At 36.6% G+C, this 121,896-nt stretch overlaps 1 protein-coding gene across 4 annotated transcripts; it reads right to left on the minus strand.

Moving 5' to 3' along the window:
- Positions 1–41,361: 41,361 nt before the first annotated feature.
- HMGN5 (high mobility group nucleosome binding domain 5) lies at positions 41,362–121,140 on the minus strand. Of its 4 annotated transcripts, XM_005594026.5 has the most exons (6): positions 49,192–49,295; positions 47,381–47,410; positions 46,323–46,352; positions 46,029–46,082; positions 43,696–43,833; positions 41,362–42,712 (listed from the first exon to the last, which is right to left on the minus strand). In XM_005594026.5, exons 1-6 carry the CDS (start codon positions 49,204–49,206, stop codon positions 42,110–42,112), a joined length of 870 nt encoding a protein of 289 aa, XP_005594083.2. In that variant the 5' UTR covers positions 49,207–49,295; the 3' UTR covers positions 41,362–42,109. The 4 variants fall into 4 exon arrangements, with proteins under 4 accessions (XP_005594083.2, XP_065394157.1, XP_045239866.1 ...); XM_065538085.2 differs by lacking the exons at positions 47,381–47,410; positions 49,192–49,295 and adding an exon at positions 121,066–121,140; XM_045383931.3 differs by lacking the exon at positions 47,381–47,410.
- Between the last annotated feature and the right edge of the window lie 756 nt (positions 121,141–121,896).

Genomic DNA, 121,896 nt, shown 5'->3' on the forward strand with positions numbered 1-121,896 from the left:
GTCTTGAAAGTGCCACCTCCTGGCAGGAGGCCAACCAGCCGAAAATTAGTACATTAAACAACCAAAACTAAAGAACTTCACAGAGTCTATTTCAGCCCCCTTCCACCTCCACCAGAGCAGGTTCTGGTACAAATGGTTGAGACACCTGCAGAGGGTTCACATCACAGGAATATGTGCAGACAACCCCCAGTACCAGCCTGGAGCCTGGTAGACCTGCTGGGTGGCTAAATCCAGAAGATAGATAACAACCACTACAGCTCAGCTCTGAAAAAGCCACATGCCCAAAAAAGGGGAGAGTACTACATCAGTGGAACACCCCATGAGATCAAAGAATCTGAAGAGCTACCTTGAGTCCTAGATCTTTGCTCTGACATAGTCTTCCCAAATGAGAAAAAAATCAGAAAAACAATTCTGGTAATATGACAAAACAAGATTATTTAAAACCCCCAAAAAATCACCCTAGCTCACCAGCAATGGATCCAAACCAAGAAGAAATTTCTGATTTACCTGAAAAAGAATTCAGAAGGTAAGTTATTAAGCTAATCATGAAGGCACCAGAGAAAGATGAAGACAAATTTTAAAAATATTTTTTAAAATGATACAAGGAACATGGGGGAAAAATCTTCAGTGAAATGGATAGCAGAAAGAAAAAACAATAAAAACTTCAGGAAATAGTAGATGCAATTAGAGAAGTGAAAAATGCTCTGGAAAGTCTCAACAATAGAATTGAACAAGCAGAAGAAAGAATTTGAGAGCTCGAAGACAAGGTTTTCAAATTAACCCAATCCTACAAATACGAAGAAAAAAGAACAAGAGGGAGGGGCCAACATGGCCTAATAGGAACAGCTCCAGTCTGCAGCTCCCAGTGAGTTCAATGCAGAAGGCAGATGATTTATTCATTTCTAACTGAAGTACCCACTTCATCTAATTGGGACCAGCTAGGCAATGAGTCCAACCCACGGAGGGCAAGCAGAAGCAGGGTGGGGTGTCGCTTCACCAAGGAAGTGCAAGGGGCCAGGGACCAGCCTTCCCCCAGCCAAGGGAAGTCATGAGGCAATGTGCTACCCAGCTGGATTACTATGGTTTTCCCAAGGTATTTGCAATCCACAGATCAAGAGATTCCCTCATGTGCCTACACCAACAGGGCCCTAGGTTGAAAGCATAAAACTGGGCTGCTGTTTGGGCAGACATCGAGCTAGCCATAGGAGTTTTTTTTTCATACCCCAGTGGCACCTGGAACCTCAGCGAGATAGAGCCACTCACTCCCCTGAAAAGGGGGCTGAAGCCAGGGAGCCAAGTGGTCTCGCTTAGTGGGTCCCACTCCCCCAAGCCCAGCAAGCTAAGATCCACTGGCTTGAAATTCTTGCTGCCAGCACAGCAGTCTGAAGTCAATGTGGGATGGTCGAGCTTGGAGGGGAGATGGGTGTCTGATATTACTGAGGCTTTAGTAGGTGGTTTTTCCCTGACAATGCTAGGAGACTGGGAGATCTGGATTGGGCACAGCAAAGCAGCTATGGCCAGACTGCTTCTCTAGTTTCCGCCACACTGGGTAGGGCATCTTTGAAAGAAAAGTAACAGCACCAGTCAGGGGCTTACAGACAAAACCCCCATTTCCCTGGGACAGAGTACCTGGGGAAAGAGGTGGCTATGGGTGCAGCTTCAGCTGATTTAATTATTTCTGCCTGCCAGCTCTAAAGAGAGCAGCTGATCCTGACAGGAAGGATTCTCCCAGCACGGCACAGCAGCTCTATTAAGTGACAGACCGCTTCCTAAAGTAGGTTCCTGACCACCAAGCCTCCTGACTGGGAGAGACCTCCCAGCAGAGGTCGACAGACACCTCATACAGGAGAGCTCCAGCTGGCATCAGGCTGGTGCCCCTCTGGGATGAAGCTTCCAGAGGAAGGAGCAGGAAGAAATCTTTGCTGTTTTGCAGCTTCCACTGGTGATAGCCAGGTGAACAGGGTCTGGAGCACACTTCCAGAAAACTGCAGCATACCTGCAGAAGAGGGAACTGGCTGTCAGAAGAAACACTAACAAACAGAAAGCAACAACATCAATATCAACATAAAGGACCCCCACACGAAAACCTCATCCAAAGGTCATCAGCCTCAAAGATCAAAGCTAGATGAATCCACCAAAATGAGGAAAAAAACAGCACAAAATTGATAAAAATTCCAAAAACCAGAATACCTCTTCTCCTCCAAATGATCATAACTGTTCTCCAGCAAGGCCACAAAACTGGGTGGAGAATGAGACTGACGAATTGACAGAAGTAGGCTCCAGAAGATGGGTAATAACAAAGTCCTCTGAGCTAAAGCAGCATGTTCTAACCTAATGCAAGGAAGCGAAGAACCTTGCTAAAAGGTTACAGGAACTGCTAACTAGAATAACCAATTTCGAGAAGAACATAATGACCTGATGGAGCTGAAAAACACAGCACGAGAACTTCATGAAGCATACACAGGTATCAACAGCCAAATCGATCAAGTGGAAGAAAGTATATCAGAGATTGAAGATCAACTTGATGAATAAAATAAGGCATGAAGACAAGATTGTAGAAAAAAGGAACAAACAAAGCCTCCAGGAAATATGGGACTATGGGAGAAGACCAAACCTATGATTGATTGGTGTACCTGAAAGTGGTGGGGAGAATGGACCTAAGTTGGAAAACACAGTTAGAATATTACCCAAGAGAACTTCCCTAATTTAGCAAGACAGGCCAAAGTTCAAATTTAGAAAATAAAGAGGACACCACTAAAATATCTCTCAAGAAGAGCAACCCCAAGACACATAATTTTCAGATTATCCAAGGGAGAAATGAAGGAAAAATTGTTAAGAGAAGCCAGACAGAAAAGTCAGGTTACCTACAAAGGGAAGCTCATCAGACTAAAAGCAGATCTCTCTGCAGAAACTTTACAAGCCAGAAGAGAGTGGGGGCCAATATTCAACATTCTTAAAGAAAAGAATTTTCAAGCCAGAATTTCATATCCAGCCAGTCCATGCTTCATAAGGAAAGGAGAAATAAAATCCTTTACAGACAAGCAAATGCTGAAGGACTTTAACACCGGTAGGTCTGCCTTACAAGAGCTCCTGAAGGAAGCACTAAATATGGAAAGGAAAAACTGGGACCAGTCACTGGAAAAACACACCATAATATAAAGACCAATGACACTATGAAGAAACTGCATCAACTAATGTGTAAAACCAGCTAGCATCATGATGACAGTATCCAATTCACACATAACAATATTAACCTTAAATGTAGATGGGCTAAATGCCCCAATTAAAAGAAACAGACTGGCAAATTAGCTAAAGAGTGAAGACTCATTGGTGTGCTGCTTTCAGGAGATCCATTTCATGTACAAAGACACACACGGACTCACAATAAAGGGTTGGAGGAATATCTACTAAGCAAATGGAAAGCAAAAAAAGCAGGGGTTGCAATCCTAGAGTCTGATAAAACAGACTTTGAACCAACAAAGATCAAAAAAAGAGAAGAGCATTATATAATGGTAGAAGGATCAATGCAACAAGAAGAGATAACTATTCTAAACATATATGCACCCAATACAGGAGCACCCAAATTCTTAAAACAAGTTCTTAGAGACCTACAAAGAGACTTAGACAGCCACACAGTAATAGTGGGAGACGTTAACACCACACTGTCAATATTAGACAGATCAATGAGACAGAAAATAAACAAAGATATTCAGGACGTGAACTCAGCTCTAGACCAAGTGGACCTCATAGACATCTGCAGTATTCTCCATCCCAAATCAACAGAATATACATTCTTCTCAGTGCCACATAGCATGTATTTTAAATTGAAAACATAATTGTAAGTAAAACACTGCTCAGCAAACGCACAAGAATGAAAATCATAACAGTCTCTGAGACCACAGTGCAAAAAAATTAGAACTCAGGATTAAGAAACTCACTCAAAGCCGCACAACTACATGGAAACTGAACAATGTGCTCCTGAATGACTAGTGGGTAAATAAAGTAATTAAGGCAGAAATCAAGAAGTTCCTTGAAACCTATGTGAACAAGGATACAACATACTAGAATCTCTGGGACACAGCTAAAGCAGTGCTTAGAGTGAAATTTGTAGCACTAACTGCCCACATTAGAAAGGTGGAAAGATCTAAAATCGACACTCAAATAACACAATTAAAAGAACCATAGAAGCAAGAGCAAAAAATTTCAAAAGCTAGCAGAAGACAAGTAATAAGATTAGAGCAGAACTGAAGGTGATAGAGACACGAAAAGTCCTTCAAAAAAATCGAGTCTAGCAGCTGGTTGTTTGAAAAGATTAACAAAACAGATGGACCATTAGCTAGACTAATAAAGAAGAAAAGACAGAAGAATCAGATAGACACAATAAAAAATGATAAAGGGAATATCTATCACCACTGATTCCACAGAAATACAAACGATCATCAGAGAATACTACAAACACCGCTATGCAAATAAATGAGAAAATCTAGAAGAGATGGATAAATTCCTGGACACACACATGCCCTCCCAAGACTAAACCAGGAAGAAGTCAAATCCCTGAGTAGACCAACGACAAGTTCTAAAATTGAGGCAGTAATTAATAGCCTACCAACCAAAAAAGGCCCAGAACCAGATGGATTCACAGCAAAATTCCACCAGAGGTACAAAGAGGGGCTGGTACCATTCCATCTGAAACTATTTCAACAATAGAAAAAGAGGGACTTCTCCTCAACTAATTTTATGAGGACAGCACCATCCTGATGCCGAAATCTTGCAGAGACACACACAAAAAAATAAAATTTCATTCCAATATCCCTGATGAACATTGATGCAAAAATCCTCAATAAAATACTGACAAACTGAATCCAGCAGCACATCAGAAAGCTTATGCACCACGATCAAGGTGGCTTCATTCCTGGGATGCATGACTGGCTCAACAAATGCAAATCAATAAACTTAATCCATCACATAAACAGAACCAATGACAAAAACCACATGATTATCTCAATACATGCAGAAAAGGCATTTGATAAAATTCAACATCCCATCATGCTAAAAACTCTCAATAAACTAAGTATTGATGGAATGTGTCTCAAAATATAAAAGCTATTTTTGACACACCCATAACCAATATCATACTGAATTGTCAAAATCTTGAAGCACAAGACAAGGATGCCCTCTCACTACTGCTATTCAACATAGTATTGGAAGTTCAGGCCAAGACAATCAGGCAAAAGAAAGAAGCAATGGGTATTCAAATAGGAAGACAGGAAGTCAAATTGTTTCTGTTTGCAGATGACATGATTGTATATTAGAAAACCCCATTGTCTCAGCCCAAAATCTCCTTAAGCTGATAAGCAACTTCAGCCAAGTCTCAGGATCCAAAATAAATGTGCAAAAATCACAAACATTCCTATACACCAAAAAATAGACAAACTGTGAGCCAAATCCTGAGTGAACTTCCATTCACAATTGCTACAAAGAAAATAAAATACCCAGGAATTTAACTTACAAGGGAGTGAAGGACCTCTTCAAGGAGAAGTATAAACTACTGCTCAAGGAAATAAGAGAGGACACAAGCAAATGGAAAAACATTTCATGCTCATAGATAGGAGGAGTAAATATCATGAAAACGGCAATACTGCCCAAAGGAATTTATAGATTCAGTGCTATCCCCATCAAGCTACCACTGACTTTCTTCACAGAATTAGAAAAAAACTCTTTAAATTTCATATGGAACCAAACAAGAGCCCACATATCCAAGATCAGCTTAAGAAAAAAAGAACAAAGCTGGAGGCGTCACGCTACCAGACTTTATACTAAAATGCTACAGTAACCAAAACAGCATGGTACTGGAACTAAAATAGTTATATAGACCAATGGAACAGAACAGAGGCCTTAGAAATAACACTACACATCTACAACCATCTGATCTTTGACAAACCTGAAAAAAACAAGCAATGGGAAAAGGATTCCCTATTTAATAAATGGTTATGGAAAACTGGCTGGCCATATCCAGAAAATGGAAACTGGATCCCTTCTTTACACCTTATACAAAAGTTAACTCAGGATGGATTAAACACATAAACGTAAAACCCAAAACCATAAAAACCCTAGAAGAAGACCTAGGCAATAACATTCAGGACAAAGACATGGGCAAGGACTTCATGACTAAAACACCAAAAGTCATTGGAACAAAAGTCAAAATTGACAAATGGGATCTAATAAAACTAAAGAGCTTCTGCACAGCATAAGAAACTATCACATCAGCGTGAACAGGCAACCTACAGGATGGGAGAAAAGTTTTGCAATCTACCCATCTGACAAAGGTCTAATATCCAGAATCTATAAGGAACTTAAACAAATTTACAAGAAAAAAAACACACAACCCCATCCAAATTGGGCAAAGGATATGTACAGACACTTCTCAAACGAAGACATTTATGCAGCCAACAGACACATGAAAAAATGCTCATCATCACTGGTCATTAGAGAAATGTAAATCAAAACCACAATATAATACCATCTCACACCAGTTAGAATGGCGATCATTAAAAAAATCAGGAAACAACAGATGCTGGTGAGGTTATGGAGAAATAGGAACACTTTTACACAGTTGATTGGAATGTAAATTAGTTCAAGCATTGTGGAAGACAGTTTGGCGATTCCTCGAGGATCTAGAACCAGAAATACTATTTGACCCAGCAATCCCATTACTGAGTATATACCCAAAGGATTATAAATCATTCTGCTATAAAGACACATGCACACATGTTTATTGCAGCACGATTTACAATATCAAAGACTTGAAATCAACCCACATGTCCATCAATGATAGACTGGGTAAAGAAAATGTGGCACATATACACCATGGAATACTATGCAGCCATAAAAAGGAATGAGTTCATGTCTCTTGCAAGGACATGGTTGAAGCTGGAAGCCATCATTCTCAGCAAGCGAACACAGGAACAGAAGACCAAACACCGCATATTCTCACTCATAAGTAGGAATTTTACAAGGAAAACACATGGACACAGGGAGGGGAACATTACGCAACGGGGTCTATTGGGGGATGTGGGGCAAGGGGATGGAGAACATTAGGACAAATACCAAATGCATGCTATTGTGAAAACCTAGTTAACAAGCTAATAGTTGCAGTAAACTCCCATGGCACATGTAGACCTATGTAAAAAAACCTTCACGTTCTGCACTTGTATCCCAGAACTTGAAGTTAAAAAAAGAAAGAAAGAAAGAAAGAAAGAAAGAAAGAAAGAAAGAAAGAAAGAAAGAAAGAAAGAAAGTAGAACGAATAAGAAAAAAATGCACAAAGCCTGCAAAAAGTCTGGGATTATGTTAAATGACCAAACCTAAGAATAATTGGCTTTCCTGAGGAAGAAGAGCAATCTAAAAGTTTGGAAAACATATTTGGAAAAATATATAGGAAAACTTACCCAGCCTTGCCAGATACCTAGATAAGCAAATATAAGAAGCTCAAAAACACCTGGGAAATTTATCACACAAAGATTATCACCTAAGCACATTGTCATCAGGTTATCTAATGTTAAGATAATGAAAAGAATCTTAAGAGCTTTGAGTCAAAGCACCAGGTAACCTGTAAAAGAAAACCTATCAGATTATTTATTTATCAGCAGAAATTTTACAAACTAGAAGGGAATTGAGCCCTATCTTAAGCCTCCTTGAACAAAACAATTATTAGCCAAGAAGTTTTGTATCCAGCAAAGCTAAGCTTCATAAATGAAGAAAAGATACAGTCATTTATGAATAAATGCAGATAATACACCTCTACCAAGGCAGCACTACAAGAACTGCTAAAATGAGCTCTAAATCTTGAAACAAATCCTGGAAACACATCAAAACAGAACCTCTTTAAAGCATATATCTGACAGAACCTGTAAAACAAAAATACAATTAAAAACAGCACCAAGATATACAGGCAACAAATAGCATGATGAATAAAATAGTACCTCACATCTTAATACTAACATTAAATGTAAATGACCTAAATGCTCCACTTAAAATATGCAGACTTATACAGACTTGCAGAATAAATAAGAATTCACAAACCATCTATCTGCTGCCTTCAAGAGACCCAACTAATACATATGGACTCATATAAACTAAAGGTAAAGGGGTGGAAAAAGACATTCCATGCAAATGGACATCAAAAACAAGCAGGAGTAGCTATTATATCAGACAAAACAAACTTTAAAGCAACAGCAGTTAAAAAAGAGAGAAATATTATATAATAATAAAACCCCTTATCCAACAGAAAATGTCACAATCCTAAATATATATGCACCTAACATTGGAGCTCCTAAATTTATAAAACAATTACTACTGGACCTAAGAAATGAGATAGATGACAACACAATAATTGTCAGGGACTTCAGTACTTCATTGACAGCACTAGACACATCATTGAGACAGAATATCGACCAAAAAAAAGTGGATTTAAACTGTACCCTGAAACAAATGGACTTAACAGATATTTACAGAACATTCTACCAAGCAACCACAGAATACACTTTCTATTCGTCAGCCCATGGGACTTTCTCCGAGATAGACCACAAAACAAGTCTCAATATATTTTAAAAATCGAAATTATATCAAGTACTTTCTCAAACCACAGTGGAATAAAATTGGAAATCAACTCCAAAAGGAACCTTCAAAGCCATGCAAATACATGGAAATTAAATAACCTGCTCACGATTGATCATTGGGTCAACAACAAAATTAAGATAGAAATTAAAAAAATCTTCCAAATGAATAACAATAGTGACACAACCTATCAAAACTTCTGGGATACAGCAAATGTGGTGCTAAGAGGAACATATATAGCCCTAAATGCCTACATCAAAAAGTGTGAAAGAGCACAAATAGACAGTCTATGGTCACACCTCGAGGTACTAGAGAAACAAGAACAAACCAAACCCAAAACCAGCAGAAGAAAGGAAATAACCAAGATCAGAGCAGTAATAAATGTTGAAACAAACAAAATAAAGTACTAAAGGTAAAGGAAGCAAAAAGCTGGGTCTTTGAGAAGACAAAGTTGATAGACCATTAGCAAGAGAACCAGGAAAAGAACAGGGAAAACCCAATTAAACTCAATTAGAAATGAAACAGAAGGCATTACACCTGACATCACAGAAATACAAAAGGCTATTTAAGGCTACTACGAACACCTTTACACACGTAAACTAGAAAACCTAGAAAAGATGAATAAATTTCTGAAAAAATACAATTCTCCTACCTTAAATCAGGAAAAAATAGATATCCTGAACAGTCCAACAAGCAGTGAGATTGAAATGGTAATTTAAAAATTACCAACAGAATAAAGTCCAGAACCAGATGAAATTCTACCCGTCATTCAAAGAATTCATAGCTGAATTCAAAGAAAATTGGTATCAATTCTATTGACACTATTCCACAAAATAGACAAAGAGGGAATCCTCCCTAAACCATTCTGTAAATCCAGTGTCACCCTAATACCAAAACCAGGAAAGGACTTAACCAAAAAAGAACACTGCAGACCAATATCCCTGATGAACATAGATGCCAAAATTGCAACAAAATACTAGCTAACCAAATCCAACATTAAAAAGATAATCCATCATGATCAAGTAGGTTTCATACCAGAGATGCAGGGATGGTTTCACATATGCAAGTCAATACATGTGACACACCTTACAAACAAAATTAAAAACAAAAATTACATGATCATCTCAATAGACACAGAAAAAGCATTTGACAAAATCCAACATCCCTTTATGACTGAAACTCTCAGCAAAATCGACATACAAGAGACATACCTCAATGTAGTAAAAGCCATCTATGACAAACCCACAGCCAATATAATACAGAACATGGAAAAGTTGAAAGTATTCCCTCTGAGACACAGAACACAACAAGGATACCCACTCTCACTACTTCTATTCAACGTAGTACTGGAAGTTTTAGCCAGAGCAATCAGAAAAGAGAAAGAAATAAAGGACATTCGTATTAATAAAGAGAAAGTCAAACTCTCGGTGTTTACTGATGATATTATTGTATACCTAGAAAACTCTATAAACTCCTCCAGAAAGCTCCTAGAAGTGATCAAAGAATTCAGCAAAATTTCAAAATACAAAACTAGTGTACACAAACCAGTAGTTCTCCTATACACTAACAGCAACCAAGTTGAGAATCAAATCAAGAACTCAACCCCTTTTAAAATAGCTGGAAAAAAAAAAAAAAAAAACTTAGGAATATAGCTAACCAAGGAGATGAAAGACCTTTACAAAGAAAACTATAAAACACTGCTGAGAGAAATGATAGATGACATAAATGAATAGGAATATATCCCATGGTCATGAATGGGTAGAATCAATATTGTGAAAATGACCATCCTACCAAAAGCAATCTACAAATTCAACGCAATTCCCATCAAAATACCACCATCATTCTTCGCAGAACAGAAAAAAAATCCTAAAATTCATATAAAGCCAAAAAAGAGCCCACATAGCCAAAGCAAGACTAAACAAAAAGAATAAATCTGGATGCATCACATTATCTGATTTCAAGCTATACTATAAGGCCATAGTCACCAAACAGCATGGTACTGGCATAAAAATAGGAACACAGACCAATGGAACAGAATAGAGAACCCAGAAATAAACCCAAATACTTACAGTCAACTGATCTTTGTCAAAGCAAACAAAAACATAAAGTGGGGAAAGAACACCCTATTCAACAAATGGTGCTGAGATAACTGGCAAGCCTCATGCAGGAGAATGAAACTGGATCCTCACCTCTCTCCTTATACAAAAATAAACTTAAGATAGATCAAGGACTTAAATCTATGTCCTGAAACTATAAGAATTCTAGAAGATAACTTTGGGAAAACGCTTCTAGATATTCGCTTAGGCGAGAATTTCATGACCAATGACCCAAAAGCAAATGCAATAAAAACAAAGATAAATAGCTGGGACTTAATTAAACTAAAGAGCTTTTGCACATCAAAAGGAACAGTCAGCAGAGTAAACAGAAAATCCATAGAGTGGGAGAAAATCTTCACAATCTATGCATCTGACAAATGACTAATATCCAGAATCTACAATGAACTCAAACAAATTAGCAAGGAAAAAACAAACAATCCCATCAAAAAGTGGATTAAGGACATGAATAGACAATCTTAAAAGAAGATATACAAATGGCCAACAAATATATTAAAAAATGCTCCACATTACTAACAATCAGAGAAATTTAAATCATAACCACAATGCGATACCACCTTACTCCTGCAAGAATGGCCATAATGAAAAAATTGAAAAAAAAAAAAAAAAGATATTGGCATGGATGTGGTGAAGAGGGAACACTTCTACACTGCTGGTGGGAATGTAAACTAGTGCAGTCACTATGGAAAACAGTGTGGAGATTCCGTAAAGAAATAAAAGTAGATCTACATTTAATTGAGAAATCCCACTATCCAGAGGAAAAGAAGTAACCAGACGAAAAAGATACTTGCTCACACATGTTTATGGCAGCACGATTTTCAATTGCAAAAATGTGGGATCATCCCAAATGCCCATTAATCAGAGTGGATAAAGAAACCGTGGTATATATATACAATGGAATACTACTCAGTCATAAAAATAAATGAACTAATAGCATTCACAGCAACCTGGATGGGATTGGAGACTATTATTCTAAGTGAAGAAACTCAGGAATGAAAAAACAAACATTGTATGTTCTCGCTCATAAGTGGGAGTTAAGCTGTGAGGATGCAAAGGCATAAGAATCACACGATGGGCCTTGGGGACTCAATGGGAAAGGGAGGGAAAAGTGTAAGGGATAAAAGACTACAAACAGGGTTCAGTATATACTGCTCAAGCCATGGGTGCACCAAAATCTCACAAATCACCACTAAAGAACTTACTTACGTAACCAAATGCCACCTGTTCCCCAAAAACCTACAAAAGTATAAAATCTTAACAAAACACAAAAAAGAAGATATATAAATGGCCAACATACATGAAGAAAATTCTCAACATTATTAGTAATCAGGGAAATACAAATTAAAATCCTATTGTGATATCACCTTACCCCAAAGTGGCCATTTTTATAAAGTGAAGAACAATAGATATTGACATAGATATGATGAAAAAGAAATGCATATACACTACCAGTGGGAATGTAAGTTAGCAAAATCTTTATGAAAAACAGTATGGAGATTTCTCAAAGAACTAAAAGTAGCTCTACAATTTGATCCAGCAATCCCACTACTGGGTAACTACCCAAAGGAAACGAAGAAGAAGTCAGTATGTCAGAAAGATACCTGCATGTGTATGTTTATTGCAGCACAATTTTCAATTGCAAAGATATGGAATCAAGCTACTTGCCTATAAGCTGATGAGTGGATAAAAATAATGGAATATAAATATTAGTATAAATATGAATATATATGTGTATATATATAACAAAATACTAATCAGTCATAAAAAGAACAAAATAATGACTTTTGCAGCAACTTGGAGGGAAATGGAGCCCATTGTTCTAAGTGAACTAAATTGGGAATTGAAAAGCAGATGCCACATCTTCTCACATATAAGTGGGAATCTTAGCTATGGATACACAAAGACATACAGAATGGCATACTAGACATTGGAGAAGCAGAAGGGGTAAGGGTGGGCAGGAGGTGATGAATGAAAAACTAACTATTGGGTAATATGTACACTACTCAGGTGATGGGTGCACTAAAATCCTAACTTCACCATTATACAATTCATCCATGTAACAAAAAATTCCGCTTGTAGCTCTAAAGCTATTAAAATTAAAAAATTAATAAAAACAAATCCATCTTTCACGTTTTTGCTAAAATTATCTTTCTTATATCTTATTATTCCTGGTCATAAAGTAATTTTTTCTTATTGACCTGGAAAAGTTAAGTAGTAGAGTGCTTCTAATAATAAAGTACAATTTACAAGTTACAGAATATCAATACCAAATAAAAAATAAACTCTAGGCCCCAAATTGGCATAGTATCCCTTTTGCCACATTCTATTGGTCAAAGCAGCCATGGGCTGGAAGTTTAGTCTGTAAAGAGTTTTAAACAAAAGGACTCAGGAGCCAGGCATGTTGCTGTATGCCTGTAGTTCCAACTACTCAGGAGACTGAGGTGAGAGGATTGCTTAAGACCACAAGTTCAAGTCCAGCCTGGACAACATAGTGATACTCCATTTCTTAAAAAAGGGAGGGACTCTGGTCTTAGTGATACCAGTTACAACTAATAATGAAGATAAGGTACTTTTTTGAAAACCTCACAGTAAATTAGTTGAAAGTCTACATACTAATCAGTGAGACTGTGATGGCTAATTTTATATGTCAACTTTAAGGGTGTTTTTGGATGAAATTAAGATTTCTATCTGTGAACTTTGAGTAAGCAAATTGCTCTTCATAATGTAGGTGGGCTTAGTGTAATCACTTGAAAGCCTAAATACAACAAAAAGATTGAACTCCTGAGCAAGATGAAATTCTCCAGAAGACTTTACCTTTATCTTCAGATTTTACCTGCACATCAACCCTTCAGGGTCTCTGCTTGCGAGCCTGTGGACTGGAACTGCACCAATGGCTCTTCTGGATCTAGTGTCTGTGGACCTACATGGAAGATTTGGACTTGCCAGTCTTTATAGTCACATAAGCCAATTCCTAATAATAAATTTCTTACTATACACAAACACACACACATCTCTTTATATAAATACATGTCTTTCTGTGTATACACATATTTCATTGGTTTGATTTCTCTGAAGAAAACTAAGAAATACAGAAGCCAACAGCCTCCCTTTTTACTTGGGTTTTTAGAATATTGGTACTTAAACTTATACATCTAGACAAGAATTTGGATGATTCCTTCCTAGGGAAACTCAGTAGCTAATGAGAAAAGGCCCATAAAATGACCAAATTCCTACAAAATGTCTCATGGTGCCATTAGTTGATAAGCTTTACTCAATCAACTTTTTTAGTGCCTCATTCTTAAATCTGAGGATTAAGTGTCTTAAATCACAAGGTATTTGAGAAAAGCCTTTAACATTCAATGCAGAGACAAAAGCAGGCCAAAACTGGGATAGGGTGAGAACATTGGAGGAAATATAGTAGTCCAGGGATAGTAAACTTAAACAAAACTCGCAACAGCGCAAGCTGTTGTAAAATTAACATGAGAAGAGAGAGAAAAAAAATGTTGTATCAAGAAGCAGGAACAGCATACTGTGAAAAAGGAAAAGTATGGGATAAGAACAAGCTCATGAAAATAAAAAATAAAACAGAAATATATAACTCAATAAATAGGTTGGATAAAAAGTTAAGAAAATATTCCAGAAAGAAGAAAAAGACTGAGAGAAGCAAAATAGAAGAGAAAAGATTTTTTAAAATAGGAAGTGAATCCACAAGTCCCAACATCCATCCAGTAGAAGCTGTGGAAACAGAGAATAGAGAAAATGGAAAATTGTGGTAGCTAATACCCAAACATGGCTCCCCAATGAACCATGCCTCCCATATTCATGTCCCTGCCTATTTTCTTCTCCTTGAATTTGGGCTGACCTTTGATTTGCTTTAGGATCAATAAAATGTGACAGAAGTAATATGTGTTTTTACAGCCTAGGTCATTAGAAGCCTTGCAATTTGTGCCTGAGTCTTTGCAATGCACACTCTTGGGGAAGTCAACCACCAGGAGTAAGTTGCACTATCTAGAGACTACCATGTTGTAAAAAAGACTAAGTTAACTATATGAAACATCATTCCAGTTGAAGTGCTAGATATATGATTGAGGAAGCCATCTTATTAAATGTCTTCCCAGTCATGCCTTTAGTTGACTCTAGCACCAGTCATTATATGCCTACAACAATATATGATAAACCTCAAGTGAGAACTTCCCAATTGAGCCCAGTTAACTTACATGTCTGGGTGAGTTAGATACTACATTTTTTGAAAGTAGGCAATGCTAACAACCCACAAGTACTACCTTTTTCCAGGTCTCTGTCATACTGTCTTCTAGATACATTACTATTCTTGTACAGAATCAAAAAAATTGTAATTATGTAATTATTTATGTGGTTAAAATATACTGATTTTCTCTCCTGAATGAGGGCAAAGAATATCCCCATTTTCTTCACTGATGTAACATGAATACCTAATTAACATCTAGTAGGTACTCAATAAATATTTACTGACTGAATACATTAAATAATCTAAGTTTTAACATCAGAGGGTAACTTGTCTTTTCTCATTAGATTTCTCAGATTATTTTTTCAAAGCAAAGTCCAAAATCCTATTGGGAATGATCCTATTTAGAAGAATTGGGAAGAATGGAAGAAAGGCAACATAACATTGTTTGAATACTGGAAATCATGCATTTGCCAATAAAAAACTGATAGGCCTTTGTGTTTTAGTTACCTCACCTATCAAATGAGAATAGTAACAGTACCTGCCTTATAGGGTTGCTATATGTACATATATTTTTACGTGTGTGTGTAATATATGTAAACTGCTTAGAATGGTATCTGGAGCATAGTAAACACTTTATAGATGTTAAATATGTGAAGAAATTATTTAATGCTTGATTTGAAAGCCTCATCAATATGACAAAAGTAACCATTTAAGCCAATAATACTAAAACATTTCAAAATCATTCATCTCACTTTACAATTAATTCTTTCTCTCTCCTGTAGAAAACAAAAACACAACCAGCAGTTCCAAGATGGCTGAATGGGAACAGCTCCAGGCTACAGCTCCCAGCTTGAGTGACACAGAAGACCGGTGATTTCTGCATTTCCAAATGAGGATCTTAGAAAATGGCACACCAGGAGATTATATCCTGTGCCGGGCTCAGAGGGTCCCACACCCACGGAGCCTCCCTCATTGCTAGCACAGCTGTCTGAGATGTAACTGCAAGGCAGCAACTGGGGGAGGGGCGCCCACCATTGCTGAGGCTTGAGTAGGTAAACAAAGCGGCCGGGAAGCTCGAACTGGGTGGAGTCCACCACAGCTCAAGGAGACCTGCCTGCCTCTGTAGACTAAACCTCTGGGACAGGGAATAGCCAAAAAAAAAAAAAGGCAGTAGAAACCTCTGCAGATTTAAATGTCCCTGTCTGACAGATTTGAAGAGAGTAGTGGTTCTCCCAGCACGGAGTTTGAGACCTGAGAATGGACAGACTGCCTCCTCAAGTGGGTCCCTCACCCCTGAGTAGCCTAACTGGGAGGCACCCCCCAGTAGGGGCAGACTGACACCTCATACTGTCAGGTACCCCTCTGAGATGAAGCTTCCAAAGGAACAATCAGGCAGCAACATTTGCTATTCAGCAATATTCACTCTTCTGCAGCCTCTGCTGCTGACACCCAGGCAAACAGTATCTGGAGTGGACCTCCAGCAAACTCCAACAGACCTGCAGCTGAGGGTCCTGACTGTTAGAAGGAAAACTAACAAACAGAAAGGACATCCACACCAAAACCCCATCTGTACGTTACCATCATCAAAGACCAAAGGTAGATAAAACCACAAAGATGGGCAAAAAACAAAACAGAAAAGCTGAAAATGCTAAAAATCATAGCGCCTCTCTCCCTCCCAAAGAACACAGCTCCTTGCCAGCAATGGAACAAAGCTGGATGGAGAATGACTTTGACGAGTTGAGAGAAGAAGGCTTCAGATGATCAAACTTCTCCGAACTAAGGGAGGAAGTTTGAACCCATCGCAAAGAAGCTAAAAACCTTGAAAAAAGATTAGACAAATGGCTAACTAGAATAACCAATGTAGAAAAGTCCTTAAGTGACCTGACAGAGCTGAAAACCATGGCACGAGAACTACATGACAAATGCACAAGCTTCAGTAACCAATTTGATCAACTGGAAGAAAGGGTATCAGTGATTGAAGATGAAATGAGTGAAATGAAGCAAGAGGAGAAGTTTAGAGAAAAATGAGTAAAAAGAAATGAACAAAGCCTCCAAGAAATATGGGACCATGTGAAAATACCAAATCTATGACTGACTGGTGTACCTGAAAGTGATGCGGAGAATGGAACCAAGTTGGAAAACCCTCTGCAGGATATTATCCAGGAGAAACTCCCCAACCTAGCAAGGCAGGCCAACATCCAAATTCGGGAAATACAGAGAGCGCCACAAAGATACTCCTCAAGAAGAGCAACTCCAAGACACATAATTGTCAGATCACCAAAGTCAAAATGAAGGAAAAAATGTTAAGGGCAACCAGAGAGAAAGGTCGGAGAAAGACTGAACCAGGAAGAAATTGAATCTCTGAATAGACCAATAACAGGCTCTGAAACTGAGGCAAAAATTAAGAGCCTACCAACCACAAAAAGTCCAGGACCAGATGGATTCACAGCCAAATTCTACCAGAGGTACACGGAGGAGCTGGTACCATTCCTTCTGAAACTATTCCAATCAATAGAAAAAGAGGGAATCCTCCCTAACTCATTTTATGAGGCCAGCATCATCCGGATACCAAAGCCTGGCAGAGACACAACAAAAAGTATAATTTTAGATCTGTATCCCTGATGAACATTGATGCAAAAATCCTCAATAAAATACTGGCAAACCAGATCCAGCAGCACATCAAAAAGCTTATCCACCATGATCAAGTGGGCTTCATCCGTAATCCAGCATATAAACAGAATGAAAGACAAAAACCACATGATTATCTCAGTAGATGCAGAAAAGACCTTTGACAAAATTCAGCAGCCCTTCATGCTAAAAACTCTCAATAAGTTCAGTATTGATGGAATGTATCTCAAAATAATAATAGCTACTTATGACAAACCCACAGCCAATATCATACTGAATGGGCAATAACTGGAAGCATTCCCTTTGAAAACTGGCACAACACAGGGATGCACTCTCTCACCACCCTATTCAACATAGTGTTGGAAGTTCTGGCCAAGGCAATCAGGCAGGAGAAAGAATTAAAGAGTATTCAATTAGGAACAGAGGAAGTCAAACTGTCCCTGTTTGCAGATGACATGATTGTATATTTAGAAAACCCCATCATCTCAGCCCAAAATCTCCTTAAGCTGATAAGCAGCTTCAACAAAGTTTCAAGATAAAAAATCAATGGTACAAAAATCACAAGCATTCTTACACACCAATAACAGACAAACAGAGAGCTAAATCATGAGTGAACTCCCATTCACAATTGCTTCAAAGAGAAAAAATGCCTAGGAATCCAACTTACAAGGGATGTGAAGGACCTCTTCAAGGAGAACTGGAAACCACTGCTCAATGAAATAAAAGAGGACACAGACAAATGGAAGAACATTCCATGCTCATGTATAGGAAGAATCAATATCGTGAAAATGGCCATACTGCCCAAGATAATTTATAGATTCAATGCCATCCCCTTCAAGCTACCAATGACTTTCTTCACAGAATTGGAAAAAAAAAAAAAAAAAAAAAAAACTACCTTAAAGTTCATATGGAACCAAAATAGAGCCCACATTGCCAAGACAATCCTAAGTCAAAATGGCAAAGCTGGAGGCATCACGCTACCTAACTTCAAACTATACTACAAGGCTACAGTGACCAAAGCAGCATGGTACTGGTACCAAAGCAGAGATATAGACCAATGGAACAGAACAGAGCCCTCAGAAATAATGCCACAAATCCACAACCATCTGATCTTTGACAAACCTGACAAAAACAAGAAATGGGGAAAGGATTCCCTATTTAATAAATGGTGCTGGGAAAACGGGCTAGCTATATGTAGAAAGCTGAAACTGGATCCCTTCCTTACACCTTATACGAAAATTAATTCAAGATGGATTAGAGACTTAAATGTTCACAGCACTATTCACAATAGCAAAGACTTGGAATCAACCCAAATGTCCATCAGTGACAGACTGGATTAAGAAAATGTGGCATATATACACCATGGAATACTATGCAGCCATAAAAAAGACAAGTTCATGTCCTTTGTAGGGACATGGATGCAGCTGGAAACCATCATTCTCAGCAAACTATCGCAAGAACAGAAAACCAAACACCACATGTTCTCACTCATAGGTGGGAATTGAACAATGAGAACACTTGGACACAGGAAGGGGAACATCACACACTGGGGCCTGTTGTGGGGTGGGGGGATGGGGAAGGCATAACATTAGGAGATATATCTAATGTAAATGACGAGTAGGTGGGTGCAGCACACCAACATGGCACATGTGTACATATGTAACAAACCTGCACAGTGTGCACATGTACCCTAGAACTTAAAGTATAATAAAAAATAAATTAAAAAAGAAAACAAAAACACACATAGACTCCCTTTCCCATTATATAACCTGAAACTAAATCTCTAAAATTTTTGTGTTAATTCATTTTATTTAGTAAATTTCACCAAACCTGGAGTGTATAATCCTAGGTGATTAAAAGCTTTTTTTAAATTATTTTATTTGTAATAATTATGATTTAAAAGGCATACACTGTAATGTGAGCTGTAATAAATCATTGTTTGGGTTCTTAAGGGCTAATTTTTAATGTTTAACTCTTTTGAAGAAATAAAATCCATTTTGGCTTACACTATTATGTGGCACTTGATATACATATGTACAGAAAATATTCATGAGAAAAAACACTTTCAAAAAAGATATTTTTTAAACTATTTTTAAAATTTATTTATTATTATTATACTTTAAGTTCTAGGGTACATGTGCATAACGTGCAGGTTTGTTACATATGTATTCTTGTGCCATGTTGGTGTGCTGCACCCATCAACTCGTCAGCACCCATCAACTCGTCATTTACATCAGGTATAACTCCCAATGCAATCCCTCCCCCCTCCTCCCTCCCCATGATAGGCCCTGGTGTGTGATGTTCCCCTTCCTGAGTCCAAGTGATCTCATTGTTCAGTTCCCACCTATGAGTGAGAACATGCGGTGTTTGGTTTTCTGTTCTTGTGATAATTTGCTAAGAATGATGGTTTCCAGCTGCATCCATGTCCCTACAAAGGACACAAACTCATCCTTTTTGATGGCTGCATAGTATTCCATGGTGTATATGTGCCACATTTTCTTAATCCAATCTGTCACTGATGGACATTTGGGTTGATTCCAAGTCTTTGATATTGTGAATAGTGCCGCAATAAACATACGTGTGCATGTGTCTTTATAGCAGCATGATTTATAATCCTTTGGGTATATACCCAGTAATGGGATGGCTGGGTCATATGGTACATCTAGTTCTAGATCCTTGAGGAATCGCCATACTGTTTTCCATAATGGTTGAACTAGTTTACAATCCCACCAACAGTGTAAAAGTGTTCCTATTTCTCCACATCCTCTCCAGCACCTGTTGTTTCCTGACTGTTTAATGATCGTCATTCTAACTGGTGTGAGATGGTATCTCATTGTGGTTTTGATTTGCATTTCTCTGATGGCCAGTGATGATGAGCATTTTTTCATGTGTCTGTTGGCTGTCTGAATGTCTTCTTTTGAGAAATGTCTGTTCATATCCTTTGCCCAATTTTTGATGGGGTTGTTTGTTTTTTCCTTGTAAATTTTTTGAGTTCTTTGTAGGTTCTGGATATTAGCCCTTTGTCAGATGAGTAGATTGCAAAAATGTTCTCCCATTCTGTAGGTTGCCTGTTCACTCTGATGGTAGTTTCTTTTGCTGTGCAGAAGCTCTTTAGTTTAATGAGATCCCATTTGTCAATTTTGGCTTTTGCTGCTGTTGCTTTTGGTGTTTTAGACATGAAGTCTTTGCCCATGCCTATGTCCTGAATGGTACTACCTAGGTTTTCCTCTAGGATTTTTATGGTATTAGGTCTAACATTTAAGTCTCTAATCCATCTTGAATTAATTTTCGTATAAGGAGTAAGGAAAGGATCCAGTTCCAGCTTTCTACTTATGGCTAGCCAATTTTCCCAGCACCATTTATTAAATAGGGAATCCTTTCCCCATTTCTTGTTTCTCTCAGGTTTGTCAAAGATCAGATGGCTGTAGATGTGTGGTATTATTTCTGAGGATTCTGTTCTGTTCCATTGGTCTATATCTCTGTTTTGGTACCAGTACCATGCTGTTTTGGTTACTGTAGCCTTGTAGTATAGTTTGAAGTCAGGTAGCGTGATGCCTCCAGCTTTGTTCTTTTGACTTAGGATTGTCTTGGAGATGCGGGCTCTTTTTTGGTTCCATATGAACTTTAAAGCAGTATTTTCCAATTCTGTGCAGAAACTCGTTGGTAGCTTGATGGGGATGGCATTGAATCTATAAATTACCTTGGGCAGTATGGCCATTTTCACGATATTGATTCTTCCTATCCATGAGCATGGTATGTTCTTCCATTTGTTTGTGTCCTCTTTGATTTCACTGAGCAGTGATTTGTAGTTCTCCTTGAAGAGGTCCTTTACATCCCTTGTAAGTTGGATTCCTAGGTATTTGATTCTCTTTGAAGCAATTGTGAATGGAAGTTCATTCCTGATTTGGCTCTCTGTTTGTCTGTTACTGGTGTATAAGAATGCTTGTGATTTTTGCACATTAATTTTGTATCCTGAGACTTTGCTGAAGTTGCTTATCAGCTTAAGGAGATTTTGGGCTGAGACAATGGGGTTTTCTAAATATACAATCATGTCATCTGCAAACAGGGACAATTTGACTTCTTCTTTTCCTAACTGAATACCCTTGATTTCTTTCTCTTGCCTAATTGCCCTAGCCAAAACTTCCAACACTATATTGAATAGGAGTGGTGAGAGAGGGCATCCCTGTCTTGTGCCAGTTTTCAAAGGGAATTTTTCCAGTTCTTGCCCATTCAGTATGATATTGGCTGTGGGTTTGTCATAAATAGCTCTTATTATTTTGAGGTACGTTCCATCAATACCGAATTTATTGAGCATTTTTAGCATGAAGGGCTGTTGAATTTTGTCAAAAGCCTTTTCTGCATCTATTGAGATAATCATGTGGTTCTTGTCTTTGGTTCTGTTTATATGCTGGATTATGTTTATTGATTTGCGAATGTTGAACCAGCCTTGCATCCCAGGGATGAAGCCCACTTGATCATGGTGGATGAGCTTTTTGATGTGTTGCTGAATCCGGTTTGCCAGTATTTTATTGAGGATTTTTGCATTGATGTTCATCAGGGATATTGGTCTAAAATTCTCTTTTTTTGTTGTGTCTCTGCCAGGCTTTGGTATCAGGATGATGTTGGCCTCATAAACTGAGTTAGGGAGGATTCCCTCTTTTTCTATTGATTGGAATAGTTTCAGAAGGAATGGTACCAACTCCTCCTTGTACCTCTGGTAGAATTCAGCTGTGAATCCATCTGGTCCTGGACTTTTTTTGGTTGGTAGGCTATTAATTATTGCCTCAATTTCAGAGCCTGCTATTGGTCTATTCAGGGATTCAACTTCTTCCTGGTTTAGACTTGGAAGAGTGTAAGTGTCCAGGAAATTATCCATTTCTTCTAGATTTTCCAGTTTATTTGCGTAGAGGTGTTTATAGTATTCTCTGATGGTAGTTTGTATTTCTGTGGGGTCGGTGGTGATATCCCCTTTATCATTTTTAATTGCATCGATTTGATTCTTCTTTCTTTTCTTCTTTATTAGTCTTGCTAGTGGTCTGTCAATTTTGTTGATCTTTTCAAAAAACCAACTCCTGGATTCGTTGATTTTTTGGAGGGTTTTTTGTGTCTCTATCTCCTTCAGTTCTGCTCTGATCTTAGTTATTTCTTGCCTTCTGCTAGCTTTTGAATGTGTTTGCTCTTGCTTCTCTAGTTCTTTTAATTGCGATGTTAGAGTGTCAATTTTAGATCTTTCCTGCTTTCTCTTGTGGGCATTTAGTGCTATAAATTTCCCTCTACACACTGCTTTAAATGTGTCCCACAGATTCTGGTATGTTGTATCTTTGTTCTCATTGGTTTCAAAGAACATCTTTATTTCTGCCTTCATTTCATTATGTACCCAGTAGTCTTTCAGGAGCAGGTTGTTCAGTTTCCATGTAGTTGAGTGGTTTGGATTGAGTTTCTTAGTCCTGAGTTCTAGTTTGATTGCACTGTGGTCTGAGAGACAGTTTGTTATAATTTCTGTTCTTGTACATTTGCTGAGGAGTGCTTTACTTCCAATTACGTGGTCAATTTTGGAGTAAGTACGATGTGGTGCTGAGAAGAATGTATATTCTGTTGATTTGGAGTGGAGAGTTCTATAGATGTCTATTAGGTCTGCTTGCTGCAGAGATGAGTTCAATTCCTGGATATCCTTGTTAACTTTCTGTCTCGTTGATCTGTCTAATGTTGACAGTGGAGTGTTGAAGTCTCCCATTATTATTGTATGGGAGTCTAAGTCTCTTTGTAAGTCTCTAAGGACTTGCTTGATGAATCTGGGTGCTCCTGTATTGGGTGCATATATATTTAGGATAGTTAGCTCTTCCTGTTGAATTGATCCCTTTACCATTATGTAATGGCCTTCTTTGTCTCTTTTGATCTTTGATGGTTTAAAGTCTGTTTTATCAGAGACTGGTATTGCAACCCCCGCTTTTTTTTGTTCTCCATTTGCTTGGTAAATCTTCCTCCATCCCTTTATTTTGAGCCTATGTATGTCTCTGCGTGTGAGATGGGTCTCCTGAATACAGCAGACTGATGGGTCTTGACTCTTGATCCAGTTTGCCAGTCTGTGTCTTTTAATTGGAGCATTTAGTCCATTTACATTTAAGGTTAAGATTGTTATGTGTGAACTTGATCCTGCCATTATGATATTAACTGGTTATTTTGCTCTTTGGTTGATGCAGTTTCTTCCTAGCCTCGATGGTCTTTACATCTTGGCATGTTTTTGCAATGGCTGGTACCGGTTGTTCCTTTCCATGTTTAGTGCTTCCTTCAGGGTCTCTTGTAAGGCAGGCCTAGTGGTGACAAAATCTCTAAGCATTTGCTTCTCTGTAAAGGATTTTATTTCTCCTTCACTTATGAAACTTAGTTTGGCTGGATATGAAATTCTGGGTTTAACATTCTTTTCTTTAAGAATGTTGAATATTGGCCCCCACTCTCTTCTGGCTTGGAGAGTTTCTGCCGAGAGATCTGCTGTTAGTCTGATGGGCTTCCCTTTGTGGGTAACCCGACCTTTCTCTCTGGCTGCCCTTAAGATTTTTTCCTTCATTTCAACTTTGGTGAATCTGGCAATCATGTGTCTTGGAGTTGCTCTTCTCGAGGAGTATCTTTGTGGCGTTCTCTGTATTTCCTGGATTTGAATGTTGGCCTGCCCTACTAGGTTGGGGAATTTCTCCTGGATGATATCCTGAAGAGTGTTTTCCAACTTGGTTCCATTTTCCCCCTCACTTTCAGGCACCCCAATCAGGCGTAGATTTGGTCTTTTTACATAATCCCATACTTCTTGCCGGCTTTGTTCATTTCTTTTTCTTCTTTTTTCTTTTGGTTTCTCTTCTCGCTTCATTTCATTCATTTGATCCTCAATTGCTGATACTCTTTCTTCCAGTTGATCGAGTCGGTTACTGAAGCTTGTGCATTTGTCACGTATTTCTCGTGTCATGGTTTTCATCTCTTTCATTTCGTTTAGGACCTTCTCTGCATTAATTACTCTAGCCATCAATTCTTCCACTTTTTTTTCAAGATTTTTAGTTTCTTTGCGCTGGGTACGTAATTCCTCCTTTAGCTCTGAGAAATTTGATGGACTGAAGCCTTCTTCTCTCATCTCGTCAAAGTCATTCTCCGTCCAGCTTTGATCCGTTGCTGGCGATGAGCTGCGCTCCTTTGCCGGGGGAGATGCGCTCTTATTTTTTGAATTTCCAGCTTTTCTGCCCTGCTTTTTCCCCATCTTTGTGGTTTTATCTGCCTCTGGTCTTTGATGATGGTGATGTACTGATGGGGTTTTGGTGTAGGTGTCCTTCCTGTTTGATAGTTTTCCTTCTAACAGTCAGGACCCTCAGCTGTAGGTCTGTTGGAGATTGCTTGAGGTCCACTCCAGACCCTGTTTGCCTGGGTATCAGCAGCAGAGGCTGCAGAAGATAGAATATTGCTGAACAGCGAGTGTACCTGTCTGATTCTTGCTTTGGAAGCTTCCTCTCAGGGGTGTACTCCACCCTGTGAGGTGTGGGGTGTCAGACTGCCCCTAGTAGGGGATGTCTCCCAGTTAGGCTACTCAGGGGTCAGGGACCCACTTGAGCAGGGAGTCTGTCCCTTCTCAGATCTCAACCTCCGTGTTGGGAGATCCACTGCTCTCTTCAAAGCTGTCAGACAGAGTCGTTTGCATCTGCAGAGGTGTCTGCTGTTTTTGTTATTGTTTACTGTGCCCTGTCCCCAGAGGTGGAGTCTACAGAGACAGGCAGGTTTCCTTGAGCTGCTGTGAGCTCCACCCAGTTCGAGCTTCCCAACAGCTTTGTTTACCTACTTAAGCCTCAGCAATGGCGGGCGCCCCTCCCCCAGCCTCGTTGCTGCCTTGTCGCAATATCGCAGACTGCTGTGCTAGCAATGAGGGAGCCTCCGTGGGTGTGGGACCCTCCCGGCGGGGTGTGGGATATGATCTCCTGGTGTGCCTGTTTGCTTAAAGCGCAGTATTGGGGTGGGAGTTACCCGATTTTCCGGGTGTTGTGTGTCTCAGTTCCCCTGGCTAGGAAAAGGGATTCCCTTCCCCCTTGCGCTTCCCAGGTGACGTGATGCCTCGCCCTGCTTCAGCTCTCGCTGGTCGGGCTGCAGCAGCTGACCAACACCGATCGTCTGGCACTCCCCAGTGAGATGACCCCAGTACCTCAGTTGAAAATGGAGAAATCACCGGTCTTCTGTGTCGCTCGTGCTGGGAGTTGGAGACTGGAGCTGTTCCTATTCGGCCATCTTGCTCCGCCCTTAAACTATTAATAAACAATCAGAATGAACAACTCAGAGAGATAATATGTGAGATAAAATGATTATTATTTCATATAAAATTGAGCTTTTGCCCCTTACTATTTCATATTAAGTTAGTTAACATAATCTGAAAGACTATATTGTATTTATGAGAGGCAAATAGTGTATTATAAATAAGAGGTAATAGTCTTAAATACATGTATTTTAAGATAAAAAGTTAATAATATATTCTGTGTAAATATCACAGTAGAAACCCATTCTACATTCTTCTTTTTTTTGTATTGATCACAATGTTTTATTTGGAATTGTTTTAAGTGTACCTCTGAAATTGGTAAATTAATATTTTCTATTAAATTTTAAATATATTTACTAATGAAATGGTCCTCTTCTCTTTTTCTTTTCTGAAATTTTATGATATTGGAGTCAAGATTACTTTTCCATCATATAAAAGGCCAGGAAGCTTCTATTTTCTATTTTCTGAAAAAAAATGTGTATGTTACAAATCAAGTGTTTCTTAAAATTATGTTATAATTCACCCATAAAACTATGTGTGTGGGAACCTTTTAAAATGTATTAATTTTTATTTTTTTAAGTTTTATTTTATGTTCAGGGGTACATGTGTAGGTTTGTTGTATAGGTAAATTGCATGTCACCAGAATTTGGTTCATAGATTATTTCATCACCCAGGTAATAAACATAGTACCTAATAGGTAGTTTTTCAATCTTCTTCCTCCTTTAAACCTCCATGCTCAAGTAGGTCCCAGTGTCTGTTATTCCCATCTTTGTGTCCATGTGTACTCAATATTTAGCTCCCACTTATAAGTGACAATGTGCAGTATTTGCTTTTCTTTTTCTGCACTAGTTCACTTAGGATTATGGCCTCCAACTCCATCCATGTTGATGCAAGGCCATGATCTCACTCTTTTATATGACTATGTAGTACTCTATGGTGTATATGTGCCACATTTTCTTTATCCAGTCCACTGTTGGTGGGCATTAGTGTTAATTCCATGACTTTGCTATTGTGAATAGTGCACAATGAATATATGTGTGCGTTTGTCTTTGTGGTAGAATGATTTATGTTCCTTTGTGTATATATCCAATAATGGAATTGCTGGGTTAAATGTTACTTCTGTTTTAAATTCTTTGAGGAATCACCAAACTGCTTTCCACAGTGAGGGAACTAATTTACGTTCTCACCAGCAGCGTATAAGAATTCCCTTTTCTCTACAACCTCACCAGCATCTGTTATTTTTTGACTTTTTAATAATAGCCATTCTGACCAATGTGAGATAGTATTGCATTGTGATTTTGATTCGCATTTTGATTTGAATGCGAATCAAAATTTCTCTAACGATTAGTGATGTTCAGCGTTTTTTCATATACCTGGTGGCCACGTGTATGTCTTCGTTTAAAAATTGTTCATATTCTTTGTCCACTTTTTAATGGGCCTGTATGTTTGTTGCTTGTAAATTTGTTTAAATTTCTTATAAATTCTGACTATAAGACCTTTGTCAGATGTGTAATTTACAAATGTTTTCTCCAGTTATGTAGGTAATGTTTTCTCCTCCCCTTATGTAGGTTACTATCTGTTGATAGTTTCTTTTGCTGTGCAGAAACAATTTAGTTTAATTAGATCCCATTTGTCAATTTTTGTTTTTGTTGCAATTGCTTTGACATCTTTATCATGGTATCTTTTCAGGGCTTATGTCCAGAATAGTATTTCCTAGGTTATCTTCCAGGGTTCTTACAATTTTAGGTTTTACATTGAAGTCTTTAATTCATCTTTAGTTGATTTTTGTATGTGGTGCAAAGATGTGGTCTAACTTCAATCTTTGCATATGGCAACCCAGTTATCTCAGCATAATTTACTGGCTAGGGTGTCCTTTCCTCATTGCTCATTTTTCATGACTATCAAAGATCAGATGGTTGTAGGTGTGTGGCTTTATTTCTGAGTCCTCTATTCTGTTCCATTTCTCTTTGTGTCTGTTTTGGTACCAGCACCATGATTGTTTGGTTACTGTAGCCTTGTAGTATAGCTTGAAGTTAGGTAATGTGATGCCTATGGCTTTGTTTTTTTTTGCTTAGAATTGACTATTTGAGCTCTTTTTCAGTTTCATATAAATTTTAAAATAGTTTTCTCTGATTCTATGAAGAATGCCATCACTAATTTGATAGGAATAACATTAGATATGTAAATTGCTTTGGGCAATACGACCATTTAAACATAGTGACATAGTGATTCTTTCTATCTATAAGCATGGTATATTTTTCCATTTGTTTGTGTCATCTCTTACTTATTTCAGCAGTGTTTTGTAATTCTTGTTGTATAGATCTTTTATCATCCTGATTAGTTGTATTCATAGATACTTTTCTGTGGCTATTAGGAATGGAATTGTATTTGTATTTGGTTTTCAGCTTGGACGTTGTTGGTGTATAGAAATGCTGTCAGTTTTTATGCATTGATTTTGTATTTTGAAACTTTGCTGAAGGTGTTATTCAGATCTGGGAGCTTTTGGGCAGAGGCTATGGAGTTTTCTAGATATAAAATAATACCATCTACAAACAGAGATAGTTTGACTTCCTTGCTTCCTATTGGTGTGCATTTCATTTTTTTTTTCTCTTGCCTCACTGCTCTGGCTAGGATTTCCAATACTATGTTGGATAGAAGTGGTGAAAGTGGGCATCTTAGTGTTGTTCTGGTTTTCAAGGGGAGTAATTCCAGCTTTTGCCCATTCAGTATGATTTTGGCTTTGTATTTGTCATAGATGGCTCACATAAGTTTGAAGGATATTCCTTCAATGCCTAGTGTGTTAAGGTTTGTTAACACAAAGAAATGTTGAATATTATCAAACAGCTTTTTTGCATCTACTGAGATGATCATGTTGTTTTTGTTTTTAGTTCTGTTTATGTAGTAAATCACATTTATTGATTTGCATATATTGAGCCAACCTTGCACCCCAGGGATAAAGCCTGCTTGATTGTGGTGGATTAGCTTTTTGTGTCCTGCTGGATATGGCTTTCTAGTATTTTGTTAAAAAATTTTGCGTCTATGTTCATCAAGGATATTGCCCCGAAAGTTTTGTTTGTTTGTTTCTCTGACAGATTTTGTTACGAAGATGATGATGGCCTCATAGAATGAGTTAGGGAGTAGTCCCTGTTCCTTAACTTTTTGGAATAGTTTCTGTAGAAATGTTAGCAGCTCCTTTTACATCTGGTAGAATTCAGCTGTGAAGCTGTCTGGTCCTTGGCTTCTTCTCATTGGTAACCTTTTCATTACTAATTCAATTTCAGACCAAGTTATTGGTCTGTTCAGAAATTTAATTTCTTCCTGGTTCAATCTTGGGAGGTTGTATGTTTCCAAAAAAGTATCCATTTCTTCTAGGTTTTCTATTTCTTGTGCATAGAAATGTTCATAATACTCTCTGGGGGATTTTTATATTTCTTTGGAGGTGGTGGTTGTTTTAACATTTTCATTTCTGATCGTGCTTATTTAGATTTTTTCTCCTTTTTTTCTTTATTAGGGCAGCTTGTGGTTTATCAATCTTATTTTTTCAGAGAGCCAACACCTACATTTGTTGGTCTTTTGTAACATTTTCCACATCTTAATTTACTTCAGTTCAGCTCTGATTTTGGTTATTTCTTGTCTTCTGCTAGCTTTGGGGTTAGTTTGCTCCTGTTTCCCTGGTTCCTCTAGGTGTAATTTTAAATTGTTAATTTGAGATCTTTCTAACTTTTCACTGTGGGTGTTTAGCACTCTAAACTTCCCTATTAACACTGCTTTAGCTGTATCCCAGAAATTCTGGTATGTTTTATCTTTGTTTTCATGAATTTCAAAGAATTGCTTGATTTCTGCCTTTATTTCTTTGTTTATGTACAAGTCATTCAGGAGGTGTTTGCTTGATTTTTATGCAATTGTATTGTTTTGAGTGATTTTCTTAGGATTTATTTTTCTTTATATTGTGCTGTGGTCAAATAGTGTGTTTTTTTAATCATTTTAATTTTTTTGAATTTGCTGAGGATTGTTTTATGGCTGATTCTGTAGTTGATTTTAGAGTACATGCTATGTGCAGATAAGAAGAATGTATATCCTGTTGTTTTTGCATGGTGAGTTCTGCAGATGTCTGTTTTGCTAATTTGGTTAAACATTGAGTTCAGGCCCTGAATACTTTGTCAGTTTTCTGCCTCAGTGATCTCTCTAATACTGTCAATGAGGTGTTGAAATCTCCCACTATCATTTAGTGGTTATCTAAGTCTCTTCATAGGTCTCTAAGAACCTGCATTATGAATGTGGGTGCTCCTGTGTTGGATGGATATATATTTGGGATAGTTAGGTCTTCCTGTTGAATCAAACCCTTTACTATTATGCAATGCCCTTTTTTCTTTCTTTCTTTTTTTTTTTTTTTGATCATTGTCAGTTTAATGTCTGTTTTGCCTGAAATTAGCATAGCAATCTCTGATTTTTTATGTTGTCCATTTACTTGTTAGATTTTTCTCTGTCTCTTTACTTTGAGCCTGTGAGTGTCATTGCATGTGTATGGGGCTCTTGTAGACAGCAAACAGTTGTGTCTTACTAACCTATTTACCACTCTGTGCCTTTTAATTGGGGAATTTAGCATGTTTACACTCATGATTAATATTAATATATTTAGATTTAGGCAGGGGGTGGTGGCTCACCCCTGCAATCCCAGCACTTTGGGAGGCCAAGGCAGGTGGATTGCTTGAGGTCAGGAGTTTGAGACCCGTCTGGTCAACATGGTGAACCCGTCTCTGTTAAAAATACAAAAATTAGCTGGGCGTAGTGGTGTGTGCCTGTAATCTCAGCTACTTGGCAGGCTGAGGCACGAGAATCACTTGAACTTAGTAGGCAAAGGTTGCAGTGAGCTGAGAATGCATCACTGCACCCCAGCCTGGATGACAGAGTAAGACTCTGTCTGAAATATATATATATATATTTCATATATACATACACATATATACATACATATATACATATATATATATATGTAGGTTTGATCCTGTCATTGTGTTCTTAGCTGGTTACTAAGGATACCTGATTGTGTGACTGCTATATAGTGCCAGTGGTCTATGTACTGAAGTATATATGTATTTCTGGTGGTTGGTAACAATCTTTTTTTTTTTTTTTTCATATTTAGCATTTCCTTAAAGACCTCTTATAAGGCAGATCTGGTGGTAAAAAATGCCCTCAGAATTTTGTTGTCTGAAAAGAATCTTATTTCTCCTTCACTTATAAAGATTAGTTTGACTGAGTATGATATTCTTGGTTGGATTTGATTTCTTTATGAATGCTTCTGTTTTGTAGAGTTCCCACTGAAAGGTCCTCTATTAGCCTGATGTGGTTTCATTTGCACATGAAAATGCCTCTTTTCTCTAGATGTCTTTAACATTTTTTCTTTCATTTTGACCTCATAGAATCTTATGACTAGGTGTCTTGTGGATGGCATATGTATAATATTTTACAGGAGTTCTCTACATTTCCTCAATTTGACTGTCTGTCTCTGTAGTGAGGTTGGGAAAATTTTTATGGGTGATATTCTCAAATATGTTTTAGAAGTCGCTTCCTTTTTCTCCCTCTCTTTCAGGGATGCCAATGTGTCATATATTTGGTCTCTTTACAGATTTCCATATTTCTTGGAAGTTTTATTTATTCTTCTTTATTGATTTTTCTTTTTTTTTTAAGATTGTGTGATTTTAAATAATCAGTCTGCAAGCTCTGAGATTCTTTTCTTCGCTATGTTGATTCTGGTGTTAATACTTATAATTTTATTATGAAATTCTTGAAGTGTGTTTTTCAACTCTATCAGTTCAGTGTGGTTCTTTCTTAAAATGACCATTTCATCTTTGATTTCCTGTATTATTTTATTGTATCCCTTAAATTCCTTGAATTGAGTTTTGACTTTCTCTTGAATGTTGATGATCTTCATTCCTATCCATATTCTAAATTATATTTATGATATTTCAGCCATTTAACCCTGGTTAAAAGCCATTACTGGGGAACAAGTGTGGCTGTTTGAAGGTAAGAAGAGTCGGAATTTTTGAGTTGCTGGAGTTCTCGTGATGTTTTTTCTAATCTACGTGGGTTGATGTCCCTTTCATCTTTGAAGCGGCTGTCCTTAGGTTTTTAGTTGTTCATTTATTTTATTTTTTTATGCCCTTCAGTTTTTGATTGTGGTATAAGGTGGGTTCAGTCAACTGGCTTTTATTCTAGTCCTATCCTGGGGCTCGGAGGAGCCCCCTCCAATTTCTGCCTCCATGGCCTCATTTTGTTTTGGTGTGTTCTGGTCCATAAGACTTTCTTAAGTAGGTACTGCAGTTGGCAGAGAGGTCATATCCTTGCTTGGTTGGCCTTAATCTGCTGTCTGAGTGTTTCTCTGGGGAATGCAGGATTGCACCTGCCTGCTGAGTTCAGGCAGATTCAGGCCCACTGGGCTGGAAGCTCTAGTGGGTGTAGCCTGTCTGCCTATGGGAGCTGGGCATAGCGGGGGTTGTCCACCCTGTTGATCCAGTATTTCTATGACTGAACCTCTTGGCATATTTAGGCAGAATTAGTACAACTGGGCTGGAAGCTCTAGCAGGCATGGATTGCCTGGTTATGAGAGTTGGGAAAAACACCTGCTGTCCAGGTGTTTTCTGGGACAATAAGAGGTTTCATCAATGGGCTAACTTCTGATAGAAGAAATATCACTGGGCTGGAAAGTCTAGCTGGCATTGCCTGCCTGGCTACCAGCATCAGGGGCAGTCAGGGTCACCTGCTGATATGGTTTAGATATGTGTCCCCATCCAAACCTCATGTCAAATTGTAATCCCCAATGTTGGAGGTGGGGCCTGCTGGGAGGTGATTGGATCGTGAGGGGAGAGTTCTCATGAATGGTTTCATACACTCCTTCCTTGGTACTGTATAGTTAGTGAGTTCCCACGTGATCTTGTTTTTTATAAGTGTGTAACACCTCCTCCCACGTTTCCTCCTGCTCTGGCCGTGTAAGATGTTCCTGCTTCCCCTTGGCCTTTTGTCATGATTGAAAGTTTCCTGAGGCCTCCCCAGAAAGAGAAGTTGCTATGCTTCCTGTTTAGCCCACAAAGCCATGAGCCAATTAAGCCTCTTTTCTTTATAAATTACCCAGTGTCAGGTATTTCTTTATAGCAATGCAAGAATGGACTAATGCAGAAAATTGGTACTGAAGACAGAGCATTGCTATAAAGATACTTGCAAATGTGGAGGTGAGTTCAGAACTGCATAATGGGCAGAAGTTGGAAGAGTGTGGAGGGCTCAGAAGAAGACAAGAAGATGAGGGAAAATTTGGAACTTCCAAGAGACTTGTTAAATAGTTGTTACCAAGAAGTTGATAGTGATATGGACAGTGAGTCCAGCCTGAGGAGGTCTCAGATGGAGATGAGGAACTTCTTGGAAACTGGAGCAAAGGTCACTTTTGTTGTCCTTTATCAAAGAGCTTTGTTGCATTGTGCCCCTGCCCTAGGGATCTGTGGAACTGTAAACTTGAGAGAGAGATGATTTAGGGTATCTTGTTGAAAAAATTTCTAAGCAGAAAAATGTTCGAGATATGACCTGGCAGCTTCTAACCACCTACACTCACGTATATGAGCAAATAAATGACCTGAAACAGGAACTTATATTTAAGAGAAAAACAGAGCACAAAAATTTGGAAAATTTTCAGCCTGGCTTTGCAGTAGAAAAGAAAAATCTGTTTCCTGGGGAGGAAGTCAAGCAGGGTGCAAAAATCTGCCCCAAAAAATAAGAGCCAATTACTGATAGCCAAGACAATGGACAAAAGACCTTGAAGGCATTTCTGAGAGCTTCACGGCAGCCCCTCCCATCACAGGCCTGGAGGCCTAGGAGACAAGAATGATTCCCTGGGCCAGGCCCAAGGCCTCACTTCCCTGCACAGCCTCAGGACACTGCTGTCTGCATCCCAGCTGCTTCAGGTCAGCCATGGCTAATAGGGGTACAGGTACAGTTTGGGCCACTGTTTCAAAGGGTGCAAGCCATAAATATCAGCAGCTTCTATGTGTTGCTAAGACTGTGGGCTCACAAAGTGCAAGAATTGAGGCCGGGAGTTTCCACCTAGATTTTAAAGGATGTATGAACATCCCAGAATGTCCAGGTAGAAGCCTGCTGCAGATGTGGAGTCCTTATGGAGAACTTCTAGTAGGGCCATGTGGAGGGAAAATGTGGGTTAGAGCTCCCACACAGTGTCCCCACTGGGACACTGCCTAGTGGAGCTTTGCAAAGGGGGTCGCCATCCTCCAGACCTCAGAATGGTAGACTCACCAACAGCTTGTAGCCTGCACCTGGAAAAGCCCCAGGCACTCAATGGCAGCCCATGAGAGCAGCTTCTGAGGCTGAACCCTGCAATGCCACAGGGTCAGAGATACCTCAGGCCTAGGGAGCCCACCCCTTACACCAATGGATCTTGGATGTTGGACATGGAGTTAAAATAAATTATTTTGGGACTTTAAGTTTTAATGACTTCCCTGCTGGGTTTCAGATATATGTGGGGCCTGTAGCACCTTTCTTTTTGTTGATTTCTCCCTTTTGCAGAGGAATGTTTATCCAATGCTTATACCCCCATTGTATCTTGAAAGTAACTAACTTGTTTTTCTATTTTACAAGCTCATAAGTGGAAGGGGCTCTTCCGGTCTCAGATGAGACTTTGGACTTTTGAGTTAATGTTGGAATGAATTAAGAGCTTGGGGCATTGTTAAGAAGGCATGATTGCATTTTTCAATGTGAGAAGCATGTGATATTTGGGAGAGGCCAGAGGCAGAATGATTTGGTTTGTATCTGTGTCCCCACACAAATCTCATGTTAAATTGTAATCCCTAATGTTGGATGTGGGGCCTGGTGGGAGGTGATTGGGCCATGGGGGCAGATTTCCCTCTTTGTACTGTCCTTACGATAGTGAGTGGATTCTCCTGAGATCTGGTTGTTTAAAAGTGTGTGGCACCTCTACCCTCCCTCCTTTTCCTCCTGTCTTGGCCATGTAAGACATGCCTGTTTCCCCTTTGCTTTCTGTCATGATTGTAAGTTTCCTGAGGCTTCCCCAGACGTAGATCCCACCATGCTTCCTGTACAGCATGCAAAATCAAAAGCCAACTACTCATCTTATCTTTATAAATTACTCAGTGTCAGATATTTATTTATAGCAGTGCAAGAAAAAACTAATAAACCCATCCTGACATCAGGATGTTACTTGGGATAACGGGAGGCTATACCCACTGGCTGAGTTCAGACAGAAGCAAACCACTGGGCTGGAAGCTCTAGCAGGCATTGTCCATCAGACTACTAGTGGAGAGGTTAGGGTTACCCAACCTGCCATTTGGGTGTTTCTGGGGACAACAGGAGGTTGCATCGTCTGGCTGAGTTAACACAGAAGATGGAGCACTGGGCTGGAATCTCTAGCAGGCATTGCCTGCGGTGTTACCATTGGCAGTGGTGGGTGGGGTATCTTGCCCAGCCATTCAAATGCTTCCTGGGACAGCAGGTTGCTGTGCCTGTGCTGAGCTTCAGCAGAAGCAGGACTGCTGGGCTGAAAGCTGGTACTGAACCTCATCTGGCAAGTGGGAGTTAAGCAACCTTTCTGCACACAGGTCCCATGACTATGTCCTCTGTTGGGGCAATAGTGCCAGTGCTTATCTATTCTTGGGCCCAAGGCTTGCAGAGGTTCCCTTGAACCTGAAAGTTGCCCCCACAAAACATCTGGGTGACTCTTTGCCTTAGTCTACAAGGTTGGTGGCAGGGAGGAGGGAAGGCCAGGGGATTTTCACTTTTCTTGTCTTGCACAGGTCCTCATGGAGAGTGTGAATCCCCCAGGGAGTTCTCACTCACCCACCCTTTCTTATGATGGAGAGGCTCTCCTGGCTCCATGTTGAGCCCAGACAGGGTGGTCCGCAGCTTTGCTCCTCTCTGCTTTCTGTGTCTGCTGTCATGATGCATCCCAACATGGTTTCTCAGATAACCAGCATTCTCCCGTAAGCAGGCTATAACATTTATAGCAGATTCATAGAAAGCAAAGGTGTAAACTTATCGTTACCCAGAGAATCATAACCAGAACGACTGATTTATAGAAAGATTGACTTTTTTGTGTGAAGTCCACATAGCACATGATCTAGATAAGCCCTCTCCTAAGTGTTCACAAAGAACCATGTGAGGAGATTCTCTCTTGTAAATAGCCCTGTAGAGGATAGCAATTACACTGACTATTCACTTCTGAACAGGAACATGTAATGCCAGATTCTGTGGAAATATATCTCCAATGTGCTATCCTATAGGCTGTTGAAGGGAGGCCAGGGTGGGTTGGGCAGGGTAGGTGAAAGGTGGTCAAGGCAGTTGAGGCAGTGGTGGTGGAGCCTGAGGTGACCAAGGCAGAAGCAATCATGTATCTGTATTCTTAAAAAGTATTCTCTCACACGAGTAATTTGGCTACTGCCGGGCTTAGATGTAATTTAATTTTAGCACAGGAGGCTCTAAACCAGAGCTGACTTGGTGTACTTTTTCTCTGTTTCTTATATGTTGAACAACTTGTTCTAACAGTTCTGCTTTTTAATTTTAGAAAATTGCTGCAATAATATATTCAAAAATATTTTTTTAGGACCAATACATTACTGTTTGGTTTACTATTTTAAAATCATTATCAAAAACTGATTTAAAAAAATGATGTCAAGATTTACCTATGTGATCTCAATAGGTCATTAATAATGCCTTTTATATTATGGTTCATAAGATTAGACTTCAGCTCTGACATGCACTTGCTCTATATCTCCTTTTTTCATGCCATATTAAACGTGGGTTTTTAAAACAAAGATTAGTGATAACCAGCATAGAACATTTTAAACATTATTGGAGGAAACATTAACAGCAGGCCTTTTTTATGTAGTAGAAATGCCCCAGAAGAATTACGTTTAATGGTTCTTTTTTTAAGGAACAAAGATAAACAATAAACAGAATCATACTTTCACATCTAATTACAATATGACTTCTAAGGTTATTCCCATTAAAAAACTGTTGATTCTGAGGAATGCCTCCCTACAAGACAAAATAAAGCTTAGGGGTAAACACTTTATAGTGTCACCAGAAAATTTTAGATTAAAATTTCAGCAGTATATACTCAGAAAATCAACTATTGTCTAAATCCGCATTATATGTTACTGAAAACTTATGTTGTAAATGAGATAATTAACAAAATATGTCTCACATTACTAAAGAGGCACCAAGAGTCCTTTTTGAACAACTTTTCCCTGTAGTATTCCTTATAGATTTTTTTGTACTATTGGCTATTTCTCTCCAACTTCGGTAAAGATTGTTCTACTACAGTAGATTTGTAAGGTACATTCATTTTCATTTACAGTGATGGTGTACTGCCTTTGTAAATTACCACCACTCCTACCCCACTCTTCCCTCCACATATTGCAGTTGTTGAGGCTTTTAGGAGAGAAACTGTGTGAGGCAATGTTTGGATGGTAAACGGAAAGTAAAATCCAATTAAACATCAAGAAACAAAATAGGACCTGAGGAAGAAAGGTTACTTTTGTATTATAGTGTGAAGAAATGACCCTGTTTTAGTACATTACAGTGTTCTTGCTATATAAGGGCTTTATCATGTAGTTAAAATAACATTGCACGGGGAAGCTGACTACCTTACTTCTGTAGAAGGCGAGCTTTTACGTGAAAACTCAAGATAATCCATTACCACAGTTCTGCTAGAAACCTAGAATATGTTTCTAAATAGGAAGCCAAGATTGTTATTTTCATTTTGCATTGATAATGAATGAGGTCAAGGTGTTTAAGAGACTAGTTTCTCTGTTGAAAGTTATATGCATCCATTCCCTGTGTTTGCACAATGTGGCTAGGAAGCAGGGGATCCAAGCAAGGTGCGTAGAAGTTCAACCTGATCTTTGGGGTTGGTTTTGATAACTGTAGCATTGTACAAAGTTTGAGAGAGGGTGTAAAATGGTAAAGGACTTGCCAGCCCTGGAAAAAGTAGAGTCAGAGGTCTGTGTTTAGAAAGTTAGACCTCTTGCATTTTGCATATTTCCTTCTTTATTCTTAATATTGTGAAGTCTTTTTAAAGCCAGGACAATTAGGCAAGAAAAATAAAGTCATCAAAATTGGACAGGAAGAAGTAAAACTATCTCCACAGATGTCATAATCATAAAATAGAAAACCTTGAAAATTCCACAAAATGCCTATTACAGCTAATAAATAAGTTCAGCCAAATTGCAGAATACAAGATTATATACAAAAACCAGTTGTATTTCTATACCCTCCCAATGAATGATCCAAAATGGAAATTAAGAATTTCACTTACACCAGCAAAGATTAACAGGAATAAATGTAGCCAAGGAAGTGGTGGGAATCTTGTACACCAAAAAAAAAAAAAAAAAAAAAAAAAAAACAAAAAACAAAAAACAAATTATTGCTGAAAGAAATTAAAGAGAACCTAAATAAATGGAAAGACATACTGTGTTCATGGATTGGAAGATTTAGTATTGTTAAAATGGAGATATTCTCCAAATTTATCTGCATATTAATTGCAATCCCAATAAAAACACCAACTGCTTCCTGCCTTGTTTTTGCAGAAATGGACAAGCGAATCCTAAAATTTATGTGGAATTGCAGGGGACCCAAAATAATGAGCAAAGTTGGAGAACTGACACTTCTCATGTCAAACTTACTCTAATACTACAGTAATCAAAATGTTGGTACTGACATAAAGATTGACATAGGTCAATGTTGCAAAATTCAGGGTCCAGAAATAAACCCATACGTCTATGGTTTATTGATTTTGACACAGGTGCCAAAGCTATTGAATGGGGAAAGAATTTTTCAATAAATAATACTTGGGCAAATGGATAGCAAAATGTAAATGAGTGAAAATTGATCTCCACTTCATATACAAAAATTAACATAAAATGTACCAAAGACCTAAATGTATGAGAAAAAAGTATACAACTCTTAGAAGAAAACATATGTGTACATCTTAGTAACCCAGGGTTTGACAAGATTCTTAGATATACCACCAAAAACATAAGCTATAAAAGAAAAAAATAAATGAATTGATCATAAAAATTAAAAATTTGTGTATCAAAGGACACTATCAAGAAAATGAAAACCATAGAATGGGAGAAAAATATTGCAAATCATATATCTGACAAGGGACTTGTATGTAAAAGATATACATATCTTAGAACTCAAGGCTAAAGAGACAACCCAATTAAATAATGGAAAATGATTTGCATAGACATTTCTCCAAAGAAGATATACAAATGGCCAATAAGCACATGAGAAGATGCTCAACATCATTAAAGAAATGCAAATCATTGGGAGTTATACCTGATGTAAATGACGAGTTGATGGGTGCTGACGAGTTGATGGGTGCAGCACACCAACATGGCACAAGTATACATATGTAACAAACCTGCACGTTATGCACATGTACCCTAGAACTCAAAGTATAATAATAAAAAAAAATACTAAATAATAAAAATAAAAATAAATTATCTAAAATTAGGGTTAATAATCAATTATAAATGGAGGATATTAGCCACTCAAAGATTTATCCCACCATAAGAAATAGTTTGGAACTCCTCCCAAGTCCTATTGAAATGGTCTGGGTTATCCTCATGAGATTGCAAACATAAATTAATAGATGCTATACTCTGCTGTGTTGTCTTCACTAAATGGTTTGGTCTTTGTGGAGTTGAATCAGAGGCAATGTGCCTGGTTTTCAGTGCCTGGTCCAGTGGAGGTTCTCCATGCCTGCAGGGTGAGTGATCCCTAAGGCCTTAGTTGCAACCCTGGCTGAAAATTAGGATAATCTGAAGGGTTTCTTAAAAGGAGCAAATCTACCTCAATCTTAAAATACACCCCAACCAAATTAAATCAGAATCCTGGGTAGGGTGGGGGAAGAGGGAAGGGAGGAGCTGACCCAGGAGTAATGATTATACTTCACAGCCAAGGGTGAGAACCACTGAACTGGGAAGTACCTTCAGATGGGTGAGTAGAACTCATAAAACTTGATGTCTTCCTAATATGATTACTCAACTTTTTTTGCTCTGGTGCCATGATGAACAAGCAACATTTATTTTATTTTCTAGGTTGAAACTTTTTATAGGGGCTAAAAGAAGGTGATTAGCTAACCGAAGGCATCTGTCTGCTTGCCAGTTATGCTTCTCATTTTAAATCAATAAAAGGGACTTCTCATTTGTCAAAAAAAAAAAAGAAATGCAAATCAAGATCACATGATTTGCATCACTTCCAAATCACTCTACTAGAATGGCTATAATAAAAAACATGCAATAAGTGTTAGCAAGGACGTGGAGAAATTAGAACACTCATAAAATTCTAGTAGAAATATAAAATGCTGAAGCCACTTTGGAAAAGTCCAAAAGTTCCTCAAAAATTTATGCATAGAACTATTATAAAATCCAACAGTTTCACTCCTAGATATATACTTAGAAGAAATGAGAACATACATCCACAAAAAAAACTTGCACATAAATGTTCACAGCATTATTATTTATAATTGAAAAAGCATGGAGACAACCCAAATGCCCATCAACAAACATAATGTGGTATATTAACAGAATATTATTCAGCCATTAGAACAAATAAAGTACAGTAAGTCCTCACTTAACATCGTTGACAGGTTTTTAGAAACTGTAATTTTAAGTTAAGCGACACATAAGGAAACCAATTTTACCAATAGGCTAATTGAAATAGATAAGAGTTAAGTTCCTAACAAATATTTCTGGTCACAGCATCACCAAACTTCTAAATAAAGGCTAAAATACTTCCAATGTTAAACACTGAAATAAATATAAGCTATTCATACAATTAAGAACAATTAAGAACAAGATAATTATTTACATGCTTATTCCAGTTTACAGTAGTGGATCGCTGCAGCCTATTTCAGCAGCTCAGAAGGCAAAGCGGGAACCCATCCTAGACAGGACTCCAGTCCATCCCAGGGAACACACACACACACACACACACACACACACACACACACACTCATACTGGGATCGTTAGGCATGCTAATTAACCTAAGCACTTCTTTGGGGCGGACGAGGAAACTGAAATACCTGCAGAAAACTCATGAAGACATGGCAAGAACTTGCCAACGCCACAAACAGTGGCCCCGGCTGGGAATCTATTTTCTCATCAACATTACAACTAAACAGCATTGAACAAAATTGAGACCTGCTGTAATGATACAAATTAGAACGTGGATTGACCTGAAAACGTTTTGCTAAGTTAAAGAAGCGAGACACCAAAGGCCACACACATATTGTGTGATTACATTGATATTAAATGTTCAGAATAGACAAATCCATAGAGACAGAAGGCAGATTAGTGGTTGCCAAGGGATGGAAGGTGGGGGATAAGTTGGGGGAAAATGGGGAGAGACTGCTAATTGGTGCTTTGTTTCTGATTTGGGTGATAAAAATGCTCTGGAATTAAACAGTGGACACAACATTGTGAATATACTGACAAACATTGAATTACATACTTTATTATTTTTATTACAATTAAAATGGTGAATTTTATGTTATATTAATTTTATGTCAGTGAATATTTAAATATTTTCATGAAAACCACAATAGAAAAAAATTAAGCATAATATTTCACTAGCTACATTTTTGAAGATATAACAAAACACAATCATCGTCAGAGTCTTTTTATTAAGATAAATCCAGTAAAATTTGTGCATTCACATATAATCAAAACTGCCCTTCTGAAATAAACATATGTATTTATTTTAAAAATGCAAATACAATTTCATTTTTCCCAAGCTAATAATAAAGTTATATTTGGGAAAGATAAGTTTAACTCTTAGCATTACATGAAAATAGTTCACCTTCTTTATAAAAGCATCCTAGAGAACAAGAACGTTGGATGCAACTCTTTTTTTGAGATCCCTCACTTTATGAAATTATCACATATATAAAAGAGTAAAATTAAAATTCAAAGATTTGACACATAACTTACACAACACGAAATTCACTCGCAAAGTTGAAAGCATATTTTTTTATATATTCCACTACTATAATCACAAAATTTATAGACAAATGTTCCATGTTAGAAACTTTATGGCTAAAAATCAATATGAAGATGTTCTGAAATTAAATCAATGCTAAAGAAAGACTGTGTTTATAAAATTTTTGATAAAAATATTTATCTCTATTAACTTTACAACATGAAGGTACATGTTACCAAATTATGAAACTATATAGGGCAGTTTTAAACAATACTCTGTGGCTCCTCTATTTTTCCATCTTCTTCTTTGATCTCGTCTTTTTCTTTTCCTTCTTCTTCTTCTTCTTTTTCATCTTCTTTCTCTTTTCCAGCTTCTTCCTCATTTCCACCTTCATCTTCTTTTCCATCTTCTCTCTCTTTTTCATCTTCTTTGACTTTTACATCTTTCTCCTCCTTTTTATCTCCCTTCTCTTTTCCATCTTCATTCGTTTTTCCATCTCCTGTTTCTTTTCTATCTTCTTCCTCTTTTTCACCTTCTCCTTTCTCTTTTCCATCTTCTCCATTTCCTTTTCCGTCTTCACCTTTTTTTCCATCTTCTTTCTCTTTTGCATCTTCCTCTTTTCCATCTTTTCCTTTCTCATTTCCATTGTTATCCTCTTTTCCATCTTCTTTCCCTTTTTCATCCTTGTCTTCTTTTCCAGCTTCCCCTTTCTCTTCTTTGTTTTTATCTTCTTCATCTTCTTTCTGATCTTCTTTTTCATTTTTTACTTCTGCTGCCACTGCTTCTTTCTTTTCTCCTCCCTTTTCTGTGGCATCTTCAATATTTTCTTCTTTTACTTCCACAATTTCTTTTTCAGAAGCTGGTGCCTGTATGCATGGTGGAAAGAAAAAAAAAAAAAAAAAAAGATTCTGTTAGTAAATTTAGAACCATTTCCCCTAAATATTTACACTGGATTACATCTATTTCACAAAAAGACTAATACTTCTTTTAAAGAAAGTAATTTTCCTATGAAAGAAGCCTGCTAAATATCACATTATGAGAACACATTCTAAGAAATGCGATTAACTAAAATATGTCCACAGAAATATCTACAAATAGATATTTGAAACAATAAATACAGAAACACTTATAAATAATTTTCATTTCAAATATGAAGCACAAAGTAAATACTTAAAGGATGACTTGTATTTATTCTATATCAGCAATTCTTAATGAGGACTATGCATGTAAACAAAATATAGTCCTTGGAAAAATAACATATTTTGTTTCTATAATAATGATATTTTTTTATGTAAAAATTTCTTGGAAAGTACTATACCAGATATTATAAGATAACTTACAAAAGATTTTCCATATTTGCATATGTTTAGTTTATAGATTTGGTGACTACATCCCATTTTCAGTGTTTTATTACAATACCTAAAAATGCTGTATGCATTAAATATGCAAAATAAGATTAAAAACATTTATATAATGATTTGCTTTGCCATCTACAAAGGAAATAAAAGAATCATAAATTCTGGAAAAGGGATTTACAAATAGCCTGTGTGCTGATAAAATGAATAAAGATTGGCCTGTATTTAATGAGAAGGTGGTTATGTTAGTACTAAGTCATAATCATTGGCATTGTTCTAGTAGCAGCAATGCTAAGCCACTGCTCGCACTACTGGTCCCTCTAAATTCTCATATTTTAAGTTAATTTTATTTTCCCCTTAGATACCATTATACTATTGAACCACGGCTCACTTAATTTTTTCTAACTTGTAAACTAAAAGGCAAACAGGATTTCTTTCAGTTGTACCCATTGTTAAACTTTCAAATAGATAAAACTGTTAACATTAGAAGATACCTCTGTAATTTTGGCTTCTCCATTTTTAGCATTTTCATTGTAGTCTTCTTCAAGAACTGCTTCTTGCTTGGTTTCAGCAACTGCTTGGGCACTTTTATCTATGTTTTCTTCCATCATATCACTTTTTGTCTTCATTTTCTGCCAAGCAATATAAAACAATAAAAGTAAATGTACAGTTTAACTGCTATGTTGATTAAATGGTCACAATTATTTTACCAGCTATTGTAATAATTTATGCAAATGTTTTAAAGTATCACATATAAACCTGATATCAATAAAATTATCATATAATACCTTCATTGTAAGTTTCATTGTAAGCCTAAAACAGCATTAAAAATGCACAACGTTCCCTTGATACAAATAAAATAAATTTTCTTTTAAGTTGAGTGATATAGATGAGAGGCAACCAGTTAGAATGCTGACTAGTTGCTGCCAAGGACAAACTGCTGGCATCAAGTTAGACTGATCAATTAATTCCTTCTGACCAGAGAGGGTCAGTTTATTTTTGTCAAGTCTAATTAATAAGGAACAGGGTTTTGTTGATTGTTAAGCCTCCATTGGTAATAATTAAGAGAAATGCTGTTAGTGAGAACATCAATTTAGATAGAGTTTTAAAAGACCTTACGGTGATGTAAGTGTTTCAATCTTTGTATCTACAAGTTTGGAATGCCCTGATTCACGACGACTTTATCAAGAAAATTTTTTGCCTACCCGTGTATGTAATAGAAATATCACTGGATTGAGGGGCCAGAAAACCTGTGTTTGAATTCTAGATCTGCCACTTACGTGATGTGATCTTGAGCAAAGGCATAAGTATCTTTGAGGCTGTTATTTTCAAATATAAAAAGAGACTAATACCACCCACCTCACAGGGATGTTATAAGGAGAAAATGACAAAACACATGGAAAAAAAGCTTTAGAAACTGTAACTTATAATATAGATATAAGTTATTACTCTTTTAACACATGAGAAACAGCCAAGGAGGGTAAAGTGTATGGTTACATAGTATATGTTTTAGTCTAGCCCTTTTCTTTTCTTTTTTTCTTTTCTTTTCTTTTTTTCCTCCCCTCTCCTCCTCTCCCCTCCCTTCCCCTCCTGTTCCTTTCCTTTCCTTTCCTTTTCTTTTCTTTTCTTTCCTTTCTTCTTTTCTCTTTTTTTTGAGACAGGGACTCCCTCTGTCGCCCAGGCTGGAGTGAGGCAATCTCTGCTCAATGCATTCTCCTCCTCCCAGGCTCAAGCAATCCTCCCACAACAGCCTCCCAAGCTGCTGGGACTACAGGCATGCCCGGCTAACTTTTGTATTTTCTGTGGTGATGGTGATTCACTATGTCGCCCAGGCTGGTCTCAAACTCCTGTGTTCAAGCAATCTGCCTACCTCGACCTTCCAAAGTACTCAGATTACAGGCGTAAGCCACCACGTCTGGACTTACTTTTCTTTTTAAAAGAAAACGCTGTATTTACTGTTTTAAAAACTTAAAAGTTGAATATTTAACCTGACATAATAGTGGACTTGAAAAGTAAAATGCAGAAAAAACACTTTCTTTTGTCACCATTAAATATATCAATTATTACTAAAACTTCAATTGCCCTAAGTTTAGCAATATTTTTTAACAAAGGATTTCATTTATGAGCATGATGACAGTTTATACTTTCTTCAACTACAAAGTGATAGGATTAGATGCTCTCTAATGTTTCTCATAGCTTTAACCTTTTATGATTTCAGGAATTCAACCAATATTCTTATGTATTAAGCAATTAACAGTAAACTAAATATTGAGATTGTATCTATTTCTACATGCCTTTAGCCACAATATCAGAGTATATAAGTCTATACAAAATCAATTGTGTCCATTTGAAATTAACATATGCAAATGCATCTCACATATATATTATGTAAATAATTATATATAATTTTATATATACTTTGCCAACTGTAAAATATTATCAAATGTTAGTTACTACTTTTATTACAAAGCACAACTTTGGGGTTACTACTGTTTTCACCTTTTGTTTTCCCAGGGAAACAGTATTGTCACTATATGATAGCAAAGGCATGTACATTTAATGGGCCTATCCAACTGAAATTGTTTTGTCTCTACCCAATGAAAATGTCAAAACACTGTGGACAATCACAAAACAGGAGCAAATATTCCCCACCCAAGGGGTGTACATGTATCATATGAAAGAATAGAATATATTACTAACATATATTATATTTTGTTACTAACAGAACAAAATATAAGCAAAGTAAAATGATCAGCTGTATGCCATTTCAAAAATCATTTTTTTTAAAAAAGCAAATTTATTTCAATATTCTAAGTTGAATATTTACCCTTGAACTTGATGTTCTTTTGGGCGTTACCTCTGGTGTAAAGGGCACAAGCATCTGCATCAAGTTGTGGGAAAAGAAAAGGAAAAAAATCACATTTGAAGAAAGAATGTTAAAAATGAAATCCAACCTCTGAATTAAAATAAATGAGCATTAGAAAAAAAAAACACATTTCCTTGGTGTGAAAATTTTTCTTAAAACTTCAAAAATAAATCGTGTATTGAATTTTTTAGGATTCCCTAAATTTTAAAATGACATTTCATAATACATGGGCTGCTTTTTGAAAAGATTACTTACAGCAGACAATCTGGCAGATCTTCTCTTTGGCTATAAGTTAAAAACAAAAGTCTGTTAAGTGAATTATGGATACAAAAAGCTAGAATTACTTTTATTGAGGTCAAAATATTTGGTGTAACAATACATAAATATTGTCATTAAAGAAGCAATTGTGAATTTGGTTAGAAAATACAAGAGAAATACAAGTTTTGATTTTTCCTTCCTCTGAACACTTTATATACTAAAGAAAAAGTCCTAAATTAAGCTTAAGTGGCTAGGCTAAATTAACACAGTAGCTAGTAACAAGGAGCACATTTAGAAATGAAAATATAGCCTTTTCTTGCCAAATGACAAAGCAATTATTTTGCTTAAAAGGAAGAAGTTCTCTCTACATCTGAACAAGCACAATAAGGTCTTAAATTCCAAGAAGCTTGCAGTTTTTAATACTTACTATATATATATTTTTTCACACTCAGTATATTTTTATTGTGCATTAATTAGATTAAAATTAATAATATGCATTGACCAAAACATTAATAAGGCCATAAAGGTAAACTGAGAGGTTTCTTTAATATAATTGTTGCACAACAATGATTCTCGCTTTGTAGGACATATAGAAGATGGCATACTCTAAGAGTTAGAACAATATACATTGAATACAATAACAAAGACTATATAGTACGTTAAGAAATGTTTCACATATGTGAACATTTAGAGCCTCAACTTTCTAAAATAAGCAACATGTAAGCCTGTAAAGTACACACACCAAAATGATAGTCTAACTCACAAAACACCCAAATAAAATATTAGCACATCTCTATGGTCAAGAATATTTCTTTAACATCATTTCTATTAAAAAAAAGTGCAAAAGCCTTTTCTTTTATTTTGAATGGCAATGTAAAAAAGTCCTCTCTTCCGAAATTCAGATATATATTTTTGAGAGAGCTCACTGGCATACCATATTGGTACTCATATTGTACAAATATACCAACCAGCATCTATTTTTTAGCTGCTTATGTGTGTCAAGTTTATAAAACGAGTGGTTTTTCCTAATAGATGCTCAGACTAAAGAAACTCACCTCCTGCCTCATATCACCTTGACCTGCAGCCTACACAGAGGAGAAAACCACACAGAAATAAGGTCATTGATATAAACACACAAATCAGAAAACACTGCCTGCGGATTACAAATTTCAATATAATTGCTTATTACTTTCTCCTGGGTTCCTGCTCAAGTAGACACGTGTTGTTTCTTAGGAACCACGCTACATACTGCTGTTTTACTAATGTGCGCCAAGATGCAACTGCATGCACAAGACATACTTTAACACAATTGATAGTTAATTTCATCCTTTTGTGTAAATTGCATCTCCTGAAAGTAAACCTTTGTAATTTTGAAATCCACCTGCTTTAGATAATGTAAAAGCCAAAAATGTGGGGGTGGGTCAAATGAAGGCGGAGCTTCATGCAATTTCCCTTTCTTGCCTTATGTTTGCCATGCGATTGTACCTATCTTAACCTCTCCACTGACTCTGGACTATTTTTTCCAAGTTTTGCATGCAAGAATTATAGCCCCCACAGTGTTTTGTGGGGTAGACCTCTTTGCTACAAAGTCAATGCTTTATTCTAAGACACTGGCCGCCGATTTTAAAACTTCCCGCCACTACCTGCTTTAAGGTTGCTGTCAGCTCTGCAAAACAGAAAGACCTACTGCACAAGTATAGAAAAGCACAGTGGCGGGAATCTCAGGACGGGGGGATGGTGATTAGAAACAGTTGCTTTCCATATCTGAGCAGCCCTTTAGCCTGAGAATTATCAAGCTATTGCACGATTCATACAATCACAGAGCACGGGGGAATTTCAGTATTATTTCTATGTTTTAGGAATAAGGAAGGTGGACTTGTTTATAGGAATAATCCAGAAACAATCATAATGTCTTAAGTTAGCACAGTGTTTTACTGTTTTACCAAGCAATGAAACAGCGTTCGATTTCACTTCTAGGGGACTAAGAACAAAACAAAACAAAACAAAACAACAACCAAAAAAAACGCCGAGCGTGAACTTGTTTCCTGTCTGAAAGGAGCCAGGAATTGTGAAGTGAGGGTTTGCAGAAGACCTGTGGAGCTCGAAAGGCTCAGATCAATTCTGCATTATTAAAGTCAACAAATTCATGCTACCCCAACATCGGCAAGTTTATCCGACGCTGTTTCCTTATAATCTTCCCATCTTTAGCTAAAGAGTTAGGGAAGGTCCAGCTTTCTCACCCCTAAAGTTTTTAATTACAGCGGTGAATCTCTGTTCTCTAGGACAGTTTGAAGTCTGCGCCGCCTAATGGCACAGGATTACCATTGCATAGCCATCTGGCCTGACAAGAAGTGGAGGAGGAGGGAAGAAAAAAAAAAAAAAAAGAAAAAAGAAAACGGGAAGAACAAAGGCAAATACAGGAGAAAGCCATGGCTTTCGTTCCCCAGACGGGACGGTTCCCCAAGAAAAGCCGGTGGCAGAGGAGGATACTGAAGTGTGGTTGGGAGAAGTATTCTCCAATAGGGTAAGCGGAGGAAGGGGGTTGGGGTAGGAAGCGACAGCACAGCGCTATGGCTGTTTGTAATTCAGCATGGAGACACCTTTCAAGAGATTCTCCCCTTAAACAAAACACTCCAAAAGTGAACTACCAGTTGCATGCAACACCATCCTAAACCTTACACCGACTGCTCTTTGCCCTTCTCCCCCTTTCCGTTTCATTACATCACAAAATGGAAGAAGCCAAAAAGCTTTTAAAAAAAAAACAAAAACAAAAAACCCAAACAAACAAATAAATAAATTCTTCCTATTAGGAAATAGGTAACTCAGCAGCTAATTCCCCGTCTGTCTTTCCATCCATCTCACTTACCTTTCTTTTGGGCATTGTTGTAGCTCTCTATAGGAGATCTTAGTCAGCAGAAAAAAAGCCGAAGGCAGTCACTGCCTGACTGCTCCAAGAGCAAATGAGTTTTCAATGAACTAATTGCAGCACGACCTGTACTCTCCTCTAAAAAAAAAAAAAAAATCCCTCGTTATTGGCAACATTAAACACGCCAAGACGCAACCAAACTACGTGAATGGTTAACCGGACTGGGAGCCACATTGGAGTGACAGGTTCTCAGGCCAATAAAGAGAGGCAGCCGGCTTTGAGGGGTGTGGCCCGCGAACTTGCCCGAAGCCCTCGTTCCCTGTCGGCTCCAACCGCTGGTGTAGTGGAGGAGCACGCGAACTTAGCAAGGGCTAAGCGATCAGGAATAAGAACGGCAGGAAAGCCAGAGCTGTCTTGATCAGTTTTTTTTTTTTTTTTTCTTTTATGTTATAATGACAGACGAAAGCCACAACAGTTGCTTTCTTCACAATCTCCAAACCCGCCACCCTTCCCTATTCCTAGCGGGGAAAGTGCTTTTAAGACCAGTTGAGTCTGGGCTCCGATCTTTCCCTGCCACCTTGGGCGGGATGGTGTTGAACCGACAGGAACATTCATTCAGAAAGTGCAAAAGAGTGGAGATGTTTCTCTGGTGTGGGAACATCACCCCAAAGCAGAACTGTGGTGCTGGCAAGGAGAGGGTGCCAAAATGGCGTGTTTTCCGCAGGTGGAGAGTAGCGACAAAACTGGGAGCTATACCGTTATCCCACTTGGAGCGGGTATACGAAGAATTCAGTGGGACTCCGAGGGAAATGTGTAATAGCAGAGGTCTATCCAAAGGAAAAGCCCTGAGAATAGATTTTTAATCTGAAGGTTGCATTTAGTGAAAGGACTCAAGAAGGTGCTATCCACTAAAGTATTTAGGACTCAGAACTAGACTAGCATAAGGTGATTGAGGTACTCACCTCAGGCACAAAATTTAAGCTTGTGACAAAAACCCAGGAGACTAGGATGAGGCGAGTGAGGTGAGTCACGCAAGTGTAGGGTAGGATCCTGTCTTTATTTAAATTTTTGAAAAAACTTAAAATCATGGACTTTTTTGCAAGAATTTTGATATTTAAAAAGATTGTCTAAAAATACTAAGTATCTTCATTACTGAGTTTCTAGGCGGTCCTTTAAAATTTTTGCCAAAGGAGAATGTCTCCACAGCGTCACTCTAATCCCAGCCATATTTAGGTGACTTTCGACTTCAGTGTCAGTTTCTGAGACCTAAAGGTTTCAGGGTTGAGGTGGAGATTGATGAATAAATTACTTTGGAATAAATATGATTAAAATAGAGGATCTAATTCCCCACCGCCCTTTCTCAGAGGCGCCTTGATGTGGTTGTGTATAAAAGTGCTCCCAAACAACAACCCAAATCCTTATCCTGGAGGGTTAATCAAAAAAGAAAGTTAACCTTTTGAACAGTTACTTTAGGAAGAATTCATTTGTGTTCATGTAGGTTAAAACATTTGGAATAATTAGTTTAAGAGATAAACACTATATCTGCTACAGAGTGCCAAACCATCCCTTCAAGCAAAAATGCAGCCTAACAGAATAACCCATTATAATTATATTTACTATTGTTTTATTATATTATTTTTATTTTGTTATATTTTTATATTATTATTATTATTATTATTATTATTATTATTATTGCCCATTCTTCCCCAGCACTGATAGTGTGGAATTAAATAGATCAGGTAGAATAAGCCTGCGTGACTGCTGCTCAGTTTCCTTCCCCCAACTTCATACTGCATTCTAATTCAAGCAAGTAAATCAGAAAGACATTTAAATTGCTTCCTTGGTCCATAGTTATTGGGATAATCCCTAGATGTTCCTGATGTCACATTTTGCCCTTATGGTAAAAGTATTCCTGGGTGAACCTAGATATGTTTCAATCATTTTATTCTCCAACAGTTAGAAGATAAGCATAAAAATTGATTTTAATATAAGGATTGCCTCATAAGGATAAGGAGAAAAATGAAGGGAATGAAAATTTGTCAGCCGTGGAATGCATCCATTCAACAAATTCTTATTTAGCATTATTTTGTGAGTCGGATTTTGTTTTTGTAGACTAGCTTATGAAAATGCGAAACCCTGTAGCACGCAAAGTTGCATTACACAGCTTCTGTCTTTAAGGAATTTTATAATTTTGTAGGATTGAGCAAACAGATGCATACCTATTTACAAATCAAAGCTGATTGTATTATCTGAATGGTGCAATCTAAATTCAATAATAAAACAGGAGGGAAGGATCTTTTAGGACTAAGGTAATTTGGCAAAGGGTTTGATTGAGGAAGTGGAATTTGGCTTGCCTGTGAACAGTTCGGTAGACTGTTACATTATAGCAAATGCAGAGGCAGGAAAAGTTTGTACTTGTTCAGGGAACATAGTGCCTAGTCCAAGTGGGTTGAAACAAATTATCTTGAGGAGCCTTGGAAGGTAAAGCTTAGAAATTTGAAGAAAAGCAAAATGTGCAGATCAGTGAGCTCTAAAACTCCTCTTAAATTTGTCAGCAATTTTCTTTTTTGGCCGGGTTTTCCTTCTTGAAGGCTAACGTGTTGCAACTGTGATTTATATCTTATTAAACTGAAAAAATAGTCATGCATGCAAAAGAACATCTTCTAAGTGTGAAACATCCTTCTGTTTCTTGACCCCAATCCCCCATCTCCTCATGTTCTTCCTTCTAACCATTAACCAGAGCGGTCCTTTACATTAGCAAACCTGTTCAGGCGCTTTGCCTTTGCAGTATTATTACCTCTGACTTCAGCCCCATATATCTTCACCTATCAAATGTTTACCAAACTGTTTAGACCCAATCCAAATATCACCTCTTTGACAAAAGCCTTCTTCACATTTTAGCCCTAAGAAATTCTTCCCTCCTTTTATAGTATACAGTTTAGATTGTACCACTCATATGACACAAGCAAGCTTGATTTTTCCTTTTTTCCCCAACCACTCCATCAAACTTCTTCAAATTGGGTCAAACTTGTATATACTTATTTCCTTTTGCCCAAATATTTACTCAGCATATCACACTCTACATACGTTCTGTAGAATTTACTACTTTTACAATATATTTTTCTAAAATTGATAAATTATTGCAGAGTAAAAAGGTTATTTTTGTGTAATTGTCAAAGTGAGATTTTTTACAGGACTATTCTTTTCTAAAATTACGTTGGCTTGTTTCTCTTTTTATTAATGACTAGGAAAATTGATTGCCAGAATTCCCTTATTTTACCTGGCTATTAAGCATGCCTACTACCGCTCCCAAAATTTACAGGAACTGTAACATGTCCATTTAGTAACCAGTTGAAAATGACACAGGAAGATATGAAAATCTACAGATTAAAGACATTAACATTAAAATATTTTGAGGCAGAGAATCCAAAAGAAAATATTATGTATTTATGAGAAAAGAAATGCTAGACAGCCAAGATAAAACAGGTCTTCAAATGTTCTGTATATTCATAGTTTAAAATTATATATATGTATGATTAATTAAAAGCATTCTAGATACACTACTTTGCATGCAAAGGGGTATCAAAAATACTGATTGACTAGTAAGAAAAATTTTATTTTCTCTGTTAAAATATCCCTAATTTTGATCTCATGCAACACCATTATTATTCCGTTGTATTTTAATAAAATAAAAAATTGGAAAACTATTTACTATTGTCAGCAAATAATGCAAGACTTCTAGCATATTATTAAAACACAGTGTTTTAGATATTTTTTGTTGGTATTTTCAGAGGGTAAAATAAATACAAGTCTACAGTGAGCCAAATACATCAATGCACTTATTTCTGAGCCTTGTTTAAGACTGATATGAGAAATTTATTTGGATTGATGATGCCACTTAGCTGAGATTGACTCTGGAAAAACTATAATTCTGGTGACCCAAATCTTCCTATGCCCTAGGTTTATTTGCAGCAGACCCAGGACTAATAAAATACTGAATTAAAGAGTGGCCATTGATATGATAGCTAGATTATTTTTCCAGTGGTAAAAATAAATTGAGCGGCTTTCTAGGGGTAGAAGGCATATAATGCATTTTATGTTTCTATTTGTAAAATTTCTACCAACTTTTAAAGTAACAATTTAAAAGAATGCTATTTTTAGGCTTTCAGACATTCAAGTTTAGAGGATACTGATAGAGATTTTCTAGTTTCAATACCCTTGGAATAAGCACAAGTCCAGAGAGCTTAAATGACTTGCCAAAGATCATCTATTAAAATTTAAGCAGTTGGCCTGGTGCAGTGGCTCACCCTGTAATCCCAGCTCTTTGGGACGCCGAGGCGGGAGGATCACCTGAGGTCAGGAGTTCGAGGTCAACATGGCCAACAGGGTGAAACCCCATCTCTACCAAAAATACAAAAATTAGCCGGGCGTGGTGGTGGATGCCTGTAATCCCAGCTACTTGGGAGACTGAGGCAGAAGAATCACTTGAACCTGGGAGACAGAGGTTGCAATGAGCTGAGACCGCGCCATTGCACTCCAGCCTGGGTGACAGAGCGAGACTGAGTCTCAAAATAATAATAATAAATAAATAAATAAATAAATAAATAAATAAAAATAAATAATCAGGCAGTTTTTTTCACTTCTTTACTATAAATTTTATCTATGGTTGTGATATCATCAATTATACAATTTATACAGAAATGTTAATGATTAAATGATACATTTGGTAAACACGAGTTCTGTTCCATCTCAATGACCTTAAAACTCAAGAAGAAACTCTGACTGTCAACCTACTTCGGACGTATCTTTTTACTGATTCATTGGATCCTCACTCATCTGTGATCTTAAACTTGTATTCTCTAGTCAGTTTTCTATACCTCAACAAGTAGAAAATTCAGAAGAGAGAAACTACTTTTTACCTTATTCCTTTATTTGTTTTTTGGTCTAAGGTAAGTCTAGTGAATGTGAGTTTTTAATCTTGAACATCCAAATGCTTGCCCATGTTTTCTTCTTTCCCTTGCCAGAAGAGAGGTTTTCAGATAAAATTGCAGATAAGATTCATTATCGGTTAAAAGTTATTTGAAGATTTCTAACATCCAGTAGGTGTCATCATTTACTTGAAAAGAATTTCAAATTTTCTTACTTTATAAGATTTCTTCTTCCTTTAAATTTATTTATAATACATATTTATTGTTTAAAATTAAAAGATTAATTGTATATATTAAGATGTACAACATGATGTTTTGATATACATATAATGAAATGATTACTACAGTCAAGCAAGTCAACACATTCAACAACCAAAAAATTATTGTTTTGTGGTAAGAGCACCTAATATCTACTCTCTTAGAAAATTTCTAGGGTATTTACTAAATCCTATCTATTGAATTTAATTTATACTTTTGGTACTATGTTTTTGCGTGAAATATGAGACATTTAAAATCTTAATATGTTTGGAATATTTAACCTTCATCCTCATCTTATAGAAGCACAGATATTAATTCATAGCTTATAAAATATGAAAACATAGATTGTGACACTTCTGAAGTTGTGCGGCTATTGTGGCACATTGAAAAAATGACATCTTTAGTTTAAAGCAATTATATTTTCACTTTATTTATTTTAATTGGCCTTAATGCTCAGGCTTTTTCTCCTTAGAAAGTTCATGAATGCTGTTTATTCTTATAAAAAGAAATGAAATAAGAATTCAAGAATTGATAAATGCCCCATGCTGCCTATATGAGAAAAGAGCCTATTTTCAAGAATAGATCAGTTTTCGGTGTAGTCCAACTGTTCACTAGTGAGGGTTGATTAGAAATAACCACCCTTCATGAGAGAATAGTGGCGACCTGTCAAATAGGTTGTGTGTTAGAAACCAACGTCTTTATTAAGAAAAATATTCAATTTAGTAAACTGATGTCATTTTAACCAAAAGCTAAAGTTAAATGTGATTTTTTAGATGCCTGTAGCAATTGATTTTCTTCAGTTTGTGTTATGCTAGGATTTGTTTTTCCTTTTCCTGTTTTGGGCTTTATCCATTCACTTAGAGCCTTACTTATCAGATCATTTTATAACAAGCTTCATATAACCTACGAATTGTTTTATTTTGTTGTAAATTATTTGAAACACATGGGCCATCAATTGGAGCTTGCTTTAATTTAGACACATTTAAGGTGAGATAAAACGATGTTAAAACTAGTTGTCTTTAATCCTCAAAGTGTAGATATGAACACTCTGATGAAGTAGTAGAGCTCAAGTAGATTTTATTGTAAGGGGAATTGACAATCTATGCTATTACTAACATTAACTGTATAGTCCTTTAAGAGGATAAACGGACAAATGGCTGTTCAACAAAGGTATTAAATTTTAAAATGCTCTAGAATGCACAGCAAAGGTAGCGTACAGAAAGGAAGAAAGAAGGGGAAATTCACTAAGGAGGAATCATTAAAAATTATGTCTTAAGAGTCATATTCAGAGACATTTATATATATATGTGTGTGTGTGTGTGTATATATATATATATATACACACACACACATATATGTGTGTGTTTGTGCGCTCTTACCTTCTAAGGACATGGTGACATTCTATTATTTACTTGTTTTTCAAAGACTCATTCTTTTTTGTTTGTTTATTTCTATCCTTTTTAAATTCAGTCTATGCTCACTTCCTTTGTTAAACAATAGCTGACATGCTTCAATCATTTACCACCTACTCAAAACCTTAAAAAATTATATTTTATATTGAAATGAGTAATCATTCAAGCAAATGGACATGCTCAATTCTCACAAATTTTAATGACAACAGTATAATCCACATTTACATATTTTCATTATTTCCAATAAACTAAGCATATCTTTGGAACTCCTTCCCTTGGTTTCAGGGTTAAATTGCCTAAGTGGAAATAAGATAATATTTTTAAAAATATGCTCTCTAAATAGTTTATTTGTTGGAATATATATTGTTTAGTCTACTTCATATACAGACACATGATCAATTCAGGTTTAAGGGAAAATATAATTACTCCTTCAGTTTCCTATTTGTTTTTATGTTGTAGTTTACTTCTAAATTTATTGTAAGATGGGATACTATTTAGCACTTAATTTCTTCTGAATAAGGCCCACACTGGAGATAAAAAAGGTAATAAAATATATGGTTCATGCTTTTTTGGTTTGTGAGATAGGTTTTGCTCTGAAAAATATTATTATTTGTATAGCTCTTGAAAACAGAAACATTGTTTTGTGAGTTTATGCTAATTTTTGTCTATAAAAGGTAGCATTCTATTATATTTGGTTATCTTAATTTCATCTTTAAAATAACTGTGGTAGGATTAATTTCTTGAATATTAATTTTTGCTTTGTTTACATTTTAAGAGCTTACTCAAGTCTTCGTTTCTTCCAGTCAGCCAATTGCTAATGACTATTTGAGAATTACATTGGCTAGGTTCTTGGAATTTGTGGAACTTGTTTATCAGAGAAGAGACTCCAAAGAGTAGGAGAGAGAAAAAGAGCCATACTGAAGGAACTTTGAACTTTCCAGAAAGCAGAGGAGGTGACATGATGTGTGACGGAAAAGAGTACTTATTTGCACATAGTGTCCCAGACTATAAAGTGGCTGTGGGACACCAAATCAGAAAATAGGAATAGTGGAAGAGGGTCATCTCTGAGAATGATTGGGAAAGAAGTACTTCAGAGACAGGTGGCAAGAACTGGCACTGGAGAGCAGCACCAATTTACACTCTGACCAACACAGAAGCATGCTTTTTTTTTTAATTATTTTATTTATTTATTATTAGTATACTTTAAGTTCTAGGGTACATGTGCATAACATGCAGGTTTGTTACATATGTATACTTGTGCCATGTTGCTGTGCTGCACCCATCAACTCGTCAGCACCCATCAACACATCATTTACATCAGGTATAACTCCCAATGCAATCCCTCCCCCCTCCCCACTCCCCGTGATAGGCCCCGGTGTGTGATGTTCCCCTTCCCGAGTCCAAGTGATCTCTTCGATTACCTTGAGCAGCATTTAGTATCTGAAAAAGTATTCGTTTTTAAAAATTGAATAGGTTGAAATAGGTTTTTTGATTTGCATATCTTTAATTACGGGTGAAGCTGATCGTCTTTTCATATGTTTGATGACCATTTGTATTTCCTGTCTGTGAATTTTTCGACCATATCCTTTCTTTTTCTACTGGATTTTCTCTTTCATTTTTTCAGCTCTTAATAGTGGTATTTTTTTCTAGAGAGAAGACTTAAGCTTTTATGTAGTCTTATCATTTTCCATTGTTACTTCTGGTTGTGTTTTCCTTTAGAAGAATTTCCCTATTCCAAAGGTATAAACAAATCCATTTACACTTCTCTTTATAAATTATATCATTTCACTTTTTATAGTAAAATATTTGTTCAGTCCTCTGGAATTTATTTTGGTTTCAGGAGTGGTGGATACAGCTTTATTTTTTTTGAAAATATAAGCCAGTATCTCGGCGGCATAGAACTTACCATCTTCAGGTAAGGAAGTTGAGCATAGAGCAGTTAAACAACTCACCTAAAGTTTCTAAGTAAGTTATTAGCAAAGTTGAGACTAGAAATCTGGTCTCCTACTTAAACTTTTGGTCTGTAATTTTTCCAACAAAGTACACTGACTCATTGTCACCTTCTCTACTTAATTAAGTACTTTCCTGGCTTGACAGCATTCTGATTTACTCTAACCCATTAGAAATTAGATGAAAAAAGCTTTTAAATTTAAACAATTATCTCCTTGCCACCAGGAAAGTGTGAATTAGAAAATGATTTATTTCCTTGTATAGGGAAGATTTATACCAGGAACTTTGGAGAGAGAGAGAGAGAGACCAGGTGTGCTTTAGACTGGTAGTTGGCATAAGTCTGGAAGGTAATGATCATAATGCTATCATGAGAGAGGGTTGGGGTAGGAATGGTAACAAAGTAAGAAGGGAGAACTGGACTTCTTTATATTTTTCCCTTAGGCCAGATCTCACAGAATTACTACTTGTAGATAATTACTAACATATGCTTTAAATTAGTAATAACAGCTTCCACTATGTATAAGGTACTTTGTTAGGCTTTATATGAATTATCTCTGGTCCTAAGTTTACAGATGATAAAGCTAGTAATTGTTGAGTAAGAATTCAAACTCAGAGCAGTTTGATTCCAGAGCCTCTGCTCTCTTAATTAAATTTCAGTTCTTTCAACCTTTATTTTTTTCAGTGATTCTGCTTTTGAATCTTAGTTCAGAAATCCATTATTTATAAGAAAACTCATCATATAAAATTTTGCTAATGCAACTAATCTGATAGAGAATTAATTATGCTTGGTTTCCTGTCTCGTAGTTTTAAATTTTCAGTTCTCCCTGAGATACCCTGCCATCGTGCCTCCAACTGAGAAATAGCTACTACATCAATGCTTGTAGAACGTAATTATTCTGACCACAGTTGTAATTCATATGCATTAATTCCACAAATATTAATTGAGCACTACAAGGGTCCAACCTCTGTATCAGGCACTAAGGATACAAAGATTTGACTCTACTTCTTGAGAGGCTCACACTCTAATAAAAATAAGCATGCTTATAAAAATTACACTGTAATCTGAAATGTGATATAAACGAGGTATGTGAAACATAGTATGGGGACCAGAGGAAGAACCAACTAACACAGTCTGAAAGTTGGGTCAGGAAAGGACTTACTGAGGAGGCAAAGACAAACAAGAGAGATGGATGAGCATTTTAAGTAAAGGAATTAATAATAATATCATAATTTTTACCCATCCTCAAAAAGTAATATTTTTGAGAACACAGATTTTGTGTGCTAAGTATATTTTTCTTAATACACAGGAAAACAAATACGTAACTATTAAAACATTTGCCAGTGTGTCCCCACAAATTTTCTTGTGGACCACCAGTGGTAGTGTATCCACACATTGAGAAGCATTGCTCTATTAGCAATACTGGCATCGTTCCCAGGGCTCAGTGCAGCTGTGTGGGTTTTTTATATAACTGGACATTTGCTGTCCATGTAGGCTACGTCTTTCTTAAGCAGTGGTGAATGGATGACATTTTGTTTTTCTTTCTTGACTACAGAGAAGTGGAACACTGCATTGAGTATAGTTAGGTGAACTCCTGCAAACAAACTGTGTGGGGATTGAAAAGGACTTTATGAGTATCCAGAATGAATAGAAAATATGACCTTGCAGCTTCCATTTTAGGCAAACAAGGGCAGATATGAATCTTCCAGCTGATCTGTGGGATAATTTAGCCTCCTTGCTTAAGGTGTTGACTAGAAAAGACTGGTGAACATATGGCATATATACCATCATGTGTATATCACATAATTTCACTAACATATGAAAAATTAAAATTATTTACCTTTATCCCTTCATGTTAAAAACTCTCAATAAACTAGGTATTGAAGGAACTTACCTCAAAGAAAAAGAAACATATATGATAAACCCACAGCCCACATCACACTGAATGGACAAAAGCTGGAATTATTCCCCTTGAAAACTGGCACAAGACAAAGATGCCCCATCTCACCACTCCTATTCAACATAGTATTAGAAGTTCTGGCCAAGGCAATCAGGCAAGAGAAAGAAATAAAGGGCATTGAAATAGGAAGAGAGGAATTGCAGATGACATGAATCTATCTCTCAAAAACCCCATCATCTCAGCCAAAAGCTACTTAAACTGATAAGCAACTTCAGCAAAGTCTCAGGATGAAAAATCAATATGCAAAAATCACTAGCATTATTATACACCAACAACAGTCAAGCCAAGACCTGTCATGAATAAACTTTCATTTACAGTTGCCACAAAAATGACAAAATACCTAGGACTACAGCAAACTAGGGAGGTGAAAGATCTTTACAAGGAGAACTACAAACCACTGTTCAGAGAAATCAGCGATGACACAAACAAATAGAAAAACATGCCATGATCATGGAAAGGAAGAATCAATATCGTTAAAATGGCCATACTGTCCAAAGCAATTTGTAGATTCAATGCTATTCCCATTAAATTACAATTCACATTCTTCACAGAACTAGAACAAAACTGTTTTAAAATTCATATGGAACCAAAAAAGACCCAATAGCCAAAGCAATCCTAAGCAAAAAGAACAAAGCTGGAGGCATCATGCTACCCAAATTCAAACTATACTACAGGGCTAAATAACCTAACAGCATGGTACTGGCATAGACCAATGGAATAGAATACAAAACCCAGAAAAAGACCACACACCTAAAAATATCTGATCTTTGACAAACCTGACAAGAACAGTCAATAGGGAAAGGATTCCGTGTTCAATAAACAGTGCTGGGATAACTTCCTAGCGATACTCAGAATACTGAAACTGGACCCTTTCCTTACATCGTACAGAAAAATTAACTCAAGATGGATAAAGACTTAAATGTAATAACCAAGAGTATAAAAACCCTAAAAGACAACATAGGCGATGACATCCTTGAAATAGGAACAGACAAAGATTTTACAACAAAGATACCAAAAGCAATCCCAACAAAAGCTAAAATTGAAAAGTGGGATTTAATTAAACTAAAGAGCTTCTGCACAGCAACAAACAAACAAAAAACTACCCAACTACCAATAGACTGGACAGGCAATCTACAGAATGGGAAAAAAGTTGCAAACTATGCATCTGACAAAGGTCTAATATCCAGCATCTGGAAGGAACTTAAATACATTTAGAAGAAATAAAACACCACCATTAAAAAGTGGGCAAAGGACATGAACGGACAATTCTCAAAAGAAGAAATACATGCGGCCAACAATCATATTTTAAAAAGCTCAACATCACCAATCATTAGAGAAATGCAAATCAAAACCACAATGAGATACCATGTCACACCAGTCAGAATAACAATTATGAAGAAATCAAAAAAATAACAGATGCTGTGAGGTTGTGGAGAAAAATGAATGCTTATACAGTGTTTATGAAAGTATAAATTAGTTCAACCATTGTGGAAGACAGTGTGACAATTCCTCAGGTACCTACTAAAGACATAAGTACCATTCGACCCAGCAATCCTATTACTGGGTATATACCCAAAGGAATGTAAATCATTCTGTTATAAAGACACCTGCAAACATTTGTTCATTGCAGCACTATTCACAATAGCAAAGATATGGAATCAACCTAGATGTTCATCAATCATAGATGAGATAAAGAAAATGTACATATACACCATGGAATACTATGCAGCCATAAAAAATAATGAAATAATGTCCTTTGCAAGGACATGGATGGAGCTGGAGGCCAGTATGCTTAGAAAACTAACACAGGAACAGAAAACCAAATACCACATGTTCTCACTTATATGTGGGAGGTAAATGATGAGAATACATGGACACACAGAGGGGAACAACACACACTGGGACTTATCAGAGGTTGGAGGGTGAGAGGAGGGAGAGGATCAGGAAAAATAACTAATGGGTACGAGTCTTAATACCCATAAATAATCTCTTCAACAAACCCCCATAATGCACATTTGCCTATGTAACAAACCTACACCTATACCCCTATACTTAAAATAGAATTATAAAAAGCTATCTTTTAAACTTGATAGTTTCTTTAGGTTTTTGTTAGCAATTACTTCAATGGTTCAATTAAATTTTTAAATATAAAAAGGTTTAGGTTTTTAGTAAATTGAATTTCCATATTTTTATTATAATGAGCATAAAAATACCTGTTTGTTTTCCAGGAGTACAATAAATGAACGAATTTATTGATGATGAAACTACGAGTACATTTAGATTTAGCAAAAAAAAGAGTGACACTAGAAAACAGTGGTTATGAATATTACAAAACGTTTCTAATTTAAACATAGCAGCTGACTAAATACTGAATTTTGGTCTGTTAGAAATCATGCTACGTACTGTATTGTCATTTCTCAATTTTGGTTACAAACATTGATTATAGCCGGTTTAGGATCTTCATGATGAATTTGGACACTATCATTTGATTTCATATTGAACTTGAGTGTTCCAATATGTTTTGGATACAATATTTGGCTTCTTTAATTACATATTTTAAATTTGTGATGAGAGCTTCAGATTTCATTATTAGATTTATTTCTTATTCATTAATAAACTTTATTGAGGTATAATTTACATGCCATACACTGAACTCATTTAAAGGGTACAGTTCAGTATATTTTTTGTGTATATCCAGAGTTGTGCAACCATCACCACGATAGATTTTAGAACATTTAAACCACCCACTAAAAAAATCCCTTGCCCATTAGTAGTCACTTCACATTCTCCCCAACTCCCTCCCGCAATGTATCTGCCATTTAACACATCTCTACATTTACGTGGAAATTAAAGGGACACAGAATAGTCAAAGTACCCTTGGAAAATAAAAATAAAGTTGAAGGACTCAGAATTCTCAGTTTCAAAACTCATTACAAAGCATCATTAAGACAGACAGTGGCATAGGGTGAGACTTGTGGATCAATGGAATAGAATTCAGAATCCACAAAGACACAATTACATTTATGGTCACCTGATTTTCAACAAAAGTTCAAAGGGAATTCCATACAGCAAAAAAGAGTCTTTCAAACAAATGACACTGGAAGAATGAAAATCAGCATACAAACAAATGAAATTGAGTGAACTTCTTCACATCATACACACAAAAAAATCAACTCAAAATAGATGATAGACCTAAATGTAAGAGTGAAAACAATAAAACTCTTACAATAAAACATAAGAGTAAGTCTACATGACTTTGAATTAACTTATGGTTTCTTAAATATGACACCAAGAGCACACTCAATAAAAGAAAAACAGATAAATTGGATTTCATCGAATTTAAATATTTTGTGCTGCAAGCTGTATCATCAGTAAAGTTAAAAGACAACCCATACAATGTGAAAATATTTACAAGTCATATATACGATAAGGGACTTTTATCCAGAATATATAAAGAACTCTTACAACTCAATAAGAAAAAAACAACCCAATTTATAAATGGGAAAAGGATTTGATATGACTCAGTAATTCCACTCCTAGATTCATAACAAATAGAAATAAAAACTTATATGCATATAAAAACTTATACACAGTTGTTTGTATCAGCATTATTCATTATAGCCAAGTAGAAAGAACCCCAATGTCCATCAATGGATAAATGGGTAAGTAAAAGGTAGTAAATCAGTACAACTGAATATTTGTCAGCAGTAGAAAGGAATAAGATAGTGATACATGCTACCTTAAAAACATTATACTAAGTGAAATAACCCAGTAACAAAGTGACTACAAATGATTTTATTTCATATATGTGAAATATCCAGATCAGGCAAATCAATAGAGACAAAAAATATCTTGGTGGTTGCCTGGGGCTGGCAAGGAGGGAGAATTTGGGGAAATTAAGAGTGACTGCTAATGGATATGGGATTTATTTCTAGAGGGAAAAATATTCTAAAAATAATTGCAGTGTGCTATGTTTTGGATGTGTTTTCTCCCTGCCATAACTCATGTTGAAATTTAATGCCAGTATAACCATGTTGAGAGGTGGGGCCTTTAAGTGGTGATTAGTTTATTAAGATGGATTACTGTCTTTCTCAGGAGACTGGGTTAGTCCTCATGAAACTGAATCAGTTCCTGCAAAAACAGATTGTGTTATAAAACAGGTCAGCCTACTTTGTCTCCTCTCTCTTAACACATACCCAATTCCCCTTCCACTTTTCTGCTAAACTATGAAGCAGCACAAGGCTCTCACCAGATTCAGCCACCTGATCTTGAATTTTCCAGCCTCCAGAACTGTGAGCTAAGTAAATTTCTTGTCTTGATAATGTATTCAGTCTCAGGTATTTTGTTATAGCAACAGAAAATAAACTAAGGGCGAATGTTGCATAACCCTGTTATACTAAAAACATTGAATTTTACACTTTATATGAATGAATTATATGGTGCCTGTATGATTTCTTACTAAAGCTGTTAAAAATAAACGTGAGTGTGTGCAATAAATTCCCTTTTTCCTCATCAGTTTGATAAATTATAGTTGATGATTGAAACAAAAAATAGCATTATCTGATGCTAAAGGCAATAGTATTTAAAAAGTGGGAAAGGTAAAGGAACCTTAATGGACATATGTTTTCCCCACTACACTAAAAGTGGTAAAATAGTGAAACCAGGAGACTGTGGTAAGTCACATATATGTATTGTAATACCCACAGCAACCTCTATGAAAACTATACAAAATATACACTCAAAAACACTACAAATAACTCAAGATGGAATCCTAAAATATGTTTAAGTAATCAACAGGAAGGCACGAAAAGAGAAGTAGAGGAATGAGAGTCAGAGGAAACAAATGGAAAACAAATAATAAAATGGCAGACTTAAGTTCTAACATATCAATAATAACCTTAAATGTAAACAGTCTAAATACTGGAATCAAAAGACAGAGACTGGAAGGAAACAAGCAAACATTACCCAATGATACACTGTTTGCAAGAAACACTTGTCAAATTTAATGACGGGGTAGGTTAAACATAAAAGAACGGAAAAAGACATACCAAGTAAATACTAATTTTAAAAAGGTAGGAGTTAATACGTTAGTATCCAGTCAAGTCAACTTCAGGGCAAATAAATTACTAGAGATAGAGTAATAAATGATAAAATAACGATAAAATGATCAATTCGCCCTGAAGACATAATGATCCTAAATATGCATGGATTAAACAATAGAGCCCCAAAACAAATAAATGAAGCAAATGCAGGAAGCAAAACCTGATAGACCCAAAGGGAGAAAGAGTATGTTCAAGTCCCCAACTATACTTATGGATCTGTGTAGTTGGGGACTTCCATATATTCTTCATAGCAACTGATAGAACTACTAGATAGAAAGTCATCAAAGATATAAAAGAGCTGAACAATACAATAAACCAACAGGATCTAACTGATAAATATTTAACACTCCACGTAAAAACAGCAGAATATACATTTTTAAAGCATTCGTTGAACATTCATCAAGATATACCATACCCAGCATCATAAGACATCTCAATACATATAAAAGAATTGAAATGATACAGATATGTTCTCTGACAATAATGAAATCAAATTAGAAATAATAATAAAACAAAACAAGAAAATATCCATAAAATTCATAATTAAACAAAATATATTTATATAGCCCATCAGTCAAAGAGAAAGTCTCTAGTGAAACTAAACAACAAAATAAACATATCAAAATATAGGAGATGCAGCTAAAGCAGTGCTCAGAGAGAAGTTCATAGTATGAAATGATTACATTAAACAAGAAGCAAGTCTCAAATTAATATTCTAATACCTTCAGCAAGCTAGAAAAAGAAAAAAGAGAAACACAAAGCATGCAGAAAGATTATGAAATAATACAGAGAAAGGGAGAAATCAATGTAGTTGAAAATAGAAAAACATTGGAGAAAATTGATACAATTAAAAGCTGGTTCTAAAAAAATATATAAGCTTGATAAACTTCTAGGAAGGCTGACAAAAACAAAAACAGATTGCACAAGTAACCAATATGGGGAATGAAACAGGAGATAGCACTACAGATCTTGTAGTTAATGAAAGGGTAATGGAGGAATATGAACAACTAAACTTAAAAATTTTAGAAGTTATAAGAAATGGACCAGTTTCCTAAAAATCACACACTCTAAAATCTCAACCATGATGAATAATCCTTGTTACTAAACGCTTAAAACATAATTAAAATAAATTCTACATGATGTCTTCCAAAAATTCAAAGATATAACATTTCCTAATTTTACAAGGCCAGTATTACCCTGCTACCAAAACCAGACAAAGATAGTATAAAATAAGAAAACTGTAGACCAATATCTATCAAGAACTTAGAAGTAGAAATTTTTGATAAAACGTTGGCAAACCTAATCCAACAATGTATAAAAGAAATTAGATACAATGACAAAGTGTGATTTATTCCAGGTATGCAAGACTGGTTGAACATTTGGCTCAATTAAAGTAATCCATCATTTTAAATTTTTAAATTTTTAATTGTGGGTACATAGAAGGTGCATATATTTATCAACAGGTGAAAGAAGAAAAATCGTGTGATCATATTAACATATGCAGAAGGCACATTTGACAAAATTCCACAGATATTGATGATAAAAACTCTCAGCCAGTTAGCAATAGAGAGAAATTACTTCAACTTGATAAAGAACATGTAAAAATCCTATTGTTAACATCATATTAAATAGTGAAAGACTGATGCTTTCCCCCTAAGACTGGGAAAGATGTATGTTCTCACCACTCTTTCTTAACACTGTGCAGGATGTTTTAGTCAGCGCAATAAGACAAAAAAAAGAAATAAAAGGTATGCAGCTGGAAGGAAAGGAATAAAATTGTCCCTATTTGCAGATGATATGATTGTTTACATAGAAAATCCAGTGAAGTCTATAAAAAACCTCTAGAACTAATAAGTGTGTTCAGTAAGTTTGGAAGATACAAGATCAACCTACAAAAGTTAATTTCACTTCTATGTACTAACTATGACCAAGTGGAAAGTAAAATTAAAAGCACAATACCATTTACAATTGTTACAAATAAAATAAAATAAAATATTGAGGTATACGCTTAAAATATGTACAAGTTCTATATGCTTAAAATTACAAACTATTGATTAAGAAAATAAACAAATGGAGAGACATATCATGCTCACAGGATGAAAAACTCAGTATATAAAAGATGTCAATTCTCTCCAAATTGGTCTATAGATTTAATGTAATTCTCATTAAAATTTCAAGCTTTTGTAGACATAGACATAGTCATATTCTAACATCTCTATGAAAATGCACAGGTCCTAGAATAGGTAGAGCAATTTCAAAAAGAAGAACAAAGCAGGAAGAATCACTTCATATCACGTTAAGGTTTACTATAGCCACAGTAATCAAAGCAGTGTGGTTTGGCAAAGGAATAGATGCATAGATCAAGGGACATAGTCAACTGATTTTTGGTAAAGGTGCAAACACAAATCAATGAACGGTGGTCTTTTCAACAAATGATACTAGAACAACTGGATACCCATAGGCAACAGTGAACCTTGACCTTAACTTACACCTTATCTTAAAAACTTAACTCACAAAGAGGCAGAGTAAAATGGCAGAATGGAAAGCTCCATCAATTATCCTCCCCGCAAGGACAGTAGTTTAACAACTATCTACACAGAAAAAAACATCTTCATAAGAAGCAAAAATCAGGTGAGCCCTCACAGTACCTGGTTTTAACTCTATATTGCTGAAAGAGGCACTGAAGACAGAAAAAGCAGTCTTGAATGGCTGATACTGCCCCTCCGCCACTACTCCAGCAGAAGCAGCATGGTGCAGGGAGCAACTCGACACTGCAGGAGGAAGAGTACAGCAGCAGTGAGACACTGAACTCAGTGCTATTCTGTTATAGCAGAAAGGAGAACTGAACCAAATTCAGCTGATGCCTGCCCACAGAGGGAGCATTTAAACCAGCCCTAGTCACAGGGGAATTGTGAATCCTAGTGGTCAAGACTTGATTTCCTGAAAACCTCACCACGGAGGGCTCCAGCACCCTATGTCTTCGAGTAAACTTGAAAGACATCTATGACATAACGATTGCAACTCTTAGGCAAGTCCTAGGGCTGAGTTGAGCCTAGAGACAGTGGACTGGGGAGCTTGCAACCTACTGAGACACCAGCTGGAGCAGTCAAGGGAATATTGGCATCAGCCCTCCCCTAACCCCAGGCTGCATAGCTCGCAGTCTTAAAAGCGACCTCTTCTTTCCGCATGAAGAGAGGAGAGGAAAGAATGAGGAGAAAGTTGTCTTGTATCTTGGATACCAGCTCAGTCACAGCAGGAGAGGGCACCAGAGTTGTGAGGTCACTGTTTCAGGCCCTAGTTCCCAGATAACATTTCCAGACATACCCTGAGCCAGAAGGGAACCTGCTGCCTTGAAGGGAAGGACTCTGTCAGGAATCTGTCTGTCAGCATTCATCACCCACTAACTGAAAAGCCCTTTGTCCCTAAACAACCAGTAGCGATTACCTGGTACTACACCAAGGCCTTGGGTGAGCCTCTGAGATTTTCTGCCTTCAGGTGAGATTCAGCATATGACCAGCTGTGGTGGATAAAGTGCAAAACTCCTTCTGCTTGAGAAAAGCAGATGGAAAAGTAAAGGGAATTTTGTCTTGCACCTTAGTTACCAGCATGGCCATGTGGGGATAGTGCATCAAGCAGGCCCCTGGGATCCCTGATTTCAGGACTTGACTCTTGGTCAGCATCTCTGGACCTGCCCTGCACCAGAGGGGAGCCTACTGCCCCGAAGGGTGAGTCTCAGGCCAGGCAGCATTCATCACCAGCTGACTGAAGGGCCTTAAGAGAACATCAGTGGTAGTCTGGCAGAACTCCCCATGGCCTGGGATGGTGGTAGCTACTGGGAGAGGCTCCTCTGCCTTTGAAAAGGAGAGGGAAGGGTGGGAAGGACTGCATCTTTTGGTTTGAGTGCGAGTTCAGCCACAGTACAATAGAACACCCTAGCTGGCCTTGCCATCTGCTGATTGTAGAATCCCAAGGCCTTAAATGAACATAGGCAGTAGCAAGGGAGTGGTTATAGTAAGCTTTGGGAGACACCCAGTGCTGTGCTGGCTACAGGTCTGACCCAGATCAGTTATAGTGGCAGTGGTCACAAAAGTGCTTATTTCACTCCAATTCCAGCTTCAACTGATGCAGAACAGAGAGAGAGAGAGAGAGAGAGAGAGAGAGAGAGAGAGAGAAAGAGAGAGAGAAAGAGAGAGACTACTTTTGTTTAGGAGAAAGTAAAGGAAGAAAACAAGTGTCTCTGCCTGGTAGCAAAGAGTATTCTCCTAGATCTCGTCAAAGGTCATCAGGGTGGTACTTTTACTAGTTTTCAGGAACCAAAGTGTTATTGAGCTTTGGAAGCATCCTAAAACAGATACAGCTTGGAACACAACACCCAAGTACTTTTGAATATCTGGAAAGCCTTCCAAAGAAGGAAGGGTGCAAACAAGCCCAGACAATGAAGACAACAATAAATACCAAACTCTTCAATGCCCAGACACTAAATAACATCTATTAGCATCAACACCACCCAGGAAAACATGACCTCCCCAAATGAACTAAATAAAGAATCAGGGACCAATCCTGGAGAAACATATCTACATGTGAACTTCAGGACAGAGAATTCAAAATAGCTATATTGAAGAAACTCAAAGAAATTTAAGATAATAGAGAGAAGGAATTCAGAATTCTATCAGATAAATTTAACAAAGAGACTGAAGTAATTAAAAGGTTTCCAGCATAAATTCTGAAGCTGAGAAATGCAATTGGTATACTGAGGAACTCGTCAGTCTTTTAATAGCAGAACTGACCAACCAGAAGAAACAATCAGTGAACTTGAGGACGGGGTATTCAAAATTACACAGTAAGAGGAGACAAAGGAAAAAAAAAAGAATAAAAAACCCTAAAGCACATCCTCAGGATCTAGAAAACAGCCCTAAAAGGGCAAATCTATGAGTTATTGACTTTAAGGAGGAGGCAGAGAAAGAAAGAGGGGGTAGAAAATTTATTCAAAGGGATAATATCATAGAACTTCTGAAACCAAGAGAAAGGTATTAATATCTAAGCAGAAGAAGGTTATACAGCATCAAGCAGATTTAACCTAAAGAAGACTACCTCAAGCATTTAATAGTCAAACTCCCAAATACAAAGGATGAAGAAAGAATCCTAAAGGCAGAAAGAGAAAATAAACAGATAACATATTTAATACAGTGGAGCTTCAATACATCTTGCAGCAGGTTTTTCAGTGGAAACCTGACATGCCAGGAGAGAGTGGCATGACATATTTAAAGTACTGAAGCAAAAAAAAAAAAAGTTTATCCCAGAATAGCATATCCAGTAAAAATATCCTTTAAGTATGAAGGAGATTTCAACACTGGACATGTCCTACAAGAAATGCTAAAGGGAGTACTTTCGTCAGAAAGAAAAGGATGTTAATGAACAATGAGTAATCACCTGAAGGTACAAATCTCACTGGTCATAGTAAGTAAACAGAAAAATACAAAATATTATAACTCCATAACTGTGGTGTGTAAACTACTCTTGCTAAGTAGAAAGATTAAATGATGAATCAATAAAAAATAATGACTGTGACAACTTTTCAAGACATATACAATACAATAAGATATAAATAGAAATGACAATAAGCTAAAAAGCAAGGAATGAAGTTAAGGTGTAAAGTTTTATTAGTTTTTAATTGTTTATTTGTTGATTCAAACAGCATTAAGCTATTATCAGCTTGAAACGATTAGTTATTAGATAGTATTTGCAAGCCTCATGATAACTTCAAACAAAAAAACATACAATGGGTACACAAAAAATAAGAAACTTAATTATATCAGAAGAGAAAATCATCTTCACTAAAGGAAGACAGAAAGGAGAGAAAGAAAGAAGAGAACACCACAAAACAACCAGAAAACAAATAACAAAATGTCAGGGTGAGTCCTTACTTATCAATAATAACACTGAATATCAGTGGACTAAACTCTCCCATCAAAAGACATGGAGTGGCTGAATGAATGAACAGACAAGACCCAGGAGACTTGCTGGCAAGATGGCTGAACAGGAACAGCTCTTGTCTGCAGCTCCCAGCGAGACTGATGCAGAACGCAGGTGATTTCTGCATTTCCAACTGAGGTACTCACTTCGTCTCATTGGGACTGGTTGGACAGTGAATGCAGCCCACACAGGGTGAGCTGAAGCAGAATAGGGCATCACCTCACCCAGGAAATGCAAGGAGTTGTGGGATTTACCTTTCTTAGCCAAGGGGAGCCATGAGAGACCGTACCAGGAACAACAGTGCACTCTGGCCCAGATACTGTGCTTTTCCTGTGGTCTTCACAACTGGCAGACCAGGAAATTCCCTCCGGTGCCTGGCTTGGTGGGTCACACCCCCAAGGAACACAGCAAGATAAGATCCACTGGCTTGAAATTCTCACTGCTAGCAGTCTGAAGTCGACCTGGGATGCTCAAGCTTGGTGCAGAGAGGAGCATCCACCATTGCTGAGGCCTGAGTAGGCAGTTCTACCCTCACTGTGTAAACAAAGCCACTTGGAAGTTCGAACTGGGCAGAGCCCACCACAGCTGAGCAAGGCTGCTGTGGCCAGGCTGCATCTCTAGAATTTTTTCCTCTCTTGGCAGGGCATCTCTGAAAAAAAGGCAGCAGCCCCAGTCAGGGACATATAGATAAAACCCCCTTCTCCCTGGAACAGAGCACTTAGGGGAAGGAATGGCTGTGGATGCCGCTTCAGGAGACTTAAATGTCCCTCCTGACAGCTCTTAAGAGAGCATCAGATCTCCCAGTACAGTGTTCAAGCTCTGATAAGGGACAGGCTGCATCCTCAAGTGGGTCCCTAAACCCCGTGTATCCTGACTGGGAGACACCCCCAGTAGAGGCCAACAGACACCTATACAGGAGAGCTCTCACTGGCATCTGGCAGGTGCCCCCATGGGACAAAGCTTCCAGAGGAAGGAACAGGCAGCAATCTTTTCTGTTCTGCAACCTCTGCTGGTGACACTCAGGCAAACAGGGTCTGGAATGGACCTCCAGCAAATGCCAGCAGAACTGCAGCAGAGGGCTCTGACTGTTAGAAGGAAAATTAACAAACAGAAAGGAATAGCATCAACAGCAACAAAAAGGATGTACACACAGAATCCCCATTTGAAAGTCACCAACATCAAAGACCAAAGGTAGATAAATCCACGAAGATGAGGAAAAACCAGTGCAAAAAGCTTGAAAATTTCACAACCCAGAACACCTCTTCTCCTCCAAAGGATCACAACTCCTCGACAGTAAGGGAACAAAACTGGATGAAGAAGGAGTTTGACGAACAGACAGAAGTAGGCTTCAGAAGGTGGGTAATAACAAACTCCTCTGAGCTAAAGGAGCATGTTCTAATCCAATGCAAGGAAGCTAAGAAGCTTGAAGAAAGGTTAGATGAATTGCTAACTAGAATAACCAGTTTAGAGAAGAACATAAATGACCTGATGCAGCTGAAAAACAGCACGAAAACTTCTTGAAGCATACACAAGTATCAATTGCTGAATCGATCAAGCGGAAGAAACGATATCAGAGATCAAAGATCAACTCAATGAAATAAAGTGAGAAGACAAGATTAGAGAAAAGAGTGAAAAGAAATGAATGAAGCTTCCAAGAAACATGTGAAAAGACCAAATCTACGTTTGATTGGTATATCTGAAAGTGATGGGGAGAATGGAACCAAGCTAGAAAACACTCTTAAGGATATTATCCAGGAGAACTTCCCCAACCTAGAAAGACAGGTCAACATTGAAATTCAGGAAATACAGAGAAAACCACAAACATATTCCTCGAGAAGAGCAACCCCAAGACATATAATCGTCAGATTCACCAAGGTTGAAATGAAGAAAAAAAAATGTTAATGACAGCCAGACCTTAGAGAGAAAAGTTGAGTTACCCACAAAAGTAACCCATCAGACTAACAGCAGATCTCTCGGCAGAAATCCTACAAGCCAGAAGAGAGTGTGGACAAATATTCAACATTCTTAAAGAAAAGAATTTTCAACCCAGAATTTCATATCCAACAAAACTAAGCTTCATAAGCGAAGGAGAAATAATATCCTTTCAGGCAAGCAAATGCTGAGATATTGTCACCACAAAGCCTGCCTTACAAAAGCTCCTGAAGGAAGTACTAAATGGACAGGAACAACTGGTGCTAGCCACTTCAAAAACATACCAAATTGTAAAGACCATCAATGCTATGAAGAAACTGCATCAACTAATAGGCAAAATAACCAGCTAGCATCATAATGACAGGATCAAATTCACAAATAACAATATTAACCTTAAATATGAACAGGCTAAATGGGCCCATTAAGAGACACAGACTGGATAATTGGATAAAGTCAAGACCCATCGTGGGCTGTATTCAGGAGACCCATCTCAGGTTGAAAGACACACATAGGCTCAAAATTAAGGGATGGAGGAATATTTACCAAGCAAATGGAAATGTAAAAAAGCAGGGGTTGCAATCCTGGTCTCTGATGAAACAGACTTTAAACCAACAAAGATCGAAACAAAGAGGAGCATTACATAGTGGTAAAGGGATCAATGCAACGAGAAGAGGTAACTTTCCTAAATATACATGCATCCCAAAGAGGAGCACCCATATTAATAGAGCAAGTTCTTAGAGACCTACAAAGAGACTTAGACTCTCACACAATAATAGTGAGAGACTTTAACACCCCACTGTCAACGCTAGACAGATTAATGAGACAGAAATTAACAAGGATATCAAGGGCATGAACTCAGCTCTGGACCAAGTGGACCTAATAGACATCTACAGAACTCTCCACCACAAATCAACAGAATATACATTCTTCTTGGTACCACATCACACTTATTCTAAAATTGACCACATAATTGGAAGTAAAACACTCCTCAGCAAATGCAAAAGAATGAAAATCGTAACAGTCTTTCAGACCACAGTGAAATCAAATTATAACTCAAGATTGAGAAACTCACTAAAAGGTGCACAGCTACATGGAAACGGAACAACCAGCTCCTAAATGACTATTGTGTAAATAATGAAATGAGGGCAAAAATAAAGATGTTCTTTAAAACCAAGGGGAACAAAGACACAACGTACCAGAATCTCTGGGACACATTTAAAGCAGTGTGTAGAGGGAAATTTACAGCTCTAAATGCTCAGAAGAGAAAGAAGGAAAGATCTAAAATCGACACCCTAACATCACAACTAAAAGAACTAGAAAAACAAGAGCAAACAAATTCAAAAGCTAGCAGAAGACAAGAAATAACTAACATCAGAGCAGAACTGAAGGAGATACACAAAAAACCCTTCAAAAAATAAATGAAGCAAGGAAAAGATCTTCTTTTTGAAAAGATCAATAAAATAGATAGACTGCTAGCCAGAATAACAAAGAAGAAAAGAGAGAAGAAACAAATAGACACAATAAAAATGATAAAGGGGATATCAGAACCGATCCCACAGAAATACAAGCTACCATCAGAGAATACTATAAACACCTCTACGCCAATAAACTGGAAAATCTAGAAGAAATGGATAAATTCCAGGACACATACACCCTCCCAAGAGTCAACCAGGAAGAAGTCAAATCCTTGAATAGACCAATAACAAGCTCAGAAATTGAGGCAGCAATTCATAGCCTATCAACCAAAAAAAGTCCAGGACCAGACGGATTCACAGACGAATTCTACTAGAGGTACAAAGAGGTGCTGCTACCATTCCTTCTGAAACTACTCCAAACAATAGAAAAAAAAGGGAATCCTCCCTAACTCATTTTATGAGGTCAACATCATTCTGATAACAAAACCTGGCAGAGACACGCACAAAAAAGAAAACTATAGGACAATATTCTTAGTGAACATCGATGCGAAATTCCTCAATAAAATACTGGCAAACTGAATCCAGCAGCATATCAAAAAGCTTATCCACCACGATCAAGTCAGCTTCACCTGGGAGGCAAGGCTGGCTCAACATAAGCAAAGCAATAAACATAATCCATCACACAAACAGAACCGAAGACAAAAACCACATGATTATCTCAATTGCTACAGAAAAGGCATTAGCTTCATGCCAAAAACTCTCAATAAACTAGGTATTGATGGAAAATATATCAAAATAATAAGATCTATTTATGACAAATCCGCAGCCAACATCATACTAAATGGGCAAAAACTGGAAGCATTCCCTTTGAAAACCGGCACAAGACAAGGATGCCCTCTCTCACCACTCCTATAAAACATGGAAGTTCTGGCCAGGGCAATCAGGCAAGAGAAAGAAAGAAAAGGTATTCAGTTAGGAAAAGAGGAAGTCAAATTGTCTCTGTTTGCAGATGACATGATTGTATATTTAGAAAACCCCATCATCTCAGCTCCAAATCTCCTTAAGCTGATAAGCAACTTCAGTAAACTTGCAGGATACAAAATTAATGTACAAAAATCACTAGCATTCGTATACACCAATAACAGACAAACAGAGAGCCAAATCTTGAGTGAACTCCCATTCACAGTTGCTACAAAGAGAATAAAGTACCTAGGAATACAACTTACAAGGGATGTGAAGGACCTCTTGAAGGAGAACTACAAACCACTGTTCAAGGAAATAAGAGAGGACACAAACAAATGGAAAAACATTCCATGCTCATGGATAGGAAGAATCAATATCGTGAAAATGGCCATACTGCCCAAAGTAATTTACAGATTCAATGCTATCCCCATCAAGCTACCATTGACTTTCTTCACAGAATAAGAAAACACTACTTTAAATTTCATATGGAACTGAAAAAGAACCTGCATAGCCAAGACAATCCTAAGCAAAAAGAACAAAGCTGGAGGCATCATGTTACCTGACTTCAAAACTATATTACTAGGCTACAGTAACCAAAACAGCATGGTACTAGTACCAAAACAGATATATAGACCAATGGAACAGAACAGAAGCCTCAGAAACAACACCACACATCTACAACCATCTGGAGCTTTGACAAACCTGAAAAAAACAAGCGATGGGGAAAGAATTCTTCGTCTAATAAATGGTGTTGGGAAAACTGGCTAGCCATATGTAGAAAGCTGAAACTGGATCCCTTCCTTACATCTTATACAAAAATTAATTCAAGATGGATTAAAGATTTAAATGTTAGACATAAAACCATAAAAACCCTAGAAGAAAACCTAGGCAATACCATTCAGGACATAGGCATGGGCAAGGACTTCATGACTAAAACACCAAAAGCAATGGCAACAAAAGCCAAAATAGACAAATGGGATCTAATTAAAAAAAGAGCTTCTGCACAGCAAAAGAAACTACCATTACAGTGAACAGACAACCTACAAAATGGGAGAAAAATTCTGCAATATATCCATCTGACAAAGGGCTACTATCTAGAATCTACAAAGAACTTAAACAGATTTACAAGAAAAAAAAATCCCATCAAAAAATGGGCAAAGGATATGAATAGACACTTCTCAAAAGAAGAAATTTATGCAGCCAACAGACATGCAAAAATGCTCATCATCACTGGTCATGAGAGAAATGCAAATCAAAACCACAATAAGATAACATCTCACGCCAGTTAGAACACTGATCATTAAAATGTGAGGAAACAGCAGATGCTGGAGAGGATGTGGAGAAATAGGAATGCTTTTACACTGTTGGTGGGAGTGTAAATTAGTTCAACCATTGTGGAAGACAGTGTGGCAATTCCTCAAGGATCTAGAACTAGAAATACCATTTGACCCAGCAATCCCATTACTAGGTATATACCCAAAGGATTATAAATCATTCTATTATAAAGACACATGCAGATGTATGTGTGTTGTGGCACGGTTGTCAATAGGAAAGATTTGGAACCAACGCAAATGTTCATCAATGATAGATTGGATTAAGAAAATGTGGCACATATACACCATGGAATACTATGCAGCCATAAAAAAGGATATGTTCATGTCCTTTGCAGGGACATGGATGAAGCTGGAAACCATCATTCTCAGCAAACTAACACAAGCACAGAAAACCAAACACTGCATGTTCTCAGTCATAAGAGGGAGTTGAACAATGAGAACACATGGACACAGGGAAGGGAACATCACACACTGGGCCCTGTCAGGGGTGGGGCAGGGGGCTAGGGAAGGGATAGCATTAGGAAAAATATCTAATGTAGATGATGGCTTGATGGGTGCAGCAAACCACCATGGCACATGTATACCTATGTAACTAATCTGCATATTTTGCACATGTACCCCAGAACTTCAAGTATAATATTAAAAAAAAAAAAACAAGACCCATGGATCTGTTGCCTGAAAGAAATATAATTCACCTATGATGACGCACATAGAGTGAACATCAAGGGATGGAAATATATATTCCATGCCAATGGAAACCAAAAAGCACAGGAGTAGCTATACCTACATCAGACAGAATAGATTTCAGGGCAAAACTATAACAAGAGACAAAGATGGTTACTATATAATGATAAAGTCGCCAATCCAGCAAGATGCTTTAACAATGTTAAACATTTATGCACCCAACCCTGGAGCACCTGGATTTATAAAGCAAATATTACTAGGGCTAAAGGGACAGATAGGTCCCCATACAGTCATAGCTGGAGACCTCAACACCCCACTCTCAGCATTGTACAGATCTTCCAGACAGAAAATCAAAAAAGAAACATTAGACTTAATCTGCACTATACAGACCAAATGGTTCTAACAGATATTTACAGAACACTTCATTCATAGGCTGCAGAATACTCATTCTTTTCCTCAGCACATAAATGATTCTCAAGAATAGACCATATGTTAGGTCACAAAACAAGTCTTAAAACATCTTTTAAAATTGAAATAATATCAAGCGTCCTCTTTGAACACAATGGAATAAAATTAGAAATCAGTAACAAAAGTAATTTTGCAAACTATAAAAACACATATGCTGGGTGTGGTGGTTCACGCCTGTAACCCCAGCACATTGGGAGGCCAAGGCCGGTGGATCACCTGAGGTTAGGAGTTTAAGACCAGCCTGGCCAATATGATGAAACCCTGTCTCTACTAAAAGTACAAAAAATTAGCTGGGCATGGTGGTGGGCGCCTGTAATCTCAGCTACTCAGGACGCTAAGGCAGGAGAATTGCTTTGAACCCAGGAGGTGGAGGTTGCAGTGAACTGAGATCGCACCTTTGTACTCCAGCCTGGGCAGTAAGAGTTAAACTCTGTCTTGGAAAACAAAACAAAGCAATAACAAAAACAAAAACCAAAAAAAGTGAAAATAAAAAATGTTAAAAAAATAAAAATAATAAAAATAAAAAAATATAAGAGCAGCAATAAATTATTTTGAAATGAAGAAAGCAAAACAAAAGATCCATGAAACAGAAAGTTCCTTTTTTGAAAAGTTAAACAAAATTGATGAACCTATGGGCAGACTAACCGAAAAAAAGAGAGAAGATTCAATTAAATGGAAAATGAAGAAGGAGACATTACAATTGACAGTGTAGAAATTCAAAGGATCATTAGTGACTACCATGAGCAACTATATGCCAATAAATTGGAAAATCTAGAAGAAATGAACAAATTTCTAGACAAATACAACCTACAAAAATTGAACAAGGAAGAGATCCAAAACCTGAACAGACGAACAAGTAACAAAATTGAAGCTGTAAGAAAAAGTATCCCAGTAAAGAAAAGCCGGTGGTTTCAGTGCTGAATTCTACCAAACATTTAACTAAGTACTAATACTAATCCTATTCAAACTATTCTGATAAATTGAGGCACAAGGAATACTTCCAACTTCATTCTATAAGGCTACTATTACCCTGATTCCAAAACCAGACAAAGTCACATCAAAAAAAGAAAACTACAGACCAATATCTCTCATGAATATTGAATGCAAAAATCCTCAACAAAATACTTCAAAACTGAATTCAACAATACACTAAAAAGATCAGGCTGGGATTGGTGGCTCACACCTGTAATCCCAGCACTTTGGAAGGCTGAGGAGGGTAGATCACTTAAAGCCAGAAGTTCAAGACAAGCCTGGCCAACACGATGAAACCTTAATCTCGAATAAAAATACAAATATTAGCCAGGTGTGGTGGCCCACGCATGTAATCCCAGCTTCTCGGGAGGCTGAGGCACAAGAATTGCTTGAACCTAGGAGGCAGAGGTTGCAGTGAGCCAAGATCAAGCCACTGCACTCCAGCCTGGGTGACAGAGCAAAACTCTACCTCTCTCTCTCTATATATATATATAGAGAGAGAGAGAGAGAGAGAAAGAGAGAGATATATATCCTTGTTTATATTTGAAAAAAATTAAAAACTCCAGAATAAAACTATTAGACTGATTAAAATATTCAGAAAAGTTGCAGGATACAAAATCTACATATGATCTGAAAATGAAATTTTAAAAAGTAATCCCATTTATAATAGCCACACATAAAATTAAATACCTAGGAATTAACCAAAAAAGTGAAAGAGCTCTGTAACGAAAACTATAAAACAAGATGAAATAAATTGAAGAGGATACAAAAAAAAACCCGAAAAAATACCTCATGTTCATTGATTGAATCAATATTATTAAAATGTCCACACTACCCTAAGCAATCTACAGACTTAATGCAACCCCTAACAAAATACCAATGGCATTCTTCACAGAAATAGAAAAAAATATTCTAAAATTTATAGGGAACCACAGAAGACCCAGAATAGCCAAAGTTATCCTAAGCAAAAAGAACAAAACTGGAGGAATTCTATTACCTGACTTTAAATTCTACAGAGCTATAGTAATCAAAACAACATGGTACTGGCATAAAAATAGACATATACACCAAAGGAACAGAATAGAAAACTCAGAGTTAATCCATACATCTACAGTGAACTCATTTTTAACATAGGTGCCAAGAATATACACTAGGGAAAAGACAGTCTCTTCAATATATGGTGCTGGGAAAACTGGATATCAGCATGCAGAATAATGAAACTTGACTTCTATCTCTTGCCGTATACAAAAATCAAATCAATATGGATTAAAGACTTAAATCTGACCCTTCAAACTATGAAACTAATACAAAGAAACATTGGAGAAACTCCCCACGACAACTGACCAGGCAAAAATTTCTTGAGCATTATCTCACAAACACAGGCAACCAAAACAAACGTGGACAAATGGGATCACATCAAGTTAAAAAGCTTCTGCACAGCAAAAGAAACAATCGACAAAGCAAACAGACAACCCACAGAATTGCATAAAATATTTGCAAACTACCCATATGACAAGGGATTCATAACCAGAATATATAAGGAACTCAAACAACTCTATAGGAAAAAAATCTAATAATCCAATTAAAAATGAGCAAAAGATTAGAATAGACATTTCTCAAAAGAAGACATACAAATGGCAAACAGTCATATGAAAAGGTTCATCATTGATTATCAGAGAACATCATCGATTATCAGAGAAATTCAAATCCAAACTACAATGAGATATCATTTCACCCCAGTTAAAATGGCTTACATCCAAAAACAACAGCAAATAACAAATGCTGGTGAGGATGTAAAGAAAACGGAACCCTTGTACACTGGTGGTGGGAAGGTAAATTAGTACAACCACTGTAGGGAACAGTTTGGAAGTTCCTCAAATGACTAAAAATAGAGCTACCATATGATCCAGCAATCCCACTGCCAGGTATATGCCCCAAAGAAAGGATATCAGTATACTGAAGAGATATCTGCAGCACTGTTTATAAGAGCCAAGATTTGGAAGCAACCTAAGTGTCTATCAACAGATGAATGGATTAAGAAAATGTGGTACATGTACACAATGGAGTACTATTCAGCCATAAAAGAGGAATGAGATCTAGTCATTTGCAACAACATGGATGGAACTGGAGATCATTACGTTAAGGAAAATAAGCGAGGTGCAGAAAGACAAACATCACATGTTTCCACTTATTTGTGGGATCTAAAAATAAAATAAAATAAAGAACTCATGGACATAGAGAGTAGAATGAAGGTTACCAGAGCCTGGGAAGCATAGTGCAGGGCTCAGGGGTGGGGGTGGGGGAGGATGGTTAATGGGTAAAAAAAATAGTTAGAAATAATGAATAAGACATACTATTTGACTGCACAATGTAGTGACTATAGTCCAGAATAACTTAATTGTACATTTTAAAATAGCTTAAAGTGTGTAATTGGATTGTTTATAACACAAAGTGTAAGTGCTTGAGGAGATGGATATCATATTCTCCAAGAGGTGATTGTTTTCACATTGCAAGCCTGAATCAAAACATCTCATGTACCCCATAAATATATGCACCTACTATGTACCCACAAAAATAAAAAATTAAAAACAAACAAAACAAAAAAACACACAATGGATCATGGACTTACATGTAAAATGCAAAACTATAAAATTTTTATAAAAAATATGGGAAAAATCTTTAATGTCTAGGAACTAGACAGAGTTCTTATATTTGACACCAAAATTATGATTCATAACAGAAAAAAATTGATAAATTGTGCCCAGTCAAATCATAGAGCAAAAATCAAACTTTCGCTCTATGAAAGATGCTGTGAGGAGGATGAAAAGACCTGCTACAGGCAAGGAGAAAATATTTGAAAATTACATATCAGACAAAGGTCTAGTGTGTGTGTGTGTGTGTATATATATATATATATAATATAAGCTCTTAAAACTTAACCAAAAAACTCCCTACAACCCATTAGACAATTAGAAGTAATTAGAGAGTGGCTGAAAGACACAAATAGACATTTCATCAAAGAGGATATCCAGATGGCAAATAAGCACATAAATAGATGTTCAGCAATATTAGCAATTAGGGAAATCCAAAGTAAACTACAAAAAGTTATCTTTACACATTTATGAAAACAGCTAAAATATAAATTAGAGATATTAGAAAATTCTGGCAAGAATGTGGAGAAATGGATCATGTATATGTTGCTGGTGAGAATGTAAAATGGCACAGCCACTCAGCAATTGCCCTCTGGTTCATTTTTCCCTGGAGAGTTAAAACTTATGTTCACACATAAAGCTGTACAGGAATGTTTGTAGCAGCTTTATTCATAATGGCCACAAACTGTAAAAACGCAAATGTCCTTCAATGTGTTAATGGTTAAGCTATGGAACATCTATGCCATGGAATACTACACAGCAATGTAAAGGAATAAACTATTGCTACATCCAATAGCTTGAATGAATTTCCAGGGAATTAAGTTGAGTGGAAAAAACCAACCCCAAACAGTCACATATTTTGTGAATCCTTTTTAAAACATTCTTTAAATAACAAAATTTTAGAAATAAATAGCAGATTGCCAGGGATTAGGAACAGGGTAGAAATTGGGAAGGAGCTGGGGGGAGTAGTTAGAAAAACACAATACAATGGATCCTTGTCATAATGGAGTTGTTTTGTATCTAGACTGTGATTGTGTATATATGAACCTATACTCGTGATAAAATTTCTTAGAACTCAATACACACACACAAACAAATGAGTGCATAAAAATATGTAGAAGTGTGAACAAGGTCAGAGGATTGTCTCTTGTAAATAGCCTGTTTGTGATATAGTTTTGAAAGTCATTACCACTGTTGGAAACTGGGTATAGTATATGGAATCACTCTATATTATTTCTTACAACTCCATATGAATCTATAGTTCTCTCAACAAAATTTTCAATTTAAAAAAGATGGATGAGTTTGGCTCATGGAATAGAATTTGTCAACCTGTTCTCCAAAATACTCAATGTCCTTTTGTTTTCTAAAAATTAAATGGTCATTGTAGTTGTTGGTGTGGCTGGTATCCTCCTGCAATATGTTTGCCTCCAAAGTAGTAATGGGAGCAGACATTGTACTATGTGAATGTGATATAAATCAAGGTAGGCCAAGGAATGGCCAGAAGTGAAGCCAGGCTAACACATATTAGCAACAGCTACCATCATGCTGATTCACTTGTTATTTAATCAAAATGACTGAGGCCTCAGCCTAAAGTTTAAATGAGAGTTGAAATTCCCAAATCTTGGTCCCTCTGTCTAGAACTCCACACACCTGTGGGTCTTCCAACTTCAAACTTCAAGTCATTGGTTAAATATTAGAGTCTCGGTGAGACCTTTCCTGATTGCTTATTTAAAAAATAATCTCTGTATTCCCCTTATTTCTTTATTTACCTCCATAGCACTTATGACTTTCAATAAGCAATTTAATTCTTATTTATTTGGTTCATTTTCTATCTCCTACTCTAGAATGTAAGCTCCATAGGGCAAGGATTTTTGTCTACTTTGCTCACCAATGTATCCCAAGGGCTTATCTCATAGTAAGTGTTCAATAATTATCTATTTAATAACTGAATAAATGGGGTAACTCCTCTGTCTTCTGTTGAGAGATGGCTTCTCTGAAGATTGATTTCTTCTTTTGCACTCTGCTTGTCAGTGTGACTGATAAAGCAGGCACTCCTGAATAACCTGTGGGCGTTGATACTATCAGTTGTTTAAGATGAAGCTCATAGTTCAGGATGCTTCTGATTATAGTTCAGTTGTGGGTCTAGAACAATTAAGTTTAAGTACCAACATAGCATGAGAAGCTCCATGAATTTTCCTACCCTAGTAGATTCTTATGGATAGTGGGTCTCTCTTGGAAGCAGATTCCCTTTACATGTGTGCAAAGTCTGGCAGAGGTTTGAAGTGAGTCTGGGTCTGCTGGACCATTATTAAGTTTCCCATTGTCCTGAAATCTGTCAGTGTGTGGGTAAACGGGCAGCCAAGATCCTCCCCCGCCCCACCAATTTAGATAAAGGTAGAGCAGGAGGGCTTAGCTGATTTTATCATTACTGAGTAGCTGTAGCATTTCTTGCCAGCAGGCCTGGCACACTTTTACATAAAGTGGCTGAATTTTCTGCAATAAAATGTTTTCTGCTAGTATATTCACTCAGTCATAGCTGGTGATAGACTGAAACAGGATGCCTAAGAGGTGGATGCAGTTGACTGGGTAGCCTTTCAGCTGTATATATAGATCCCAGGTGGCCAGCCTTAGTGATCTATAACAGTGTAACATAAAAGTGTTGAAAGCTTTTCCTTGAATGTCATGGTTAGGGCAGTATTATTACATAGCACATCTTTTCCAAAACTGGAATTCTTACACAGTGTCTGTCCCCAACGTTGAAAGTGTTGGTGTCTCCTCATAAACAAGAAGTCACATACCCTCCAGAGTGTTAACACTAATTTGAAATAGGTCTGGCATAGGGACATACGGACAGAATGACCTAGTCTATGTATTTTCCATCAGACGGGATATTTAAAATATTCTCCCTTCCTCAGAATTATGAGGCCTGAGTTTCCTGGAGTTATATAAAAAATTTTATCAACTGACCCAGGTAAAGTAAAATGTTTTAAATGGCATTATATGCCTGAAAAAAAATGTGCAAATGTTGTGTCCCGAGATGTAGTAGGACCTTTGATTAAGAACCAATAGTTCTATAATTGCTTTTTTCCAAAAATTGCTTAGTTACCTTCCAGTGTTGTCCCAATGAAAAGACTGCATAACGTCTTCCACAATGGTTGAACTAATTTACATTCCCACCAACAATGTAAAAGCGTTCCTATTTCTCTGCAACCTTGCCAGCATCTGTTCTTGACTTTCTAATAATCACCATTCTGACTGGCATGAGATGGTATCTCATTGTGGTTTTGATTTGCATTTCTCTGATGATCAGTGATGTTGAGCTTTATTTCATATGTTTTTTGGCCACATGAATGTCTTCTTTTGAGAATTGTCTGTTCACGTCCTTTGCCCACTTTTTAATGGTTTTCTTTTATTGTAAATTTGTTTAAGTTGCTTGTAGATTCTGGATATTAGACCTTTGTCAGGTGGATAGGTTGCAAAAATTTTCTCCAACTCTGTAGGTTGCCTGTTCACTCTGAGGATAGTTTCTTTTGCTGTGCAGAAGCTCTTTAGTTTAATTTGATCCCCTTTGTCAATTTTTGCTTTTGTTGTAATTGCTTTTGGAGTTTTCGTCATGAAATCTTTGCCCGTGCCTATGTCCTGAATGGTATTGCCTAGATTTTTTTTAAGGTTTTTATAGTTTTGAGTTTTACATTTAAGTCTTAGATCCATCTTGAGTTAATTTTTTAATAATGTTTAGCTAGCATTTGATCCAGAAATCTCATTCCTGGGTATATATCCAAAGGGATATAAATCATTCTATTACAAACATACATGCACGTGTATGTTCACTGCAGCACTATTCACAATAGCAGAGACATGGAATCAACCCAAATGCCCCTCAATAATAGACTGGATAAAGAAAATGTGGTACATATACACCATGGAATACTATGCAGCTATAAAAAGATATAAGACCATGTCCTTTGCTGGGACATGGACAGAGCTGGAAGCCATTATCCTCAGTAAACTAGTGCAGGAACAGAAAACCAAGCACTGCATGTTCTCACTTGTAAGTGCGAGCTGAACAATGAGAACACATGGGCACAGAGAGGGGAACAACACACACTGGGGCCTATTGGGGGGTAGAGTGTGGGGAGAAAGAGCATTAGGAAAAATAGGTGATGCATGCTGGGCTTAATGCTTGGGTGATGAGTTGATAGGTGCAGCAAACCACCACGACACACTTTTACCTATGTAACAAACCTGCACATCCTGTACATGTACCCCAGAACTTCAAATAAAAATAAAAATTAAAAAAAGAAAAGTCTGCACAATTGCTGCCAGCTCATCTATATCAATATGTGTAGTGCTTCTGAGACTATGGGTTTCATAATACGACAATCATGTCCTACACTTTAGGCTGTGGAGAGTTCAGTAAGAGTCCTACTCAGAGGGCCAGAGCGTCTTGGGTGATAAGATGAACCAATAACCATTTGAGCCAGAGGGAGAACTTAAATGGTAGTGAAGAAGGTAAACAAAAATTTTAGGATAATTTTGTCTCTCTTGGTTAATACTTAACTTATCTGTGAAATTCTATTTTTTCTTTTTTTGGTAGAGACAGTATCTCACTATGTTGTCCAGGCTGGTCTCAAACTCCTGGGCTCAAGCCATGGCCCCTCTCAGCCTCTTAAAGTGTTAGGATTACAGGCATTAGCCATAGTCAGTTTTTTAATAATAAAAAATATATTTATGATAAAAGCACAACTTTTAATGTATTAATTTAAAAAGGAGTACTTTTTCTTTACTTCAAAATGAATCCTTATACAATATTCATCTCTGAGATTTGAAATGTAGATATAATTTATTGATATATTTGAGTGTTTTTACCATTCAAATATTTTTATGCAATTAAATCTTAAGGGAAAACTGTTGAAATTAATATTTCTAGTTATGAAAATAATGCAATTACATGAAAAATGCTTATGATATTGTTGTAGGTGAAGAGAGCTCATTCAAAATTGTATTTACTATATAATCTGAATTCTCAATTCCATATCAACCTTGGTAAAGATATCTTAGCAGGTTAAGGATTTGTTGTGTGTTTCCTGATTCAGGAAAATTTGTGACTTATTGAAGATATCATTCTAGATATAAAATCAATAGAAATCCCAGAAAATTTACTATCAGTGTATTCAGAAGGCCCTGTTGTAATGTCCAGAGGCAAATAACTTGTGTGCAGACTTCTTTCTTCTTTTTCTTTTCTTGCTTCTTATTTATTTATTTATTATTATTTTTTATTTTACTTTAAGTTCTAGGATACAAGGGCAGAATGTGTAGGTTTGTTACATAGGTACATGTGTGCAATGGTGGGTAACTGCACCTACTAACTTGTCATCTAGGTTTCATTAGCAATTTTTCCTAATGCTCTCCCTCCCCTTGCCCCTCACCTCACAACTGGCCCCAGTGTGTGTTTTTCCCCTTCCTGTGTCCATGTGTTCTCATTGTTCAACCCCCACTTGTTAGTGAGAACATGTAGTGCTTGGTTTTCTGTTCCTGTGTTAATGTGCTGAGGATGATGGCTTCCAGATTCATCCATATCCCTGCAAAGAACATGATCTCGTTCCTTTTTATGGCTGCATAGTATTCTATGGTGTATATGTGCCACATTTTCTTTATCCAGTCTATCATTGATGGACATTTGGGTTGGTTCCATGTGTTTGTTATTGTAAATAGTGCTTGTGTGCAGAATTTTTGAGTGGACATCTTCAACCAATCATTCTGTGGAATGTGTTCCTAGTTCGGTCTACAAGTTCGGTGTCTTTCACAGAGGACCTCAAGCAAGGACATATGTAATCATCTGTTGGTTGTTTATATCTGATGAGTTATTTCCAACTGCTGATAGACATCTATGAAATTTCCAGCGTAGAGGATCTTCTGGGGTTAAGTGGCTCCTGCTACCCCATGTCATCCTAGATTACATGACAATGCATCTACCTAGAAGTTTTGGTTACCTAGTATGTGCATGTTTGAACTTGAATTGCCCCAAGGATATCGCCCATTGTGTGAAATATGAGCTGTGCTTTCTTATTGATCTGATGTTCCAGGTTGTGACGACTGACCCCTGGACACATGTTAATGAGTGCCCTCAAAATTATTTCTATAAATAAAGTCTTCATTCAGTCATATGGAAAAACCACATGTAGGAGTTCTGGCCCAACTAATGGCTAGCATTAACTGCCAGATATATGAATGAATAAGCCTTCAAATGGTTCCATCCCCTAGTCTTTGAGTATTCCCAGCTGGGGCCTTAGACATTTTGGAGCAAAATCAAGACATTTCCGTTATGTCCTTTCCAAATTCTAAGCCCACAGAATCTGTAAGCATAATAAAATGGTGGTTGTTTCTTGCCTCTAAGTTTAGAATGATTTGTTACTCAATTATTGCTAACTGAAATGTAATTTGGTACCTGTAAGTAGAGTGCTGTTATAAGAAAACTTGAAAATGTGTGGAGTAGGAAGCAAAAGTGTACGAAAGACTCTTGAAGAGAGTGGTAGAAAAAAGTCTTCAGAGCCTTAAAGGGGCTGTTGGTGAGGGCTTAAAGGAAAGTAAGAAAAATTGGAAGCTCAATGAAATGGAGACCTTGTTCTTTAGTAGCAGCAAGTCAGCAACACCCTTCTGTGGTACACATGAAAAACAGGATACACTTAGTAAACTTGATGAACTAGCTATAGAGATGTGTAAAGTACCACTTGGCTTCTTTTCACTACATATGATAAAATGCAAACGGAAAGATATGAGTTAAAGGTTTGACTCTTATTATAAAGAACCCAGTACTTGGTGAGTTTGAATACAATACTATTTCTCTTTCCCAGTCTCTCCATACAGAGATTCTCAAGTCAAGAAAGGCTCTAGGATAAAGATAAAAACCAGGTTGGGATAGGTAAAGCCTCAAAAATACCTAAAGCAGTTCCTCCTAGAATCTTTCAGAAAGAACAAAGGCCTTCTAAGGATCTTAAGGACAGATACAGATCTCTTTTTGCTGAGTGATGGAGCTTTTAAGTTTAAGAGGGTTATACCACAGTAGCCTCACAGGGAGCCCAAGGTAGAAAAAACAATAGAAATCTCTTATTATGGCTTTTGTCTGATAGAGTGGATTATAAATTCGTACATAGAAAATGTTTCAAGGAATTGGGCAACAGGTTGGACTTAAAAGGATTGAGATAGTACAAAATGAAGTGCTTTGGACTTCCAGACAACTACAGGAGAAAACAAACTGAAAAAAAAAAAAAAAAACCCACTCAGTTCTAAACATAAGCTTTTTTTACGAAACAAGGAAAGATGACACAGAAAATGGAACCAAGGGACTAGAGGCAGATCGAGACGTGTTAGAGAGTAGATCTCAAGCAGTAAGACCAAACAAGGAACCGGCAATATGTACTTAGCTATATTTCAGAATTGTTATGAGCTAGTGACTGCTGCAGTCTTTCCATCCACTCTTCCATTTCCATGAGAGGGCCTATGGCAATTATTCTAGGTCTGGTCCCATAATTGTATGTTGAATGTGTAGAGCACTTAACTTGTAACTTTAGTTTGCTTGTCTTCAGGTCAAGAGGTGCTTATGGAACTGTACTCAAAAGAATCAAACCTTAGGATCTTCATCTGTACCTGGACCTAATATAGAAAATGAGACCTTTGTAGTTGAGCTGCTGTCATTATGCTGTTAGACTTAGAGGTCTTGGAGGAGGGAATTAGAATACTTTGAATGTTGGGAGGATATTAGTTATTGTAGCTAGTGGGCAGATTATAGCAAATTGTAGTTTCCAGAGATGACTACATCGTATATCTCCAATCCCACATCCTCTTTTGAACCTGTGACTTTGACATTTCTTTCATCAAGAAATGGGGTCTTCATTCCCCTCCATTCAATCTGAGTGGAATTGTGACTTAGTACAAGTAATGTTTTGTGACCTCCAAAGCTAGTTTATGCCATGACTCTTTGGACACTTGTTCTTGTAACCCATTTGCTATACTGTGATGAACTCCAAGCAGCTACATGAAGAAGTCAGACATAGGTGTTTCAGCTGACAGCCCCAGCTGAGATCATGACTGATACTCAGCATCATCAACTTAAGACGTGGGAGTGAGTGAAGTTTTAGATAATATTAGCCTTCAGACTTTTCAGTCTTCCTAGCTGAGGCCCTAGACACTGTGGAGCAGAAACAATCCATCCCTGCTGTGTCCTTTCCAAATTTCTGACCCTGATTCAGAATCTGTGAGCTTAATAAATCAATTGTTGTATGCCACTAAGTTTGGGTGACTTGTCACATAGAAATAGTAACTGGAACAGTACCTGATAACAAGTACCCTTGAATCTTAAATCAAGTTCTAGACAGACAGGTAGAATGTTCTACTGGACAGTTCTGGCTGAGAAATTCCATCTCTAGACTTTTGATGATTTGTTTGTTTTAGTCTGGAAACAGTACTGATATAGAAAACTCACTACTGCTGGAACTGGGAGTTTGTCAGAGAGATGTATCTATGGAATATATTTAAAAATGTCAAACAGGTCAGTATTCTTCAACCTTTCTACCTTCCTAACCTAAAGAATGAAACCTTTTCTCACAAGTAATATTGTCTCTCTATAGAAGTAACTTTTAGGTATAAGGATAGGAAGTATATATAATAATCTACAAGGAATAGGATGGGGAAATGTGTACTTTTAAAAAGTCCCTAAATCCGGGAGATTCTTATGAGATCTCCATTTGAGATTCACTGATTTGTACACTAATATCCTACTGGGATCTGAGACAGGTTATTTATTGTACAGGCCTTCAATTCTAGGCAGTCAGGGGGCATGGCAAAGAACTAAGGAAATAATTATTTTACAAATGTCCTTGGAGTGCCACATAAAGCTCTGTAGTTTCATATTTGTTTAAAAGTGGCCCCTGGGTTGGAACAGAAATGTCAGAGATGTGCAAAAGCAGATAGATACCCAACACAATCAATGCTGTTTTAAGAAGCAGCAGAAAAGCTGTCTTTATGTGTTACTGTGCTCTTTCCCTAAGTGAATCTCAGTCCCCTCAAATAACAGAGCTATTTTTAAAGTACTGAGAAAGTCAAAAGTTTTATCATGAAATTTTAGTTCAATGTATTTATTATGTGGTGTGACTCACATCAATTTGTTGCTTGATGGGAGTAAAATTGAATCCAAGATAACAAGAAGAAAGATACAGAATCAGAAAGATAACTATGTGAGTTTACCGTATTTTCCTCTAATTCTTCCTTCCTAATGCATGCTAGTATTTTCAAACCAGGACCACCTCTTTACCCTCATTCTCTCTAATACTGTCTTGCTATGTTTTCAAAACTTTGTTATATTTTGTCAATCTAGGAACTGAGATTTCTTTGTCCACTTATCTTAACTTGGGCCTATAATGTTATTTATTTTATTATGAATGCTTCGCATTCCTTTTTATGTGACATTCTTTCTCTTTCTTTTCACCCAAGGTCAATGTCTCTCTAATTTCTTGGTTGCTCTATTATCTATTTGTTCAAGGCAACTGACAAATTTGTATAAAAACTAGTCACATGCAGTACCAAATAAAGAAACTGGAGTAGGGGAAAGGGAAGAATAAGTTGCTGTCTAGGATTTCTTTCTAATATCGAAGGTGAGGGGATTGAGAGTTTCAGGGGGTTAGAGGCTTTACAGCAGGGAAGTAAAGCCTTCTGTAACCCTTGTTTTATTATAACCCCCACAGTCCTCCACTCTATCAGCTGAGCTGTGGAAGGATACCCCTGTTTCATTATAAAGAAACTCACTAGACTATAACTCTCTTAAGCTCTGAGGTTTTTGTCAGTTTTTTAAACTGATGTATCCCAAGTGCCTACAATAGTGTCTGGCATATGAGAGGTGCTTAATGTGAAATTTTATTGAATGATTAAATGCAGCTCACTTTCTATCTGGGAGACAGCGTGATATAGTGGAAAGGTCATTGGTTTTGGAATAATCCTTTATCTGACATCAAATATTGAAAGTACCTAAGAATTCAGTAAGGGCTACTTTCTCTTCTAAATCTGTATTTTTTCCTTAGTTGTTCTCATCCATTCCCATGGCTTCAATTACTGTCTATAAGCTGATGATGCCTACATTTCTATTTATACCTGCAATTCCATGTATTCAATTATCTACTTGACATCTCTGCTTGAATGACTCACAGGCACCTCAAACTCATGATATTTAAAATTGAACTCATTATATTTCCCCCATATTTGCCACTGAGATGAGCTGAATCAAGCCTGCTGTAGTGTATATAACATTGATTGAGGCTAATTTTAGCCTTTTTGAGTTCCAGAATATTATTTCTAGCAGCAGACTGATGATAGATCCTTAACAAAACTCCCCTTACTTGTCTTATACACATTAGCTCACCAGAAGTTAGAGACAAAGAGAAACAAAGAGCTCTCATTTTCTATTTTCCTCCAGGGCATTATCCTATAAAATTCCAAGTCTAAGATGTAAGTTAACTTAATTTGGAGTCTGGGCTCTCTTCAAGTTCTGAGAAGTTGAATGAAAGCTTGAGAAGGAAGATCAGGGTTATTGCCATGGTATAGTCTCTCTAGAAATAGAAGTGTGTAAAAAAGGAATAGCCTACTATGTTCGAATGACTTAAGTAAATGTCAGGGTCAAATGTCAGGATCAGCTATGGATACAAAAGCTACATTATTCTTTCTTGTTCTACCTTTTTTTGTGTATTATGATAAATGATTATATCGTTAATGCCCTAAATGCTAATGCAATAACAATTATCAGCTGCAGTTAATTGGTGACCTATTTTGGATAAAAGTCCTTAAAAATAACAACAATAAAAATATTAGGATCAGGGCAGGAGTTTTCAACATCAGCACCACTGACATTTAGGACCAAATAATTCTCTCTCTGTGTGGGGGAGATGGGGGGCTGCCTTGTGCCTTGTATAGTGTTTAGCAGTATCCATGCCCTCTACTTACTAGATGCCAGTAGCACCACTGCCTCAGTTGTGACAAGCCAAAATGTCTCTAGACATTGCTAAATGTCTTTTGAATGACAAAATTGCCCCCAGTTAATAGCGACTGATCTAGGAGAATTGCTGTATCGACTGATGATATGAGAAATCATTTTAAAGATAATTGACTAATGGGATTATTACCAAATTCTTCTTTCCATATATATACCTCTATTATGGTAACGAGAAAATAAAGAACTGGAAATTTTTCAATGGGCACAGATTATCATAGTTACTACATACGTATACTTACAATTTATGTATATATGCATATGCATATTAAATAATACATAATTACTATGGATGATATAAGATACACAGAATGGCTTATCAGAAAGCTAGTAAATCACTGTATTACATTTGTAGATCATGAAACACCAGATTCCAAAAGTTGATAAAGATGAATTAAAAATGATCTTTATCAGTTTAACAGAATATATCAGTGGAAAACAAAAGTTTCTGCCACTCCACAACACCTAATGGAGAGGGAGTGGGTTACATGAACTACCTAGAAGTATAAGTAGTCCTGAATGACAGCAAAGCCTTCTGCAACTGGAAGAACATGGATGCTGGCTGTTTAAGGTCACAAACCACTTAGGTATAGCCAATTTGAAAATGCCTATAGAAAAGTACTAGTTCCATGGTGATGCTATTCAAGAGAGACTCATGCAAAGAAGAACTTCAGAAAGGTTCAAGCAAAGTCTCATACATTCTTGGACTCAATCCGCCCAGCTACATGAACAACAAGGTCCCAAACAGCCATTTCAGTATCACTGCTGGCACGGACTCCCAGAATATCACATCCTACCTTGGTCTTTACTGTCTCCAACAACTTGCCTGTCTTGGAGAGGGGACTGAATACCACTTTCAGATTAGATATCACTAGGCATAAGTGGGTGGTGATGTTCTCTGCGTATCATTTTAAGGCTTCAATCTATGTTATAGGGCCAAGATTAACAATAAAGGTGTGCATATGTCATCTCAAGTGTTCCACTTAAGGGAAATAGAAACTATCCCCCTAGAGGGAATTAAGTTTATTTGGAATTTCCAGAGTACATGGCACTATAGGAAGGCAAGCCCGTTTGAAAACTTAGGACAACCTACAGACAGTATCTGTAGTAGCTATCTGCTATGTTGCCTTGCATAAACCCTCGGTGCCTCAATGTATGGTGTAGAGGATAGCATGATGAGCTAAGAGAGAAAGACTTTCTACACCTTGGAGACTGGTGACTCTTCCATGATAGTGGATTTTAAATCTTCAATTATTTTGACTACTATCCACAAATGAAATACATTTTATGACTTTATCCAGCAAACATATTTGTGTACACACACACACACAAACACACACACACACACACAAACACATAACTGAAGCAAAAGTTTCACAAAATAATTACTTTTCTAAATGCCACATATTGTTATATTTATTTTTCTATCTTATACTTCCTTTTATAAAAATATTGTTTTTGACCAACTGAACTGATTTAATAACTTAGTGGATTAAGATCTGCACTTTGAAAAATATTCTTCTAGTGTGACTAAGATTTTACTTTAAGAATGACAAAAGTTAAAAATAGTAAGTCAGGAATTAAGTTATATTTCGCATTGGTCTATGTAAGGGAAGTATAAACATTTTATTTTTTTATGCATCTATTTTTCTCAGAGGATATGAGCATGTACTTGTGAAAGCATTAAGCAATGGCTGTGACAATTAAAAAAGAAAGACCCTAGAACTAATTTAGACCTTGATTTTTTTTTGTTTTGTTTGCCAAGGGTGATTGAAGACATTAAATACACTGTGAAACTTCTGCATACTGCAAAAGACCTCCAAATTTGGCAGCCTATCTGGAAACAATCCTTAATGGCAAGCTCATAGAGTTAATGAACAAAGACTTCTTGTTTTTAAAACCAGATAGCAGAACTTGTGGGAGCAGACTCTTGGAAACCAATTCTTTTACCCATCATGCCCCAAATTAAAGGGCTCTAATCACAGTTGCCTAGATTTTATGGAAGAAATATTTCTCTATAGGCTATTATGTGAGGTATTTCAGGTGACCTCTATATATGGACTATTATGCAAAGTACTTTAGAGGTAGTGGATACACAAAAATCCAGAACATCCTCTTTATGATTCACGACTTAAAATATTTGGTTGGACTTTGCTGTACATACTAGGAAGCAGGGAGTGGGGGCACAGTAAAGGGGTTAACAGAACCAGTACATAACATTCTTATCATGTGGCTATGAAGGTTCTAAAAAATGCCCACTTTGTTTATCTTTTATTTTGGGGTATTTTGTGGGAGTGCTGACTGTCCACGGATCTCTAATTTGGAGTGGCTATTGAGAATGGAGATTCAATAAGCTTGACCTAGCATGTGGGTAAGTGAAGTGAGAAACTACACCTGGAAATTCCCAGATGAAATACCACTGTGACTCACAACAGTACTGTCAGTGCTCTAGTTTGATACCAGGAGTTTCAAGATGGGTGATGAGTACTACTGTAGACTTTGCGTCTCCCTTTTCAGTATGAAATGAATGTCAGGGGTACAGTTACACACCATATGGTGGGGCTAAAGGTTGTGGCCACAGCCTGTATAAAAACTGTTGGCAGAAAATAGGATGGATCTAATACAGAGGGTCTACAAGTATGATTTATTAACTATAGATTAATTGGGGAGAAGACTTTCTACGTCTGCGAGCCCAATGCTTAGGAACTAAGACTGATGGATGAGGCTGTCTTTTGCCTAGAAAAGTTTACAGTTGACTATGTCTCATTTCCATGGGAAACAGAGAAACGAAGTTAGAGAGTGAGTCAGAAATGAGATTGGAGTGGTTGTCATCATAAGCAAGGGAGTCTGCCTACCCATACCCATAGACTTTCTAATGGACAGTGGTCTTTGAACATGTGGCTTTTCCAGAGAGGCCTCAGGAATTTCTAGAAGAAACAAAACCTGAAGGTCTGTGTCTCTAAAGTAAGAGAACAAGGAACTGAAGGGAAAATGCTCATCTTGAAAAAGAGTGCTAATTCACACCAGGAGTAATTTGAAACCTGGATAATAGCCCAGCTTTGTTCTATCACTCCGGTTACCCTGGGGGAGGATGTCACAAAATACAGGGCTATTCCGTATGTGAGAATCTGAGTCTATAAACCAAGCTTACAGTGCCCAGATAAAGGGCTGCTTATTATCCCATTCTTGCAAGAGCCAATTCATGAGTGAAAAATATAGACTGTAACATGTACTATAAAGTGTTTATTATACATGGAAGAGTAAAATAAAAGTTGTAGGGGATCTCAGCATATCCTCAACCACTGTTCCACTTAAGCTTTTAACATGTCTGAGCATACTTGGAGAACTGCTTGAAAAGAAAACAATGCCAAGATCCTAGCTACCTAACGGGCCAAATAACCTTTGTTAAATAATTTGTCCTTAGGGAAGAGAAAGTCACAGAACTCAAGATGAGTTCAAAGACAACTGGCCAGTTCCATTAGATAGGGTGATTCAAATGACAGAATAGGCATATATCACTCAGTTAGATTTGTTACTAATCCAGCTCATTTATAGGGATTCAGGTTTTAGTCATAGAAGAACATGAAGAAAAAACAAAGATTTCCCTCCTAGGCAAGGAGAGTGGACATCAGCAGCCTTAGTATAAAAATATTGTCTGGGCACAATGGCTCACTCCTGTAATCCCAACACTTTGGGAGGCCTAGGTGGGCTGATTGCTTGAGCCCAGGAGCTGGAAACCAGGTGGGCAATATGGCAAAACCTTGTCTCTACAAAAAATACAAAACTTATCCAGGCATGGTGGTGCGCTCCTGTAGTCCCAGCTACTCAGGAGGCTGAGGTGGGAGGATTACTTGAACCCAGGATGCGGAGATTGCACTGAACTGACAACGCCCCACTGCACTCCAACCTGGGAGACAGAGTGGGACCCCATCTCAAAAAAAAAAAAAAAAAAAACCACTGAGGCATATCACCAGCAGCAATAACCTTCAACAGTCATCAGTAGTGAGAGGTATCTTAAGAGGCAATGGATCCCATAGCTTCTTTTGGCATAGGAGGCATTACTATGGAGAAGCAAGGAGAAGAAGGAGAAGAAAATAAAAGTCATGACATCGTAGCCAAGAGGATTGGTTCTCACGGCATCTTGCATAAGTACTTGCAAAACTCTTTGTGATGCACTGAGTCCATGAATAAAGCGAAGTAGAGCAAGCACTACATATTTTTAAAACAAATGAGTTCAGAGTCATAGAGATATTATTTGATGATTGTTAACATCACTCTATTTTACATCCATGATTATGTAGCCTGTGAAATGAAAATCAATTATGGTTATATTACTTTTCTAGTAAGAAAATAAGTGTATAAAAGTAAAAGAATTGACTATATTAAGAAAATGAATCAAAATCATGCAAGTCAATTTGTCTAGTAATGTTAATTGCCTAATTTATAAAACTGTAAGTGGGTGCACCCAGGGCATAAAGAGTAAAATCAATCATCCTTCAAATGCTGTCAATGAGGTATTATCAACAAGATATATAGTTGATTAAATATATCAATAATCAATGAGGTATTATCAGCTAACTGGTAATATATATAATAGGAAATGCTAACATATCTCAAATTCCCCACTCTATTATCATTAGTAATGTATTAAATACCACAAGAAAACATCGTAATTACATTGAGCATCTACTATGTGCCAGATGCTTCATTTAAACTATCTCACTCAATCCTTCCAGCAACCCTGCACATTAGGTACTATTATTGCCATTTTGTAGATGGAAAAACTGAGGCTCAGAGAGATTGTGATTCTGAGATATACAGCAATTATGTGGTGGAATTGGATTTGCCATCCTGTTCGAACTGACTGCAATCCTGATGTTCTTTCTATTATAATATGCTGCCTTCCAAGGAGGTTGATTTTGAGAGATTGAAATGAGTGTGGAAAAATGTACACAGCTGTCACAAGAATCACACATTGCTGTTGAGACTCAGGAGAATGTGTTTTTATTTTAACATCTTATTTGTGTACTGTTAGTTCCTTAAATCTCATTTGGTGAATATTCAGTGATTGACAAAATACACTTTGAAGATTTGCATATGAGAGCTTGGGATTTTATAAATGGACCAACCAAAGGTGATAAGATTTCAGCTTTTATCACAGAAAAACATGAATTTTAGGTAAGTGAGAAGAAAAATGAATAGGACTGAAGTTACCACCTGAAAAGATGACTATATAAATTTTGATTTTTATAAAAATAACTTTCTTTCAAATAGAAACTTTTGAACCCTGAATATTCCAGGTAGCAGGTCAGTTCTAGCTTTACATAAACTTTGGAAGTCAGTGGAAATGTGTATAGATATGTAATGCCATGTTTCCAGACTTGACAACATAATTTATGCAGTTATTTAAAAATTCATTGTTTTGAATCACGTATTTATGAATAAGAGCCAAAAAGATTACATTTCCTTGTATATTTTTACGGGAGATAGTTAATCACATATAGGAATATCCATGGTTTTCCTGAGATAAAAGTATACAACTGGAAAATTAAAACTTTTTAATGACTCACTGTTGTTCTCAGGATAAAAACTAAAATCCTTAATGGCCCTAGAAAGTGCTGCACGGTTTAGCATCTGCTTCTCTTTTTGTACTTCATCTGAAGTCACTCCAACCCGTGATCACTACATTCCAACCACACTGGTTCAGGGTCATTGTACGTATTGTACCCAAATTATGATACATTACTGAAATTATTTTGTCCTCCTATAAGAAAATTGAAATAAACGATAAGTATGTAAAATGAAAACTGATAAGAACGTTCACAAGAAACAAAGTAAAGAAACCTAGATTAATTCCATAAAGTGTAGCTCTATTAAAAACAAATTACTTCTTATGAATCGTGTCGTGATAAAATTAAATGTGCTTGAACAAAGCTAAATATTATTTGTTTGTTTAAATCATCTTTCTTTCCCTAAAATAAAAAATTGAGGATGCTATAAATCCAGTTTCAAAGAGCAATACTTCACTCTTTTGCTTTACCCCTCTGCTCCTTAAATTTATGTACACAATAGAGAAAAAAACAGGGGAATGTAGAATAAAATAAACATAAGAAACATAAAAACCAAATGTGTGGACATTATTTGCATACTGATGAGAAAACAGTTAGAAAAAGATATCTTTGAGATAATTAGGAAAATTTTAACCTAACCTGGGTGTTAGATTTTATCAAAAACTTATTTTTAATTTTGGTAGGTATGGTAATGAAAGGGTGGTTATGTGGGAAAATAAGTCCTATTAGTTTGATATGTACTCTGAAATATTAAGGAGTGAACTAACATAATGTCTGAAATTTTCTTTAAAGTATTCCAGAAAAAAGCAAAGGAGAGAATACATGTAAAGAGATTGTTGTTATGTACACTGAATACCCAGAAAAAAAGCACCAAATGTCAAAAAAAAAAGTATAAAAGAACAAGAAGAAAACAGGTGAATTTTTGTATAATTGAGTGACAGGAAATACTTTTTAAACTATGGTAAAAAGTACAAGCCAAAGAAACAAAGATTGATAATATCAACTACTTTAAAAGCAAATAAACAAAAAATTTACATGATCATAAAATGTACCATGATAAAAAAATTTTAAATGACAAATGAAAAATTGGAAAAAATATTTGCAACTGATATCACAGATAAGACCTAATCCTCCTACTTTTAGAAATTGATAAGACATATATGAAAAATGCTCAACCTTACTCATAAAAGAGAAATATGGATTAAACTACAATGAAAAAGAATGTTCAGCAATAAGCTTCAGGAAGTAAGCACTCTCATATATTTTGGTGGAACAATCCCTATGAAGGGTAATTTCACAATATTTATAAAATATACAAATGAATTTGTTTTTTGACCCAACAATCCTACTAGAATTTATGTCTACAGATATACCTGTGTATGTATATATACAAAGCTTTTTATTGGGGTACTGTTTGAATTAATAAAATACTAGAAATAACTCAAATGTACATCACAGAGAACTGGTTAAATAAGTTATGGTACATTCATACAATGGAGTACTACGCACCTGTTTAAAAAACAAAGAATGAAGACCCACTCTTTATTTATACTGATATGAGAAGGTTCCAGGATATATAGTTAAGTGAAAAAAAGCAAGGAAAGGAAGAGTATTTATAGTACAGTACCTTTGTAATAAATAAAGGATGGAAATGAAAATGAAGTATATAATAATTTTCTTGCTTTTACATAAAGAAACACTTGAATTAGCCACAATATTGAATAAAAACAGTTAATGGAGGGGGTAGGAGGAGCCATGTAGATTGAGAAAGGATAGAAATGGGACTTCTGAATATAAACCTTGTTATATTGCTTTATTTTGAAATGTGACTATATTACACATTGAAAAAAAGATAAATAAGTAACAGTTTAAAAGAGGAAAGTTAGCTCCACAGCAAATATTTTCCACTTCTCCCCACAAGATTTAATATTTCTTTTTGCTGTGCTTCCATGCTATTTTGTCTGATATATATATATATATATGTATACTGCTTTTCTATAACACTCCTTAGTGAGTACTATACTTTCTTATTTTTTATTGGTAATTCCAGCAAAGCTATGAACTCCTAAAGTGTAGAAATTTTGTTTTAAGGCATTGCTGTCTCTCTCATAATGAGCATAGTACCTGGCAAGTGGTAGTTATCCAGTAAACTGTCTTTGAATGAATGTAACCTTTTCAGGTCCACCTTGTCTTAGTGAATCTCCTCCCATAATATCTTGCTTGTGTCTATTTTATTGCATTTATCACTATCTTATGTTAGAATTTCTCACTTAGATATGTCTGTCCTTACGATGTGAACTCCTGGAGATATGGTATGTGTTAAATTAAGACAGTGAACTGAGAGACTTCCATTAAGTTAGAAATATTTTATCTGTAATTCCTCCTAAGTTAACCAAAGATATTAATATTATCATATGTAAGATGATCACTCTCTACTAAAATAATAGTCTCATTACAGGAAGATAAGAAACAAATCTTAAGAAAATATTTATTACACTTATGTGTTTATCCACAGAAACCTCACACATCATACAGTTCTTTATTAAAGGGTATGCAGAAATCTGTTAAGCTGTTTTTAAAATCTCCTTTTTATTTAACTTACAGAATTTCAAGAATTAATTTTGAAAGACACTCATAGTATTTAGACAGACTTCTATAGACTGCTAAGGGTAGAATAACACTAGTAAATAGGCGTTTAAAGATGGAAAGAGATATTTTCCTAGAGTACATAAATTCTTTGAATGCATGAAAGTCCCTTGACCCAGCTGAAATTCATTTGTTTATATAGTTATTCATTCAGTAAATACTTTTTGAGCAACTACTTTACTAGGCATTCTGAGATACTAAGGAATAAATATAAAGTTTGTCCTCAGGGAGGCAGTATAGCATAGTAGTTAAAAACATAAAATTAAATACATCTACTTCTGAAACATTGCTTCTGTCTTTATTAGTTACATGACCTTGAGCAAATTGCTTAAATATTATGCCTTAGATTTATCCTTCGTCAAATAAGGATAACTGTAGCTATTTCACAGGATTTCTATGAAGAGTTAAATGAAATAATGAAAGTATATAAAATACACACTGCTTGGCATATGATAAGTATTTTAATAAGTATTTTAAAGTCTTATAGTGTAGAAATAGAAATGTTCTTTTTTGCAATGTATTTTTTTTCCTAAGAGTAGCATTTATCTGCTTTATAGTATATGTAGTATATGACTCCATTCCAAAAACTTACAAGTAGACTCTATATTCACACATGGTACTCTTGTCATAATTCTCAAGCTGTACAAGGTATGGGGGAACAACTTAGAATAAGTAGTGAGAAGATTAGTAAATGAAACTGATGAACAACTATTAGTAATCTTACTAAAAAGAATAAAAGAGAGTCCAAAAGACTGATGATGGAAGAATATTATTTATTTATTTGAACATAAGAGTAGAAGTCTAAGAAAGATTCTAAATGTATTAAAAACCACTTTGGAAAAAGAAATGGATGTTACTAAAAGTCAATGTGGATTCACTAAGAATGTATTATGTGAAACCAGTGTTACTTAAACTCGTGTCCCTCAGAATACTAAATGTTAATATAATGGTGCTGGAATTTAAAACTCTGTTCTATGGCCAAATAAATATGGGAAACAGGTATTTAGCAAAGTATTTGAGCACAGAACAATTCTATTTGTGTGTGTGTGTGTGTGTGTGTGTGTGTGTGTGTGCATATATGTGTATTATTTATCCTTATTCTAGACTAATGGCCTATGAAATATAGTTTTAGTTAATTATAGTTTTTAGTTAATTTTCTTTATTTGTAGAGTTACAAGACTTGTGGAAAGGAAAATAAGCAATCATGTTATATTTTAATTTATATAAGGAGTGTGGAGAAATTTCGTAAATGTAAGATGAAAACATGTCTTCAGGATCACTTAAATATTTTTATTCCATAACCCTTAAATCTGAAAATTTATATATCCCAGAAGCTCCCCAGCCACATGTCGAGTGGTCAATTGCTGTAGCTCACACAGCCTGTGCTCCCAACTCTGTGGCTCCACCTGCCATTGTAGGCCAATAATCTGTTATGGAGCATGCCTGTACCCCATTGGAGCCCCTGCTTTTAACTGAAGTGCCTTTCACCTTCTGCTATGAGGCCTCCCCCAGCCACATGGAACTATGACTGAATAGGAACAGCTCCAGTTGGCAGCTCCCAGCATGACTGACCCAGAAGATGGGTGATTTCTGCATTTCCAACAGAGCTCTGAAGAGAGCAGTAGTTCTCCCAACACAGCGTTTGAGCTCTGAGAACAGACAGACTGCCTCCTCAAGTCAGTCCCTGACCCCTGTGTATCCTAACTGTGAGACACCTCCCAGTAGGGGCCGACAGACACCTCATATAGGCATCTATATGCCCCTCTGGGACAAAACTTCCCGAGGAAGGATCAGGCAGCAATATTTGCTGTTCTGCAGCCTCCCGCTGGTGATACCCAGGCAAACAGGGTCTGGAGTGGACCTCCAGCAAACTCCAACAGACCTGCAGCAGAAGGACCTGATTGTTAGAAGGAAAACTAACAAATGGAAAGGAATAGCATCAACATGAACAAAAAGGACAACTACACCAAAACCCCATCTGTAGGTCACCAATATGAAAGACCAAAGGTAGATAAAACCACAAAGATGGGGAGAAAACAGAGCAGAAAAGCTGAAAATTCTAAAAATCAGAGCACCTCTTCTCCTCCAAAGGATCACAGTTCCTCACCAGCAATGGAACAAAGCTGGATGGAGAATGACTTTGATGAGTTGACAGAAGTAGGCTTCAGAAGGTTGGTAATAACAAACTTCTCCAAACGAAAGGAGCATTTCGAACCCATCACAAGTAAGCTAAAAACCTTGAAAAAAGGTTAGATAAATGGCTAACTAGAATACACAGTGTAGAGAAGACTTAAATGACCTGATGGAGCTGAAAACCATGGCATGAAAATATTGTGACTCATGCACATGCTTCAATAGCCTATTCGATCAAGTGGAAGAAAGGGTATCAGTGATTGAAGATCAAATTAATGAGATGAAGTGAGAAGAAAAGGTTAGAGAAAAAAGAGTGAAAAGAAATGAACAAAGCCTCAAAGAAATATGGGACTATGTGAAAAGACCAAATCTACATTTGATTGGTGTACCTAAAAGTGACAGGGAGAATGTAACCAAGTTGGAAAACACTTTTCAGGATATTATCCAGGAGAACTTCCCCAACCTAGAAAGACAGGCCAATATTCAACTTCAGGAAATACAGAGAACACCACAAAGTTACTCCTCAAGAAGAGCAACAGCAAGACACATAATTGTCAGATTCACCAAGGCTGAAATAAAGGAAAAAATGATAAGGGTAGCTAGAGAGAAAGGTTGAGTTACCCACAAAGGGAAGCCCATCAGACTAACAGCAGATCTCTCGGCAGAAACCCTACAATCCAGAAGCGAGTGGGGGCCAATATTCAACATTCTTAAAGAAAAAAACTTTCAACCCAGAATTTCATATCCAGCCAAACTAAGCTTCATAAGTGAAGGAGAACTAAAATCCTTTAGAGACAAGCAAATGCCAAGAGATTTTGTCACCACCAGGTCTGCCGTACAAGCTCCTGAAGGAAGCACTAAACATGGAAAGAAACAACCCGTACCAGCCACTGCAATAACCTGCCAAATAATAAAGACCATCAATGCTAGGAAGAAACTGCATCAATTAATGGGCAGAATCACCAGCTAACATCATAATGACAGGATCAAATTCATACATAACAATATTAACTTTAAATGTAAATGGGCTAAATGCCCCAATTCAAAGACACAGAATGGCAAATTGGATAAAGAGTCAAGATCCGTCAGTCTGCTGTATTCAGGCGACCCATCTCACATGCAAAGACACACATAGGCTCAAAATAAAGGAATGGAGGAAGATCTACCAAGCAAATGGAAAGCAAAAGCAAGTGGGGGTTGCAATCCTAGTCTCTGACAAAACAGCCTTTCAACCAACAAAGATCAAAAGAGACAAAGAAGGCCATTACATAATGGTAAAGAAATCAATTCAACAAGAAGAGCTAACTATCCTAAATATATATGCACCCAATAAAGGAGCACCCAGATTCATAAAGCAAGTCCTTAGAGACCTACAAAGAGACTCACACTCCCACACAATAATAATGGGAGACTTTAACACCCTAGTGGCAATATTAGATAGATCAATGAGACAGAAGGTTAACAAGGATATCCAGGACTTGAATTCAGCTCTACACCAAGCAGACCTAATAGACATCAAAGGACTCTCCATCCCAAATCAATAAAATACACATTTTTCTTAGCACCACATTACACTTATTCCAAAATTGAGCACATAATTGGAAGTAAAGCACTCCTCAGCAAATGTAAAAGAATAGAAATCACAAGAAATTGTTTCTCATACCACAGTGAAATCAAATTAGAACTCTGGATTAAGAAACTCACTCAAAACTGCACAACCACATGGAAATTGAACAACTTGCTCCTGAATGACTACTGGGTAAATAACGAAATGAAGGCAGAAATAAAGATGTTTTTTGAAACCAGTGAGAAAAAAGACACAACATTCCAGAATCTCTGGGGCACATTTAAAGCAGTGTGTAGAAGGAAATTTATATTACTAAATGCCCACAAGAGAAAGTAGGAAAAGACATAAAATTGATACCCAACATCACAATTAAAAGAACTAGAGAAGCAAGAGCAAACAAATTCAAAAGTTAGCAGAAGGCAAGAAATAACTAAGATCAGAGCAGAATGGAAAGAGATAGAGACACACACAAAAAAAGCCCTTCAAAAAATCAATGAATCCAGGAGCTGGTTTTTTGAAAAGATCAACAAAATTGACAGACCACTTGCAAGATTAATAAAGAAGAAAAGAGAGAAAAATCAAATAGATGCAATAAAAAAATGATAAAGGGGATATCACAACCGACCCCACAGAAATACAAATAACCATCAGAGAATGCTATAGACACCTCTATGCAAATAAACTAGAAAATCTAAGAAATGGATAAATTCCTGGACACATACACTCTCCCAAGACTAAACCAGGAAGAAGTTGAATCTCTGAATAGACCAAAACAGGCTCTGAAATTGAGGCAATAATTAATAGCTTACCAACCAAAAGAAGTCCAGGAGGAGACAGATTCACAGCCAAATTCTACCAGAGGTACAAAGAGGAGCCAATACCATTCCTTCTGAAACTATTCAAATCAATAGAAAACGAGGGAATCCTTCCTAACTCATTTTATGGGGCCAATATCATCCTGATACCAAAGCCTGGCAGAGACACAACTAAAAAAGAGAATTTTAGAACAACATCCCTGATTAACATAGATGTGAAAATCCTCAATAAAATACTGGCAAACCGAATCCAGCAGCACATCAAAAAGCTTATCCATCATGATCAGGACAGCTTCATCCTGGGGATGCAAGGCTGATTCATAATGCACAAATCAATAAGCATAATCAGTCACATAAACAGAACCAATGACAAAAACCACATGATTATTTCAATAGATGCAGAAAAGGCCCTCGACAAAATTCAACAGCCCTTCATGCTAAAAACTCTCAATAAACTAGGTATTGATGGAATGTGTCTCAAAATAATAAGAGCTATTTATGACAAACCCACAGCCAATATCATACTGAATGGGCAAAAACTGGAAGCATTCCCTTTGAAAACTGGCACAAGACAGGGATGCCCTCTCCCACCACTCCTATTCAATATACTGTTGGAAGTTCTGGCAAGGAAAATCAGGCAAGAGAAAGAAATAAAGGATATTCAACTAGGAAAAGAGGAAGTCAAATGGTCCCTGTTTGCAGATGACATGACTGTATATTTAGAAAACCCCATTGTCTCAGCCCAAAATCTCCTTAAGCTGATAAGCAACTTCAGCAAAGTCTCACGGTACAAAATCAATGTGCAAAAATCACAAGCATTCTATACCCCAATAACAGACAAACAGAGAGCCAAATCATGAGTGAACTCCCATTCACAATTGCTTCAAAGAGAATGAAATACCTAGGAATGCAACTTACAAGGGATGTGAGGGATCTCTTCAAGGATAACTACAAACCACTGCTCAGTGAAATAGGAGAGGACACAAACAAATGGAAGAACATTCCATGCTCATGAATAGGAGGAATTAATATTTTGAAAATGGTCATACTGCCCAAGGTAATTTACAGATTCAATGCCATCCCCATCAAGCTACCAATGAGTTTCTTCACAGAATTGGAAAAAAACTACATTGAAGTTCATGTGGAACAAAAAAAGAGCCCACATTTCCAAGGAAATCTTAAGCAAAAAGAACAAAGCTGGAGGTATCACGTTACCTGACTTCAAACTATACTACAAGGCTACAGTAACCAAAACAGCATAGTATTGGCACCAAAACAGATATATAGACCAATGGAACGGAACGGAGGCTTCAGAAACAACACCATACATCTACAACCATCTGATCTTTGACAAACCCGACAAAAACAAGAAATGGGGAAAGGATTCCCTATTTAATTAATGGTGCTGGGAAAACTGGCTAGCCATATGTAGAAAGCTGAAACTGGATCCCTTCCTTACATGTTATACAAAAGTTAATTCAAGATGGATTAAAGACTTAAATGTTAGACAGAAAACCATAAAAACCCTAGAAGAAAACCTAGGCAATATCATTCAGGACATAGGCATGGGCAAGGACTTCATGACTAAAACACCAAAAGCAATGGCAACAAAAGCCAAAATAGACAAATGGGATCTAATTAAACTAAAGAGCTTCTGCACAGCAACAGAAACTACCGTCATAGTGAACAGGCAACCTACAGAATGGGAGAAAATTTTTGCAATTTACCCATCTGATGAAGGTCTGATATCCAGAATCTACAAAGAACTTAAACAAATATAGAAGAAGAAAACAACCCATCAAAAATTGGGCAAAAGATATGAACAGACATTTCTCAAAAGAAGACATTTATGCAGCCAACAGACACAAGAAAAAATGCTCATCATCACTCTCCATCAGAGAAATGCAAATCAAAACCACAGTGAGATGCCATCACACCAGTTAGAATGACAATAATTAAAGTCAGGAAACAACAGATGCTGTAGAGGATGTGGAGAAACAGGTACACTTTTACACTGTTGGTGGGAGTGTAAATTAGTTCCACCATTGTGGAAGACAGTGTGGTGATCCCTCAAGGATCTAGAACTAGAAATACCATTTGACCCAGCAATCCTATTACTGGGTATATACCCAAAGGATTATAAATCATGTTAGTATAAAGACACATGCACACGTATGTTTATTGCAGCACTATTCACAATAGCAAAGACTTGGAACCAACCCAAATGTCCATCAATGATAGACTGGATTAAGAAAATGTGACATGTATACACCATGGAACACTATGCAGCCATAAAAAAGGATGAGTTCATGTCCTTTGCAGGGACATGGATGAAGCTGGAAACCATCATTCTTAGCAAACTATCACAAGCACAGAAAACCAAACACCGTTTATTTTCACTCATAGGTGGGAATTGACTGATGAGATCACTTGGACACAGGGCGGGGAACATCATGCACAGGGCCCTGTCAGGGGTGGGAGGCTGGGGGAGAGATAGCAATAGGAGAAATACCTAATGTAAACAACGAGTTGATGCGTGCAACAAACCAACATGGCGCATGTATACCAATGTATCAAACCTGCACATTGTGCACATGTACTGTAGAAGTTACTGTATAACAAAAACAATTAAAAAAGAAAATTTATATATCCCTTCACGGATCTTTAACACCAAATGTTACTTATTATTAATTAAAATTTAAATTTTTGTTTGTTTTTTATTTATTTTTTATGTTCGTGGGTACATAGTATGTGCATATATTTGTGGGTTACATAATATATTTTGATACAGAGATGCAATGCACAATAATCATGTCATGTAAATGGGGTATCCATCACCTCAAGTATTTATCCTTTGGTTACAAGCTATCCAATTATACTCTTTCAGTTACTGAAAAAGGTATAATTAAATTATTTTTGACCATAGTCACACTATTGTGCTAGCAAATACTAGGTCTTATTCATTCTTTCTGTTACTTGAACCCATTAACCATTCCAACTTCTCCCTGTCTAGCCACTACCCTTCTCAGCATCTGGTAACCATCATTCTAGCTTTTATCTTCATGAGTTTAATTGTTTTAATTTTTAACACACACAAATAAGTGAGAATGTGTGATGTTTGTCTTTCTGTGCCTGGCTTATTTTATTTAATATAATGACCTACAGTACCATCTATGTTGTTGCAAAAGAAAGGATCTCATTCTTTTTTATGACTGAATAGTAGTCAGTTGTGTATATGTACCACAATTTCTTCATTCATTTGTTGACGGCCACTTAGGTTGCTTTCAAATCTTGGCTATTGTGAATAGGGCTGTAATAAATATGAGAGTACAGATATCTCTTTGATATACTGATTTCCTTTCTTTTTGGGTATATACCTAGGAGTGGGATTGCTGTATCATATGGTAGCCCTATTTTTAGTTTTTTGAGGAACTTCCAAACTGTTCTTTATAGTGTTTGTACTAACTTACATTACTACCAACAGTGTATATGGTTTCCCATTTCTCCATATCCTTGCCAGCATCTGTTATTGCCTGTCTTTGGATAAAAGCCATTTTAACTGGGGTGAGATGATATCTCATCGTGGTTTTGATATACATTTCTCTGATGACCAATGATGTTGAGCGCCTTTTCATATATCTGTTTATCATTTGTGTGTCTTCTTTTGAGAAATCTCTATTCAAATCTTTTGTCTATTTCTGAATTGGATTACTAGGTATTTTCCTGTAGAGCTGTTTGAGCTCCTTATATATTCTGGTTATAAATCCCTTGTCAGATGGTGACATGGTTTGGTTCTTTGTCCCCAGCCAAATCTCATGTGCAATCATAATTCCCAATGTTGGAGGTGGGGCCTGGTGGCAGGTGATTGGGTCATGGGGTGATTTCTCATGCTTTAACATCATTCCCATTGGAACTGTTGTCATGACAATGAATTCTTGTGAGATCTGGTTGTTTAAAAGTGTGTGGCACCCACCCCCCACACATTCCTTGGTCCTGCTCCTGCCACGTAAGACATCTGTTTCTGATTTGCCTTCTGCCATGAGTTAAAGCCCCCTGAGGCCTTCCCAGAAGTAGATGCTGCTCTGCTTCCTGCACGCCTGCCTGTGTATATGTACCACAATTTCTTTATCCACTCATAAGCCAATTAAACCTCTTTGCTTTATAAATTACCCAGTCTCAGGTATTCTTTATAGCAGTGCGTGAACTGGCTAATATGACAAATTGGTATCAAGGAGTGTGGTACTGTTATAAAGACACCTGAAATTGTAGAAGTGGAACTGGGTAATGGGAACTGGGTAATGGGCAGAGGCTGGAAGAGTGTGGAAGGCTCAGAAGAAGACAGGAAGATGAAGGAAAGTATGTAACTTCCTAGAGACTGGTTGAAAGGTTATGACCAAAATGCTGATAGTGATATGGAGAATGAAGGACAGTCTCAGAAGGTCTCAGATGAAGATAATAAACGTTTTGGTCACTTTTGTTATGAGATGATTTAGGGTATCTGATGGAAGAAATTTCCAATCAGCAAAGAAATGAACTGAAACTGGAATTTATATTTAAAAGGGAAGCAAAGCATAAACATTTGGAAAATGTGCAGCCTGGTCATGTGGTAGAAAAGAAAAGGTCATTTTCAGAGGAGGAATTCAAGCTGACTGCAGAAATTTGCATAACTTAGAGAAAAGCAAGTGCTGACAGCCAAGATTGGCAGCCCCTTCCATCACAGGCCTGGAGGCCTAGGAGGGAAGAATCATTTCCTGAGCCAGGCCCAGGGTCTTGCCACCCTGTGCAGCCTCAGGAGACTGCTTTCTGTATCCCAGCTGCTCCAACCCCAGCTGTGGCTAAAACGGGCCCAGAAGCAGCTTGGGCCACTGCCTCAGAGTGTGAAAGCCATAAGCCATGGCGGCTTCCATGTTGTGTTAAGCCTGTGGGTGTGCAGAGTACAAGAGTTGAGGTTTGGTAGCCTACACCTAGATTCCAGAGAACGTATGGAAAAGCCTGGATGCCCAGGCAGAAGCCTGCTGCAAGGGTGGAGCCTTCATAGGGAACTTCTACTAGGGCAGCATGGAGGGGGAATGTGGGGTTGGAGCAGTGTTGCACCAGTGTGCCCTGGATGTGAGATATTGGGGTCAAAGAAAATTATTTTGGAGATTTAAGATTTAATAAATTTCTTTCTGGATTTCAGACTTGTGTGGGACCTGTAGTCCCTTATTTTGAATGATTTCTCCCTTTTGAAACAGGAGTGCTCATTAAATGTCTATATCCCCATTGTATCTTGGAAATAATTAACTTGTTTTTGATTTTACAGGCTCTTAGGTGGAAAGGACTTGCCTTGTTTCAGATGAGACTTTTTAAATTTGGACTTTTGAGTTAATGCTGAAATGATTTAAGACTTTGGGGGCCTGTTGGGAAGGCATGATTGTATTTTGCAATTTGAGAAAGAAATGAGTTTTGGGAGGGGGCCGGGGTGGAATGATACGGTTTGGATCTTTGTCTTCACCCAAGTCTCATGTTCAATTGTAATCCCCAATGTTGGGGAAGGGGCCTGGTGGGAGATGATTGTATTATGGGGGCAGTTTATCATGGTTTAATACAATCCCTCCTGGAGCTGTCATCACAATAGTAATTATTGTGAAAACTGGTTGTTTAAAAGTGTATGGTACCTTCTGCCCCCTTGCTCTGCTCTGGCCAGGTAACACATGTTTGTTTACTTTTTGCCTTTCTCAATAATTGAAAGTTTCCTGAGACCTTCCCAGAAACTGAGCAGATGCCAGCATCATGCTTCCTGCATGGCCTCCAGAACTGTGAGCCAAATAAACCTCTTTTAAAACAAATTACCCAGTCTCACGTAATTCTTTATAGCAGTGTGAGAACTGAGTAATGCAGGTGGGTAGTTTGCAAATATTTTCTCCCACTGAGTGGGTTGTCTCTTCATTTTATTGATTTTTCTGTTTTGTTTTGTTTTTGTTTTTTGCTATGCAGAAGCTTTTTAACTTAATTTGATATCATCTGTCAACTTTTGCTATGGTTTCCTATGCTTGTGGGTTATTACTCAAAGGGATTTTTGCCTAGTCTAATGTCCTGGAGAGTTTCCCCAATGTTTTCTTTCAGTAGTTTCTTAGTTTGATATCTTAGGTTGAAGTCTTTAATCCATTTTGAGTTGATTTTTCTATATGGCAAGAAAGAGGGATCTAGTTCCATTCTTCTGAAAATGAGTATCCAGTTTTCTCAGCACCATTTATTGAAGTCACTTTCTTTTCACCAGTGTATGTTTTTGGTGCCTTTGCTGAAAACAAGTTCACTTTAGGTGTGTGAATTAGTTTCTGGTTTCTCTATTCTGCTCCATTGGTCTGTGTGCCTGTTTTTATGGTGTTACCATGCTGTTTTAGTTACTAGACCTTTGTAATATAATTTGAAGTCAGGTATGTGATTCCTCCAGTTCTGTTCTTTTTCTTAGAAAAGCTTTGACTATGCTGGGTTTATTGTGGTTCCATATAAATTTTTAGACTTTTTCTGTTAAGAATGTCATTGTTATATTGACAGATATTACATTGAATTTGTAGATTGCTTTGGGTACCATGAACATTTTAACAGTATTAATTCTTTCATGATTGTGGAATACCTTTCCAATTTTTTTCTTTTCTTCAATTTCTTACATCAATGTTTTATAGTTTGTATTGTAGAGATCATTCACTTCTTTAAGTTAATTCCCAGTTATTTTATTTTATTTGTAACTACTGTGAATGGGGTTACTTTCTTGATTTATTTTTCAGATTGTTCACTGTTGGCACATGGAAATGCTAGTAGTTATTATATGTTGATTTTGTATCCTGCAACTTTACTGGATTTGTATATTAGTTCTAATAGCTCTTTGGAGGAGTTTTTAGGTTTTACCAAATATAAGATTACATCATCTGCAAACAAGGATACTTTTATTTTTCCTTCCAATTTGGGTACACTTTATTTGCTCCTCTTTTCTGATTAGTCTAGCTAGGACTTCCAGTACTATGTTGAATATCAATGGTGAAAGTTGGCACCCTTGTCATGTTCTTCATCTTAGAGAAAAGAGTTTCAGTTTTTCCTCATTAACTATGATACTAACTATGGGTCTGTCATATACGGCTTTTACTATGTAAAGGTATATTTCTTCTATTCCCAGTGTTTTTAGGGCTTTTATTATGAAGGGATGTTGGATTTTTTTCAAATGCTTCATTAGCATCAATTGAAATAATCATATAATTTTAGTATTTCATTCTCTTTATATGATATATAACAATAACTGATTTGCATATCTTGAATTATCCTTCAATTCCTGGGATAAATCCTACTTGGTGATGATGAATGATGTTTTTAATGTGTGATTGAATTCAGTTTGGAAGTATTTTGTTGAGTATTTTTGTGTCAATATTCAACAAAGGTATGCACCTATAGTTCTCCTTTTTTTATGTGTCTTGTTTTTTGTATCAGAGTAATACTGGCCTCATATAATGAATTTAAAAGTGTCCCCTCTTCTTCTATTTTTCTGAATAGTGTGAGTAGGTTGGTATTAGTTCTTTTTTTATATGTTTGGTGGAATTCAGCAGTGAAATCTTTGGGTGCCAGGCTTTTCTTTACTGAAAATCTTTCTATTATGGCTTCAATTTCATTACTTGTTACTGATCTGTCCAGGTTTTGAATTTATCCATGGTTTAATCTTGGTAACTTGTATTTGTGTAGGAATTCATTAATTTCTTCCAGATTTTCCAATTGGCATATGGTTGCTCATAGTAGCCACTAATAATCCTTTGAAATTCTTCGGTATCAATTGAAATGTCACATATTTCAACACTGATTTTATTTGGGTCTTCTCTCTTTTTCAGAATTAGTTTGGCTAAAGGTTTGTTATTTACCTTTTCAGAACACCAACTTTCTGTTTCATTGATCTTTTGTATTATTTTTTCATTTCATATTTATTAATTTCAGCTTTGATATTTATCATTTCTTTGAATAATTTTGTGTTTTGTTTGCTCTTGCTTTTCTCGTTCTTTTACTTTAATTAATTTTAATTTTTTAATTTTTAATTTTTTGGGTACATAGTAGGTGTATATATTTGTATATATTTATAGGGCACATGAGATGTTTTGATATAGACATGCAATGTAAAATAAGTGCATCTTCACAATAAATTATTAGGTTGCTTATTTGAAGTATTTATTTATTTATTTATTTATTTATTTATTTATTTATTTTTTGTAGCACTTATAGCTATACACTTCCCTCTTAGTAGTGCTTTTGTGGTATCTCACAGATTTTGGTATGTTGTGTTTCCATTATCATTTGTTTCAATCAATTTTTAAATTCCCTTCCTAATTTATTTATTGATCCCCTAGTCATTCAGGAGCATATTGTTTAATTTCCATGTGTGTTTACAGTTTCCTAAGTCTCTCTTGTCATTGATTTGTAGTTTTATTCCATTGTGGTTAGAGAAGATATTTGATATTATTTCAATTTTTTTTATTTTTTAAAGACTTATTTTGTTACTGTACATATGGTCTATCCCTGAGAATGATCCATGTGCTGAGAAGAATGTGTATTCTGCAGGGACTGCATGAAATGTTCTGTAAATTTCTGTTAATTCACTTTGGTCTATAGGGTAGATTATTTCTAATGTTGCTTTGTTGATTTTCTTTCTGGAAGAACTGTCCAATGCTGAAAGTGGGGTGTTTGATGTCTCCAGCTATTATTGTATTGGGGCCTCTTTCTCCTTTTAGCTCTAATAATATTTGTTTTATATATCTGGGTGTTCCAGTGTTGGGTGCATTTACATTTAAAATTGTCATATTTTCTGACTGTATTGACACTTTCATGATTATATAGTGTCTTTCTTTGTTACTTCTTATGGAATTTTTTCTTGAAATTTATTTTGTCTGATGTTAGTGTAGCTACTCCTGCTCTTTTATTGTTTCCATTGGTATGGAATATATTTTTATATCTTTTTATTTTCGATCCATGTGCACCTTTGCAGGGGAAGTGTGTTTCTTGCAGGCAACAGGTAATTGGGTATTTTTTTAAGCCATTCAACCAGTCTATGTGTGTTCACTGGAGCATTTAGTTCATTTCTGGTCAGTGTTATTGTTGATTGTAAGGATTTGCTCCTGCTTTTTTATTATTTGTTTTCTGGTTGATTTGTGTTTCCTCTTTCTTCTTTCCTTCCTTTCTGTCTTTCTTTTATTAAAGGTGATTTTCTTTGGTTGTATGATTTAATTTCTTGCTTTTTTTGTGTGTATCTATTGTACGCTTTTTGATTTGAGGTTACCATGAAGCTTACAACCTTACAAGAGGTTACTATCTTATAACCCATTATTTTTAGCTAGAAACTTTACACTGTTTGAATAAAAAACCTAACAAGCAAGCAAAAAGAAAATTATTGAAAATCATACATATTAACTTTATTCCTCGTTTTAACTTTTTGTTGTTTTTACTTATATCTTATTGTACTATGTCTTGAAAAGTTGTAATTATTGTTTATTTTTCCTTTTTTTTTTTTTTTTTGAGACAGAGTCTCACTTTCTCACCCAGACTGGAGTGCCATGGCAAAATCATGGCTCACTGCAATCTCTGCCTCCTGGGCTCAAACAATCCTCCCACCTCAGCATCCTGAATAGCTGGGAGTACAGACATGTGCCACTGTGCACAGCTTATTATTATTATTATTATTATTATACAGACGGGGTTTCGCTACACTTTCCAGGTTGGTCTCAAACTCCTAAGCTCAAAAGATCCACCAGCCTTGGCCTCCCAAATTGCTAGGATTACAGGCATGAGCCACTGTGCCCAGCCAAAATGTTGTAATTATTGTTTTTGATTGGTTCATTATTTAACCTTTCTACTTAAGAGTAGTTTACACACCCCAATCACAGTGCTACAATTTTTGTTTGTTTGTTTTTCTGTGTACTTATTACTATTACCAGTTTACTTTGTATTTCAGATGATTTCTCATGGCTTATTAATGATCTTTTATTTCTGACTTAAGTCCTCCTTTTATCAATTCTTGTAGGACAGGTCTGGTGTCAATGAAATCTCTCAGCTTTTGTTTGCCTGGGAAAGTCTTATTTCTCTTTTATGTTCAAGGATATTTTTGCTGAATATACTATTCTAGAGTAAAAGTTTTCTTATTCCAGCACTTTAAATATAGCATGCCACAGTTGGCTGGACTGTAAGCGTTCCACTAAAAAGTCTGCTGCCCAAGAACCTCTCTCTCTCTACCTATTCTTGAAGGCCAATAAGTGTGTTAAGATTTTTCCCTTGGATGCTATTTTCTAGATCTTGTAGATGTACTTCATTGTTTTTTTATTTTGTCTCCTCTGCCTGTGTGTTTTCAAATAGACTGTATTTTCAAATAGCTCCACCTATTTGTCTCTACCTACCCCCAACCCCTGGAATCCACTGATGTTTTTACTCTATCCATAGTTTTGCCTTTTCCATAATGTCCCATAGTTGGAATCATACAGTATGTAGCCTTTTCAGACTAGCTTATTTCACTTAATAGTATGGATTTAAGTTTCCTCTATGTATTTTCATGGCTCAATATATCATTTCTTTTCAGTACCTAATAATATTTCATTTTTAGATGTACCACAGTTAATCTGTTCATTCATGTACTGAAGGACATCTTATTTGCTTCCAAGAGTAGGCAATTGTGAATAAAGTTGCTATAAACATCCATGTGCTGGTTTCTGTAGACATAAGTTTTTAACTCCTTTGGAGAAACACCAAGCAGCATGATTGCTGGGTAATATGGTATGAGTATGCTTCATTTTGTAAGAAACCACCAAACTGACTTCCAAAGTGGCTGTGCCATTTTGTATTTCCACCAGCAATGAATGATGTTCCTGTTGATCTACATTCTCACCAGCATTTGCTGTTGTCAGTGTTCTGGATTTTGGTTATTGTAATAGTTGTGTAGTGATATCTCATTGTTGTTTCCATTTGCATTTCCCTCATGACATATGAAGTTGAGCATCTTTTCAAATGTATATTTGCCAGCTGTATAATTTCTTTAATGAGGTAGGTGTTGGTTAATATCTGTGGCCCATTTTTAGTTGGTTGTTTGCATTCTTATTATTGAGTTTTAAGTATTTGTATATTTACTTATTGTTGAGTGTTAAGTATTTGTATATTTTGTAAAACTGTCCCTTATCGGATATGTCTTTTGTAAACATTTTCTCCCAGTCTGTGGCTTCTCTTTTTATTCTCTTGACAGTATCTTCTGCAGAGATGAACTTTTACATTTTATTTGGTAACAGATTTATTAAAATATAATTCATATATGATACAATTTACTCCTTTAAAGTGTACAATCTAGTAGTTTTTATCTGCACTATACTCAGTTATGTAATCATCACCACAATCAATTTTAGGACATTCTCACCACTCCATAAAGAAACCCCATACCCTTTAGTTCTCACCTCTCAACCCCTCTATTCTTCCCAATCTCTCACCACCAGCCCCTAGCAGCTACCAATCTACTTTCTATCTAAGCAAATTTGCATATTCTGTGTAAGAAATTTGTTAATTTTAATGATGTTAAGGTTATTGATTATTTCTTTTATAGATTGTGGCTTTGGTGTTGTACCTAAAATGTCATTGTTAAACTCTGGGTCACCGAGATTTTCTCCCATGGTATCTTCTAGGAGTTTTATAGTTTTGCATTTTAAATTTAGGTCAGTGATCCATTTTGAGTTAATTATTGCAATGGGTGTAAAATCTCACGTCTAGACTCATTTTTTTTTACATGCAGATATCCAGTTATTCCAGCACCATTTGTTAAAAGAACTATCTCATTAGCTCAATTGCCTTCATTATTAAAGGTAATTTGACTATATTAATGTAGGTCTATTTATAGGCTCTCTAGTCTGTTCCCTTAGTCTATTTGTCTGTTCTTTCACCAATACCACACTGTCTTGATTACTGTAGTTTTATAGTAAGCCTTGAAATTGGGTAGTGTCAGTCCTCCAACTCTGTTCTTTTCCCTCAATATTGTTTTAGGTTATTTTAAATGGTATATTTAAACATTTTTATTTCCCATGTCTATTGCTAATATTTTCAAATACCATTCTATTTATATATTGATTTTGCAGGCAGTTATCTTGCTCAAACCATTTATTATTTAAAATAGTTTATTAGGTTTTTTTTAAATTTTCTATATACATGTATATTATTTACAATTGGCTACATTTAAATTTATTCCCTTCCAATAATTATAACTTTATTTTATTTTTCTTCTTTTATCAGATTGCCTAGAATATCTAGCACTATGTTGAGTAGAAGAGGTAATAGCAGTTATTCATATTTCATTCCCATTGTCACAGGAAGAAGTTTAGCATTTCACCACCAAGTACAGTGTTTGCTTTAGCTTTTTATATACATGTTTTAACAGATTAAAGAGGCTCCTTTTTATTTCTAGTTTGCTAATTTTTTAATCATGAAAGGAAGTTGAATTTATCACATTACTTTTTTTCATCTATTGAGATGATCATGTGATTTTTCTTCTTTCTTAAGTTAATGAGGCATATTACATTGATTGCTTTTCAAATGTTGAACCAACCATGATTTCTTAGTGTTGGGAAAGGCAGTCTTGTGCATGCAGTCTTTTGACCCCCACTTGGCCATTTAAAATAGGTGTTGGGACTAAAACATTTCCTTAGCAAGAGATAAGCAGCCTACAAACCCTGTTCCAGGCTGGAAATATTTTTCTGTTTCAGACTTACTAAGTGTTCTTTTGTTTTACTATGTGTATGCATCAATGGCTCTCAGGCATGTCCTAGCCTTCTGTCTTTCAGACTGGGTTGGGGTGGGTGTGGATAAGGGTCCTTCTTCTAAGGCACAAGAAGGGTATGCTTATCCAATTGCTTTGTGTTTGTTGCTAGGGGGTACTGGCTGGCCATTGGGGGTACCAACACACACTATTGAAGCTGATTTTGCTCTGTCTTTTTTCTATGTAAGTAAAGTGTTGTTTTATCCAGGGCTTGACTGCATTATGTTCTTTGTGACTCTGATAAAGCAATGCAATGGGCATATGCTATTAGAGTCAATTCCAGGGATTAGTAAGTGATGCCCAATGTTCTGCTTAACAGTTAGAATAATCCAACTTGGTCATAAAGTACTATCCTTTTTATATGCTACTGGATTTAGTTTGATACTACTTAGTTTAGCAACTTTGCTTCTATTTTTCAAGAGATGAGATAGGCCTGTGAATTTCTTTTATTGAAATGTACTCATCAAGCTTTGGAATGAACAATAAGCTGCCCTTGAAATGATTGAGAAATATCTTTTTTAATCTATTATATTGAAGAATATGGGTAAAATTGGCATTATTTATTCCTTAAATGTTTGGTAAATTTTGCCAATGAAACAATCTGGGCCTATGGTTTACTTTGTGGGAAGGTTTTTAATTATATATACAATTTTAAAATTTTCTTATGTTTTTTAGTTCTGTACATATTTTAAACTCACAAGACACATTATTATTGTTTCACACATTGCTCATTCAGATTTACTCAGATATTTGACATTTGTGTCGTTCTTCACTTCTTGCTGCGTCTCTTGGCTATAATCTTTTATTTTACCTGAAATACATCCTTTAGCATTTCAATTAGTGTGAAACTTCTGGTGAATAATTCTCTTTTGTTTATCTGAAAGTGTCTTTATTTCACACTAGTTTGTAAGGGATATTTTTGTTGGCTTTAGATTTCTATGCTGACAGTTATTATTTTAGCACAGTTATATTCTATGCTGACAGTTATATTCCTTTAGAATATTGAAGCCCTGTTTCCATTGTCTTCTGCCTCTCATTTGTTCTGACATACAGTCAGTAATAATTTTTTTTTTGCTGCTCCTTTTATAGTAATATGTCTTTTTAATTTTTGTGTGCTTTTCTAGTCTTTAGTTTTCAGTCACATCCATTTTTTTAGGTAAGATTATTTTCAATTGAGTGCTAGACCTTGTGATGAAAATGTGGTACTAATAATGAAGCTCCAGATGATGCTATCTTTTTTCAAAGACATATAACTGTTGCTTTTTGAGCCTATCCAAGTCACCTTAAAGGTCCCTTTGGAGTCCATTCCATTGTTTGTTTTATTCTTGTTCCTGGATTATAGCTGTTTGGAGAAGTGATGGTATGTGACTTCCGAGATAAGGTCATAAAAGATGATCTAGTTTCTGCCTTGTTCATTGGACTGTAAGCTGCAGTATGAGAACATCAACTCTCCGAAGCTGCCATGCCATGAGAAAGTCATGTGGTGAGGCCATATGCAGGCACTCTAGTCAGCATTTACAACTGAGCTTAATGTTTGACTCATCTCAACACAGGCACCAGACACACAAATAAAGAAACCTCCAAATGGTTTTAGCCTGCAGCCATCAAGTGACTCCCAGCCTTCAAGGCTTTCCAGCTGAGGTCCTAATTACAGTAGAGAAGAGACAAATAGTCACCTCTGTGCCCTGATTGAATTCTTGACCTGCAGAATCTGTGAGTATAATAAGATGGTTGCTTCATGTCACTAAGTCTTGGGGTTGTTACACAACAATGGTGAAAGGAATGAGTGTTTTGGAGGTGTCAAAGGAAATAATGACATGAAAATGAATAAAAAGTATAAGATTGGAAGGAAAAAATAGAGCTACAATTTTTTATGGTTGATATAATTGTGTAAATAGAAAATGTAAAAGAATATACAGATTATACTATTAATATTCACACATGAGTTTAGAAAATTACTTCATACAAGGTCAACATACTATAATCAATTGTATTTCTATATAGCAGTTATAAACATTCTACCTTTTTAAAAGGAAATATAAAGGGCAATGAATAGTCAGGACACTTCACGAAGAAGACCAAAGTAGAAGAACTTGCCATGTTACATTTCAAGATATTTAAATTTCTAGTAATTAATATAGTGTGGTAATGGCACAAAGGTGGACAAATAGACAAATGAAACAGCATACAGACACCAGAAACAGACTCATGAATGTATAATCATTAGATCTTTGACAAAGGTGGTATTGCAAAACAGTGGGAAAAGGGTGTAGTTTCAATTATTGGTGCTAGAATAATTGGATATCTATTTGAAAAAAAAAAATTAAACTTGACGTATATCTCAAACCTTACACACAAATCAATTCCAGGTGGATTGTAGATCTAAATGGAGAAAACACCACAATAAAGCTTTTGTAAATAAATATAAGATAACATCTTCATGTTCTCAGGGTCTGGAAAGATTTCTTAAAAAAAACTCACAGAAAAGCATTAACCATAAAGAAAAATATTTTACATATGACTAATTAAAAATGTTAAAAAAAAAAGCTAGCCTAAGGATAAAAGTTACTTGCAACACATAAGGGACAAAAGGCTCCTATTAGGAATAGAGACAAAGACAAAAAAAAACTAGAAAAATGGAAAAAATTCTTAACAGATATTCCACAAAAAAAATATATCAATGGCAATAAATATATGAAAAGATGCACAACTTCTTAGTAATCAGGGAAATGTAAATTAAAACCACAATGAAATACTATTCCTTGGAAAATAAAAGGGCTAAAAGAGAAACACAGTGTCCAGAATGAGGACCCTATGCTAATTTATACAATGCTAGTCATACCATACTTGAATTATGACATTCAATTCTGGGACGACCTTTTGTAGAAAAGAGAAACGGACAAACTGAAACATATTTAGAGACATCTCTAGAGATCACAACATATGAAAAATGGTTAGAGAAACAGGAAATATTAAGTTGGAGAAGAGAAGGCTTCATATTACAAGGATAAAGATGAGTTTATGATGGGTAATTATTAGAATCAAAGAAACATGAAAGGAAACAGATCTCAGCTTAATCTCAGAAAATAATTTTCTAATGTTTTAAGCTGACTAAAAGCAGAATGGAAATGCCTCTGGAATTTTCAGCTCACTGTAACTGGAGGTGTTCATAAGTAATTTCTGGACAACCACTCTATGGAGTTATTACTGGTAGGATGTGGGGGGAAGATAGAGAGCATATTAGGGTTTTCTAGAGGGACAGAACTAATAGGATAGGTGTATATATAAAGGGGAATTTATTAAGAAGTATTGACTCACGTGATCACAAGGTGAAGTCCCACATTAGGCCGTCTGCAGACTGAGGAGCAAGAAAGCCAGTCCAAGTTCCAAAACCTCAAAAATAGGGAAGCCGACAGTGCAGCCTTCAGTCTGTGGTTGAAGGTCCAAGAGTCTCAAAGCTGAAGAACTTGGATTCCGATGTTCACGGGCAGGAAGCATCTAGTAAGGGAGAAAGATGTGGGCTGGGAGTCTAAGCCAGTCTAGTCCTTCCACGTTCCTTTGCCTGCTTTTATCCTAGCAGTGCTGGAAGCTGATTAGATGGTACCCACCCAGACTGAGCGTGGGTCAGCATCTCCCAGTCCACTGACTCACATGTTAATCTCCTTTGGCAACATCCTCACAGACACACCCAGGAACAATACTTTGCGTCCTCAATCCAATCAAGTTGACACTCAATATTAACCATCACAGAGGATGAGACTGACTTCTGAGGTTTTAAGGGGTTTAAAATTCCACCCTATCCTATCTTGTCTCTTTCTAATGATAACCACATTTACTGGCTTCTCCTCTGGAGTCAGTGATACCTAAGGGAAGAGTGGGGCAGTAACCCTTACTCAAACTATCAAAAGGTTTTGGAAATAGCTGTTGCTCTTGAGTAGTGCCTTATTGTTCCTTGAGACCATTTACTGTTACTGCTCAGGAACAACGCATGAAATGACATTCTATCCCTCCGTTGGAATTCTGTAAAGAGCTAATAAAAGTTACATCTCTTTTTTTTTTTCTTTTTATTTATTTATTTATTTATTTATTTATTTATTATTATTATACTTTAAGTTCTAGGGTACATGTGCATAACGTGCAGGTTTGTTA

This window comes from Macaca fascicularis, chromosome X (assembly GCF_037993035.2).
Source record: "Macaca fascicularis isolate 582-1 chromosome X, T2T-MFA8v1.1".
NCBI classification, from domain to species: domain Eukaryota; kingdom Metazoa; phylum Chordata; class Mammalia; order Primates; family Cercopithecidae; genus Macaca; species Macaca fascicularis.

Excerpts from the sequence above, each read along its gene's own strand:
- HMGN5 (XM_005594026.5), bottom strand. Across the intron at positions 46,353-47,380 it reads AAGGTGATATGAGGCAGGAG|CCAAAGAGAAGATCTGCCAG; the intron begins GTGAGTTTCTTT and ends TTTAACTTATAG. Across the intron at positions 43,834-46,028 it reads AAAGAACATCAAGTTCAAGG|AAAATGAAGACAAAAAGTGA; the intron begins GTAAATATTCAA and ends ATTGCTTGGCAG.